General features: G+C 38.3%; 1 protein-coding gene across 1 annotated transcript; it reads right to left on the bottom strand.

Annotated features, from left to right (window-relative positions):
• Positions 1-38,763: 38,763 nt before the first annotated feature.
• On the bottom strand, positions 38,764-140,124 carry COMMD10 (COMM domain containing 10). The gene is made up of 7 exons (XM_027652581.1): positions 140,041-140,124; positions 139,804-139,894; positions 136,918-137,028; positions 135,040-135,195; positions 118,711-118,821; positions 40,101-40,160; positions 38,764-39,461 (listed from the first exon to the last, which is right to left on the bottom strand). The coding sequence occupies exons 1-7, from the start codon at positions 140,070-140,072 to the stop codon at positions 39,423-39,425; spliced, it is 600 nt and encodes a 199-aa protein (XP_027508382.1). The 5' UTR covers positions 140,073-140,124; the 3' UTR covers positions 38,764-39,422.
• Between the last annotated feature and the right edge of the window lie 4,055 nt (positions 140,125-144,179).

Here is a 144,179-nt window from a genome sequence, read left to right as displayed (position 1 = left end):
ATTTCTCCCTTTTTCCTGGCCTTTCTCCAAAGCCTGCTGGAGAGCATCCAACCTTGATAGAACACAGGGACTCCTATAGTTAATCTCTTCCAATGGGATCTAACCTTCCCTTTGATACATCTGTGCCTGTTTCCTCCTCCTCCTGATGTGTTCCTGAGGTAGTCCTGCCACCCTCTAATCAAAACAAACATTGTTCAGCTCCTCAGAGGCACAACAAGGTTTTGCAAGGCCAAGCACTGTCTCCTGGACTTGGCCAGTTAATCAGCTACTCCTTTAGTTAAAGAAGAGGGCACACCCTGTCCCCTAGAGCGTTCACCTCTCCATATGCGGGGTCTCTCCCCACTAGCACCCAAAATTTGAAACTATTCCATACGATCACTAATGCACTCAAACTTCAATATCCATATGGGACAGACATGTACAAGCCAATGCTGGTTTATGGACAGCCACAGTGGTTATCAGCTACTCGGCAGCATGAGCTCACTCTCCCACAGCAGCTTTCTCTGGACCACAGCATAAAAATGCACAAAGCTCAAAGACCTGGAAAGCCCCCTTCTTGCTGCTTCACTGGACAAAACTTGGAGGACAGAGCAGAAAGTGCTGGAAGGGAGAAGCTAGAGGCAGCAGAAAGATCAACCTCATACACGTGATGACAGCACTGGCTGCAGTTCTCACATATCTGTAAATATTGCTCTAAACAGAAAGTCAGTTTATTTCCACAAGATTAGGCTGTTTTGATGTTATTACCCAGCATGTGGTAGGTGAACTGAGAGTACAGATCTTCCTATGATGTGTTCATAACATTCCCTAGAACAATAGCACCTGTTGTTAGGAAGGTGGAAGTGAGGATGTGGAAAAAAATGGCAGGAAGTGTGACACCTAAGCATCACAGAAATATTAAGACATGCTAGAAATTATAATGCTAATTTTAACTTAAATTTACTGAAATTGCCATTATTTTTTATGTGGTTTTGTGCTGCAAAGAGGATTTGATTGGCAAAAGAATAATTAGAGATGAATTTACACTCTGTAAACTGGCTGAAGCAAATTAAGACCTATCCAGAGGGTAACACATTTAAATGAGAAGACACTTTCCTCACTATGCACCCATGCATACCAAAGTGAACATCATCAGCTAGCAAAATCCTTTAAACTGCATACATTTTACTTGCTGAAAATAAATCCGTGCAAATGGACACAATGACATATACCTAAATGTGACATATAACCAGCTTAGTATAAAAATAAGTATCAACAGAATTCTAATTCATACATGATGCTATAGAAAATGCTAATTTGAGAAATGTCTGATACCAGATTACAACATTCTTAAAAGGTCTTTGCTTCAACATGCACTAGAGATGTGGAAAATTCAGAGCCAAACTGACAACATTTGATTTATTTTTCAGAAATCTCTAGAGCTCTGTCAACTTATCACAATTAATTCCAGATGCAAAAAGAGATTAATATGGCGTGTGAGGAAAGAACTGGATGCCATCTCTGACTGCCTTGTGACAAGAGAGAGTGACTTTCATACATCTGTTAGAGGTACTCCAGTTTCATTCCTCTCTTGTGACAGGGTAGCACAGAAGGAGTATCTTGGGGTGGTGGGTTGTCTTGTTTTATACCACTAGCAAAGTGAAAAAGAAATTAGAAATATTTTTGCCTTCTCATCATCAACAGTGACAGCTTCAGGAAAATAGGAGCAGCTTCTCCAAAAGCTCCGTGCACTGTTACTCCATCATGCTGGTAGGCTCACACATATATAGTTTCAGAGCTCACTTATGTTGCATAAAACACTCTTCCATCCTTGAGTAATTCAGAAAAAATTCATAGACACACTGGACTTTTCACTGCAATTATTCAATGCTGATGTTATCCCTTCCGGAAACCTCAGAAATGTCAGCAATGTACACTGGGAGTTCAGGTGAGGCAGAAATACCTAAATAAGGGAATTGTCCCAAAGTAGTTGCTCATACTTGATTTGTATAAGTTGCCTGCATTCTCTGTGGGTGGCGAATATCCTGGATAGGTACAATGAAGCAGTCAGTAGATTTAGCTGGCCTGACTGGCACTCAGTCAGCAAATCACTGCAGACCTCGACAGGTCATTAAGAAATGGAAGTCACAAAAAGAAAACTCTTTTCCAGCCTGTTGACCATAAGCAACCACTTTCCTCAGAGCAGGCAGGTAGGTCAGCCTTTTCTGCTGTCATTTTGCATCAGGGAAAACAGACCACAAGGACAGCAGTGAGAGTTTCTGGGTTGCTGGTGCACTGGGATTTATCTTAGGACAAGCTGGGCAACAAGGAAGTTCAGGGCATTGTTCTGCCTCTCTTGAGCCTCCTGTGCTCCAATGTTACAGACTGTGCTTCTTGTACTGTGCCACTACCAATAGGTTTGCTATTAATCACCTCCATTCTTACATGCAAAAATCTATATTATTATTTTGCTGGGTGACTCCAGGGAGGGAAGTGGTACCGGGAGCAGATGGTAAGGGGGTAGCAGCTTTCTGAAAATCAAAGGTGACAGTTTTGCCTGATTAAAATGCTTAGAGAGATTTCTAGCCTGCATCTCTCCCACAAGTGCAAATTATTCCCATTGCTGGATTGGAGTCTTGTGGGCAAAGTGACCCCAGAGAGATGTGGGTTACAGCACCTGGTCCCTGCCTGTAAGGGGCAAACAAAGCAAGCCTGTGGCCCTGAGCAGCTCTGTGCACTGAAAGATTTTGAGGAAATTCCTGCACTTTGAGCAATTGGGCACAATTAGCTCAAAATCTCTCAGATTGATTCTTCTGGAAGAGATTCCCAGTAGGCCCCACCACTCACCAGTGCTGGGCAGTGCAGGCAGAGGGAGTCCTGCAAAGGATGCACACACAAGGGTCTCTCCATACACAGTCATTCCCTTTGGGGCCCATTCCTGTATGCAGCTTGCTAAGAACTGTGCACATTTGGGATGAACTCTGCTGCAGGTTGAGCTGTGCAGGGGACTGAAACATTTCTTTTCCATTCAAGGGCATTCACAAATTCAGGTGGCCTGTTGGTCACCAGCTGTGCCTGAAGGATCCACTCAGTGTTGAATACCTCACAAGGACGCTCCAAAACTCCTCTTGACACCCTCCTCCCCACACTTCTTTGGAAGTCCCCTGTTTCCCCAGACAAACTCCATCCAGCCTTGGCCACGCTGTGGAACGATTTCTGCTCCCGCTTTGCCCCCACCTCCTACACAGACACCACCACCCTAAGATGACTGAGGGTCCTTGGCACCTTCCTCCACTCACGAGCCCTGTCCCTGTCCCTGCCCTGGGCACTGAATCACCTGCAACGCTGTCCTCTGCCCTTTCAGCTGGGAAGCACTTGACAGGGAGCCACCACCCCACTCCCACCCCAGTCACTGCACTCACAGCTAATGACCCTAAAACGACTTTGGAAACAATCCCGACAAGGTGTTCCTCAGCAGCAGAAATGTGCCCACTTTTGCTTTGCTGTCTGCCTGTTTATATGCCCTCCCTCTTCATAAAATATGGAACTGTTACTGCACCACCGATGTCTGTCAAGATTATGTGATTACACTAACCACCTATTAAATGTATTTCTTTACATAACAGCTAAGCAGACACTTCACATCCCAGCAAGCATTCAGCAGAGAAGAGGATCTTAACGTCAACACAGATTAAACCCAGAGCATCACAGATAAACATCTCACAGTTCGTGCAACACAACCAATTTCAATAGAAATTATCTCTGGCCTGTAAAATACAGAGAATTTGTGAAATTATTAGCAGAGACAAAGGAATAGAGGCACAAAAAGAGAGAGGAATAAACACCGGTGCATCCTAAACTGGGCTGGACAGCCAAGACAGAGTACAATGTGTTTTCAAGGGCGCCAAGTGAGCTCCAGCATCAGTCCTCGACTTTTCCCACAGTGAGCTGCTATCTTCAGGGAAAAAACCTTAACACAACAAAGCAGACATAAATGTGCAGCTCCTATTTAATACCAAAGCTGGTTATCAGCAAGAGGCCCCACGTTCCACGGAGTACTTGTAAATTTACTGGGAGTACTTGTAAATTTACTGTCGGCTTTTTGTGATGTACAGATAGGTTCATTGTGTGGTTATCTCTGTAGTAAAGACTGCCAGGGGCTTGGGGGCTTTATGGTATTGACTAAGGCCATGAAAATAAAATAAAGGGCCTGAGACTGAAAATGTTAACCCTTTATGAACCAGAGGAACCACTTAGTGTTTCTGAGTAGGTTGTAGTGCAGAAGAAAACCACATGATCCATTAAGAGGGATTAATCTATGTAGTTCAGCTCAAGGCCCGAGCTTGGGGCATGATGGGGACCTGTCTGTGCCCCACTGGGATGGTTAATACATGCCCTTGGTGGTGGCTGTGCACTGAGCAGGATCAGTGCTGTAACTGCCCAAAGCCTGCTGCAGGTAAGCTCCCCCACTCTCTGGGCATGACAGTTCCCACGGCTGAAAGTGCCAGAGGTAGTGCAAAACAGTGGTATTAAACATTACAAAATCCATCAGAAAGACCCAGAGGTTCAGAAGAGACCTATCACCTTCTCTGTTCCTCCCCTCGTTCAGGAGCACTGAGGAAGCCAGCAGTGGGGTGAAGCTCCAAATCCCTTATATCACACAAGGACTGGGCAGTCTCTGGGCCCCTGAGCCTCTTTTCTGAAAGGCCAGTTGTTCCTGTTACTACGTCCAAATCACAGCACAGGGAGATGCTAAAATACCATCAGAGGAATTCATGGAAGGGATGACATCAGACAGGGACATCCCAGCATTATCTTCAAAATGGAAAATAGAGTTTACTTAGTTTCAGAAGGAGCATTTGCATACAATTTAGCATGAGAGAGGAGAAAACACTGAAATACATTCTTCCAACAAGCAAACCCCAGGCTATTGACAGCCTCTGGCAAATTAAAACATCCACAGAGGTTTTTTCCTTCACTGACTATTAATTTCAATTAAATACATAGAAAAAATCCTAATAAAAAGATATATGTTAAAATACAATGAAGAACATAACATCGTGTGGACATCTGCAAATGGTATGATCTCACCAGCCTTCTCTGGATGGTATGTACCAAAGTTGAGGGAGGCTTGTAAAAACGGGCTCTTTATCTCCATATTCTTTCCTAGGAAAAGAAGTACAATTTAAAAAAGGAAAGCTTGAACAAGTCTACCTTAGTTTTTAAGTCTTTAATGTCTAGATTTGCATTTCCTTTCAGCATTTTCATAGTACTACCTGCAGAAATACTTTGATAATGCAAGTTTGTGTTATAGGAATGACAGCTCTCTGAAAATTCCTCCCTGAGAAGCATCTGGACACCAGAAAAAAAAAGGTATTACAAAAAGGGAGGAGAGAAAAAATTATTTTCCTATTGATCTGAAGTTAATGATCTGCCACAGGGGGTTACAGCTTTGCAGCTTCTTAGTCATATATGCAGCTCTACCTTTGTAAGAAGCTGGATACTTAATCAATTGGGAAAATGTTATCTGCCAGCCACAGGAAAGGAATGTAAAATTTATGTAGGGTGGTCCATACATAAAATCTAGCTACTAAACAAAATAAAAATTCCTAGTAGAAGAAACTGAAAAATTGGGTGACTTGGGAGAATGACATCTCTGGAACTTCAAAGCTTTGTATAGGGAATATGGGGTGAGGGGTGTGCTTTAGTTTACTCCTTAGTGAAGCATGTGAGAGAAGGATTGTTTGGACAATGGGGCAGGGGCATCCATAGCTCAGTAACAGGCTGGGGGGTGGGGGGAGTGGTGCCTGCAGCAACTCTGGCCCATGCTGAGTTCTCCAGTTTTTGAACAGTGAAAAAACACTTCCAGGCCTCATCAGAAAAATCTGGTGCAGCAGACTCTTCGGGGACTGTCTCCATGAAAGAAAAAACTATCAGTCCTGATAGTCCAATGGAAAGGTTACAACTCGTTTACAAACTTACTCTGCTCTGAGGAAGGAAAACACTGTGCGTAAAGGCTGATTTGCTAATACAATCCTTATCAGTGGTGCAGATAGTGATAATTACGGGCAAGTGAAGTCTAACCAGTCCTGACTGGGGCAAGAAAGGCATTTTCCTCTTCTTTCTTCAAATTTCCCAAGAAGGGACATTAACCAGCAGGCCCCAAATCCCTGCGAGGGAGCTCGCAGGGAAGGGGAGCAGCCGCAGGTTCTCTGACAGTGCCAGAGTCAGTGCAGATACCCTGGGATTACTTGCCAGCCTGTTTGCAGTTTGATCCCACTTAACACAAGCAAATATCAAAATATTTTGTTGCTAAACAGAAGACTGAAGGCTGTTATGCAAATTATTCTTATTCTAATGCATAGGCAAATGATTGAATTAGAGCAATAGGATTAGATGCTAAATTGTCAATACAATAGCTCAATTTAGAATATAGTAAAAATAAAAGAAAAAAGGTGACAGTGGAGTTTCTGGTCTATTAGTCAAACATTTCAAGGGATGACATCTTCTCTTTTTGTAGAAAATTCCCCTAGAGGGGGGTAATGGACTAATTATGGCAATTAAGGGTGAAGGCATCAGGAGCTTCCCTGCATATCACAGCAAAAAAGTCACCTAGGCACTGAGCCCTCTGCTTCCCTGAGCCTGCAGCATGAGGGGGGCCATGCTCAGGCCTTCTGTCCCTGCTGGGTCACATTTTCCCCCAGCTGGGTGGACAGAGCTGTCACCTCCTGTCTTGCAAGGAGATGCCCAACCCCAGGTGCCAGAGCCGAACCAGTGCAGGACTTATGCCCACACCATGCAGGAGGCAGCTATTGCATTCATGCCATGGCTGCAGTCTGCGTGTCTAGAGGAGCCCCCTCGCACTCTTTTAGGCCTATAGAGGAAACAGCAAAATTTTTCTGTGGTGTTACAATCCCTGCACCATAAAACTCGTGCTTCTCCCCAGCTCAGCATACAGTCCTTTCCCTTTCTGTTGTCTCTGGCTCCAGAGTAAGGCCAGCCTGGTGTTTCACCTTCAGCAAAGACAGATCAGTGGAACTGCCTGATTGCCTAGAGTACAAGTAGCACTAGGCTCTGATATAGCAATTCCTGTCTGAGACAATTTAGCTGTTGATCTCTGGATGCAGTTAATTGCTAGCTATGCAGACACTTGTGGAAGAGAAAACAATCACAAGCAATTTCAGAAGTGAGATGCTTGATTCTTAATCTTGCACCTCTCCTTAGAACTGAAATGGACTTTTCTTAGTCTGGATCATGCTGCACAAAGCTGCAGATCAACCAGTGGCAAAACATTTCAAATGTCAAACAGATGCAAATCCACTACTCTCCCAGCTTGCTCACTGAGCTTTTAGCAAATTCTCCACAATGACTGTGGAGAGCTGTCTTTCACTTTTTTCCTGAGCTAAGAGATCATGATTTTGTATATGTAGTCACTTTTCTCCTGACAGCCCCAACACAGAATTTCATTTTAGTGCAATGAACTACTTCAGCATCTTTTCAGTCAACAGTAGCTTTGGTTATCCTAAATAACATTTCACTGGTTGTAAACATTGTCACTATTTGCTTGTACCGTCTTCTTCAGACCACTTAGGAAGATGCGGAACACCAGACCCAGGTCCAGTGTCTGTAAGACCTCCTCTTGAGGTATGAGGAGCCTGTTTCTTCCAACCCTCCTTTTTCTGGGGTTTACCCCACAGGTAACATCTCTGGTTAAGCCAGAGGGTAACCTCTTCAGTTCCATAATAACTGTCATTTGTTATGAGCCTTTCTTGCCTCCCTAAGGCTGTATAGAAAGCTACACAGCCTGATGAAGTACAGTATGTGTGCTCATGAAATCCTTCTGAGAGTTCTTGTGGCTGTCAGGTCTGACCTTCTTCTCAGCACCTGGGCTTCTTCTCAAACCTCCAGCCAAATCTATGACCACTATAAATGAAAGCCTGGACTGACCACTAGTTCCCAGAGTCATTCCTGGAGTGCCGTTCAAAGCCTGGTGTCATGTTCCCACTTCCATCCCTCTAAACCCAGAGCTGATAGCAGTGCCAGATTACACACAGTTAGTAATTCAGAAAATTCTTATTTGTCATGTGTGTTTTTTCAGGACTCCTGGGTAAACACCATCTGGTGCTGAGAATTTGTTAATGTTTAGTTTATCAATTTGTCCTAACATGCCTTTTCCCAACACCTCCATTTGAGGTGACTCCTCAGACTTCCTCCCTATTCACGGCATCTCCATCACAGTGAATGCCAATGCATGCAAAGAATTTGCATTTTCAGCTTTATGACAATGCCATTGCTGTCTGGCAAGACAGAAAAGTAGATCTTTTCACATGGGGTTCGTTTATTGGTTCCAGTAGCCCCTCATCATCACTATGAACTGTGGACAGGTGTTGCACAGACAAATTGATCACATTAATATTTATCCATCAGATAAATTTTAAATGCATCTATATTTCAAATACATGCTGCTAAGTTTACTATGAAAATTTCAGATAGAAAACACCAAATGTGATCTTGGTACACATCCAAACACAAATGTGAATTCTTTTGAGAATTTCCCAAACAGGAGCAATTTCTATCTTAGGGAGCTACCAAAACTAACTGCTACATAATTACATCACGTGGCCTCCAGTCATGTCAAACGTTTGTTATTGACAGAGATGAATGTAGCCTGGAACAGCACCTTTCTTTGTGTTAAATGTTCCATTGAATCCCTGAAAGTACTCGACTGGAGAGAAACAAAATATAGGATGACCCTTGCCTAGGCAGGCATAGTGCTTCTGAACCCCTGTTTATGTGAAGAGTTGTTAAGAAGATTTATGTGAAGTTGCTCATGAAAATTCATAACAAGTGTTTCAGTATTGGAAGGTAAAATATTTATTAAAAACAGTGGATTGAAGAGACAAACCCTGTGATCAGTTTGACATACATAAAATAAGCAATAAAGGTGGTTGTTTAACATTTACTTACAATCCCAACTTAAGCTCTTAGAAAAAGTGAAGCTGGAGATAAGGGGCAGCAGCTTCTGCAGAGCTGAAAGAGAAGAGAGCACCTTCAGCACAAATGAAAGGGAGATGAGGAGAATGATTTATAAGTGAAATGATTAATCTTTCACATCATGTGGGAACAGACTTGGGCATTTGATTAAATATTCAAGGTAGGAGAACAACATCTAATAACTCAAAATCTTGTTTTGCAACTGCTTCCAAGCTCTTACTCTTTCTTCCATGAAAGTGGTTTGAATTTCAGATTATTGGCATCTTAGGAATAAATTTAAGTGTAGAGGTGCGGAAAGGACAGGAAGAGTTTTATTTAGTAACTAGCATAGTTTTTTCATTCTCTCTTCACTTGATCTGGGGGTAAGGAAAGCAATCATAGCAATGAGGAACATGCTCTTGGTCCCAGGGCAAAAGATGATAGCAGGCAAATTAATCGGGATGCTGTTTAGAACTGAAATATATCACTGTGTATTCATCAGCACTGGGCATGGTGACACATAAAGAACATTACTCACATAGACGTGGTAAGGATAATAAACCAGCAACACGTCTGGGAACAAAAAGCAACCCTTTCAAGTTCATCTGTCAGATTTCTCATGTACTCGAGGTGAGGAGATGGGGGGAGGAACCCAGGGGAACCTGAAATAGCATAGCTTCATGTGGGAAGGTAATACCATCACAGAGCTCTGAACAGTGAAGACAGATATTTAAAATTCTTTTTCATTAAAGACCATTTTTAGATGCTCAGCTATCGCCCTTCTCCTTTCTGTTTTCTGGGTAGCATTTTAATGAATATGTATATTCCTGAATATTTTATTTATATATGTTCACTCCTTCTTCATCATAATTCTGCCGTGTTACTAAGTGATGAGGCTGTGCTGTTGCTATGTTTTCTTCCTCAATAATTCAGCTCATTTGATGCTGCCATTCTTCTCCCTGTACATACAGGCCTCAGCCAACAACGGGGAGAAACAGCTGGCTTTGTTTCAAGGTCCCAGATTTCACTGCTGTTGGCAATGGCATGAGCTATGCTGAGTTCACAGATGTGTGGCCCTCTGAGACTTTCTCACTATTGCTATACCACAAGCTGCAGCCTCCTGGACCTCCAGTCTGCCAAAGGCAACCAAACCAAACCAAAAACTGCATGATCTGCTACCCACCCAGGAGACTTCACTTGCAAGTACATCCATCTGCAGGCACTCAGCCATATCCTGACACTCTGTTTGAATACAGGCATCCCACCAGAGCCCACCTGAGGTCTCACACAGACAATTTAGATGAGCGAAGAGATTACCCATTCAAAACCAACACAATTACAGATTCCTTTTGTTCTGGAAAAACAAGTGCATATTCATAGGGGAGTTTGTCCCAGGTGCAGCTGCAGCAGGAACTGTAGTGCCAGCTGGGCAGCACTCACTGCTCTTCCTACCTCACAGCCCAGCTCACGCCCAGGGAAAGACAACATTATTGATCTGGACCACCTGAGGGGCATGTCCAGCCCCTTGGTGATCTAGGGATATTAGGCATACAGAGCACAGTCAAAGCGAAGGTGGAGGGTACCAGTTCAGCTGCAAACCCAGGCCAGGGCACCAGCACACTGGGGTGCTGTGAACTGGCTTCACCAGGCTCACTATCTCCTCTGGATCATGTTCCTCGCAGGGTGGTGGTGAGAGGACAAGGTGAGCCATCAGGCCTGGGTGAGGATCAGGGCTGCAGAGGGACACTCTTCATGTATCCCCTGTGGGCCAGCCGTCACAGCAGCAGGAGGAGAGTGGAGATGCTCTGCATGATACAGCCTTACCTGAGATCCAGACAGACCTCTGGGGCTGCAGGGCTCTCTGCAAAGGAAGGGAAACATCAGAGAACGTGTATTTTGATACCAGAGACCATCCTTACTATCTAGTGTGATTTTCCAAATACCCTGGAATACTGCTTCACCCACCAATTCCTGCTCCAAATCTATTTGGATGTTTTCAAATTATGTTGACCTTGATGCTACACTGCAATATGGCTACAACAAGCAAAATACATCTCCATGTTTATAAAAGCTTTGCTGTAGTATCAATCGGTTTATTTTTTTACTAATACATTCACACTTCTTTCTCACACATCTCAAATTCTAATTAACAACAACCAATGGTTTAATTTAAAAGATAAGAAATATTCTGTGTTATGAAACCACAACTAGGAAAAAATAATAAAGACCCAGAAAATAGGCCCATTTGTTTGCTTTCCTGCTGCAATTTGAAAAGCAGACGATCTGGTTTTTTACAGTTGTTTTAAGTACATGGCTTTGTCAGCCAGACTCCTGATCTGAGCCAATTTTTCCAGTTGATTTGCAGACCCTTTAAAATGGGTGTTCCTAATCCTGTTGTAAACAGAGAGATGATAGATACCATCCTGGCAGTTACCTCTCAAGCAACAATATCCATTGCAGCTGTGAGAAGTGTACTGGGGCAAGGCTTGCCCCCCTCATCCCAGATTTTCACACACAGTAAACTTTTGTATCTGAGCCCAATAGTCTGCTCACTTAAAGACCAGACTTCATTTTCCCAAGCTCTCTCTGTTAGTTTTCTATCTCTGATAAAAGCTGGTTTGCTGCTAGTTACCCTTCACTCCACTGTCCCACTCCCCAGTTCCCTCACCAAGAACCGCTGCACTGGAGCTTTTAGACCCTAATTGCTCTAGTTTAGCATGGTTAGCAATTAATTTAAGTAGGAAAAACAGGGAGCCAAAACTCACTGATGCAGACATAGAGATTTCCAGTGTGGAAACAATGAACTCGCCTTGTTCCCCTTGAAGTCTGATTCCTGGCATGTTTAATTTAAAACAAATATATCTCCTGCTGAGTAGATAGACGGCTTGAAATCTGGACTGAAGTGGTGTCAAGCTGCTCAGTGGTAATAAGTGGCACATCTTCCTCAGCTTCCTTTCAAAAAGTATTTATTTTTGGTCTGAAAACTCTGAAGTTAATTTGGCTGCTAGTCCAATGAGATCTCACTCATGTAAAAGTTTGGTTTTGCTTGAAAAACACATAGAATATAGATATTTACAAACGAAGCAGCAATGGAGCATGGTCAGTATAAATTGTGCAGCCTTCCACTTTTCTTTCAAGCTGAAGAATGCTTCGGTTTTTGTTAGTTCTCCTCTCAAACACTCCTGTACTCTACTTCTTCACTAACAAATAGCATACTGAGTTCAGCTGGCACTGTTTTTAGGAGGAATACCAACCATTGTTCAGGATAAAGCAACAGATTTACAGCATTTTTTCAGCAAAAAAGTCTAATGAGCTATTTCTCAGCGTCAGTCTTGACAATATATACATGACCTGTTTATCTCATATTCACCAGGCTTTCCAACCAGGCTTGTAATTGAGGTGTAACAGTATCTATCAATTCCAGGCACACCTACAGATTGCGTGGAGCAGTGATTGAGAGCAGCCCTGACGCGAAGGACTTGTGGGTGCTGGTGGATGAGAGGCTGGACATGAGCTGGCAATGTACACTTGTAGCCCAGAAAGCCAATTGTATGCTGGGCTGCATGAAAAGCAGTGTGGCCAGCAGGTCAAGGCAGGCGATTTTACCCCTCTGCTCTGGTGATACTCCACCTGGAGTACTGCATACAGTTCTGGTGCCCCCAACTTAAGAAGGACATGGAACTGTTGAAGCAAGTGCAGAAGAGAGTCACAATGATGATCAGAGGGCTATTTTACACAACTGTTTTACAACTCATTGCTGAATAGAAGTTGGAGCTCTCTCCCTTTTTTCAAGAAAATCACACTACCAGATTAACACAAAAAAGATATTTTTAAGGAATTTTAATATTTTTTTTCCTAAGGAATAGTAAAATAACCTGGGTAAGTATCATTACTGTCCAAGAGGCAGCACTTTGAACTACATGACATATAGGGAAGCAGAACATCCCTTTCCCCCCCCCCCCCCCCCCAGTTATTATTACCAGCAACCCTGCTCAATCCAGCTTTGAAGCCTAATTTGGAAATTTTTCCCAGGGCACCAGTCTATGATTTCTTTTTTCCTGGAGCATCCCATGGCACTATGGAAGCAATGATACATTTGTGATAGCCTCCCCAGTGATTTCAACTGTTGGAAAAAGGATGTGAGCAGGGAAAATGAGACCTCAGCTGTGAGAGGAAGGAGCCCACATTGCTGCAGTCCAGGCTGGGATCTGGTCTCTGAGGACTGAGCTGGATACCACTGGTGAATGCTGGTGGGTCAGAGAACAGACAGAGCTAACCCAGTGCTTCCATCACACCTCCACCTCTGCCTGTAGATCAGGTATACTTTGGAGGCCCTGCTCACCCACCTCTTACAACTCTTTTCAAGCCATATTCATATTTGGTCACCCAAGGCAAGAGCAGGAGCTCCCTATGGCCAACCCCACTGCCCCCAAATCACACTGAGGTTTCTTCTAATCATGCTGGTGCTATGCACACTCCTGCTGCACGGTGAGCAGCGTGTGCTGCCAGGCACCAGTGGGGGGAAAGTCTGGTAGGAGGCACACCAGCAGCAGGGCTCAGGCAGGTGCAAACAGCCTGTGATAGCTAGTTTTTGCCTGACAGTGCTAATGAATTCCTTGCTTCTCATAACTTCCATCCTGAGCAATTCAATTCATCATGGGGGTTGCCCAAGGGAGAGGGACTGCAAGGAGTTGAAGCATTACCAGAGCAGAGCAAAATGCTACTGGCATGTGAAGAAATAGCAGCAACTGGTAAGAAGAGCTGATTGCCTTAACAGAACACACAGTGCAAATGACAGCAATAAAACATCCTCCCTGTGCACCGCAGAAGTCACTGTAATAATCTTTTAACATCAATCACTGTTCTTCAGTGGGCACACTGTCCAGGTGGGACCTGTCAGCATGACCATACTATTTAGACAAAGGGAATGAGTCCAGCTTTGTTTCAGCTTGTGATTCAGGCTGATTACATCTGCTCTTACACAAGACAGGCCCCTTCCACTCCTTTGAGCTGCCTCAAATTCATAAGGACTGTCCTGGGGTTTCCCTCTTTGAACAAGTTCTTTTTTGAGACAAAACATGCGAGGAAGATGCATGATCTTCCTGATCAGGGACATGCAGGGATACATCATGATGGTGAAGAAGTTGCAGTGTTCCTGTGGCATATCACTTGCAGCTTTCAAGGAATGCTCATACCAGAGTCAATGTCTGCCCAGCCAAATCTAGGGACTGAATTCCAGTTTGGGGGGGTTAGCAAGAGGTAAATGGTCCTTACCTAAAAACACCCAGAGACTAGGAGTCAGGTCCTTGGCAGTTATCTCCTTGTGTCTGGACAGCTGTTACTCCTGGGAGAGAAAAGGCGTTTCTTTCCTCCAAACAGTCATCTGTTCCTGAGAGTGAGAAATTATGGTGAAATTCCGCATCGAAAACTGACTGCAAATGCGGCACCTTCTCACACAGCCAACCTGCTTGCTCTGTGAACTGTCACTTCTGCTGATTTCAGGTGACTGAAATAGATTCTTACTACCTTCTGCTTATTAGTTGCATAAAACTGACACCATTGAGAGCAAGAGCAAGAGAAAAAGGTGGACTGTTTTCTCTATTTCATCAGCTTTCACATTTCCTTTACCAGGGACAGTGCAAAATGATGCAGAAAATACAGGCTCACATATGGATCCCAAGAAATTATAAAAACCCATAGGCACAGGCATCACAATTTTTTCTGGGTTATTTTTCAGAGCAGAGGCACTCTAATGTTTTATAAAATTGCTTTCTGAAGACTGCATTTTTGCAGCAGCACAGCTATCCAAAACAGACTCTGGAACCACCAACCTAAAAAAATGCCATGAGATACATGGAGACCAGTTCACCTGATATCCTAAACATTTACTCTGCACTTATGTTAGCACAGGGTCCTTTAGTTTTTCTGATCTCTAAAAGACTATCCCAAACAAAGCATTTCTAGTAGCATGGTTTCTCCAGCACCATTCAGCAGCCTTGGATCACAGCTAACATAGCAGCTAACGTAGAAACCTATTCATTTAATGAATACCAGACACCACAGCAGCCAGGTTTTACTTAGGTGCTTTCAGTAAGAGGAGAAGACATGAAGTTAAGGGGAAGGAAGGTCTGATGATGTTTCTGTCATCACGTAGCCATGTCAAGTCACCAACTCAGCCCATGCAGGTACTCCAGGCTCTGTGTACATGCCCTGGCTGCAGAAATGGTACTGCTCTGTTGGCTGCTTTTCAGTGCGGGGAATTTGTATGGTATAGACACTTCTTCAGGTATAACAAGGCAAAGAACAAGCAGATGACAGATGATGATTTTGTGTTGTGCGAGGAAACATCATGAAGAAAGCCCAGTGAGCATATAAATCCCTGCCTGGTCAATTATGAAGTTATATGTTTATCTGTCATTGTTACACAAAGGAGGGAAATATCCAGATCTCTGGTAGGTTTGCTCCAGCACCAGCTCCAAGATATGCCAATAGCTCTAACTGCTGAAAACCTTGTTGTGGTGATGAAACTGATGCTTTCTCTTCATTCTCAGAAACAGCCAGGAATACTGATTTGAAGCCAGTGTCTTTCCTCATGGAGACAAATGCCACTGCAGTAACCTAAGTGGCTTAATCAGTCCTCTGATTGACATGGTCACAGATCAAGCCCCCTCCAACTCTTTACACTCCTGACACTCAAACTGCGGATGCCTGTCATTTAAAGGTCTAAAAACCATCACAAAAACCATTACAGTTTTTTTGCCAGACTCTTCACATGGAAAAAATTATTTCCAAATTCCTGAAGTAGGAACCAGAATAGCTGCTGCTGGTACCAATGCTGAACCAGTACAACATTTCAAGCCAAACTGCCCCCTGCTCCCAGCTCTGTGTCAAGTTCTGAGGCAGCTGTGCCTGAGGGGACTGATGGCAGTCCATCCATGCCCTCCCTGTAACTCCCCAGCACATTTGGAGAGGTAGGGAGGGAGAAAGAGAAAGAAATAATTTTCTTTTTTCTGCTATACTGGGATGAGGCCTCCTCAAGGCATCTGTAGGAGATGCTCCATTGCTCAGGGGCTTCATGGAGGGTTTCAAGATGTTCATGGGTAGGGAGAAGGATCTTCCCACCCATCTTGGGTTAGGAAGAAATATACAGCTTCCAAAGCTGATGCGTGTTCACTCTGGTGTTAGGTGGAACAGACTGCACCTGCACGGTACAGCCTGGCCTATCCACCAGCAAGGCAATGTGCCCTCCTGAACACACCCCAGGTTGAAGCAACCAAGAAGTGATCCATTAGCTTCACAGGACACTTTCCAAACATGACCAGTAATCAGTGGAGTTACTACAGAGCAAACCCCTGGTTTGGTTGCTTTAGGACGGACTGCAAAGCCATGACCAGTTAAGTTGACACCTACTCTTCAGCATTTGTAAAGAACTGTCTCCACATTGTTTCTTCTGCTCAATGCCTTGTGGATTGAGTAGAAGACTAATACAAGACAGAATTTTTACTAGGAATATTGACTTTTTTACCAAGATCCAAACTTCTGTGATGTTTGTCAGTTAACTGGGATTTTTTAGGATAATGAAGTCCACATCCCCAGAAGGGTTCTTAGCCTGTTCTCTTTTCATCTATATGCAGAGACAGGAGAGGGAGGTAAGGTACAGAACTGAAAAGAAAAGGGCAGTAAGTAGTGCTGAAGCAACACTTAAAAAATAACAAGCAGTGATGTCATGAACGAGCAGTTTAGGGTCACTCACAGAATCACCATCAAAGATATTACCAAAAATTGTTTTAATATGACTTTATAAAAATGTGAATTTACAAAGTTTGATGACAAGATTACTTACTACATGGATGAAGCATACAGAGGAAAATCAAGTTAGAATCCATTTAGAGTGACAGAGACCAAAGATGCAAAAGGGTAAGGGAGACTCTCCCATTGAGTCACAAGGTTCAGAGTGGACCTCCTTGCTTTCTGAACTCTTGATGAAGCCTAGCTGCAGCTGGGCCCAATCTTAGTCTCAGACTTGGACAATGGTTTTTATCTAAAGGCATTAACTGCATGGATTTCATTAGTATTAATTTAGCATGCTGTCAGCCACTTACCAAGGACCTGTTGTGAAGAAGGAATCTCTCTGCCTTGGGTAAGGAAGGATTTCTCGGTCTTAGGTAAGGAATCTCAAACCTTGAGAGGATCCCAGCTCAAAAGAAAGTTGTTAGTGGGCTGTCCAGATGCAATTTATAGAGAACTTAAATTGGACACATCCAAAGATCTGTCATTAGTAGAAAGGTCTCTCTGCCTTGAGGAACAACCCTTAGAGGGATCCCAGGTCCAGTGGAGATCACCCCCATGCAGCCGCACTGCCTAGCACAGAGAGCTCAAAGAAGGCTCACTTAGGCTATCTTACTAGGGATAAAGCAGTTGGCTCACAGTTAAATTGCATACAATGGGAAAGGTATGAAACTCCTAATACACACAACTTTCTTTGTTTCTTGACAAATGGTCTTAGAAAAACCACGGGCTCATCCTCATCATGGCTAGGCTTCGCAAACGAAGATTTGGGAAGGGCGCTGCCCACGTTTGTTACAAGTGCGTTGGTGGCTAAAAAGGTCAATATGGGACAGGTACAACCGGTTGCAAAAGGCACAGCAGAAAGATTCCTTAGGTGGTATATTCTGCAAGGTACGATTCTTTCTGCGTTGCCTTTTCTCCTCAAGGGTGATCCTGCGTGCGTTCTCAAAGGAAGCAGCACTGTTACAGATGGTGTGTCTCCAGACCTCCAAGTCTGAGGCCAGAGTAGACCGGTTATGATGATCAATATGGCCAAGGCTGAGATGTTGTTTCAGGGAGTCCTTATATCTTCTCTTCAACTCCTCTCATGCGGCAGCCGGTGGCAAGTTCACCATAGAGCAGGATCTTAGGGAGGTGGTGGTCCTTCATCCTTGAGAAGTGCCCTGCCCAACGCAGCTGTGTTCTCAGCAACATGGCCTCAATACTTGTGACTGCTGCTTGTTCTAGAACAGATGTATTGGTCACATAATCTGACCAGTGGATGTTTAGGGTTGTACAGAGACAGCATTGATGGAAGTGTTCTAAGAGACACAGGTGGTGGTGGTAGATGACCCACGATTCAGATCCATATAAGAGAGTAGACAGCACAATGGCTCTGTAAACACTGATCTTTGTACTTTTCTTCAAGTGTTTATTTCACCAAACTCTTTTATGAAGCTTTCCGAAGGCACTATATGCCTTTGCTAACCTGTTGTCTATCTCTCTGTCAATCCTACTGTTGGAGGAGATGAGGCTACCTAGGTAACTAAACTGCTGGACTGATTTGAGCTCTGATTGGCCAATGGTGATGTAGGGATGATGGAAGACTTCCTGAGGTGCCGGTTGATAGAGAACTTCTGTCTTCTTTAAGCTGACTTCCAGCCCAAAGAGTTCAGCAGCGTCTGCAAAGCAGGATGTTAAACGGTGCAGAGCTGCTTCTGTGTGGGCTGCAAGGGCAGCATCATCAGCATAAAGCAGCTCCTGGACAAGATGATTTAAGGTCTTAGTGTGGGCCTTCAGTCACCTTAGGTTGAAAAGGCTTCCATCAGTACGACATTGAATGTAGATACCATCCTGATCATCGAGGTCTGCTGTGGCCCTTTGGAGCATCATGCTGAAAAAGATCGTGAATAGGGTTGGTGCAAGAATGCAACCTTGTTTCACACCATTAGTTATTAGAAAGGGCTCAGAAAGTGCATTGCCATATCTGACTTGGCCGTGTTGATCCTCGTGGAGTGAGATGATCATTTTAAGGAACTTGGGGGGACAACCTAAACATTCCAAAATCTGCCACAGACCTTTTCTGTTCACAGTATCGAAAGCCTTGGTGAGGTCAACAAAGGTTACATAGAAAACTTTGTTCTGTTCCCTACACTTCTCTTGCAGTTGTCTGAGAACAAATACCATGTCTGTGGTGCTCCTGTTGGTTCTGAAACCACACTGACTTTCAGGAAGAATTCCTTCTGCTATAGTGGGTATTAGTCTGTTCAAGAGTATTCTTGCCAGGATTTTGCCAGCAATGGAGAGCAGAGTAATACCACGGTAATTTGAACAGTCTGATTTAATTCCCTTCTTCTTATACAAAGTGATGATGACTGCATCATGAAGGTCTGATGGTAGTTTGCCTAGTTCCCAACAGCACACCACAAACTCGTGAAATTTAGCATGGAGTGCTTGGCCCCCATGTTTCCAGATTTCAGGTGGAATTCCATCAACCCCAGCTGCCTTGCCGATTTTCACCTGCTGTATGGCCTTGAGGGTTTCTCCTAAAGTGGGGGGAGTATCCAGTTCGTACTTCACCGGTTGCTGTGTGATGGACTGAATGGCTGTGTCTTGGACTACACGGTTGGTACTGAAAAGAGTCTGAAAGTGTTCAGATCATCGATTCAGAATGGAGGTTTTATCTGTCAGAAGTGTTTGACCATCAGTGCTGAGTAGAGGGCTTTGGACCTGGTATGTAGGCCCGTATGCTGTTTTCAGGGCTTCATAGAATCCTCTGTGATCACCTGTATCTGCGCATAATTGTGTTTTTTCAGCTAGACTGATCCACCACTTGTTCTGGATGTCACGGAGTTTCTGTTTCTCGACACATGGTCTTGGAAAAACCATGGGCTACTCTCATGTTAATGGCATGATCAGTGTTCCAAGTTCATGTGCATCGATGCTCACTGGGTCACTCTGCCCCTTTGTGGGTTCCCTGTGGGAGATTTTGCCTTGGCTATAGCCCAGGTCTTTACCTGGTTACGAAGTTGAGTGCATCCATCACAGGTGAATGCTCTGAGAGGCTAGTTTGTCAATTTGTGCAAATCAACATCAGTAAACCCAAGTAAGCTCCATCCACTGGGGAACTGACCCTTTACTGCAGACATTTCCTCATTCTCAGCTGCCAAGAGGATGAAACAGCAGGCTGGTTCTATACCCCTCTTAGTGACTGCAGCCAAGTATTTCCAAATATTTTTAATGTTCCTTTCTGGCTTGTCAGAGTTACATATCCTTGGATAGGGCTTCTGTAAAAGGTTTTTAACATCCTTTCACATATCTCTAAAACAGCCTGCAATGTTAGAGGGAGCTCTAATTTTGCATAGTTTAAACCAGTCATAGCTACAGAGCTGTTACATCCTCTGCATCTTGCCTCAAGGCACAACATAAATGAAAGTGGAGCTAAGAATAGGGCCTCGTGTCTCAGCTGAGGAGAGAAGCATGTGCCTGCCTACACAGGGAGAAGTAGGTTATGTTTGTAATAGCAAGAGACTTTTCTTTTTCACTTTCTTTTTTTACAAAGAAAAAAATAAAATGTCATAAGTATCAATGCAGCAGAGCTGATCTATTCTCCTTACCTCATTCCTAAGCAGGTGAACTATATGTAAAAGAAAAACAGACAGACAGAAAATTCCCAGAGGAGAATCCTGTCTTGTTTAAGATATAATGAATTCCATTTTCAGAGACCACGAAGTCTGAGTGTTTTTAAGCTCTGTAATGTCAGTCGAATAATTATCTCACCAAATGCATTTGTGTAGGTGAGGTCCCTTTGGTTTGGTTGGTTTCCTGCTGTGAATAGAAAGCTGCTAACCCCTTGGAAAAAAAAGCACAGGGAAATCAGAGAACATTAAGTTTGTGTAAACACTGTTTTCTACTTGTATTCTTCATTTAAGTCTTGGTGATGAAACACTTTAGAAATAAATACTTGTCTGCGACACAGAATTCTCTCCCAGTTGTATGTGCAGATAACCATAGTGAAACATTAAAATAAGGAAAATTAAACATCTTACCAAACAGCTGAGTGTTAAACATGTCATTAACTGAAAATCTTACTCTGGGTTGAAATACAGAAATTTCAGAAAAACACCCTAATCAAACACTTTTTTTTTTTAAGTTCATTAAAAACAGAGCATTACTTCATTTTGCAAAGTGCCTGTGTCATTAACTTGATTAGTATTTTCAGATGTAGAATATTTTACATTTAAGAGATAAAATCTGGCAGTGTGGCCCTGTGAATATGGAACTGGATTAAGAATTAATCTGTTAATTGGTTGGGCAATTGGGCAGAGTGCATAATCCCTCTGCATGACTCATATTTCTTCATCTTTAAAACGGAGTTTTTATGCTCTCCAACTTTCCCAAAGTGTTTTGATTTACACAGATAAAAGGCTTATATTAATTATTTTAGATGAATACTGAAATGCCGCAAAAGCATTGCTTAATGAAATATAGATTTAAAAAATATCAAGTAGGACTAAGTCCTTGCCTTAGATGATGAGGAAATGCCTGTGAAGTAGAGCTCTCAGATCAGTCTCCTCAGAGATGATTCGTGGCTCTGAACAGAGGAGCAGACAGAAAGCACAAGCACCATGTTGTTCAGCGGAAAAGCCAAGGCCTGGGGCTCCTAAATGACAAACTGGGAGTGCCATTAGCAGTCCATCCACAGGCACCTAAGATGCCACCACAGCTCACAGTAAGATCCCTGGTGACTTCAGTGTCTTTGGGCTGTTGGGTTTTTTTTTAAGTGGAAATGAAACCTAGGGGAGTTGAAGGTATAATTTCATCTCTTGCAAAAAGCTTCCAATTTCGTGCTGTCTCTTTCGGTGGAGAGTGGTCTGCACCTGGAGGGGTGAGGGCAGCATTTAAAGGTTGGTAGCTAATGAGGCTGCGTGGAATCAGACAGAGCAGAGATGGGAGGAGGCGGAGGCAGGGGTTTCTGCTAGCTAAATTAGGGAATCAACAGAAAGCTGTTTAAGCTTACATTTGCAGAGACATTTACAGGATCCCACAAACACCTACAGTTTAATGCACCACGGGTATTTTAGGTGACAGTGGCACACTGAAGCACTTTGATAATACAGTAAGAAAGTTTAACAGTAAGGGCAATGTGACAACAGCCTTGTGATTGATCTTTTAACAACAGAAGTACTTAAAAAGAGATTGGAAAGCAATCTGGAGCATCTGAGAGGTGGAAAATCACGTGAGCAGGATGTAACGGGTTAAACTAAATAATGTGATCTTTTTGCCCTCACAGGTATGAATTGTGAAACCTTTATTTTTATGTTCATGTCAATGTCCTTCTCTGAGTTCTGCCATTTTTTGTGTTACTACATTTTCCTCTTAGCATTCCATGTTTTTTCCCAAATCCATTTTCCCCTTCTTTCTTTATGCCATTTCATACACCAGATGGCACTGGGATAAAACTGACCATGGCCATGTTTCCTGAAGCTATGGTGGATGCTGCCTAAAAGTTTACCAATCTAACTCACTTTTCTTCCCTGCCAGAAAATCACTGGAAAGAGCGGCAAGGGACGAGCGTATCTGACTCAGATCTGAAGCCCTGAGGCTGCATCTGCCAGCGCATCACGGGTCACACAGCCAGCAAGCCTGGCAGTGCTGCTCATCCACCAGAAAAATAGAAGAGACACGAGCAAAGCCATGCTCTCACCTTTGTTTGCTTCACAGCCTAGATCTGTGGTTTCTGAAAGGAAATCTGGCTGCTAGAGAGGCTGGTGGCACAGCATGGCTGTTAGTGTTTGCACCACATTTGGGCTGCGGATGAGCCTCTGGAAACCACCCAGGGCTTTGGGCTGCATAAAGCCAGGTGAAGCTTCGACAATCCCCTAACTAGACTTCAGTGCAGCCAAGTATTTTATCACAGGTATAATTTTAATTGCATCCACAATCGCACTGAAATCTGCAGGGCTATTCACATCTCTCCAATTAGGCATTTTCTGTAAGTACTTTTCTGAATCTGTCCCTGGGAGGGACAGATTGATTTTTTTGATTTTTTGGTTTTTTTTTTAAACCATGTTTAGACCTCTTACCCCATGCAACAGTTTGCCAAAGTTTAATAACAATCCCACCACCACTTAAGTGACCAAGAAGCACAGTTTAAAGCACAGAGGGAAGGCAAGACAGATCAAGTGAAGAAAGAGATAAACTTCAATAGTGTGAAATTCAGATAATCTTGTGCCCTCTTGAGAAAAGATACACCTTCCACAAGACCCTTGCAGAGGTGAGGTGATATTCAGTAGAAGCCTGAGGTACTGGGATTTGGCAGATAGCACAGAGAGCACATTAAGACATGAAAACAAAAAAAGGAAGAAAACAATAATCATGGAGTGAATGTCGGGCCAGCTTGCAGAGCCCACCTGCAACACAGTTTGAAGGAAGCCTGTAGAGATGCAGAATGAATGAGCTTCTAACCTGCATAGGGGGACATAAGCTCTGTGCTCAGCCTTCTGCACCTCTGTGCATGGTACCTTAAGAGGTGCAATTCAATACAGCAGAAATGATAGAAGCCAACAAAAACCCTGCTACATTTACTAGTTTATGGCATTGGGACCGGAAGAATCTTTCATTCACCTAATCTGCAAGAATGCATTTCTGGCTTTTTGTGCAGGCACAGATGCTCAAGGTACACTAATTCATGTCCCTCTATTGTTTCAGGACACTCTGTGCCAAGTACAAGAGCCACCCTCAAAAAGAAATCAAGCCTAGCAGAGAGCATCTTAAGGTTCAGTTTTGCCTTTTCCCCGTTTTGTCTTTTCCCCTGGTAGCAGGAGTACAGTCCTCTGTTTTCACGACTGCCCTGTGCCAGTTATTTTCTTGGGTTAGCCTGGTCTGTGATTCTGCAACTGCAGACAATACAGTAGCATAAATAAAAAATATCTCCACAGAAATAATTTAAAGGAATGATCTAGAAATAGACTGAGTTCACACTCAGGGCTTCAGTTTTGCCAGTGATGGTGGTTTTGATGTGCCTTCTTCAGACACTATGCTAAATTCATACATCCATCTCATTTTAAAGAGTGGGAAAATTAATCCTTATTTTAGCTCTGTCACTTCAGGGAATGTGCATGAAGAAAGAACCAGACCATTCAAATAGATTTGAACTCAAATCAGGAGGTGAAAGTCTAATGCTTTATGCGTATTCATTAAATATCTAGTAAAAGTGCAGAATATTATAGATTTTTATCCATGTGATTTTATGGAGACAAATCTGAAAGCCGGATCTATTAAACTCTTCATATAAAAACAAAAGCTGGGAATCAGCAAAAAAAAAAGGAAAGTGTGAAAAGTTTCACTTCAGTTCCCTTTTTTTTCCCCCACTAACTTCTCTCCCACTATCACTTCACTGATTCAAATTCTACTCCACCATCTGTTCTGGGGAAAAAAAAAAACAAAACCAACAAAAAACCAACAAAAACAACAACAACAAAAAAAACCACAAATGGAATGTGTCTAATTTCTAGAAATTCTGAAACAACCTGGGTAATCTGTTCCAAGAAAGAATCCAAGTACGAGTCAGCTTTCTGAACTTAATATTATATAAGAAAATGCAGCTGAGACTGGATCAAAAGAGTGCTTATGGAACAGAATGCAAATATCTCAACAGAGTAAATATAGACCAAAAAAATATATTTACTCCTTCACTGCATTCGTCTGCCTAATGTACTCATTACCTCAAGCGACAGGGTAGTATCTCACTCAAGCTGCCAGACTATGTAACAAGTCTGAAGGATGTTCACAGCAAAGTAACTGAAGAAAGTTCCCTTAAAACTCTGGATTAAAAGTTAAAAGTGACTACTGAATCTGTAATCTAACCTGGCAGATTTGAAACCATGTTTTTAACCTTGTCAGCTGGCCATGAGTTACACAGCATGAAAAGCATCCCTTCCCCTTGATGGCCAAGGCAACTGTACATCATCTTTTCACTGTGATGTGTGAGGAACATGACAGATGAGCCTTCTCCATTGTTCCTGTTCAATGCTGAGAGGTGCAATTTTACTGACAATGCACATTAGCCCCTCTCCAGGACAAAAGAGTTTTTAAAAAAATAGATTGAGAGGTAAAAAAAAGCCCTTTGGAAGAACTGCACTTTTTAATCTGCATTCCTAATTTAGCTTCTTTCCAATAGCCTGTAGGTTTACACAGAGCTAACAGTCAGATAAGAGTGAGAAGAAATGGAGCTGTTATTCCTCCTATTTAAGATAAGCATAAGTAGTTATGAGAGCACCCTACAGATTGCTGGTTAAATGTACAGTGACTAACTAGACATCACAGCATGGAGTCTTTACTTCCAAACACCACATCTGCTGAACATTGCAGACTTACCTTATAATGGTCTATAAAACAGGTAACTGCCTTTCAGATTCCCTCTAAGGAAGAGCATTCTCTGTCAGTCCAGACATCTGGAAATGAAGCCTGCTGGGGGTTTAAATCACTTCTGTTGGAGACTTCTCTATGGTCTTACAGGCTTCAGATAGGTGGTTTTAAGTAACTGTCTAAGTGTGGACAAAATCAAGCATGCAGATATACAAACTCAGTGTAAGTCTGAAATATCTGAAAGCCTTTTTCTTTAAGTACACCTCAGAGATATAGTTAAGAGTCCTCTGGCAGCCAACACACACCTTAGTTTTTCTTTGCTATGTGTGTAGGGTCCAGACAGGAATGACAACAGTGCTAGTTTTGGAAATAATGGGTATAGGACTCCCCTTAAGAATGAGCTTTGTGGCAGTTCTTAGCATGACATTACCCTGATGAATGGCACTCAGCTGAAGTTTAGCAGCCAGAGCATGCACTTCTGCCACTTGCCTCCTGGAAGCTTGACAAATAAGTAAGCAGTCTCAGTGTAAAACAGAATTATTTCAGCACTGTTCACAAAATAGTAGTACCCACAGGCACTTTTCAGAATCAGGACTGCCTTACTCTGTCATGGTGCAAGCAAACCTATCCCGAAAGTTAAAAAGAGTATAAAAAGACTACAAGTTTGATAAAATTAAGTGCAAATAAAAACTGCTCCACACAGCACACTGAATCCTGTGAGAGCGACCAGTTTTATAAGAAGAGAGAAAGGAAATTATTCTAAAATTATTTAAAAAGTACTAGAAGATGAGGCCAGCAGGTAGAAGGGAGGAGAACACAAATAATTTTTCCAAAGTGTTAAATGATGAACCATTTTTCACCAGTGGTCTCCAAAAACTGGAAATCTTAAACCATTATTTTAGCTAAAACAATATTCTTGTTTCAACATCTTCCAGTCTGCCAAGACTAAGTGAACCCTACATGAGCACAGAACAGGAAACAATTTCACAAAAGGGTCTTTTTAGGTTGCAATAAGGAAAAACATCTTCATGGCCTACTGCAGGGCTATGCAGAGCTACCTTCACCTGCCTCTGTAGTGGTTCCATGTTTTTCAATCTGCTAAGAATAACTCTGCTGAGAAGCAAAATAGAAGCCTGGGTAGCGGGCTACTCTTTTGTGGCTACTACCTAGCAAAGATATCTCTAAATACCACTGCTTGGACCTGCATCTGTTTCCATTTTTCATTTTCATTTGCTGTGGAACCACATACTGGGTATCCTTTCCTCAACAAACCCTATGCGGTAGCACCCCAGATTGCCTAATTAGGACAAAACTGGACTCAAAAGACATAACAAACAGTAGAAAAATAGATCCATCTGCATTAATGAGCTCTATGTAACAAATCTGGACCTCTACTGAATCTAAGCAAATTTAATCTTGTGCTTCATACTGTAACAATGTAAATTCTTCCACATGATTATTTATTTTTATTATCATCCTTAGCTACATTTATAGTATTCAAGGAGATGCATGGTTTTAAAACAGAAGTCTTAGGAAGTGAGTGGTATTCCTTTCAGACATGAAGTCCACTTCTCCAAGAAGCCAACCTGTTTGGTCAATTTCCCTTGAAAAGATTATTTACTTTAAAAAATGTACCAAAGCAAACAAACATTTCGTTTCCCTTCAATTTAGGCTCCATTTTGTCTAATGAGACACGCACTGAAGCTGTACTTTGACTGTATGGCTTTCTGGATCAAAGATGCATGGATTTTATTACTGTCAGGGAATAGTTCCTCTTGTTCTTTTTTACTTATATTACTCAACACCATCACAGACTGACTTTTAAGGTTTTGAAAATGGGTTAAGATAGGTCCATAGATGAAGCTTGATGGAATTCAAAGTAGGAAATAATTTTTCATCTGCCTCCTGCCTCTGCTGACCATTTGACTTTCTGTATCCAACAGGGGATCTGAGCAAGCACTACCTATATTTAAGCTGATGTAATACCTTCCAAATAGTTCTTAACAGAGGCAGTAGACAAGATCCTGTAATAGTTTAATTCCCTGTCCAATTTAATAGCTTTCTGTCACCCTCTTAGATATTGCCAGATTTCTGAAACTCTACAGTTCTTTTCACTTTATATATGCGACACTTGATAAATAATTTTATATGTGGTGAACTTCCCTCAAATAAAAATTCTCTATCCTTCTGCCTCTGACCCCCAACTCCAAGTCAGCAACAGACCCCAAAGACTAAGGTTATGAACTAATATCAATTTGAAAAGAAATAAAAAATCAATTTAAGTGAGCACAAGAAACTGTCTACCCTTTGAAAACAGACAGAAACTTAGGTCTGCCCCAGAGTACTTCCAACACTCTTCAATATAAAAGCCATAAAAGCTGCCCAACTTGGACAACCAATCAGATGGATGCTTCTTGGGTATCTTCAAACTTCATCAATGAGGGCACCTCCTGTAGCTCTGTCTGCAAGCTGTGAGTAACCATGGGGCTCTACATTCAAGATTCAGCTTCATCTTTGATTTTGTTTCAGGTGTTTGCAAACGGAGACAAAAATCCTTTGGACTGAAATTTGATGCAGCTTAGCTTTAGTTCAAGCAGCCTTTGGCCTCTCTTTTACAAGAAACTCCCTATCACTTTATATCCTTGTAAAAGTTTTCACAGCCTGAAGATGTCTCTTGGGAAAAAGGTGAATTAAGAGCTATCCTTATCTTTAGTGGGCAGCACATTTAAAGCAATTCTTTTACGGACCTTCAGTGTAACAGAGTGGCACTAGAGGAATAACTGCAGTCTAACCTCTGATAGTTGGGATCCTGCAAAAATAGAGCGAACTTCCTAACAATCAGATCAAAGTTAAGAATAAAGGTTGTATACATACTAACACTGAAAGCTAGTAAAACAAACAAACAAAACCCAATCAACCAACCAAACAAACAAAAGCCACACAAACAAACAAAAATCCAAACCACAAAACAAAACAAAGAGAAATTAAGATAGGAAAAAACTCCAGTTATGCTATCTGGATGCTAAAAACAACAAATAAGAGAAATAGGTGGGTGAATAAAGGAGGACATACTCACCCACCTCATGCTCTCCTCTCCCAACAAAGAAAGAAATCATTGCCTAAGAGCTGAGATAAATGTGGATCTGAAGAAAGTTCCGATTAGCATATTGGTGCTTTTTTACAACACAGAACTGGGTAACCAGGAAATCTTGGAAGACTATCTAGGATTTTTATCCTCAGAAATCTCTCACACTATGTGTTCCTGAAAAATAATTCCGATACAAAATAAGAACTATCTCTGTAAATGAGTAATATGAGAAGAAGACAAGGTGAAGACAGACTAAACTCCTGTTCTAAATTATATGCCTTGACTGAGAGAAATTTAGTGTCAGCATCTCTCAATGGTGTTGTGGAACAAGTAAGAATCAGAGAGCACTCTGAGAAACAGAGACTTGGAAAAGGAATTTACCTACCAGGTAAACAAAGGCTTTTAGCCCAGAGTTGAAGCAGGAGCCAAAGTACTCCAATTCACATAACAAAATGATGCTGGAAGGAGTCAAACCCCACCTGCTTGCTCAGTTCTCTCCTTTCCAAGGCAGCCAGACTCTAAATCCAGCTCCTAAAGTACCACCAAAAGCTCATCCGCTGCACAGAATGGAACAGCGTAGACCCTTTGAAACCCAAGTTACACTTCCTCTGTTACACGTATCTATGTGGTGAATATGGATACAGGTAGCTATGGCTGAAGTCTGGAAAAAAAAAGGTGGAAATGACTGTGAAAAGCGGAGTGGGCAAAGATGGAAAGAATGAAAAAGTCAGAGCTGACCGGGTTGGGAACAAGCTGCTGAAGTGCTCTTAAAAATTTGTTATTAAATGAGTCATCCATTTCCAAATGTCAGAATGACTGTGTCCAAAAAAACTGTTCATTAAGTGTCAGTTCATTAAAGCTCAGATCACTGAGCTTTTTTAGTATTTCCCTAGTAACAAACTGACCATAAATGTGTTAAATACTTCTGTAAACGGTTAATTCAATACAGTTGCATTCCACTGGAGGATGAAGGACCAGGACGCATCTGTGTATGTCGACCTACAGAGCCCTGAGTTCACCTTTCCCTGGTATTAGTGAAATGCAGGGGGATAAGGAGTAAACAGACACTGCCTGGGTGACATTTGTGTCCCAGGGAAAACATCCACTTCAAGCTTTGAGTGGTAGGACAGTAAAACACTACCAGATTTTGTGACCTTAGAAGAATATAACTGCACTCAATAAATAAAAAATGAGTTTCATACAACCAATATTCTCCCCTTCTGAGCAAGGAAATGAAATACAAGTAAATTGAAAGTTGACATCCTGATGACAGGTAAGAGAAGAAAAAGTTTGAAATAACTCCTTATTATAGCTCCTTATAACACTTCACCATACCCACAAAACTAGGCTGAGGAACACTGGAGGGAACCTCTGGGCTCAGCTCCCATCCTAAGGAGACGCCACCCCAACCAATTACTTGCTCGAAATGAGAAAGGTAATAAAAGAGCTGGACTAACTTAGCACACACAAAACTGGAATCAAAGATCTGGATGGAGGAGTTTTAGGACTGAAGTGATGGCAAAGTATCCCTTTGCAGAAACTAGGACATTCTTCCCATTAGAAATTAGAGATTAACTGGATGAAAGACAATTTTGAGCTCTTGGATTAGCACCTTAAGTGACACGCATCAAGAGAAACCAGTGAAGGACTAAATGTAACTCTGTCCCTCTGCAGTCACACCAGTAGGTAGGTAAATAAGCACGGAGACAGATGAGGGTTCAGTAATGCCAGCATGGTGACAAAGTGGCAATCCAGGTGCACAGATTTGGGCTTTGGACAGTTTTATTTAGCAGTATTTCCAAGAATCTCTGTATTTTTGAGCTCACCTTCGTTGTAGCCAGTATTTCTGAGTCCCATTCTTTCTTTCATTTAAAGCAGCAAATATTTTCAGTTTTTAAATTGAGAGTACACACAGACCTTCTGGAATATGGTAGTCTGAAGCGATGCTGTTAGATCCTTTGCAGCACAGTTCATGAGAATATTTTAATTCAGTTCTGCATGGTTTTGGTAATTCAGAGTTATTTGTATCATAAAACTAAAGATGTTCTATGTTCTTATCATTGGCTGATAAGAAGAGCATCAGTCTTATAAGCTCAGCAGCTAGTATTTATGTATACTTTCGTTTTGATCATAAACCATATCTTTTAGCAGGAAATTAAAATCCCTTGTGGAAGAGTATCAAACCCATGCTTACAAAACCCATCAGTGAAAAACGTTGCTAATTTCTCTTTGGAGGATTTAACTTGACCGTGTCACATTAATCACCTCTGAAGTAAAGGAATGACTCATAATTGTTTTCCATTACCTTGTGTTTGCTTTTTCAGCATTGCAAAAATGCGTGGGCCAGGACCATGGATCATAAATCTCATCAGACTTGCAGACAAGACTTGGAGTGGGTTTTGCCATGCTGTTTCTCATGCTAGCCTTTTTGTTCTGATTTTCCTAATATAGGTGCTTCTGAAGCATCAATGTTTTCAACCTTATGTTCTTTTGTACATGATGCTCCTGTGTCATTCCTTATGGCTAGTAAAATTAAACTATAAGGCTATTCCATATTGCCTAGGATATTCCCAGACATATTTGCTTAAGTGACTGAAAACCACTGTGTACTAACACTCAAATAAACAGACTGTATTTACAGATAACAGAGAGATCTTGCTAATGCAGCAAAACATCTATAGAGAAAAAGCATACATGATCTCTTAAACCAGCAAGGGAAACATTTGTTTCATAGCAGGACTGATCATCTAATAGAGGTGGGTTAGAAAAATACTTTATTTGTCCAGAGATCCACAGATGTTTTCCTCCCCTCCTCTCACCTCCTCTCCCCTCTCCTTCTTCTCTCTTTTCTGTCTCTTACTGTTCTCTGTTGTTTCACTGGTTTATTTAGCCACTTTCCCATACCACCAGTACTGACCTTGGATGTCATCATGATGAATAGTGAAATTTTACACAGTATAATCCATTGGTGAATGGGTTTTAACTGACTTTAAGGTTTGTACTCAGTCCTTCAAAAGTGCACAGCAACAGAGGACTCTTGACAGAAAAATGGCAACTCCTGACCCTTCTTTTGAAAAGTGGACAGAGGACATATGTTGCAAATAAGGAAAGGACATGGCAAAACATTCACTCCAGCTTAAAGAGTGAGTGTGAGCAAAACAGTTAGCTCAGGATGCACAGTGAGCTAAGGCAAAAACAGTAAAAGACAGAACCTGTCAGCAAAGAGGTCAAAGAAGAAATTAGTGAGTTTGGAGGAAGGCTTTCACGAAATCCAAGGGAGAACTAGAACACTATTCATGATTTAGAGGGATGTATCATCCTTATTGCTGGGGCTTATAACTATCCTCAGGGATCATGTTCATAAAATCTGATGGATTAAAGATTAGAGACTAAGGATAGATATCTGCATTTTTCAGATGATGTGCTGTTAGTGTGATTCACAACCACAGGATTTCAGTCAAGCTGCACCTGGCTAGTGGCAAGGACAGCCATTCCACTTCTAATCAGCTCATCTAAATCTTTGGAAATCAACTTCTAATTGTTTTTTTCTCCAAGCAGACTCTTTCTTGAAGGCCAAGTTTTGTTACAGGATGCAGCAGTTGTGTTTTCCTATTCTTCCTTATTGTCATGTCCATACCAGAGGACTACTGCAGCACTGTGTTCCCAGAGTGGGTAAAGAATCAGCTTTCAAATGTCAGAAAAATATAAGGAGAAAGGAAGAAACAAGGAGAAAAGAAATCTGTAGCATCGTCAACTGGTCACCAAGTCATCAGAAAGATTCTGTCAAACCAAAGAATGCTTTTAACCACAGCCAGTATAAAGTGTTCATTGAATATATATATTGACAGTCAAGAGATAGAGCAGATCTTCATACAAGTGATATGAAGATCCCTTGTATCTCTTAATACATGAGATATGGTTGCTTTATATGTAGGCTGACAGAGCTCTCAAAGGCTAGATTTTCAAGGGATGAACTAATACTGTGGATGCAGAAGTGGGCTAACATGGCAGTTAAAGGCTCTATCTGATTTGAAATCACTGAAGTCACTTGACTGAAGATAGTTATGACAAACGGGCTACTCTGGCAAACAAAAAGTGCAGTCATGTCTGCAGCCTGTGTTTGATTTAGGCAAGGCTATGAAATGCAGAATGAGGTTCCAAGTTCATGCTTTGTGACCCTGCACCCTGGAATAAGGTTGATTAATAGGAGATTTCCTTTCTTCCAACATGTTGGAATCATTATACCACAGGGATATGACCTCTTGCTCAGATACTTTTACACATTCATATCCAGGCCTGCCTGGAAGGAACTCAGGGGTAGATTTTATTCATTTAACATAGTAGTTAAATCATGAACTTTGCTCCAGGCACGAAAGTAAGCTCCACCTTTGGCTTCTCTTTCATATTGAGTATTTCAACTAAATATTAATATAAAACTTCTCTGTTTCCAGACAGAAGATGGATCTCCAAACTTACCAACTTTACTGCTGAGAAAGAGACACTCACCAATGCAAAACCTGGTCTGTCAACCCTAACAAATACACCCTGTTCAGCCAGAAAGACACTTAAATTACCTGAGGTGCTTTGTCTTCCCAATTAGATGCTGTTTGCTGTGGCAGGTAAGAGCAGCGCTGCCCAGCAGTGCTTGAGATCATTCAGGACCTTGTATCCTCTGTCCTGACATACAGAAGGGCTTCAAGGCACTCCTTCTTCTGCCTACAGACACAAAGGTATCAATCAGTAGGCTACCAAACAGATTTTAGATGGGTAGGTGCAGGAGTGACACCTACGAGTATGGGGAGATGCAGTCCAGTTGCAGAAGGACATTAAAAGGACTCCAAGTCACTTACAGGGAGTTGCGACAATGACTGCATACAGTCTGTGCTGCCCAAGTAAGAACTGAGAAAACTCCATATTGGAAGCATCCTCAGTGACACACCATGCTCTCTTGTTTAAAGGAGACTCTGCTTATTTGTTTCTTTTTTGGCTGTTTATAACTTTTTTATTAGGTTTTTTTTAACATTATATTTTAATATCAGATTATCAGAGAAACTGGGACCACTGACATTCACCCTGTCAGAGACAGTGAGTGAGCACAGCTCCAAAGGTATCAGCTCACACTTATAGGCTTGGTTTTCTCTACATTTATCTGATGTACTTCACTTCTGTTGCCCTAAATCACATTCTAAGGATATTTTAGCTTGCTGTAATCTGTAAGAATGATGTGGGGAACCAGTGATAATTGTATTCATGCAGGCAGTTTGGCTGTGAAGAAGATACTGTATCATTCATAGGTTGAATTCAGAAATGGCCAAATAGATAATAATTCCTGTGAAAGGGAATGTCCTGAAAGGCTGGTCTTGTATTACCTCTCTTCTCATATAGATCTCTTCTGGCCCTTTCTCAAAGCAAGTTTCAAACCTGGGGTGATAGGAAAACCTCAAAAAAAGCTTTACCCTACCTAGAACTGTACTGACCGCTGGCCTAAGAGAGGAGAAGGGGTCCTCTTGGGAGCAGAGATGAAGCAGGAGAGGAGAAAGGTCCCTTTTTGTTCTTGAGGTCTGTGATGCCTCTCTCAGGGCTGTCAATGAGCTAGAAGTGGCAGGATCTCATTCCTTACATGACGGAGATCTGAGCAGAAGCACTGCTTGTCATGAATATTTTCACTCCTTCCAGAGTGAAGAGCTAAACTAACAACACTTAGTCTGGGCTACATTTTTTCAATGCAGTCAGCGTTTCTGATCTTTTTCTGAAGTACTGTTGTTCAGGAAAGAGGTAGAGCTTAGCTAACTGGTAGTCTGAGGTTCAAATTGTCTCATACCCTACCCAGTGCTCAACAGGAGGAGTTCATGGAACAGGAGATACACAGAGTAGCATAGCTTAACATTCTGGAAGCAGAAAAACAAACAAAAGTGTGATGGAAAAAGTGCAGCATTCTCATGCTGCCCATGAAATGCAATTTAGTAAAGCTGCCCTACTGTTGAAACTATGAAGGGGAACAAAAACAAACGAAGTCAGATCACCTGTAGGCAGAGCTCTTCACATTAACCTTCACGGTATGAACCTTCCAACACAGTGCAGATGCGAGGAATCTTGTTAGCACTGACCAAGGAGTGCTGCTTCTTCCTCCCTTCATTTGTCCTGAGGGACAGAGGGTTTATTCCCAAAAAATCTGCTGCTCCAGTGTGTACAATCCCCTAACTAGTTTTTAACACTACAGAAGAGGCCAGCTGGACTCTGTGGATCTGCACAGCCATCTCAGAGACAGATACTACATTCGTCCACATTTTATTGAATGTATGCTTTACATTATCACAGAGGGGCAATTAACGTTTGACAGTCAAGACAAAAAGTTAAAAGTGCCCTAAAAAAGGTGATCATCTTGTCAGAACAGCTGGTCAAGACAGTTATGCTTCCAAGACGTGTAGGTCTCCGAGCTGCTTTCCTATGATTTCAATAATTAGAGAAAACCTTGGATAACCATGAAAGATATTTTAACCTCAACAGAGAAGGAACTAATCTTGCCAGTGAGAGGGACAAGTGCTTCCTGATACATACCTGAACACAGCTGAACAGCATCTGATTTGTAAGAGACCAATATTTTTTTAACTCTTTTTATCTCTTCAGAAACAAAATAATGAAGGAATGAAGGGAACATCCAACACTTCATTTTAGTTAAAATCGCAGCATATAATTTGGTCTGATCAACACAATTATGAAGGCCAAGGGAAGGTCCAACAAAACCAATTAATTACTATGAAAATTAGAAATCAATTTATGTGACCGTTGCAGATAAAAGCATCTTACTAGTTTATCTTACTGAGAAACCATCAACAGCATATCAGACAGCAGCACTGTGGTTCATCCACCTACACAAAATCACTCTTACTCAGACAGCCAGTTTATCTGCTCCATAGAAAAGGAACTTACACAGTGGCTCAAAACACAGTTCGTTTTCATCAGTCAAATAAGCTGTAAAAGGGTCACAAAATGGTATGACACTTATTCACTGGTCAGGAGGCATTATTAAGCTCTGTCATTATTTTACCATAACGTGAGTGAATTCCTAAGCTTTGAAGATATGATATGCCAATACAGCCAAACAATGAAATAATGTTACTGATGCTGTTGTAAATCAGAGACCATGAGATGAACAAGTGTAAAGGGGAGGTTATAGCATTTTATAACAACAACCACTTTTCTTCCTTTGACCAACATAAGAATTAGCGTGTCAGTAAATTCTTTATACTTTGAAAGAACAAGATTTCAGAGTCCTTAAAATCAGACTGCAGCAAAGTAAGACAGAGGTCTTTACTCAGAACTGATGTGTCAGTAAATCCAGGAAAAAACTTACAGACATTTCATACTTGGTTGAGAAACAGGAATTACACGTCTAAATCTGAACTGAGAAAAGATAATGTAATGCATTTGTACTCAACCAGTATTAATGTGCTATTAGTGTTGGTTTTGCTCAGTGATGTACAAATGGTTGCTCTTCATCAGTAATTTGGTATTTTGGAGGCAGTTCTCACACTGGCTTTCACTTAGACCCAGAACTCCAAGTCTTCATGTCAAAACAATACTGATGCTTGTTATACTCAAACCAAAAGATTTCCTTCCTTTGCCAATAGTCCATTTGAGGCAGATTTTGATATTATAGCTTTGAGAGAAGTACAGTCACGGAAAATACTGTCTTCGATGTCTGAACAAAGATGAATCAAATGTTTTTAAAATGCACTGAAAGATCTGAAAGAAGATTTAGTAATTCTTACTCATTCCAATTTCCAGTTTTAAAGCTCAATAAATCTCTGCAAATATCTTCCTTCAACACTATCTGAAGCCTTGATAATTTCAACTCTGGATCATGTCCAAGAGATATTACAGACCAGTACTTTGCTATGACCATCAACTGAAAAGAGCCTGGGATGTGTTCCTTTCCTTTACTGCAATAAAATCTCCAAAATAGCTACAAGACTCACTCTACAGACTATGTTTTACCAGAACACATAAGCAAAGCTTGAACACCTTCAGCATGCATGTACCTGTCTAGGCTCCCACATCAACCTGGTGTATTAAGTTCTGTATAGGCTACATGCCTTCTTCCTCCCAGGGCCTGCTTTCTTTCTGCCACCTCTAAGGTACAGCATTGGATCTAGTCCCTGATGCAGGCAGATATCCCTACTTCCCCAGGTATCATCCAGACTGTGGCAGTCCTTGTTTTTCCTCTTGTTCCCTGACACTTCTGGGTCACCAGGACTTTATACAAACTAAGCAGGGACAGCTTCTCTAAGGGGAAGACTAAACTTCCCCTCTCCAGGTCCACTGAGGCCGAGAGAGCAGTAACCAGAATAAAAACCTTTTCTGCAAGAACTAACAAAAAACTCCTAAATACTTCTGTCTTTCACAGTTGGTCAATTTTCTCTCCTTATTCAGGACCACTTAAGCGACAATGCTTTCTCTAACAAGGTACAGGTTATGTCCTTGCTACATAATAATGTACTACCCCAAAGCTTCCCATTACATAAAGAAAAGTCTCTCTAAACTAAATGTTTATTTCTCAGTGGTCCTTGACAAGATAACAACTGTACTTCTTATCATGAGGCTTTTGACAATACAAATTCAGTATAGCTAGTAAAAAAAGAAAAGGCAACCATTGCTAAAGAAATCATAAATCTCTTCAGCTATCTGCAAACAAGGATAAACACTAAATAATTTTTACAGAATTCTTGCAATCTTAGGCTTTTTCTTTCCTTTCAACATTATTTTATCATTTTCAAATATTTATACTTAAGCTAGTATTAAAATCTGTTTTTTTTGTTATACCACACTTGGCTTTGATCTTGACCAACTTTGCACCAAGGCTGACACTTATGGGTTAGTTTGAAATACTAGATGTAGTTATATAACTGGCTCGTTTCCATAGTTAACTCTGGTTACTTTGTTTCCCCTGTTTTCTTCCCACTCTTCCAGTCTTTAACGTCTTTCTCTCACTTTGCTTAATGTTTTCCTTGTATATATACTTCTGTCATCTTTTCCAGTGTTCCTCCTTTCTTCCTTATAGTTTTCCAACTCTCAAATTCCATTCTTGGGAATATCTATTTCTCTGTCCTCTCTTTCCTTTTTCCTGCACCCCATTTCTTCCTACTCTGTCTTTGACTTCTTTTTTTCAGATGTGCCTGCTGATTTGTCCAATGCCTTCTGCACTCCAAAATGGTCCAGGTCCTGCTCTGGGATTTATCTGTCACTGCCTATACTCACAAATGTAACTTAAACCCCTCTCACACATCATATAATGCCTTAGGATGTCCTGTATTCACAAATGAAAGTCTACAACTCACTTCAGACTTGACTTCCAGAACATAAGCTCTGGAAACTCAGAGAAAAGGCTCTAGAGCAGTGTCCTAGCACAAGCCATATTGTCCCACAGGACCAGTAGAGAAGCCATAACTTTTGTGCCACGAAGAAAGGGACTTTCCTAACTGTCCTAACTACAAAACACTGCTAGTGTTTGCAGGCAGAGGGAATGGTGGGGATGTGCTCACTTGCAGACCCACACCAGTCTATGCAGCATGAGATGAACGAGCTGGCAAGCTGTTGTTGAATAGGCAGATTGAGGCTGTGATGTCTGTAGGTGGGAGCATTGTATCTCCAGAAGATATGGCTCATTTGCCAGTGGCTTAAGACAAGATGTGATTTTGGCAGGTAATATTCTGCTGTGCAACAGTGACTCATTTCTTCTTTCCATCAGGGTAACAGTGCTACCATACCAGAGGAGTAGAATACCATTTGGCATTTCAGTTAAGAACCATGATAAGTGTGGTATTTGTCTTCAGTGCCCTTTCCTCACACATAGGCTGTTAAAGACCTTACCTTCTAAATCTATTAACTCTCAGCTTAGACAATGTGTGCAAACCTCACTGTGTTCTAGAGGTGACAGCACAATCCCTAACAAAGCAACAAAAAGGCACAAAACGACCCTCCAAAAGCAAAAAAACTAGAAATCTGGCACAGGAGGACCTAAACACTAGGTATTCAAAACACACATTTTGGTTATACTTACAGCTACTGTCACGAGCAAACAAACCTAAAAAGGAAACTGGCTGGCTGGGTATCAACCATCACTGTTATAGGCATGAGGAAGAAAAAAGTCTTGTTCAGGGAATCCCTTAAGGAAAAAAAAAGACAAGCCTAATGCCAAAGTTTTTTACTTCCTCTCACCTTCTATTAGCCCAGAGCCCAGAGGTGTATACTGTGCCCATTATCAAGGTGCAGCAATGAAGTTGCCTGTCAACAAATGCCAACAAACAAGAATTAAGACAACTTTTACCCTTCTCATGCTGCTCATAAGTCATCCCAAAACAATGGAAGAAAATATGGCCTTTAATCACTGTACTTCATTTTTTCCTGTTCAATGTAAAAACAGTGGTAAAAACAGCATGAGGAAGGATCAACATAGAGCTTTCTGAAAGCTGACTGCCAGACTATTTAGTGTTGTTACCTACTCTGAGATTTCTCTCCTCAGTTATACACCACACTACTTAGATTCATTAGTGTGCATGCAGTTCTAAGAAGACATATTTATTCTCAGTGCCAAGAGTAAACCCTGAAATCAGAGACACTGTTGATTATTTCAAAGGAAAAAAACCCATCAAACTGAAAAATAACAAAAATAATGAAATGAAGTTACAACAGCCCAAAATAAACCAATTAATTTTTACATTTTGAATTTATTTTGACAAATCTGCAGCAAGCATTATCAACTGTGTGAATAACATTTAAAAAGAATAGAGATTTTAGATATTTTATTAGCGGTGTATTTTCTTACAGCTTCTATATTTCTTTTATGTCTAAAAAATAGATTTTACTCCTGGTCCCTCACTAGTATGCAAATTTCTACCAGAATTAAGTAACCCATAGAAAAGGATGGAAGAAAAAATTAAATTTCTGAAGCATATAGTATTCTGTTTTGGTTTGGGTTTGTTGGTTTTTGTTTTGTTTTGTTTTTTCCACTGCAGGTAAAGCCATTTTTCACAATTGCTCAGCAAACAAGAGAAAGTCCATTAGAATCTTCAGACTGTTAACAAAGACTCTTGGCTAACAGTACTGGTCTAAAAAGTAGATAAGCCATATAATTTTACAAGAAACAACCCACTGAATCCTTCAGCAAACACAGCTTGGCAATCTATCTTCAATTCAAAATAATGAGGTGGCAGGAGTGTGATGGAGAAATAAGTCTTCAAAAACATCACGTAAGGGAATCCAGCTGTGCTTGTATAGTTTCCAGCTATTTAAAGGAACAAAAAGAGAGGAAAAAAACTCCACTCATAAAACGTTGTTTAGAAACATGCAAACAGAAATAAAACCACATTCCAGTATCTTCAACTATGCATACCAAATCTATTTGCATAGCAATATAAAAACTCTGTACTCATGAATATTTGTTTTTACATGAAGCTATTACAATTCATTGCTGCAGTTTAAATATTCAAATTTTAAAAGAAACAGTTGTCTAAATACTGCCTCTTTTACATGCACAGATGTTTTGCTGTGAATTTCCAATGCATAATAACAAGGTAAAAAAATAATAGAGTTCATTTTGACTGGATTATGAGCCTGGCATTTCAACTGAAGATGTAACACAAAGATGCTGTTTCCAGAGAGATCCCCATTGTTAATCATCAGCTACTCCTCCTGATCTAACCGCAAGGTATGCTTACAACAACCCAAGCCCTGTCTATTCCAAATCTGAATGCGCAGGCTCTTTTTGAAAATGCTTTATGGGATCAAACAAATCCAACAGCCTTAATTTAAGCTGGATCCATTTTTTTCTAGTTTTATTAGATTTAATTCATACAGGCAACACTTCCTGCTGAGCAGCATAAGGTGTTTACAAAGAAACTATAGTATTGTAAAATCTACAGACCTTGTTATAGAACTCAAACAGCTCCTGATGGCTAAATTCTACAAACACTTTCTTCAGGTTCTGTAACGAAAAAAGAAGGAAGGAATAAGTATATTTTTTTCATTTTTTTTGGCATTAATTCCAGTAAATCAGAGTATGAGATTAAGCTACATGAATGATGTTTGCTTTCCATTCAATATGATGTCCCTCATACATGTATATTCTATTTCAGTGAAGAATTCAAGTCTCTTGGTACATCCTGTGAAGAATAGTAATAAAGTAATCTATGAAAAGGATTTAGTTACCTTACTTTTAAGTCAAACAGAAATGAAAGATTACATTTGTCTTTCTCAGTAGTCCATCTAACACTTGGTAAATACCATTACACAGTGACAAAGTTAGTAGTGTATTTGATTGAATTGGCACAGCTATTAATGTACTGCACCAGCACAGAGTTAATACTTCTATTCTTTAATCTAACAGTTCCAATCTGAGCATGCTGATACTGTTTAGGCATCTCTGCACAGATTCAGCCCAAGTTAACAATTAAGACAACAGCTTCAAAGCAGTGCTTAAACACTAAAAAACCCCACAAAATAACACAACTGATGAATATGTGGATAAAACAGATGTGGTAATAATCCTCTGCATGCATATGCTGATGTTTGTGGAGATGGAGGTTAAATTATAACTTCTGTCCTGCTTAACTTGCTGGTAGTAACAGGAAGTTTAATGCCTGCTACCTTCAATCACAGTGCAGATGTATAAAGACAGTTTCTAGCTTTATTCCTTGTACTTCACTTTGTGACTTTATTCCTTTAAAAATAAATTTCTATTTCTGCACATTCTCTTTGTTGTTGCTAGACTTTTCAAGGCTTGGAGGCATTCCTGAACATACCAGCTGCACTTCCACGAACGCTAACAAGGCTCTGTGAAAGCTGAGTCTGTGGACACCCCTACTCACAAAATATTACCAGCTGAAATAATGTACGCACACTACTTTGGTTTAACGGGTACCAACTTCACATACCACCCAGGTCAGTGCAAAAACGCTTGTTTATCAATTCAGCTTAAATGAGCAAGGATACTTTCACATACAGACAAGGCCAGTTTCTGTGTACTCATAGCAATGCAAGTCTCAAGTTATGCCAAACAATGTCACTGAATTTGGCGCACCAAATGCACAAGACCCACAGAAGCCCTGGGAACACAGTATAGGTACTGCCTGGTGTCTACTCCTCAAAAGGAGCTGTAAGAGACACAGGAAAGGGATAAAATGACTGGGGCCAGCCTGTCTGGTGCAATTCCTCCTTCTTGCTCTGCAGAAAGAAGGATCCCTTCCAACAATTTCAGGAAGGGTACAAAAGCCTAGAAAAGCACCAGTGATTTGCATGAGAGACCAATCTTTTCCCTCTGGGAAGGAACAATGCAATTCTGTGAATCGCACAGTGAATACAAAATAAAACTACCAGGACAGCAGTTCTCTTTGCCATGACTCCAGCTGGTCCTCCCTCCAAAGAGCATAATGCCGTGACAGGGAAGTAAAAGCATTTTTAAAGGCTTTCTAACAGCTAAGAAACAAAAAGAAAGCAAACAAGGGGTTTCTTCAGGAAAGAAAGTGGGTAGAGGAAAGAAGGAAGATACACTAATAGCAAAGGGATCTACCATTTCAGCCAGGATGTTTGTTTGGCATTTGCCTTTCTAGAAGGGGTTTGGTGCTTGAATGGAAGCAAGCAAAACTGCAGAGAGGCGGTTCAGAACAAAAGGCAGACATCATATATCTTAAAAGCTTATCAGTCACAATTAATAGGGTCATCTCTTGCATGCTTTCTGGTAGAATATTTTGATCTGACAATTTAGCAACGCCTCCAGAGAGGGGCAGAGGAAGACCTCTGACTACCAGATATTTCTCTGAGCTTTGTTTCATTCAAGACAGGCATCTTCTGGTACTACTTTTGATCAGGAAGCACAATCAACTTCTCTCGCTCTCTCTCTCACACACACACACACAAAAGAAATCGAAAAGCTCGTCTGTCATATTTTCTTCTAACTACATTGATTACTGTTAGTTAAAAGATAGGGTATGCAAACAAAAAAAAGTGTGGACATTTAAATTCAGATTCTTTGTACTAAAAAAAAAATCACTATGTTTTATGAATTCTATGAGATCTCTTTTCCCATTATTATTTAATAATTGTAGTCTGATAACTAAGACAAAATCTATCTTGTATTCTGGCAGGCAAATGTCTGTGGAGAGCTAAAAGAAAGCATGCCATGCCAGGCTATGTTTCTAACCTGGGGTGGGAAGGGAAGTATCAATGGGAGAGAGGATATAAGAATCATGTACAAAATCTGTTGGCTATCTGCACTTAATCATCTGCTAAAACACAATTGGTTTTATGTGTAAAAACCTGGTACACCTACTATGTCAATTCAGCAGACAGCAGTGTCACAAAGAAAACCCATGCAGAAGTGTGGCATCAATTAAAAATGTTATTTTTAAAATATTACATTTCTCACTAGCATGAGTCCCTTAAGCAATGTGACAAATTATCATTGGTATGTGGTCAGAAGTCCTATATAGACTATAAAAACATCATAACTAGCTCCCTACAAGAAAAAGCTATGTCTCAGCAGGGTGACAGCCCCCCATTTTCAGCTGAGATATCCATTATTCAATTACTTGCTTTATTCTGTGTGAACATAAACAACTGTAATTAAAACTATGTGCCGCAGGAGTAGGTTACCATCCAGTTCTTTAATTACTCAGTAAAATAATCTTAAAAACTACTGTATAGATAGAATATTGCTAAAGACTTCCAAGCAGGCAAATTCCTACTTTACTTGATGGAATCTTACTCAGATAAGTATACAAAATTACAAACCCCAATAATATTTCAACTGCAACTAAAACATAGGATAGAAAAAAAATCACTTTCAGCTTACTTACTTAATTAAATGTCACTGTGTGCAGACAGAGTCTCAACCTATTTATGAAAAATGCAGCTGAGCTGACTTCTTTTATCTGCACATACAGGTTTTCAGATGTTGCCTCTGACCTAGTATGCATTTCCTAGACATAAATAAGAAAACAGCAATTTGCTCCATGTCTAACTTCTTTCTTCTTTTTATCAAGTGTATCATTCTCTTTTCCTTTTTCCTGATAAATTTCTTCCCATTCTTCACCTTCACACTACTCTTTCTCTCATTTCTGGCATCTCATTTTCTCTTTGCTGTCATCATCTTCATGTGAAGGAAAACCAGATCGAGTAACCAGAAAACCAAACTGAATTCATTCCCACTGTCACACTCTGTAACTCCAATGTTTTTTCTAATTACACCCCAAATTCTGTCACTGTGGCAATGTAAAGCCTAGCTCCTACTTTTAAGAGTTTTAGCCTTGAGGATGACAGCTTCATAGTGTCAGAGAAACACAGCTGAAGCTGTTATTCTTATGAAAACAAAGAAATCTCTAAAGTACCAAATGTCCATTCTTTGGGCTGCTTTGAAAACACGGAGACAGGTTTTTTGTCTAATACAATACCCGTGAACGGTGGCAGGGACTGCGCTGGAGCGATACGCTCAGTGAGCACAGCTAAAGAGTATGTGCAACATCTTCAGCTAAATAAAGCTGCTGTTCAGTTCAATGTGCTCATCTTCTGTAAAACATGACAAAGCATTGCATTCACTACTGGAAAGGTCTGTGTGAATTGCAGGTGTCATCCAAGACAAATCTTTACATCACTCTGAATCGATCGCAAGGAGTATGGTAATAAGTTTTCTGAAATGTATGGTTTAACATATTTGGCCATCACATGGATCACTAGTGAATGCATTTTAAGTATTAACATTAAATTTTAGTGCCATTTTGCCTTTATACATCTAGATGAAATCTGATTTCATCCCACCTCTTCTCTCACCCCAGGGCTGTATCAATTTACAATTTACAGCCTCCTGAGAGCTGTGAAATTCTAATAAGTTTAACTGATTAGGGTTTTTTTTCTCCCCTTAACTATCTTCTCACTTGCTGTTTGGTATCATTTTAAAAACATAACATCTTCATCAGTCTCTAAAACCAAATTTCCTTTGGGATGTGGGAGGGGGGCAGGGAAGAGGAGGGAGAAATGAAAGGAAAATGAAGATAAAACCTTTGTGTTCCCAGTCAATATTAATATGGTATCCTATCAAAAATAGCCATTCTGAATGTACAGCTAATTCTACAAAATAGCCACAGTCATTTAATATACACTTAGCTTACAACCACCAACAAACAATTAGGCAAATTGCTAGCTGAACATGATCATCAGCATAAAACGATCAAGATGCAAGTATACAAGCTGCATAAGAGTCTCCAATTTCCCATTGCCTCAGCTAACTATTTCAAATATGAATATCTTCTTGCTGCAAAATGTTTCTGTGGAAACAAAAAATGTCTCCTCAAAATATTTCAGAAAGCAGGGGCAAATTCCTGGCTATAATCAAAGGATTTAGTATTGCTTTTGGGGCTTTGTTTGCTTATTTTTGTTTTGTTTCATTTTGTGGTGGGGATATTTGTTTGTTTGTTGGTTGTTGCTCCTTCTTTTTTTTTAATACAATGCTCTAGATGTTTCTATTTTCACGTACTACTGCAAAAAGCTTCATTACTAATGACGGAGTTTTGCAACCTTGCATACTACACAGCTGTATTCCACACATTTAACTCCCCCAACTGAAGCATAAGGATAAAGCAATGCCCTAGAAGTTACAAATAAAAGGTAAACTTCTGGGTTTAAAGCTAACTTGAATATGAAAAACTGATATTGCTCTAATAGTTTTCAACCACAAAGCTGTAACTACGCCAATGATGTTGCAAAATAAATGCCAAGTATTCTGAAGCAAACAGGTGGAGGGACAGGCTGGCTTGTATATCTAAATATCTATTGATAATGATAATGTTCTATGACTGAGGACATGTAAAAAATCACAGTATATTCAGAGAAGTTTGTTAATAATAACTAAGTGAAGTAACACATATCCCAATCTTCATATTGTAATATAACCTTGAATACTATCTTGAGACACATCTCAGTTAGGTTTGAGAGAATATTTTCACATTGCCTATCTATTCCCCAATTTGTTGCTATTAGATATTCTTAAAATCTTGGATACAATGGGATGATGTGAATAATTAATCTAATCAATTTACGGACAAATTAAGATATATTCATAAACAGATCCCCCCAAGATTCTTAGTAGTCTACATTTCCTTCTGGAACTACCAGTTTCTGTGCTATATCAATTCAGACTTCCTTTAAATTTCCTTGGACCCTGGAGAACTGTGCATTCCCTTAGGACTTACAACTCTCTTTCCTTTTGTATCTTACAGAATTAATCAGAAAGTTTGAGGTGCTTGGTCAGTAAATGAATTGTAAGAGGAGTATACACATTAAAACAGACCAGTATCTCATAAAAGCACACCTGTTCCTTAACTCTCTGCAACTAAGAGACAGCAGTTAAAATTTTTTCATATTCTTACAGCTGTTCATGGATGTAATTCAGCTCAGGGATTCAGCAAAACACAGAGACTTTAATACAGACTTATATATTCCTAATTAAACTTCTTTCACATCATCAAAAAATGTGAGCTTCAAATTTCATTCTTTTTCCAAACTTATTTCTATTTGCAATACCAAATAATTACGTTTGTAGAGAAAAAAATCATGTCTTATGACTGAATTACATGTTTTTCAAGTGTCAGTGCGCAACTGTTAAAAAAGAAAATATCTTTCATTCTAATCCCCTCTTTTCCTGATTGATATGTTAACATTTAGTTTGTATATATGCTGCTGTATACCTTTAAAAGTTGAATTTCTTTTTCATATAATCTTAAGAATTTCAAATTCCCTGTGGATTTAGGGAGATCAAAATCTGCAGCATACTAAGGATGTCTTTCACTCCCCTTGCAATCTACTTGTAACTTCCCTAACCAAAGCTCTGTGTTGATTTCTGAGATCTAATCAATGTGTTACTGGAAATTGATGGTTTGGAGATACATACAGATAATTTTAATCTCACTCTAGCAGATACAGGATTATTTAAGCATTTTTTCATGGAAAGTGGCAAGAATGAATTTATTGCCCACTCTAGTAGTAAGCCGACAGACTCTGCAGGCATTTCAAGACCTACAGAAGACCTGACATACTTCCAAACAGCAACATGAACTGTCAGTCATTACCATTTTCATTCCTCCTGTTCCCCTCTGCTCTCATGAAAATATCCATTACTGGCTGGTTGAACTGGTGCAAAACTACAGACAACAAATGGGACATAACTACTAAGAAGACCATGTAAGCTGGGAACACGACACAGCATTAGAAGCAGACAGGTCCCTTTCTTCATAGCAGGTAAGAAAAATCCTTTTAAAACTGAGAGAATTATCGGGGAAAAATCAAAACTACAGTTTGCACCTCAGTACACCTGGTCAGAGTAAATACCATTTTGCTAAACAAAAGAGAGATAGAAAAGCAGGGGTTTTTTTCCCAACAGCTGTATGCAGGTAAATGGTTCCTTTGTCTTCAGTGTCTAGGAATTTACATTCCTATTAATAACATCATTAGGTTGGTTGGCCTTTTAATGATACTTTTGCATGGAAAACCTCTCAAAACCTAGAGATGACAGTTGTCATAAAGATTATGTTAAATACGCTTTTAAAAAAACACCAGTGCACAAACATGCTTTGTGGAGAAATGGGTGGTAAATGTGTACCAGTGCATGCCTGTCACAAGATAAATTTAAAAGCATGTCTTTTGTATTGGTACTTCCTTGTATGTTGCATGTACAGAAAATGGTTCAGAGAAGATCTATTGAAAGGCTCCTAAGCCTATTCTGTATTTTGTATACACCTTCACATGCCCTTCCCTTCTTTAAAGACAACTATATACACACCACAAGTTCATTATTGATTCCTTGCTAGACTCCACATGGATTCAGTCATTAACAGCATAGAGCACCTATCCACACAAATGTGTCATCGTATTTTTGGTATTCAATAGCAAAACATGCAGGTATAATTTCCAAATACAGTATAACCAAGAAAAAGCATTTAAAAATTGTAAGTTTCATTCACTAATAGGCTGCCACACAGTCACTAAGAATGATTAATCAAACAAAATAAAATTTTCATGTTTCATCTCTCACCTAATTTTGCAAATTCTACTGTACTCCCAATACTGTAGACAGCTCTCTGAAAAAGTAACCTCACTAAAAAATTTTAACAAATACACTCTTTCTTCCTATTAAATTTCCCGGTATCAAGTTTGAAAAAAAAGAGTCTGTGGGAAAGCATGTACACCGTACTTATTGCATATTGCTTATCCAGTATATTGTCTGTAACTATCAGAATACAACTTCGTTCTTTAGAACTATACCAGAACTATACTGTGATGACTAATTTTATTCCTCAGAAGAAATTAAATTCTTGTCTTTCACATTTTGGTACACCTTATTTGGCACAGAACTTACGATATTTCAAAAATTAAGTTTAGGAACACTGCAAAGGAAACTAGGGAGTTGCAACTCTGTTTCATTTCTTTCTACTGGGGCTAGCATGTGAGTTCACACTTCCATTCTAAAGATAGCTCACATCAAGACTGACACAGTAGTCTTACATTCACCTTGAATGATAAGGAATTCACTTTTGTTCTTATGCTTGTACTCATAGATAACGTCTGCTGAAGAAACAGCCTAGCAAGTAAGTATGCTGGTACCAGAAATGCTTTCAAGCTTTTCAGACCTCACGTGTTCAGTAGATTTGGTCACAGCTACATTCATTTTTATGAAGTACACGTGAAAAAGATGCCACATAGTTACAGTTGTGAAACAGTTTCATTCTTGCACTCAGAAAGTAATCAAATTCTAGGAAACTAACAGAACTGAGTATAAATAGTAAGTGCAACATTAGCCTAGTATTGGCATCCAAAATTTAAGATTATGAGCTTAAATGGTAAACATTGCAACTTGGGTGTGTGTCTTAGAACAGGGAAGCTCAGCCTATAGCACTGAAAGCAGACTGAGATGTATTTGTGTCTCAACACACAATGGTCAAAACCTCCTCTAGTAACACCAGGCTCAGAGTGATTTAGAGAGCTCCTCACAGTTTGCTTGCAATTGATATAATTAACATGGAGTTGCAAATCCTTTATGTTCAAATCAGTTACACATCTTATGTTGGGTCTGAAGTGAGCTGGACTCAGAGGAAGCTTAAACTGTGATCCAAATTGCTCAGGAAGCCACCCCTTTGGTCTCGTCTAAAAGCCAGATAAAACCTCCTTTGTCTGAAGAAGAAACCTGGGTTGTTGTCATCTGCATCCACATTTAGAGCTACAGATCTGACAGGAATTTTGTATGGTGTAGTCAAGCAGATGAGTAATATTTTAAGAAGGATTTATTTCTCCACTTAAGGATGGAGGAAGCTGGCATCTTTTTGCATTATTAGTTTCTGAGCCTACCTGCTCAGTTCAATAAGATACTGCAATAACCCATTGTTTTACCACAAAAGGTCTTTCTTCACCACTGGAATATCCGAAAATATCTATTGTTTCCACTGAGGTACAAAAAAAGAGGCTGGAAAAAAGATGCCAGCAGCGAGAGGAAAGATCTAAGGAAGTGCAGATCCACATGAAATACAGGTAACTGATCTGAAAACACCCTTTCAAAAAATCTGCTTAAATATTTACAAAATGTCAAGACTAGATAATACCTAAATTAGTTCTTTTTGTTTCAGACGGGTCACTCAGAGTATCACAAATTTGGACTTTGTTAGGCAGACAAGCACAGATAAAATGTTGTTGTTTTTTTTTCTGTGCTAAAAGGGTGTTAGTGGCTGTCAGCAAGTATATCTCTGATCTCCACTGGGCAAATAATTCCAGCAGCTAGCAACTGGGGTCTTGCACACAAATCTCAGCTCCTGAAAGACTGGAAAGCCACTCTGGAAGGAGGGATGTTAACTAGCAGTCTAGTCCCAGCAGGATCAAAGACAGAGCTCTTAGGGAATAAGGTTGTTTGTAAAGTAATGTATATTTTATTCTTTTTATTTATTTATTATTAGGAAGTGACCTACTATTTTTACCGTGCTCTTAACAGCTGGAATATATCTACAGTTTTTGCTAAAATGCTCACATTTTACAAATAAGTGGTGGTATCTCTTCCTGGTCTAAGGCAACCCAGTAAAGCCTTGAACCAGGGCAACCTGTTTGGATCAAGGAAACACCAATGTTGGAGTGTGAACAAAATTACATTGCATCACCACCCTGACACAAGTAAACATCAGCATTTCTCAGGCAACATGGCACAGCGCAAAACTGGAGGAGGTCATTAAAAACAAAGTTTCTCAAATGAGACAAAAAAGCTTCTCCTTTTTACAAGCATTAAATAAAGATTGTGCGGTCTTTTCTCATAACACCACAAAAATAAGAGGAATGTGGAAAAAAACACTTATTATGACACAGTCAAGCAACAGCTTCTCTTTCTCAGTTTGTCACTAAAGGTTACACATGTTCTAATGATGCAAAAATTAGCTGTTTTGGATTTAAGACAATGTAATTTCAGTGATGTTCCTTTATTACTTTCGCTGACTATTTAAAGCTTGATGCAGTTGTGTGGTGTTAATTCTCAGTGCCTGCTGAAAACTGGACAAAGTTAGGGTAAACAGGTTAAGATATTAAGAGTATCTGTGCTCTCTTACTGGTGAGTGACAGAATTATCAGTTGAACACACACTAAAGGGAGATGCCATTAGATTCTAGGCATGAAAAAAGTTTTGTGTCTGTTGAAGAAAGTAATTCAAAAACCCTGCACAGAAGAACGAATTATTCAAACTGCAAACCAGTTGTTTTAATGAGAACAAATAGTCTACTATGCTTGGGACCATTATTTTAAAAGGATTTAAAGCACTACTGAGTAAGAGAATCAACTCTGTTTGGATTGTTTTGCCTATCTTGGAGATAAATAGATTGACTTGTTTGCAACCATGAACTAACCAGAACTCTATGGTCAGGCAAAGGCAGTATGGGATCAGAGGCTGTCAAAGAATATGTAGATTTGACAGGTGGCAATCCAGCTCTCAAACTGATAAACACAGTATCTGGGTTTTTGTGGCATTGGTTGTGCTAAAGCTGAAGACTAGATATTAAAATCTATCTAGTATGCTAGAACCCAGCCTGAGAGGAAGGACCAACTGAATAAACTGCATCTCTGTGTCAATAAATATTCAAAGTGAGTTTTTGTATTTGAACTAAAAGTTTCTCCACTAGTTGTTCATATTTTCTGTGTGCTGAAAATATTGAAATGTGAAAATAAACACATGGGAGGCCAAAAGCTGCAAGCCATTCAATACCTATCCTTAGTACAACAATGAATGAAGATCCAGAATACTGGAAATCCAGAGAGACTTTCCATTCCTATTTGTTTTGGGAATAAAAAGTTTCCCTTCTGGAATACACCCTTCAATATTCATGCATGCAAGACAACAGACTTCTCTTTAAGACATATTACATCATAAGAGGAAGAGAGCATTTACCTTCACTAACAAAACCACAGCCATCAGCCACAGTGCAGTGATTCTCCTCTACTCAGCACTCATGAGGCTTCATCTGAGAGACTGCATGCAGTCCTCCATAGCACCAGTACAGAACAGATGTTCAGAAACTGAGGGGAGTTCAGCATCATCTGGATGGGTATCATCTGCATGCACCATATGTGAAGAGACACTAGAAGTTGGTTTGCTTAGTTTGGAACAGGGTTAAGAATGGGGTATCTAACTGCAGTCCCATATGTAATAATTTTAGAAATTAAAATGTATCTCTGTGACAGGTGTTTTTAGTTTATCTTATTAAATACTACAGATCTTATCTCTTTAAGGAGTTCACCTTATAACAAAGAATAATGTTTGGCAACAAATAATAATAATCTCTTTGTTGAAGAATTGACAAGGAATACAGTTTCAATCCATCCATGTGCATTCAATTTCTCCAAATGATTCTCACAGGGAGTTGACCCACGTGAAATCCCTAGAAGTTGGCCACACCTTTTAGATGGCCACTGTTCTTCACTCTTAGAAGACGTAGATCTGGATGCACAAGTAATTTCAATAGCTACTGACTGAAGGGCAGTGAGAGTAGCCACAAAGATGATCTAGATAACTTGCTAGCAGGCCAGTAAAGTTAACAAGTGACAAGGCTATTGAATGGTCAGTCTTGGGATCTGAAGACTTGCTGGCCTCTTGTTTATCAACATGAGTTTAAAAGTGCTGCAACTGGAGTTTGATTAAATACTTTTAAACAATGCTAAAGTATTCCAAGCACAAATTTCAATAGCTCTGAAACTTTAAAAAGAATATAGAATATCCATAAAGACCAAGTATAGAACTGAATACCCAAAGGGTCAGGAAATCTTGGATAAAAAATTGCCACTTATCAGTCAGTTACACCTCCAGACACCATCATTCAGAACATCATGTAGCCATAGGGCTCTTGGTGCAGAATCACAGTGCTATTGTCAGATAATACAAGGTGCTAGATTAGCTTCAGCAGTTAAAATGTGTTTAATAGAAAGTCAATACATTAATTTTGCATTAGTGGTTGCATAGTCCATTCTCTCAGAATCTAAGACAGCATAAAAACACAAGGCTGGCATAAACTCTGCATTAGTTGCATATATTTTAAATAATGTGACTGAATGGCTATCATGTACGCAACATTACAATTCATCTGTGAGCAATCCAGTAGTGCAGAGACATAGTATTAATGATTGTGAAATTGTGCCTCGACTCCATGGCATAAACTTAATTGTGAAACCATGGCATTAGACTTAATTTATTTCACAGCCAGGTACTGACTGGTTGTGAATTGAATTGAAAATGCTATTTACAGGCCAGTATGCAGCAATATTTCCAAGCAAACAAGAGACTGAAGAGGTGAAGATAAATATCAAAATGGGGCTGTAAATTACCTTGCTGAAAGCTCTTACCCCAAAACTGCCTGAAATATTTCACTACTCTGAAGCCATAACAAAAGGAATCTCATGTGCCATTATTCACAGGATAATAATAACAATGGTTACTAGAAAATCCTGTATTTTTCTGCACTACTCTTTTATACAGCATGGCATCATCTCCAGAATATTGTATTTTCCTGTATAATAATTTTACTAACACTATTTTATGGAAACCAAGAAACACTAAACACTGACAGAGATTTACATTCAAAAACTACGAGCTAACATTTTAAGGCAATTAACTTTAGTTACTTCATAAAATCTCAGCACCTCACTGCTTCTAGAAAAAGGTCCAAAATTTTTTCTAATTGAATGACTACAGTTGAAAGTACAAAATAATGCAAGAATTTTAAAACAAAATATAACTTTGTCCCAAATCCTGTCTTCCAACCTGACTATGGTGGTTTAAATATGTAATGGCTTCATAGCCAAGAAAATGTGTGAAATCAATTGTGACTGGGGATTGCAAAGAAAGTAATTAGTTCATGCAGATCAATCTAGAAATCATCATAGACCTCGGAAAAGATAGATCTTAGGATCAAGAGCCTGCAACAGTGGCTGCTGTCCAGCCCTGACATCACTCTGTACTCTTAGAGCCAGAAGGAAAAGACAGTCCTTCTTTCACCATCCTTGTAATACCCAATTAGATGATACCTGCACTTTGATAACAGCCTGTCTCTGTATTTCTAAACTACCATGTTGGCAGCTGTGCAAAATGAGGTAGGGAGTCTCAGTCACAACCCACAGCATGCAAAAAAAAAGCAATTGAAGTTCACATGTTTTATTGATCTGAACACTTAATCAGAGAGAAATAAAATACTCACTGTGCTGGGTTTAGCTGGAGTAGTTAATTTTCTTCACAGTGGCTGGTATGGGGCTGTGTTTTGGATTGGTGCTGAATACAGGGTTGATAATACAGAAAGAGGTGTTTTTGTTATTGTTGAGCAGTGCTTATACAGAGCCAAGGCCTTTTCTGCTTTTCATACTGCCAGGCTGGCGAGGAAACTGGAGGTGCATGGGAGGTTGGGAGGAGACACAGCCAGGACAGGTGACTCAAAATGACCAAAGGGACATTCCAGACCATATGACACTGTGTTCAGTATATAAAGTGGGGGGACGAAAGAGGAAGGGGGGACGTTTGGAGTGATGGCATTTGTCTTTCCAAGTCACTGTTATGTGTGATGGGGCTCTGCTCTGCTGGAGAGGCTGAACACTTTCCTGCTTGCGGGAAGTAGTGAACTAATTTGTTTTGCTTTCTGTGTGTAGCCTTTCCTTTCCCTATTAAAATGTCTTTATCTCAACCTACAAGTTTTCTGGCTTTCACCCTTCTGATTCTCTCTCCAGTTCTGCTGGTGGGGGACTGAGTGAGCGGCTGCATGGGGCTTGGTGTTTGGCTGAGGTGAAACCACGACTCTCATACAAAGAGGAAGCCAAGACAGTACAGGAAGTAAACACTGTTCTTCCATAGGAGTGTTTGAAGAGCTGGGCATGAAAAGAAGGGTAGCTTTCTTATGTATTAGAACTGGAAAATAACAATGTATAATACAGGAATGGTGGAACAGAGACCAACCATTCTTACAGCAAGAAATGTTTGTTGCTTTTTTTACTGAAAGAGACTGACAATGGCAGATACCATTATCCGATTTTTTTCTACCAGTGAAATGGAATGCTGATGGACTAAGGTGATAGACTAGCATAAAGTCTGTATATTAAAAAAATATACCTACCATCATCTTATTCCTATTGAATAAGGATTTGACTAGAGTGCTTCACTAGTACCATAGAGAATTTTTTTAAAATGATATTTTAAAAAAAAGTTAAGTAGAAATGTTAGGTTTCACAGTGACAAAAACTTTCTGCTCCATCAGTGTAATAAATTTATTTAATGCTTTCAACTAAGTAAACAAATTTTAAGAATCTCTCATTCACTTAATGTTAGGGTATCAAAGTATGTCCAGTATTTTTGCCAGTATACCTACTTTTCAGTGAACTGCCGTGAATGTTTTATTATTTGAGCTTTTTTTGTAGCTGCTCTTCAGTGAATTGCAGTGAACTTGTTATCTGGGCTTTTTAATCTTTTTTTTTTTTTTTTTTTGGGTCCCCAATCAGGAAGCCTATCCATGTTATATCAGAAATGGTTCCTTCTGTACTACCATTATCTAGTATCAAAGGAGAAGAAGTTGTCCTAAAAACTGTGGATAAATATATGCAGAATTCTTGATTGAAATCCTTGTATTCTGTTCTTTAAAACATTTCTTTAAATTTAAGCTTTTTTGAATAACAGGGAGGAAAAGGACATCTGAAATAAGTAAACTAATTTTAGAGATAATTTTAAACAAAAATTAAATGTGCTCATGGCACTCCACACTTTATGTAAATGCTCAACATGAAATAATTTTATCATGGTTAAGATATATTTCAGTGTACAAAATAAAGGGAATGGAACAGGGTAAAAGTGTGAGATTTTAGTGTATGTACTGAATTAAGACTACACCAGTGCAGACTAAAAGATCTACAACGGTAAATGCAACCGTATAAAAATGCATGTATATGAGCTTTCCAGCATCCCTAGGAATTTACAGCGATATACTACATTTGTTCGCAGGTTTGTGTGTCATCTACAGCCCAGCATGAGATTAGACTGGCTATACAGCCTAATGCTCTCTTGATAAGTTTACCTAGCCATGGCTCCGATGTTCAGTTCTCCCTTTCACAGAAAGATGAAATGACTTGCAAATGCTTATGCTGACTTCATTTTCCTCTTGATCCTCAACAGTAACAGCTGAAGTTTTTTAAGTGGCACTTCTAAAAAGCTTGGGAGACTGTAAGAGTGGTAACTTGTCTCATACATATTTTCCTACTGGCAGTTTACATTTTTTATTGGGAGTAAAGTGCAAATTTGTATAAATGAGTGGTAAATTCAGTTTCCTCACGTTGTAGTGAACAGCCATAACAGCTTGACTCTTCAGATATTTTTACTTATTTTCAGTCCAGGCTCAGACATGTTTTGCGTGAGAGATGATTTGAATTTCTATACTACCTAGGTTCTACTTTCACACTCCAATAGAAATGTTAAATCACAAATTTTCTTGTGGTCCTTTATACAATTCTTAAAAAAAGCCCTATGCCTACAATATGAGAAAATTTCTATAAAAAATTAAGATTGAAACCTCATTTGCAAATTACTTGCTCTTCAAAAAATCCAATTAATTAAGAAGCAGGTTTTAGGCAAATCCATCTGCCCATTCCAAAAGACAATTAATATCTTTGCCTAGAACATTAAATCTTACAAGGCCACAGAAGTATAGACACTTAATTCAATACTGTACCATCTTGCTAGAGGGAAAATGTGGAATAGCTCTTTTGTAAACTCTATTAAAAATGTATGAGATATTTTTTATTTTGTAAAATTTAATTTTTTAATCCATAACCCGTAAATGTCACACAGACTAAAAACCAACATGCATTCTAAGCAAAGTAGATCAGAAGCAGGCAGCATATATTAATAACAATGGGGCTATTAGCATGGAATTAGAATGCCAGTCTTAACATGAGTAGGTCACGTGTCTGTACAGCAAGTGGACTGACAATATGAATTTTCTCAATATGCAAACCTTTTGTCCCAAAATACTTTCATGGCAATTGTGACACATGTATTTTATACTGTCAGGAGAAAATAAATCAGTATTTTCATCATAGAATCACAGACTGGCTTGTGTTGGAAGAGACCTTAAAGATCATCTAGTTTCAACCCCTGTGCTGGGGGGCAAGGACACCACTCACTAGATCAGGTTGCTCAGGATCCCATCGAACCTGGCCTTGAACACTTCCAGAGATGGAAAGTGTAACAGAAGGATTTTCTGTTGCAATACCAGAAAAGCACAGACATATTTAAAGTTTGACTCTATTCCTAATCCAAGGAGATCCCAAAGCCCTGGTCCCAAAGCCCTTTAAACACTTACTTCTCAAACTTGAAATCACCTCAACAGTTCAGAAAAAAACACCTTTTGTCATGCTCTGCTAACCATAACTTCAACTCCATTTATATTCAACCAATTTCAATCGGTACACTTTCTTCAGACTCTCTCTTCTCCCTTCATGTGTTTGTAGGTAAGTATTTCAAACACCTTGGGATTGCTGTCAAAGGTACCTGAAACCGCCTCTTGAAACAGGGTGTCTGGCCTTCAGAAGTCATCAACCATTAGTTTATTTTTCAAAACTCTAACTACAGTACTGAAAGAACCCTTGCATGCATGTCTGTCTAACTGACAAAATACTCTTTGTCATTACAATGTTTGTTTAGTGTTACAGGAACAGGCCCAACTGGCTCTCCAGTTTCATTCTACCTTAGAACACAAAACGTGATGAATTCTCAAGCAAGTCACACCATGGATCAAAATGTCAGCAATTATGGAACAAAGATTTGGAATGACAAAGGCAGAGGAAATGAATAGGCACAGCTTCCCTAAAAAGATAATTAGCTTTCCAGATTAAAAAAATACACATTTTCCAATTTCTTCTGTTTCACTGTGAACATTCTGAAACCAACGACTTTAAAGACAGAGAACAAGCATCCCCATCAGATAACCTTCCAGATCCCAGCTGGATTTCTTGAGTCTCATGTGGGTTTATTTTTCTAATTATCCTCAACAGACCCCTATTCATAAGCTTATGCCATCTTTCCTTAAACTCAAGTGAAACATTTGCACCCACTTTTTGGGCAAGCCTTTCCAAGGGACTATTACATATGTGATCATACCAATACTTCAGCTTCAATTAAAAACACATCTTGACACATCATTTTGGTTTATAAAGTTAGTATGAGTTGATGACAGTTGTATTGCTAATCTCAGTAAATGCTTTACGTCCATCTGTTAATTGTCGTACTATTGTCAAATTGAGAGGAAAATATTAAGATGCTACCTAAAGGTTATAGTACATTTCATCCACTCAGCTTTAGAAAGATGTATTTTATAATGCAATAATGAGGGATTTGCTTTAACTCCCAAGGCACCTTATCTCTCAGTTCAGGTTTTTTTCCATCTTCAGTCCAGTTTCTCTTTACTGAAGAATCTAATTTTCTCTCTACACACAGAACTCATGGTTTGCGAGTCTTTCAGTTCCTTTCAGAAAAAAAGAAGATGCTTAATTCCAGGAATGGGTAAAATATTACTTTGGAATGTGAATGAACTCTAGAAAAGCATGATTTCCTGCATTTAGTTGTTATCAATACAAAATTACTAAAAGTAAGAATCTACGTTGAGTCTGAAAAAAAAATTATTCTTAAAAAATATTTTTTTATTATTATGATTGTTATGAAATTGCACTGGTAGTGAAATGATTAATGGTCATCATCAACCCTCTAGCAAACATGCATTCTTTTCTAAATTAATTTTTTCAACACCTGGATAACTCCTTCAATTTTGCATTCCCATTCCTAAAGCTGAAACTTCCTTTTTTATAAAACAGTTTTTGTCCTTTAGAGTTAGGAATTCCAGACCATTATATTATCTATAAGTAAACACAAAGTGCAATAATTGATTCAATTCCAGTTTCTTCAGAGTAAGTACATATTATTTCTTTTACACTTACACTTTGCAAATTAAAGGACCCAATGATTTATCTTTTTACCAAATAATGGATATGTTAACTATTAATAAACTTATTATTATTAAATTTACAGTAAAAATCAATTTAAGTAGCAGCAGAACTAAAATACTGCTAAAAATCATAATCAGACTGCAAAAAAGATGTAATTGATTTATTTTTCTGCTGCCAAAATGCCCACCCCATCTTTAGATACTAAATTACTCTTCCTCCCTTTTGCAAGGTTATCACTTCAATTCATCTGTTTACTCTATTTATTTCATAAAAATGTAGTTGGAAAATTCCCAGCAACCTGCTTCCAATGCCTAAATGTATCTAAATACGCTTCAAGAGTTCGTGTGCCTTTAGGCGGCAGCATATTAGATTATTGTAAAAAAAATTTCCATCCAGACAAATCTGGTAATGACTTGCAATAGCTGTCAACTGTTTAACAGCTTATGTTATAATAACAGCTCATTTCTATGCCTTTGCAACTGGTTAAAGCTGTACAATATAGAAGAGTTCAGCTGACATACTTTTACCCACAGAGAGTAAACTGGGTAAGGTGAGGCAACTTCTCAAATCCACAAAGACAGAATGTAGATGGCTCATAACAGCTCAGCCTCTTCAAACCATTGCAAACTTGATATGCAACCACATGGTAGGAAGTACCATTACCAAGCCATCCCAAAATTGAATGGACAGCAGATTTTCTATTTTCTACCAAAATTTCAGAAAGAGCTTATTTTCAATAATGAAGCAACAATTTGTCTGAATTTACTAAGTAAAAGAAGTTCCTATTTCTTGAAAGAAAAATAAAAGTTTTTAATTCAAAATACTGTTTATAGCAGACAAAATACTGTTGAATTGTTTTGGTTTTTTGTCAGGGAGTTGTTTATTTTTTTCTGGACCTAAGCAATTAAAATTTTATCTAAAGACATATCAGTAGACTATTCACATTTTTTAATCTTATTTGGAATTTATAGTAAAATACATAAGAGTAACATTGGAACATTCACATATATTAACATTTAAATTCAATTTATTTACTTTCTAAGGTCATGTCTTTTTTCCCACTGAAAGCAACATGATGTGTTTCATCAAGGCTTCTGTTTATCATGTAAAACTTCTAATTAGGAACAAAGAAATATTTTCATCACCTTTATCAGAATTCTGTGATTTTTTGCCTGCAACTGTATCAAGTAACACTGAGGTTTTTAATAAACACATAGACTTACATAGACTTATGTTCACTGCTTTTTTGATAAAAATAAACAATAGGCAAGCTTAATATTCTCCTAATACGAAAAAAAAAAAAGACAACACTATAAACCCATAATTTATTCTGATGACTTGAGGAGTCATAACATAACACTCAGTGTTTAACATTCTGCAGAAAAGCAGAGAAAAGAGACAGAAAAGAGGAAAAAAGTCTGCAAGACACATATTCTACATATAGGGAAATATTTAAAGATACTGAAAGTGATTTTCTCTCTCTGAATATCTGTCACAGCACTTTTCAGGAACAGTATCTATACTTACATAATTGTTAATATTACCATAACAGTTCTCTAAATTTATTTTGGCTCAAGCCTGTTATGCTTATAAAATTCAACACAACAGCAGCGCAGTTCTAGCTGAAGATCTTGCTGTGTCTCCTCAGCTGCCTATGCAACAATCTCAAATACAGGCTGCAGAGAAAATCTTTGTTCTTCCGTTTAGCAAACTTTTCTTCCCTGACAGCTTTGGTTTTTTCCCTTTTGTCTTTGCAGCAAAGAAAACAAAGAACTTGTTGAATGTGCATTATTGCCTTAGTCCTTGTGTACAGAAGTAGTTTAGTATTTGATAACTCTGCAAATTTACTGGTATTTGTATAACAAAAAACAGCTAAACGTTTGGACAGCTTACAACTTCATAGTACATCAGCAGAATTCACACACAACCTATACTTTTCTGAGGTTCATCCAAATAAAAGGAACTGAACAAACAGCAATCTGTGCTGATGACATGGACGTAAGCCTAGTTAGAAAATTGAATGCTGCATCTAATATCATGTCAGAATTATATTGCAATAGCTAGTTTGGACATTTAGAAAGTTAGACCCTCATAAATGGTCTTTGCAAATATGCACATATATGCACAAAAATACTATATTTAGTCTCCTACACCATCAAGCATGAAGCGTGCAGGGCATCTAAAATGAGAAAGGGAATATTGATCCTAAGGAATACTGAACACTTCATATTTAGCACTACATTACTGGTATAATCCTATACATCTAAATGTAGAGAAGAGTGGCAGTATAAAGGCAGGGAGAATATCAAAAGTAATTAATTATTGAGGTTCTTGTAGATGGTTTGCCTTAGCTCCCCCAAACTCTTTCACACTGCAGGATTCCTTAAGGTTATTATAGAGCATTAATAGAACAGAAGCTTAAATACTATTGAGAGAGAAAGATGTCAGAGTAAAAGAACATTGGAATGAAACAAATGGACATAAATATTCAGCTCAAATTCAAATGAAAGTTTCTAAACATAGTGACTGACAAGCCTGGAAGAGTCATGCGATCAAAGTAATGGGGCCAAAATTCTGAACCAATTTTATAATGAAGATCAGAGAATTTATGAAGGTGCTATATGACAGAGCAATCTACTGAAAGCAAGGAAATCATAGCACAGGTTTCATTTTTAGTTCCAGATTCTCAAATTGTCATTCAAAGAATGATGCACTCAAAATCAGAAGTCATTTCTGAGTGCTATATCACTAGATATATTAGAATAAAGCAACTTTCAGAAGCATTATAAAATATTAGTTTCTCAAAACATTCTAAATGTTAAGCCACGTTAAAATTAAGCCCAAAATCCACTGGATATTGACAGCTAAGGTCAGCTAGTGCCACAAACTTCCCTTGAATCTTAAAATCATGAAGCTCAAGACTTTACAAACAAGCAGCCATACCTTGCTCTCTGCCTATTGCCTACAATACTGTTGCTAATATGACCCAATATGACATAAAGCTTTCAGTTCTATATCCACATTCTACATCTACATCTACATTCATCATCAATAGCAATATGTACCTCAACTTTATAACACCTGCAAAATCTCCGAAGCAGCTTTGTACTCTTGTGAAGTGATAGAATAGTGTATCAGATTGTCACACAGTTAATTCGTTTCTTTTGCTTTAGTATATGTGACAGCTCATAAGTCAAATATCCCCTCTGCCCAGACTCTCAGTTTAGTATAGTATCCCCAAGATTATTGGTTATGCTAGCCAGCATCTCTCCCACACCTAATTTTCCATCAAACATTCTAAACCATGTTAGACTAAGTGATGTCAGAAATAGCTTAAGGGAATATTGTGTATTGTCACTGTGAAACAGGCACAGCAGGTTACTTCAGAGAATAATCTCTTTCATTAAATTTTTGAGAAGTGACATATCATTAGGTGATTCATTCCCTGCAATCTGTACTGTTTTGTAAAATAACTGAAAAAGGAGTTCATTGATCCATATTTTACTTTTTTTCCCTTTAATTCTCTTGGATGCAGAGGAAAGAGAACTGCTTCAAAACTCTGAGAAGCAGTTTGTTTTATTCCTGCATTTGAGACGAGTCCCAAAAGGGCCAATCTGCAGCTAAATGAACACTGGCAGAATATTTAATTTTGCTACCATCATAGGACTGATTTCTACATGACAGAAAGAAAACATTCTCAGTCAGCTCTTGTCCAAATTGAAAATCTCCAATTTCCTATCTGTTTCCATCTCATCTCCTACAGCCTATTGCTTCTGCACCTTTCTTTATTCAAATTTTTCTTTAAATGCAGTCTTCTGATGCTTTTTTTTCAGATACAAAACAGAAACTAATTTTAGTTTTCTTTTTGTGCTTTCATTCCATTAATGGATATAAAAAGAACATTTAAACTGTTTTGCTGAATTTAGGAGACTTTGTAGAAGGATCCTGTCACACTTCAGTAATTGCACATAACTAAACAATCTGTACTTGCATGAAAACAAGTGTCATTGTTTTTCATGAAAGTTTCCTCAAATAGTAAGAAAAGTTTCACATTCCTCAAAAAATGCTTTGAAAACTGAGGACCTGAGTGAGGCACATTCTGATTTCTAAAAAGAAGATCTGTAAAAAAGTGATGTGCAGTAGTAGCTTTGGCATCTTTAATGTTTTTTATTTAGAAGAAAGAGGAGCTATAAACAAAACAATGACAAAGTTCATTCCTGTGAATTCTTTGTCAGGTCCATGTCTGTATGAACGAATATGGAGGAAGTAGTAACTTCACATATCAGAGAGGATGACACTGTGCAAATTAAAGAAGACACTGTGCAAATTCAAGCTAAGTGTTTCATGGAAGCCACGGATCATGTCTTAATAATTTATTTTAAATGGTGAAAATTAAAAGGGACATTGTGCTTTCAAAAATATTTAGAAAAAGGCAGTGTTCCTCAGCATGGGTTGAGAGCTAACACTATATTAAATCACTAAAAAAATTGCATATCTTCACATGCTACTTACAAGGATCTCTCTGTTAGGAACAACAGATGGAAAAGAGGCAAAATGCGTAAAATATACATTATAAATTTGACACAGAAGACAGGAACAGCACCAGCACGTGAGCACAATTTAAAGTTTAAAAAATCTGAACATGTCTTGAAATGGTCAGTATGACTAATTCTCTTCACAAGCAGTTGCTGGTGAAACATCTACAAGATATTATTATTATTACTACCACTACTACTACTACTACTACTACTACTATTATATAATATAATTTCAATATTCTACTACTACTACTACTTTTATATAAATGACATTTCAATATTGTCCTTCATTTTAAATCAAAATTTACTGTATCCCTAGATGTGGATATTTACATGATCACCACAGCTCATAGGACAATGAATTGTGTGGTATTAGACTCCAATACGTCCTTAGAACTAAAGTACTAGATTTGCATTGGGATACACAAAAAAGGATGAAGCAGAACAGGAAAGGGAGCCTCTGGTCCTGGCCACCTACTTTTCCTGCCTCCTCCTTGGCTATCTTTCCTTCTCTGAATGATGAATCTGTTCTACCACACTACAGTAATAACTTTTCATAACAGGCACTTTAAGATCTGACATTTCCAAATAGAAATATCAATTCCAGGCAGAGAGGGGAGGAGAAAGAAGGGGAGATAATCTAATGAGAGTAGCAATCCACTTGGGTTTTTTATTTGTTCACTCTTGATGTGCTTTGGGATGTATTGTTTAATTAATATTACATAAAGATAACAACTGTGCTCAAGGTAATCCTTGTAAAAATTTAGTCAATAACATGCACAGTGATCATGTTTTGATTGCAAGTAGGTTTCATCAAGCTTTACAATGTATTTGGAAACAGGACAAACTGTTTTCCCCTTCTCTAGTATGCTAGTAATTGAAACAAAAATAATTAATTGAGATAAAGGTTTTGCTATGAAACTCTGTAGTTTTAAAAAAACTTTAAACTAGGAGCTTAGAAGTTGAACAAATATTCAGGAATAGAAATGTAAGCATGAAAATGTTTGAGACTTCAACTATTGAATATATGAGAACACCTTGGATGGCATACCACCTCGCAAACTGTTGATTGTGATCTGCCACAGGGTAAATCAGGATTAAAATGTGAGGAGAATTAGAAATTATGCACAACCTCTTTCTTATACACAATATCTTTCTTCTCCCTCAAATTTTAAAAAAATTTCTAAATGAACTGCAAAACATTTTATACTGTTTCAAGCTTCTTCTTGGAAACCAAAGACACAAATCCTTATTTCTTCTGGATATTCTGTTTTTCTGGCCTGACTTCAGAAACAGTATTGTAACCACAGAGATGCCAAGAAGGTATCACCAACCTCCAATCTCCTAAATTTTTTTTCTTCTTCAGGATGAAAGAATTTAAGCTTTTAATACAACTGGTCAAGAATGTTCCAGTATAGCCACTTTTTGCTAGAAAATGCTGAATTTGACATGTCCCTGCAGAAAATTTTAATTCTCACTAAAGCTGAGCTAGAAGCCTGTTTGCTCTTCTGCCAGCTCCTCTGGGAGCCCCCTCCTGGGACCTGAAGACTGTCAAGGACACAAGGCCAATGAAGTTCCCACATTTTCTACCAATCCAGATGGCTGCTGCAGAGCAAAAGTAACAAGACACAAACAGTTTGGGATTTCCAAACCGGTGCCATCGCTGGCTTGTGAACAATGAAGATATTGGGATTTCTGAGCTCTGGGCCTATAAGCAGCACCATCAGAGCCTACTGGAAGCTTTGGCTTCCAAGATCCTGCCAAGAAGCTTTCTGGTGGCCAAGTCAGATCATCAAGGCTACCAGTGCTTTGGGATGGCAGCTGGCCAAACACCTGCTAGTCAGTCATACACCGCAGGGTGCAAAGTCATCCAGGTTATCTCCGAGTCTGATAAGTTCCTTTGCAAAAAGCCAAGATACCTATCTTTATGTGATTTTCCCACACCTACTATTAGACCCAAACAGGGCTTTGTAGTTATTACAGTGCTCAGCCTGCTTGATGAAGACAACTGTCTTTTGTTGCAAGGGACAAAGCATGCCAAGTACTGGTAAGATCTTTTCTCTCCCCCTGCCTCTGTCTGTACTGGGACTTGATTTCATATCTGTAATGCTGCAAATTGAACCACAATCATGTTATCAACCAAGAGAACCAGTCTGCCACTTAAAAATTTGGGTTTGGACACAAAATTCAGGCTGTTTTTACTTACACCACAGCTAAAACATTCTAACAGAAAAAGCCATTATATATACTATGACATGTTGTATCCAGAAATCCTGACCCATTCTGTATGAAATATCTACCAACCAAATCTGAAGGGTAAAATCTAAGAATTGACGAATAAACAACTATTCATTGAATAATAGATTACTTTTGGCATTATCATATAAAATGGTCCAAATAAGTATTAAAAAAAAGCCTAACAGTCAAGCATTGTATCCGTTGCAAGGTGAGCAACACATAACCGCTTAAAAAGAGGAGTAAAATAATCATCTTCTGAGCACAGACAGTAAACCATGAAAAATAGAGTGGTTTCTTAAGCAAAATAAGTTTTGAAATGAAGTAGAAGGACACTGCGCTGAAAATGAATGAGAAGCTGGTGAGGTGTCCAGTAATGAGATGCATTTAAATAAGCAATTTGGCTAGAATTTGCAGTCATCTGTGAATAATTTATCAAATCGAGTAAAGCAGCTCAAAAGAGCATACTGGCTAAAAACTGCTGAATATTTTTGCTGTGTTAAAACTCAAAGTCTTCCTCAGTTTCAGTTCCTTCTCTTCTAAATCTATAAAATTGATGAGAACATTCCCGTATGCTACCTAGGCGACAGCCGATCACAGACTTTATTTTTCCCAAAAATATTCTTAAATAAAGACTGTAAAAATGGAAACAGGCTTTCTTCTTTCTCTGAGAAAAAAAAAGAAACAAAAAATACAACTACTAAAGCATCAAGTAAATTTACATTGAGACAGCATGCTCTTCACCAGTAGATTTCTACACACGCTACAAAGTACAATCTGCCTGAGGCTCAGGTACACTTGCTCATCCCACAAGTCATACGGCCTCCTGCTCTTAGCAGCCTACGCACAGCCTGTATCATAATATAGTCTTCATGTACTAACCACACAGAATAAAAAAAAACAACTAAAAAACCTAAGTGGTCTCTTTGCTCCTTGTTCCACCCTACACTCTACAGACACTGAGAAGGAATTTCCAGACTCCTTTTGGATGGAATTCGGAGGCTGTATTCAGACTGACTTCTTTTGGGGTTTGACATTTGAATATTTTCAATTTTAGTCTTACTGGACAGAAGAAATAGAATCATAGAATGGTTTGGGTTTGAAGGGACCTTTAAGCATCATCTAGTTCAACCCCCCGGAAATGAGCAGGGAAATCTCCAATGAGATAAGATTGCTCAGAGCCCTGTCCAACGCTGCAGAAGAACAATAAATTCTGGGTAATTGTAAAAGAACTCACTCTGTAAGCAGTGTGAAAACCTTTTGCACCTTATCACTGTCCTATGATCACGAATAGCATATTTATTCCTGTGAACTGTACAGTCAAGGGCCATCACAAATAACCCTCCTGTCTCTCTAATTACAACATACTCTTATTTATACCATAGGGATTATTGTCCTCAGCAAGAATGCTTACCTGGAACTCAGTGGTAAAGAGCAACCTATCTCAAACATTTCAATATTGGGTTCTTTCTTTTCTATCATAGTTTAACCCTCACTAATGTGCTTTTACCCAAACACAAAAAACTCCAATTTCTGCCACCCCGCCTTTAATATGATGCAACTTTTTGCTACCCCTCAGTAATAGCTCATCAAAAAAATCTTATTCCCACAGTCTCAACAAAAGCCAACTTGGATCCAATTTGTAAAGCTCCTATCTTTCCCCTAAATTTCTCAAATGCAGCTTCCAGAAAGGAAATGCCATCATCCTTTTACTGTTTACCCAGCTCTTTTAGTAATTCATAAAAAAAACCCCAAAATTCAACCTTTAAAATTCAAGCATTCCACATACTTGAACCAAAATTTTCATGCCCTGCCCAACATGGGAAATACCTGAAAAACCTGTCTCTACTTTGTGACGCCCACGGCCCACAGATGCCTTGATTGCTGTACCTCTCCTCAAAATACTGAACATCAAGCTGAACAAAGAGCATACAGACATGTTCAAAGTCTTTAGCTTAACAAAGCCAAATGACTCCAAATAACAAATTTCCAGAATACTTAATTTATCAACAGAGCAGAATGGCATTTCTTAGTATGTCATGGGCAAAATACGTTGTTAGATTAAGAAAAAACTAATTTTCCTAATTAAAAAACCCCAACAAACACCTTCTACTTCACAACTTCAAAAGTAGAATACTGAAAGGGTCCTAAAGGCTATTAATTAAAACACCTTTACTCATTTTGCTGAAGAAAGCCTTCAGATTGCTGAATGTAAAACAGATCATTATAAGAATATTGAAGATAGTGAGAAAGTACTCACATTTGCACTAAGCAAAACAGTGTTTCCTGTGCACTTTTGGGGTTTTTTATATTAACAAAAGAAAAAAAAAGTATCTGCTCAAGAAAAAAATATGCATGTATTTCTTTGTGGATCCCAGAACAAGTCTGAAAAAACTTCTATTGACTTAACCTGGTTTGACAGTAGTGATCATTGCAATGATTTAAAAGAATGTATATATATACATACACATGTATAAAATATAAATAAGTGTTGTGAAGCACATTTATGCTACTACATATATTCAGATGCTATTTCAAATAAAGTAAGTTCTACTAATGTAATCTATATTGCAGCACTCAGGGAGTATAAAAGAATAGGAGCTTGACGCAGCACCCCTCAACAGCTACTTTTAAAATGTTGTATTTGAAATGCAGCAAATGGAATAAAGAAGTGGAAATGAATACAATCTTAACTCATGGGTACATAGATCATGAGTTAATTCTATTAAAATCTGATTAGAATTGTGTCAAAATGAAGTATAATGCTAAACAAACTTCCTTCGTCATTTGGTTAAGTGAATTAAACTTTTCTTGATGTATTCTCACTTGAGGCTCAAGAATCCATTACGGATGCCTAAACCAAGACTGGATAACATATGTCTTGTGGCTTTTTCATATTATCATTTTAATTTTAAAAATATCTCAAGAGGTGAAAAAGCACTAAAGATGAAAGTGCTTCTATCAAAAGAAAAAAGAAAGAAACCCCGCATAATTTAATTAGCTGAGAAACCAGAGCTTTGTTAAAAGTTGTAAATAGAATAAAGATTATCACTCAGCCACAGGAAAAAATCTCCCAGCATGCCTCTGAGGAAAGATATTTAAATTCATGAAAAGATCAATTACTGTTTGCAAGGATAACTATGAAAGTTAATAGAGAGCATTGGCAAGCGTTGTTCTCATAATAAGCTGGTAAAGTACCATGGATAAAGTAATACAAAATATTAAGACTTTAGAGACTATGGCTCTCCCAAAACACAGCTCAATCACATATAGAAAATGAACAGAGGAAGGGCATAACTGAGACCAAAAAAACCACAGTCCAGAAGTTAATATTCAATCCCTTGTTATGTTTTGGTTTTAGTGAGTACTCAAAACTCAAGTTCAACAAAAGTATTCTTCCTCAGTTGGCTCCTCTTAAGACCTCCCTCCCCGTAAGGTACTTCATGTACTAACTCCTCTCCGTCTGAATTACACCCTGTATGGACTTGCCGACCCATGCACACAGGAATGAAGCAAGAAAACTTCAGCAACTTATACCTGGACCTAAAAAATTTATTTGAAATTTTTCTGTATTAGCGCCCTCTTCCAGGTTTTCCTATGAGAAGTGAGAATGGAAAATAAAGAGAAAAAAACACTCTTTAAATCTGTATGTTTTGAATTTTCCCAAAGCATTGTTAGTGCAGTTCAAGTGTGCCAGTGGTGCCTCAGATGCTTTTAGATTATGCTTTAGGCAATGAAAAACAATGTACTTATCACCTCTGCAATGGGACTTCGGCTATGAAGTCAGGGAGCTGCCAACAGTCCCCAGGAATGGTTGAGTGACAGGGGTTCATGGATAGGAAAAACCTCTGCAATTAGTAGAGGTTGTCCATCTTTTGATTTCTTTGGAGCTCAAAGATGAACTCCTGAAGAAAACTACTGTCTGAGAAACCCATACAGGAAGAACAGCCAAGAGGCCAGACTAAATGATGGTTCTCAGGGGCCTGAAAATTGCTACAAGATACATGAATAGATATGTGAATGAACTAGAACAATGCATTATTGTTTATGCTGTATTCACACATTTACATTCCAGCACATATTTGCAAACACTCCAGCTGCATTCACTATGTTAATGCTCAGTGTGGCAACCAGTGGAGTTGTTAGTGAGAGCAGCCTGGAAGAGCTGCATCTTGTGATTTGAAAAGAGTATATATTTATCCCAAGGAATCAAGAATGCTTCCTTTCAGGGCTGAACTGAATTGATTGTGTGGGAATGATTCAGCTACAAAAGTTCCCTAGAGATGAACAAAAATGCCTTCATGTCATGGAATTACTAATAGCCTACTGGCGTATATGACAATGAATCCTGAAAGTATAGTGATGGGTAAATGAAAGGAACATCTCAGAATGAAACCCCAGGCAAGTCTGGCGTAATTTGTGAAGAGTAATCTCAGTGCTGGGAAAAGCCCCTACTTACCGTACCTATTTAAAAATCCAAATTTTGCCAGGCAAAGAACAACATGTTAGGGCTTTGCTCCACAGGGCCTAGGTGTTCTGTGCCTGCAGCTGGAGCACCTGCAGAGGCTGTGTAGAGCATGTGAAGATACAGCAAGGCATCATTCCAGAAAAGCAGAATTAAAATCCTGCAGTGGAAGCTGAACACATTAAATCATGCACTTTCTGCTTTCTGGAGTTTTTGTATTAGCTATTCTCTACATCCTCAAAAACTGCAGAGCACCAATGAATAACCTTAACCCCATGTTGGTGAAGCTCTTATTCATTTATTTCCTTAGTCTTCAAAGCAACAAATTTCCTGGCAGGCCCTTAATTCACAATGCCTAATCCTTCTATCCATTTGTGTGAATTCTTTGACGAGATACTTCTGAATGCAGAACGCTCTAATTACCCCTTTCATTGCCCTTACATCATCCTCCCATTTCCCTGCTATTCAGCACAGCCTGGCTCACACTCTTGAGGTATCTTCCCAGAAAAGCAGACTTCAGTAAAGGTATGGGGAACTGAAGAGCAGAGGATGCAAGAATAGCAAAGGAGAGGTTAGCAAAAAGACTGAATTTAAAAGGTTATGAAAGGGCAGGGACCAGCAGTACAAGAGGAAGATGGATAGAAGCAGGACTTACACCTTAGGAAATTCTGACTTCATATTCCGGTCTTACAAGTTTATTATGCAATTTGGGGCAAAATACTTAACACTTACCCATGCCTGAAGTTATACTATGATTTGCCTATATATAAGCAACTACTGTTAAAGTTCACAAGGAAGTACAAAAATAACCTGGCTACCTTAGCAGGGCTTGGAGAAGGTCCAAATTATCCTGTACTCCCCAGATTCAGAAAGCTATTATACTGAAAAATATAACCTTATCACTGATATCTTCCCTCTTTAAACCAAAAACGTCACCAGTAATAATAGAGGATACATCTGTGGGGCATAAGCTGCTAATGGCCAATGACTTCAGGTGCTCTTCTTCGCATCCAGACAGTCTGCCAAACCACACATTACTCAGTGCATGAGCTGTACATGCAAACCAGAGGCTGAGTGCATGTTTGTAAAATGCTCTTAGCCAAAATGCAGAGTGCCACATGCAAGCCCAGATCTTCCGCCCCGTATGGGGATGGTGCAACAAGCAGGAGGCAAGCTTTCTGCGTTACAGGAAGGAGGTGCACGTTGATGGTGATGGCTTCCGTCTCTGATATTTGTCCCTGTCCTTCAGAGAAAGGCACAGGCATGTATGAGGGGAAGAAATTAATAAAACCTCCTAGGAGCACAAAAATAAATCCTAACAGATGATTTCTACTAGACTAGTTAACGTCTGTGCAGGAAATCTGGCAGACTGTTGATTAGTCTTAGGACGTGACCAGCTACATGGAACTATCAATTCTCAGAACTTAAAACCTTCTGAGAGGAACCAAGTAGGTACTCTAGGAATTTTTTTGCCTAAGAAAAGGGGAAGTATTGCGGTACCCATATATACTAGAACCAGAAAATACTGTTGCCACATTTCTCAATTTACTTTAGAAGTAAAAATATTGCAGGTATCCTCACTCTAAAAAACCAAAACCACATGTAAATGTGAACCACTAACATTACTTCACAACCAAAATTCTATCCAACTTCAGTATTTTAGAACATTCAGGGTAACTGAAAGAAAAAGTGCCTTAATTATAGGAAGCTGGTGCTCCAAAATATTAATTATTATAACAGCATTCAAATAAATAGATCAAACAATAATAACACAGACAAAAAGAAAATTATTCCTTCTTCAATAATTTGGTATTGTTAGATTTCACCTCTTCTGCCCTGCACAAATTGTTTGTTCCTACCTTTAGAGAAGACATTACAAGAAAGTTTATCCCTTACTTTTCTTCCACAGTAGATAAAGCTTACACTCAATTATAAGAAACCACTGGAATCAGTTCAAACAGTAGCCTGGGTTGCAAACAGAGAAAATGCAGCTTCTTATTACATTGAGCAATTCCTTTTGCAATTTTAATAAATGCTTTAATTAGGGAAAAAAACCCAGCAACATCTCAGCTTCTGTATGAGGCTATTACATTCTTCCTGTTTTGTACACTATAAAAGTATTTGGAAATCAATATGACTCAAGCAGTACACAAAGTACCGAAAATAGAAACACCCAGTGGCTCAGCAGGATGCAGAATTCTTGAACTTCAAATGAGAATAGTTAAGAAAGAATTACTCCTGTAAAAAATGGTACTTTCATCCAAACTATAACTTTCATAGAGTTTCCAGAAAACTTTTATAATTGCCATTATAAAATGGCATTAGGAAAAGCAGTGTTCCACTTGGTCAGCACAGGGGGCACAATTCCAGAAGAAAATTAAACATAATGCCACCTACTGAACGTCATCTCCTACGGAGATTACTGTACTTTTGTAAGTCACAAGACATGCTGTAAAAATGCAAAAATTCTCATCAAAACGCAATTAACTAAAGAAATGTTGATTATTTTTCTCACTCCTTTATTATTTCATCCAATTTGGGGAAATTTTTCTGCTCCCAGAGTATTTCTCTTTTACTTCATGATACCAGTTGCCTAAGATATAAGTAAAGTTATCTTTTTAGGGACATCCCTAAGGTCCTGTCTGCATTTCTGTATCATTCAGTCTTTTCTGATCCTCAGAGATTTGGTCACTGCATTTCTGCATGATAGTCATAGGCTAAAATTCACTTTTACTAAAAAAGCTTCTATCAAAAGGATTTGATTCATCATTTATTACTCCATTATAGCAATACATCATGTGGCTTGGAGGAAGATGAAAATCCCAGTGCCTGCATTTACTTCTGGAGGCTTGAGAGCTGCTGGGTGGGCAAGGAAGAGTAAAGAATCACACAGAAGGGGACACTCAGGCTTGCTGAGGCAGGAATAGCATTGTATTTACGAAATACTGCTCCTACTGCTTTATCCCATGAACTTGGATGCTTTCCTAGGCAGCCGGATTGCAGCCAGAGGCTGCTGCCATCAGCCACACACCTCTCCAGCTGCTTTGGGGAACCACAATGGGGATTCCAAAGGAATTCAGAAAGTTTATTCACACTTGGGCAAGGAACACTTTTAGTAGGAGTTCTTGGCTCTACATTTCCATTTTGTTAATCACATTACTTACAGCCCTTCTCATAAAACATTCTTAGAAAGGTGGTCAGTGTCCAAGGAAAAGCTAAATTATAACAGACACCAACCATTCATTCCAGACAGGTGAACCTCTTTGGATTTGCACCCCGTTGTAGCTTTTATCTTCAGAACCAAAGAGGTACCCTTTTCAGGAACAGGTAGCAATAGTACTTTACCTATTCAGTCTGCTTCAGCTTTTTTAACATCACCCAATAATGTTAAGTTATAGTTTTGCCTCTTAGCCTCAGTTCAGATTTAAATAAAATAAAATATCTCATGAGAACCACAAGACCTACAATACACTGAAGAGCAGAGTGAAAGCCAATTTAAGTATTATAAACTAGGAGAAAAAGTGATCTAGAGTTGTATGGATATTAAAGAAAGGTTTTATTTCTGAACATAAGAGCTTCGTAACAGTAAATTTGTGTTTCTTAACAATTCAGCTTTCGGTATCTATAATATCATTAGATACACCAAATGCCAAGAATAAAGAAAACAAAGAAATGTCAAGAATAAAAAAGAAACTCATTTAGAAGACATTGTATATATCTTTAAAACTAAAATAAGTGAGCCATACTTGTAGTCCACCTTCCCCTCAGTAAGACAGTAGGGCAAATCTGAAACACTGATTGTACACTTATGCTCAAACATTCCCTAAGCATTATGACATCCATGAAATACATATGTGCTACCATGTCTTTCTGTTTATCTTGTAAGAGGAGTTCTTGTAACACTATTGTTCACAAACGTCACTTCTGTAAAATTGCCAGCCTCACACAGCCTGTTTTTCCTTAGTCCAAAAATAACTTCTTTTGTCTATACTTGAAGGAAACAGTTTCAATCACATTTCAGTAAGAGTGCTTGGGTTCTTTATTTAGACTGCTTTTTCAGTGTATCTCAAGTGGACTTTACATACTGATCCATTTATTAAAGATGAGAAAAAAAAACCCAAACGAGAGTCACCTATTATTGTTCATTCATTCAGACATTTCTGAGGGAAAAACTGAGTCTCTGTAGGATTGATGAATACATAGAGCCTCACACACATCTGAAATTTTGTCAAGAGAGATGTCATTCAAAGACAAATTTTTCTGAAAATAAAGCAAATCCTTAGTGTACTTTCAGAAGATCACCTTAAGAGGTGACAGAATGTGCAAGGACTCAAGAGGTGCTGTTTCTGTTGCTGCAATACTATTGTATATTAACTACAGATTTTAACACTCCATCACTTCTAACAGAACAGCTAGCAAACTCTTTTTATCAAAATCTGTACCTGTTTAATATTGTAATTTGTTTAAACTAACAATTCAGGTGGCCCTAGACTGCTTTGAAGCATATGCATTTAGCATCCAAGTCTCCCTTGCTTTCAGGTAAAGAAGTAATCTTGCCACCTTACCGGCCAAGTGGTACCAACAAGAGCACAAAAACCAAAGCCAAGCAATACAAAACAACAAGCAAAACAAAACTAAACAATGCAGAAAGCATAAGTCTTTTTTCTCATTACTCCACCAAAGTGCTCAATGGAGGAACTTTTGTCTGTTCAGGAAAATGTAAAATGTCAACATAAATCCCCCATGCAATTTTGAGGCAGACGCAATAATTTTTATCTTCTGACCCTGGTTGCTCCAATCCAACAGAGTATACAAATCCAATCACTTTCAAATACCTGAGCAGTCCCATGAAAGGCAACATAAGTATCAAAGGTACAACTTTAAGCACACATAAATGGGCTGTTGGACTAGAGGTCCCACACATAACATGTAGAATAAAAACAATGAAATCTTACTGAATAGTTCAGGACTTGAATGGCAAGAGCTTGACATTTCTTTAAGACATATGAGGAAAACAAAGTATTTGGAACTTGTATGGCAATCAAAGGAGGTAAACAGATTGTTCATGATGTTGAGTGAATATGTCATTTTCCTGGAGAAGTAAAAAAAAAAAAAACCAACTTGAAAAACTAATGAACTGATAATTATTAAATATGGTTCATAATTGGTTGTGCACTTGTATGCACACATTTATGTGGCCCAGGTAAGACTGAGGCATGACTTCTCTTCCTTACATGGACTCTCTTTGTCAGATAGTATGTGAGCTCAGTCTGCAGCTTTTCATTTAGCTGAGGATTTACAGAATGCTCTACATCCTGCGCTCAAGACTAGCAGGAAAGAAATCACCTTTGATATCTTCCTCGTTTTTCCAAACTTAGAAGTAAACAAATAATAGGTTCAGGTTCTTGCTAGGGGACAAGAAGACAAACACCGACTGCATAGATCACACAAGGTTTACTATGTAGAAAAACACTCATCAGGATAAGAGCAGGAACCCAGCTATTAAATTGCTGGAACAGTTTGGATGCCGCAGCACGGGGTACCAGTAAGATCTCATCAGAACTGACACATGCAAATCCGGTGATCCATTTGCAAGAAATATGATTCAAGTTGGCAGAAGAACAGGAAAAGGATGCTAGGAATTTCTGGGAATGGAAAACTTATTTTTATTAGCAACAAAAGTAGCTTGGCTTACATAAGGATTGCAATACAATGACAATTAGGGAATAAGATTGCTCTTAAAATGTCAGAGGAAGCATTATAAAAAAACTCTCAGGATGAAAGATAACTCTTACACACACAAAAATAAGGAGGGTAGACTTTGAAAAGAGACCAAATATTAAAAGGTTCATTGTCATCAGATCACAGATTCTAGTCAAAAATCTAGTAGCAACAGCAAAAGTAAAGCATCTAACTACAGTAAAGATGCATATAACAATTATACAGCTCAAGATATCTTTCAGTTTCATTCTACACCTCTTAATTTTTCCTTTACATGACACTTTGTTTTCAATATAGAATCATACAATGGTATGGCTTGGAAGGGAGCCTAAAGATTATCTAGTTCCAACTCCCCTGTCATGGGCAGGAACACCTTTCATTAGACCAGGTTGCTCAAAGTCCTATTCAGCTTGACACTGAACACTTCCAGGGATGTGGCATCTATCTGTGCCAGCGCCTCATCACCCTCACAGTAAAGAATTTCTCCAAAATATCCAATAAAAACCTACCCTCTTTCAGTTTAAAGCCATTCCCCTTGTCCTTCCCCTACATGCCTTTTTACAAAGTCCCTCTACAGCTTTTTTATAGGCCCCCTTTAGGTACTTAATTAGCATGAACATTCAAATATGTAGCCATAACAGCTGCAGCACAAATACGACAAAGTACCATGGCCTTAGTTGCTACATTTTATTATTCTGCTCTGAAAATAATTAAATGCTATGCCAGTAGCCCCCAAGATGAAAAGAACTTATTTCAATACATGAATTAGTAATTCTTGAATCTGATTACAAAACCAGAATAACACTAACAAAAATAACAGGTCTTGAATAACAGGGTGCAGGGGGGAGAAATCTGACTTTGCTAATGAATTTTAAAAGGTGTGTGGCTTGGTTTTTAAACACAGAGAATGGGAAAAGGTTAAAGAGATCTACTAAGCAACCCCCAATATACATACCTAAGTTTCCAAATGATTCTCTTTCAGACTAAGTTCTGGAACATACACTCATTAACAATGAGATGTGCTACTCCAACATCTGAACTATTTTGGATCTAATGAATCAGCAGGAGTAATACATATGGTGTTAATATACCAGCCAACACTTTTCCTCTGGGAATGGCACAGTTCTTACGAAAAGCTCAACAACTGTCTAAATATTCACTGTTGAGTAAAACTTCGAGAACCAAAAAATAAGCTATTGTTCTAAATGGCAAGGCTTCACAAAATGAAACCACAAGCGTAGCAGCTGTCATAATAGAAACCCATATGAAATCTCTTTGCTGTCAATTTCTGTGAAGAAATACAAACTTTCAAGGCCAAGATTTGGATAATAACCTTGTGGGCCCTCTTAGGCACTCCTGTTTCTCCAATTCCTGTATATATTTCCCTGTTCTGTAACAACGGTATTACTCTTTTTCTCATACTTATGTGCACAGTAGCTGGGAATGAAAACAATTTTCAAAACCAGGGGTTTGAGTTGTCATCTGAATCATTCCATTATCAGGACTATCACACGTGCTGAATTGTAATATTGAGTAAATCCTAAAAAAGAGCTTATTTCAACTTGCTTCTGAAAGAGGTAAAAAATCTTTGCAACACAATTACTAATGACTGAAATGCATGCAGCTTCTCTGTTTTGTGTGAGTTTATTACTGGTAGAGTACTTAACCTACATGCTGCCACTGGAAGCAACGCAAGGGACTGTGACAGCAACTTCTGTAGATGAGAGCAAGCAATCCTGCTTGCCAGCAGCAGCCAGCTCCCTGTCCAGCAGCAGCATTCAGCTGGCTGGCTCTGGCACTGTATCCAGCAAGGTCATGGTAACTCCCCTGCCTGCAGGGCAGCAGTACCAGGTGTTACAGCCCCTCCCGAGGCACCGAGCTGTACATTACTGATTTGCTAAAAGAACTCCGTGTTTCAGAAATAGCAATAGAAGCTCTTGTGATAGGACTCGCAGGTCAAGATCTGACAATCGATTCAAGTTGAAAGAGAGGAATTAAGGACATTGCTGTTCTTCAGACAAGTTATTTCGATGATAAATACGCAGAATGCAAAGAATCATAGAAAACAGAAAAAAATAGAGCACTGCTTACCTCAAAAGTGAAAATTTCAGTCTGCTTCAGAATTAGGCTACCCTGCTGAACAAGATGGGTCCATAAATATTCTCCACCAAATATACTTATGTAAAGAAAGATAATATTTGTCTCCAGCTTTATAGGGAAAGCATTTAAGCCCATCATGATGGGATATCCAACTGCAATGTGTCACCAAAGAAAGTAAAGAAATAAAAAGACAAAGATCTGACTTCTAAAACAGATACTTCTCTGAGAGACAGACAACAGAGACTCCAATCTGCAAATTAAAAATGCAGAATAGTAGAATGAGGAAGAGTTTGTTCACCATTGTTTTAAATGTTTCATATGATCTTTTAGGCTAGTGTTTTCATAGCCTTTAATGAAAGAACATGAAGATTGAAGAGAAAAATGCCTCTTATTAACCTTCAAAAAACCTGAATTGCACCTTTCAGGGCATTAGGGGGTTATGAAAATTCAGAACCTGGCAGCTGTTACTAATGATAAATTATGAGTTATAAACCAGCATACCTAGATATTTTCTGAGAAAGAAAGTGTATTCAATCTCAAATTTCAGAACTCATCTGAAACTAAAAATGTGCCAGAGGCATATGTCAGTTTGTTTGTTTGCTTTACATTTTAATTTATTTACTTATTTTAAATCCGTTCTCCATGTCGGCAAAAAGCAGGGTGTGGGAGGGACAGAGGGAATTTCCTGTAACTGAGTTTATTTTTGCAATAAATACCATCTTAATTCTTAACACAATTTTTCTCAGATAAGAATAGCTCTGTCATTGTTTCTTTATCCTCCCCTCAACACTAGTCTCTAAAGTGATTATAGCTAGATAACAAGATTTAAAGGATAGCAAATTCAAAGAGTTTGTAACAGGGAAACAAAAATAAGGCTACACGGTTTTTCAGTAAAAGGACTGTATTCAGAAACCTTTTCCATGTAAAAAAAGAGCAATTTTATATCATCACACAATCCTGTGCTCATGTCCACAGACAAGGCAATATGGCAACATGTTATAGGAGGTGTACCATCTTATTGTAATTTTAATGAAAACTCCAAACACAATTGCATATTATTTCTATCCAGACTAAGTTAATCAGTACTTAACAGTGTGCCTTATTCACCCACATGGGGAGCTAAAGTGACCTTTTTCAACAACCTGCTGCTAAGGACTCAGATAGCATAATACTTACATTGACATTTGGCTCAAATTCATATGAGTGGCTAAAAATGACATGTGCTTTGTATTTGTAAACAGAGTTTCATGAATATCAGTTCTCCACAGAAAAACATCTTGGAAAGTTAACACAATGATGCACACAGGTGAAGTCAATTGCATATGACTTTTGCTGTAACCTGTATCAATGCTTTTTCTTTAGACTTAAAACATATTTGAAGTGCAATCCAGACAAGATACTTACACTAGCAATTTCCACCCTCTCTGCTTTTTCACTCTCTCATGCAGTATCCATATAACCCATAAACATTTAATCACTTTTATTCTTCCAAGGTTTCTGCTACACAGCATCATTTATTCACAGTAGATAAAATCTGCACAAGATGCAGAAAATACTAGATGCTCTGGAAACTGTTAAGTTGCCTCTGCTTATTATTTTTAATGACAATTTTTCACAAGAATGTTAGATTTACATGTCGATGTATTCATTCTTTTTCATATATTTCTTCGGGAAATATGATCTGAAACAGAATCCAAAGAATAAATTCTAATGCTCCTAGAGGGACAAAAAAAAAAGGCAGCTGTATTCTCCTCGTAAGCTCTGGCCCCGAGACTAAAGAGCCATCCCTGCTCCCATAAAAATGAATGAAGAATTCTCCTATCTTCCTAAGCCGGCTTTTGTTCTTTTCAGAGACTTTCCAATGGAAAGATTTGCATTATGGCACTCTTTCCTGAAACTTTTTCATTTTCTCCTTGGAAAAAAAAAAGTCTTAGAATTTTTTTTCTCTATAGAAGAGTGACCTCTGCAGTCAGACTCTTTTAATGCTGTTGTTTAATCTCTTTTTCAGTGTCACAGATTTTGCGAGGTAGGGGTGAGGGGGATGGAGAAGAGAGGAAACAGGAAGAAAAACAAAGAAAACAATCAACCTCTCAGAACTCTGATATCAAGCGTTTCAAATGCAGATAGTTCTCCCCTCACTTTCTTTTGATACAGGATGAAAAATGGTTCCAGATTTTGAGGAAACAAAAAACAAAGCCACTGCCAAAAAAAGACCCATGCCACCAGTACTGAAAGAAATTTAATCCTAAAATGTTCAGAGGTCATCCCTTACAATCTGTAGAAAATAATTCTGAAAGTACTGCAGACCACAAATTGAATCAACAGTGGGATGATGCTGCCCTCTCTAGTACATTAACAGGAGTGCTGTATACAAGACACACAGATGTTTTGTGTTTTGGGGTTTTTTTTGGTAGAAGCGAGGCATCAGCTGTGTCCAGCTGCAGTTACTTTACTTCAAATGCAGACAAACTGAAATGCATTCAGGGAAAAGCAGCAGTATGAAGTAACATTCAGGGAACACAAACTAAAAAATTGGAAAAATAATCTGCTTCAAGTAGAAGAGCTGATCAAGGGCATATACTAAACAACTTGATACATTTAGAAGACTGTAAGAGAGACTCATGCTCCATGGCCAATTCACATGGTAAAGCTACTACATAGACCAATTTGCAGTTAGGGAGATTTAGTGTTAATATCCATATAGCAGGAAAGAAAATTCAGGCCATTAGAAAGCCTAGAAGAAACCTAAAGAATCTCTGCCACTGGGAAATGTAAAGAACAGTTATGAATTATCTCTTGATGAGGGCTTAAGCACAACACATTTTTGCATCAACTTGCTTTTGCCTTCCAGCCCACCATTTCCACTGCAAATTCAAAAGGACAAACACAGGGAGTGAGACCAGTGACTCCTTTCTCCTTGCCACCTTCTCTCTTTCACTGAGAAGTATGCCCGTGTACCACAGACAGCTTCCAGAACAACTAGAACAATTACCAGAGGTGTTTTTACAAGCGGCCCAAAGCCTCTACACCTTGCTGCTTGTAGGACCTTTGCACCACTTCAGGCCAGACCAATACACATTGCACCTAAAACACGCGCAGCCATTTCACCTAGAGAAACAATCATCAGCAAACTTCCTGCAATAATGCAGAATTAATGCAAATCCAGCAATACTGTGCAGGATCCCATTTTGCATGCCCTTCCTTATGCTTTTTCATCCAAGCAGGCAATACAACAAGCCTTCACAGATCCAGAGAGGGGTTCTGCATGTTCAACAAGTTTGCTCGCTCCCAGCCTGTTTTAAAAGAAGGTCTAGATCTGCCATCAAGGAACAGTAAAGAAAAATTTGCAGAATAAATGAAGGATTTGGTTAATAAATTAGAAATTATTTACTAACACACATCATGGAGAAATAAGTAATTATGAGAAATATTTTTCTTTTCCCCAAGTCAATATACATTTTCATATATAATATAATTTCAGGCTATATTTGATTAAATGAATGGCCAACAGCTAGAAGAGAAAAAAAAACCACACTGTTTGGACTACGTAGTAAAAGAAAACAATTAAACAATACATTCCTTCTATATGCCAACAAAATGTAGTGAAAAAGCAGCACTACAAACAGTCCTCTTCACAAACTCTTTTTCAACATCAAGATCATTACAATACCATAATAACCACCTAAGCTTATGCAGCCCATTTTGCAAGTACAGGAAGGTGCAATGTATGAGCTGATCATAAAATAAGTGTTAACTAGGCATTTGTTCATGGTCATATTTACCACACATGGTACACAAACCATAGAAATTAGTATAGAATAAAGAAAAAAAAATCCTAAATGCTTTTCTTCTTGTAACTGAGTGAAAGTAAAAGAGCTGGCTTGCACTTTCAATATTCCTTGTGTAGAAAGTGTTGTATCTTTCTGATACACAGCATCTTGTCCTAAACAGAGTAGTCTCTGCTCCTCGAAAGAAAAACCTTGATTTTGCAAGAAGTGGTTACAAGTGAAAAATGAAGGAAGTCTAAACATGATGTTTTGTAAATCTACTCAGGACCAAGGTATTGAAACCACAATAGACTGCATCGACCAGAACTTAGAGATCAAAAACGTAGCTTGGATTTCTACTAAATCACCACACAATTTGTAATACAGCTGAGCTGCCTCTTCATTTACTCAGCTTCTATTTTTTGCTTCCTGTAATAAATACTCTGCTACACAGGGACACCCCCTTTTATTTTCCTCCCTCTCCTATCCTTCTACATCCTGCTATCTAAATGTTGTCATTATGAAATTTTTAGTCTAAATTACCATCCACTTTACACATTCTGTTGTAAGTGATTCAAATATCCAAACAGTGCCTCTAGACATGTAAGACCTCTATGGTCACACCAGTAAGACCACTGCAGTCAGGCATCACTATAAGTTCCATTAGACATTTAAGAAAGCCTATTATTTTTGTCTGACAACATAAGCTTGTATTATATTTGATTAGCCAACCTATATTCAAGGTACCTCTATCTGTGAAATCTAATTGCAAAATTATAATAAGTAATGTCATACAATTTAAGGCTAAGCACTGGTCTCATATCCAAAATTAAAACATGGCAGCTGAAAAATGCCAGAGTACAGATTATAAAGGAATCACTAGCTCTGTTCTACATAACACATTATCCATAATTTATTGTGGGTTTCAATTGTGTAAGGACAGACTATTTATTAAATTTAGTATTTTTCAGAACAATGTAACAAATGGTGCAGTCAAAACAAGGATTGCAAAAAAAAAAAAAGAGTACAAAGGACAAGAACTAAGATTAAATTATTTTAAAATGTGCAGAGAGAATTTTAGAGGAAGATCTCACTTCAGCAATAAACTTTTTGTTATTTATTGTCCCATAAAGGTAATAAAAATGAATGATACAATAGTTCTGAAATAAAAATGAAAGGCAACTATATTTATAGGTGCATATCTATTAAGAAGTGTTTTAATAACCAGGCAGTATTTTATCACTATCAACTTCAAATCTACTCTAGACTTTTATTTAAAATACACAGTCCACAACTACCACATTAAAATCCTAGATATCACAAATCACAATACAAACTAAAAGCTCTTGTCTACTAAATCAAATTCCTAAAATCTAAGACTCTATTTAGTTCTTAGCACTATTTTTGTATAGGCAAAAAAATTAATTTTCCAATTAGATTTTTTTTAAATCCTGCTGTTCTAAAAGTAAGATAAAATAAAACATGATCTCAAATTAAAACTAAGAGTCTTGTGCTTTTTTTAAAGAAAAACATGTTTCAAGTAGTAAATCCAGGATGTAAATATTTCTGAAACTTTTTGTGAACCTTTTTAGAAGGGCCATAAATTTAGTTACTAAATACAAAGCGCTAAATCTCAGCAGAACATGATGCATTGTCCCCAACACATAACAGCTTCTCTCTCTAAACTGCATAATTTGTCAAATCACATTAAGCCTTAGAGAAGTATCCAAAAAGTTCTTCCAGAACATTTGCTCCTTGTGGTGTATACAAGGTTCAAATGAGTAACAGTTAACATTCAGGATGCTTTCTGAGTTTGCATTTTTCATATTTCTCTATCTTTCTCTCTAGGGTTTAGTGATTCAATAAATGTATTTATTGTCTAGAAAGGATGTTTATAGTTAGTTTATAGATTTTATTTTGTGGGTGAATTTTGAAAAAGGTGTAAACAGAAAACAATAAAAAAGGATAGTTTCCAAAAAGACAGAGTTGTACTTAAAAGTCAGAATATTTTAGATGAATAGTCAGAATATTTTAGTCTATATTTTAGATAGAGGGAAAGAGAGAGAAGTTTGATTTTCAAAAGTTATGAGTAACCACTTACTGCCATCTATGTAAATATAATTCCTACAGTAGGTGCACTAAGATATTAACTAACACAAAAATGGTCAGAGTAACATATACAGATAAAATTAAAGAGAAATGGACCAGCATGCAACACAATTTCTTTTTAATTAAGCTTTAAGGTCTGCTATACAACTTCAAATAAAATTTCAATGTATTAGGAATTTGTTAAAAATTACTTTAGATCTGACCTTTGAAATAAATATGTCAACTCTCTGTAAGACAATATGCTATACATCTAAGCTATCTATACCTCATGAATCCATCGCTTCATCCAACTCCAGTTTTCATAAGAATATACACAGAGTGTTGGGGGTCTTTTTAAGACTTTCGGCAACATTGCCAAAAAAACAATACTTGGGCCAAAATTTTCCATGGAGTTGTCTGCCTCAGAATTTGCTTTTAAATTCATTTAATTAATTTTTGGCAAAAATTGATTCATCTTTTCCCAAGAATTCTCAAAGAATACTCCAATTTCTTTGTCTCAAGACTGTTATTTCTCTTCCTGATGCCTTTTGCCTCAGTCACTATACAGCTTCTACAAAACAGAGAAATGCTATGATAAAACAGCACATTGTCCTGTAGTCAAAGAATGTTAAGCAGACGTAGCCTCTACGTTCTGTGTTTGAATTTGTAGTCTTAAACTCAATAATGCTAATACAAGTAATTTACTCAGGACTATTTATTAAACTTGCATCAATTCTATAGACTGCTCTCCCATCAATCCACAATTAGATATTCAACGAAATGACAGCTCAATCTTCCTTCTCACTACAGCAACACTTTGAGCAAACGCATGAGGTTGAGCATCTACGGTGAAAAAACTGCAGATAGTGTTATCTACAGCAGTTTTTCACAAATGAGCATCTTGCACGTGACATTTTACTTTCTCTTTTGTTTTGCTGACTTTTACAGAAGATCAAATTATCATGGTGAAAAAGGACCTTGAGTTTCACAAGTGATTTTGACTCCTACTGGTTTGCAAATAATGACGAATCTGGATTATAACAGACTAAGCTTTACTTCTGTATTTGTGTTATGGGTGAAGGGAAGGTAGCAAACAAAGCCAATGCCATAAAACAGAAAGTCTTTTTTTCTGGACCAGAAACTGACAGCAGGGAAGCCACATCACAGATCAGGTTACTGAAACATTTTTTAACATGCTATAATAAATATACATAATGTTGAGACAAATGTCACAGACAAAACCACAAAATACAGGACAAATTAGTTTACACTCATTCATTTAAAAATGGTAAGTCTCTCTCACTTTTAGGCCACTCACACCTTCTGTTGATAATCAGTCTACTATCCTTGAACCTCGACTCTGTTTTGACTGTAAATCTATTTATCTAGAGATGTAATTAAAACCAAAAAGCTTCTGGTGCTCTCCAAAAGAGAGTTTATCAATATTTTTATACTCAGAGGTGAAAAAAAGATTTTAAAAAAGTGATAATCATAAAAAACCCACTGTTTCTTTTCTTCCAGTGTCACATACAGGCAATGCACAAAGTTATTTGTGTAATTCATGAATATCACAGTGAGAATTTTTAAAACTTGGAAGCAGTTTTTAAAGTCTTGAAAGTTTAAAGCAAATGTTTCAGGTCGATTTTTTTAAAGGAATACTTAAAAAAAATACAAAAGCAAGGAAGCAATAAGACTGGAACAGTATTTGTACCTTCTGCAAATCATGGGTTAGTTTCTAATTGCTGCATGAAAAAATATACCACATCACTGTGGTCGGACTCATGATAACTCAAGCAACTAATACTTAAACTTTTCAAATTAATGAATTAAAATAAAGCCTTAGAAAGTAGGTATTTTCCTGCAATCAAACTAGGAGCTCTTTTCAGCTATACTGAGCAAAAAAAAAAATCCTCAATTAAAATAAGTAGTTGCATGTTATTCCATGACAAAGATGAAATTACATCACTGCCAGCAGCAGCAACAGAATGGCAGGTAGTAATCATGACATGAACTTTTCAGGACCATGCAGGATCAGCAAGTAGCACATAACTAGATTAATGTCAATAATTTAGTGAGCAACTTGGAAGCTAGTCTTTTTTTTTTCCATCTACATTTACAAGGAGGATGTTTATATCAGAAAGTGTAACAGTACCTACAAGTACCAAGTTTTTAAATAAATAAAGTACTAATGAATACTTGAGGCATATGGTCAGCCCAGAATGCATATACAGGTATACCTATAATACTTATCTAAGACTAAATACATTGCTTCTAGACTAACTCCTTCGTATAAGTAAGGACTTCTTTTATCTTCATGTTAGATTTACAATAAATTAATTTAGATTAATCCAAACCCAACAAACCCCCAATAATAACCTGTTTGTACATCTCTTAACTCTAAATGCTGTATTTCAGCAATTTCACTGAAATGTATTTCTATTTACCAAATATTTTGTAAAGAATATACTAAATGTCAACTGCAAGGATGATTGGACAATAAAACCAAAGACAATACTGTGCTGGGACATGTCAAAGGAGGAATAAAACTGTTAAGTACATGTTGTACTGCTTTTTTAGGTGCATTTTATGAATACAGTCAATATCTTAAATGCTGTGCTCTGATACATATCTAAGGTTAGACAGAAACATAATTCAATCTTTCCTAGCTATATGAAGAGTAACAACACTGAATAGTTTCTAACCTGTCCTTCACCTCACAGAAAAACACAGCTGGCTCTTCTGAGCTGCAACAGACTCACAACACCAACTCTAGTATGTTAATTGTATTCTACAACAGCAAGCTTTCAGGGAAACTTGTAGGAAACCTAGAAAAATGCACAGTGGAGGACTGCATCTATGAGCGGTGGAAAGCGAACATGGAAATCTGCGAGGAGTTCCTGTTCCTCGGCACTGTGGAAGAATGCACTTTCTCTACTTATGTTTGAGGAGTTAAAAAGTTGATGCATTTTATATTTATTAGTAATGTTAATTATTTATTGATAATGTTAATATGTTTGAAGTGTTATTGCCTTAGAATATTTCTTGGATTGTCGGTCTCCCTCAGAGTTTATTACCCTTATTCACGCCCTTGTTTGTGATTGGTGCAGAATTGCTGCATTGCAGTATCTAATTAATTAGTAATCACTTGTTTGAATATCTCCACCCTTATTTTTCCCCCACTGGTCTGTATTTGCATGCTCCTCCCTAACTCCCCCTCTTTTTCCAGTATCTTCCCTTCAGACCCTATTTAATCCCGATGCTCCCCTCAATAAAGGACCATTTCACCTCTCGCTCCAAAGTGTTTGAACCCTTTTTCTGTACAGGTCATGACAGAAACTAAAATACCTTTCAAATTTCTTAGATGTCCACGCTAAATCCCTGAATTTTGCAGGCTACCCATCTTGAGTTAGTTTCTTCCAAAGCACATAGGGTTTGAGTAGACGTAAATCCTGGAGTTCTGGCAGAGTATTTCCCTCCTACACATGAGAGAGCTATGCACCCATCTCTTAATTCCTGAGCTGTCTTTTTTTTCTTAATTACTCATGAGTTTACTTTTATGATCTAGGTGTAACTTAGAAGGATTCAAAATGCTGCTGTATTAAAGAGGGATATACAGTCACTTCTGGTTTTAACTGCAAACAGTGGTAACTGAGATGAACTAAGCTCTTGTTAGTCAAGCATATCTGAATAACAACACAGATATTATTAATAATACAATTAATTGACTTCAAGCACATCACAACAAAAAGGAAAGAATCTCCTAATGTAAGAGATCTGTTAGCAATTAGGTCAAAGATTACTGTCTTTTCAGGTGACGAAAAAAAAAGAGACAGACATCAAATTGCACAGCTTAAAAAATCCCAAACACAAAATAAATTAACAAACAAAAAGAATGCCAGATTTACATCTTTGTGCATCAACTTCCTACACTTTCTGAAATACTTAAAAAAAGGCCTCTGGGCCTATACAAGACAGAGGCAATTTACTGATAATATGGCTTCAAGAAATTCCCTTTTTTATCTCATATTTCTGAAAACACAGCGATATTTCTGTAGTCCAGGACCTCCCTATTACTTAAATGTCTATGGCAGTCTGAAACCTAGATATACAGGGGTTAAATACACCACTTTGAGAGGGTTATTAAGGTGCAGCATCTGCAAAAGTTTATCAGAATAAATATTTTTAGTCATATTAAGTAGTGCATTTTTTCTATTAAATGAAATTTCAGGTTGAGTAGATTTCCAAATTAATCTATTAACATTCAATTCCAGTGGCTAAACCAAACTTGTCTGAAGAGATGGTTGGCCAGGCTCCCTCCCTGCTACACTTGGGAGAATTTTCACAAAAGCAGTGTTACTAGTGGAGATTAAATTGAGCTTGAATGCCCCAGAAGTTTGTTTGGCATCACTGTAACGTATCCTCCATTGTGCTCTGGGTCCTATCTCCCATGAGAAAATGTACCAAGTTCTCTTCTTTAATCTTCTCTCTCTTTGGACTGTGTTTTATAATTGCTAACAAAGCACTGAAGGATCACAATCTGCCCCTGAGTAGAATAATTCTCAATGCAGAGATGCGGCAATATACAGCTACTTAAAAGCCCCTCTGATGGCAAAAGAAAAAAGCATATTTGATTGAGAGAGGGGATGAACATCCATAGATTGTATTTATATACATAGGTTGAAGTGACACATACATATTTAGTGTTTCCTTCTCAGAACTGTCTTGTTTTTAATCACTGCTTCCCATGCCCCCCAAGCTCCACAAAGACCCCAGGCTCACCATACTGCATTTGCACTCGTCTGATGGGATCAGGATGAAAATATATCTGTTTAAATAGCCTTAGTTACTAAAACCACAAAACCCTACATTACATTTTTGCAATCTAGAGAATTCAAAACATATGGAAGAGGTTTGGCTGTAAGTTTATCAACCGTTTATCTGTTTCTTCTCTTTGATCATAAGCTGCTGCTAATATTGTGATGTTAAATACTATATTATGATGTTAAATATAGCACTCTTTTCTGCAAAAAAAAATTATGGAATAATAAAAGACATTAATTACATCAAGTAATTACAATAATCTTGACTGGAGCAGACAGAGAGTAGTTACAAGGGTTATTGCCAGTGTTTAAAAAATAATAGTGAGGAACCATGAAAAAGAACAAAGAACACACTTTCTTTTCTTTGGACAGGATTAATAGAGTAAATGGAAAGATAAGAGATATTTTCACACCCCTAAAAAGTCCTACTCCTTTTCCCCCTAAATAATATTCAGTCCTAATACTGTGTGTTGTTACCTAGCACAACTCCTATGCCATCAATTTCTGTTGAATCATCACTGAAATGGCTTTTTCATAGATGCATCTACAGTATCCAAAGCAAAGGATTTTTTTGCTGCTACTTAGCATCGCACACTGTTGATGGTGTCAGTACCACTAAATACTACAATAAAAACAGGAGAAAATTACTCACAGCCATCTATAGCCAGCAACCTTTCACTCCATCGTTACCCATGATAGAGAAAAAACAAACTGTATCACACACACAACTGACCTCCACCTTGCATTATTAACCATTGAGGTGAAAAAACAATGCAAGCACATTAACAGAAATCCAGCTCACAATTAACTGAGCCTAGAAAGCCTAAATGACAGGAAGGTCAGCACCCATTGCTCTGGAGTAGGTTTTGCAGTGTTCTGAGCCCAGCCCTAAGCACCTCCCAGGACCGAGCATTTCCTATGGCACCAGATGCTGGAAAGGTCGTTTCCATCCACTTTCACTACTCCATCAGCACAACAGCCACAATATTCTACACCAGCACAACTGACAAACAGTAAAAAGCACTGAAATGAAGACTTTCATGTGACTTTGACAAAAGACAAGATGGCAGTGATCGCTCCTGAAAGAAGAACAATGGATCTTAACCACATTCAGGATGGGAGCCTCAACCCTTCAATTTAGCTTTTCCCTCAAGTGTCTCACATTTTCAGCTATGAACTAATCAAGCTAAAAAGGCAGACAGAGAGAGATTGTCATTTCTATTTTTAAATACAAAGGCAGACACTCAGGTGCTATCAAGATGAAGGCTAGCAAGATTGACACAGGTAGGATTTATGTCTAACAATCATGTTGGTTAAGGAAAGCACATACCACTACAGGCCTTTTCCAGCAGATTTGCATAGTATGTTTCTGTGCAAGCAAAACAGACTTGAATACTGTATTTTATTAAGATATTCTGTAATACTGTGGCTGGCCTACTACTGGAATGTTACTGGAATTTTTTGTAATATGTTCATTATTCTTTTTCATCATAAAAAAGAAAACTTAGTATCTTTCAAAAACCTTTGTAAAATCCTCTGCCTCTTTCTCACAGCATGAAGGAAGCAGGAACTCAATGCAGTTCTGAGCCTACACATTAATTTTTAGAATCCGAAGATGAAGTGTCACCAGGGTTCCCAATTACTTCTCTAATACATTTTTGAAAAGTATGCCTAGACAGTCTTATAAAAAGGCCTAGACAAGCTTACAAATAAGCATATTTTACATTCAGAAAAGTTCATAAGAAATTCAGAGAGACTGCTAGGAATCACTAATTGTTCCCTTGACACTGAAGAACCTCATTTTCTTCATTTGGCATTTTCATCAAGTCATGTTGCATTTTAATGGACAGATTCTCATCCAAACAAAAAAGCACTGGACTTAGATATGTTCCCATTCAGAAGAAGATAGTCTAAGGTAACTTCCTATACTGTGGAGGCAACTAATATTTTAGATGACTGAAATTAATGTCTTACAAAAATAGGTACTTCACTAGGTCTTACAATACCAAACTGTAGGGACAACAGTAAATAAGAAATAAAAAGACTTATTGAACGCAAAACAGCACAGGTTTTACTAAAAAAAGTGAGGCTACAATGCAGAAGGAAACTTTTGAACTAAAAATTAGATTAAGATTGGAGTTCCTTACAAATCATTGAGAGATGACCTTGAAGCAAAAACAAACAAACAAAAAGGATCATAATGACACTTGATGATGGTTAAAAAAAGAATATAAGTGGAACTAGTATCAATACAGAGTAAGATCAGAATATCACATTGCAAGAACAGAATAGCCTTTGAGGACCAAAGTGACAGTAACAACAAAATACAATTGCACAAAGTCAAGGTCAAGCACTCTGGGAACAAGAAGAATTTCTACTGTAATTCTACTAGAGAATCATCAACTCAAAATAACAGAGGAGGAGAATGACTTAGATGAATTAATCAATCGAGATGAATATAAAATGTCAAAGAGATACAGCTGTGAAAAAGGTAATCTGTCTGTATCAAGGGAAGGATTTTCTGTAGAGATGGGGATGTATTAAAGCCATTTTACAAGAAACTGATAAGATCTCATCTGGAACTCTGTGAATATTTGTGGTCACCTGTCTTAGAAAATTTATGATTTAAGCTCAAGCATGTGCAGGGAAAAGCTATGAGAATAACCAGGGAAGTATGGAGAGGACAGTATGAAGAGGATACCAACAGAGGCTTGTTTAATTAACCCAGTAAAATACAAGCTGAGAGGCAATGAGTGCTCTACAGAAACAAATCAGAGATGTAAGAAAAGGGAAGAACAGAAACTCTTAAACTGTAGGCAACACTGGCACACAGCAAGTGGATATTAACAAGCAGTGCTGGGAACTGGAGGCCCCCATCATCAGGTGAGGAGTATACTGAATGGATTTTGTCAGCAGTAATAGGGGCAAGGAATGTCACAGGAGCAAGAGGCATTTTTATTTAGTTATACACAGTACTACTGTTGTACAGGCCTGTGCCTTACTCATATTCCAAGCTCAGTCACCACTCTTTTGACTATCATTCCTTTCACATTTTCTCTTTTCCTACATACAGTGCAGAAGCACAAGAACATTTGCATGCACTTCCCTACAAAACCTCCTCACTTCAAGGTGTTCCTCAGCTCAGGGCCCCTAGCTGTCTTTTCTGACATAACCACTAGTTGCACCTAAAGGCACAGAAGTGGTTTTGTCAGGTTCTCCCTTAAATAAGAGCTAGAATATTTTTACTGTCTGCAATACATCCCAGTGCAGCAGCACCAGACAGCAGAGATCATGCTGTTCTGCACAATTAACCAATCTAGATTTCCAGCTTTTTCTCCACATCCTTATATTGTAATCCCACAGAAAGTTGGAAATAAACTGGCAGTTGTTCCATGTTGCATTGCAGAACAAATTAAACCACTACCCAACCACTCTAACCACACTATTTAACATAAGCAAGCTCCTGGTATGGTAGGCATCTTATGTAAGGATTTCCATCTTTTGAGAGACACATAACTTTGTCATGCAACATGTCATTACATATAAAAACTGTACCATACTGATAATAAATTTCAGTATTTAAACGCTAAAAAAAGACATTTAAAAAATAATGTTCCAATTTAAAGATAAATAAATAAGGGTGCATAAAAGTTGTAACACCTCAAAAGAGTTAGTAGTCTACAATTTGTGTAGTAACTTTTACCAGTTAGAACCAGACAAGATCATGCAACTCAACAACTACAAAGACCTGACAAAAGCTTGGTATGTGCTCTTGCAATCTGTATCATGCCTAAATAAGTTCATTTTAGTCTATATACTAGCCCTGTAATACATATATGAACCCACACTTAGTAACCTAGCAGGGTAGCTATTATTTTCAAATATGGGGGCTGCAGACTGTCAAAACACTGCTTGTCCTACCCAAAAGTTGCACATTATCCTAATGAGGAGCATCATGCTATGAAAAGCCATATGTTATAAAAGATCCACAGCCAGAAATCCAAAGCAGCAATAGTCTTCCTCAGATATGACCTTGACTCATCCAGCATGTTAGGTATTTACATCAGTCTGGTTAGATTATGAATGCGCATTCAGCACATGTTATTCCCTTGCTAGCTCGGTTTACTCCCTTTCAGCTAAATTCAGTTTCTGTGTCACCGTACTCTTACTTCTAATGAAAAAATCCTATCCAGGGTATATGTCATTCATTTTCAATAAAGCAGAACTGCATCCATCTAATATGCGGCCCAGCCTGATGCATGCACACAGTAAAAAAAACCCCTCATACTAAGGAGAGTGGCATGGTGATCAGGGAGAGAAAATTGAACGTAAATACCAAGTTGGTATCAGTAAGAAGGTAACTTGGAAGGGAAGGCGCTCCTTGCTGCTTCAAGAGCTACATTCGTGGAGAGAAATAGCAAGCTGTTGCTCTTTCAGGATCAGGTATACACTTAGAAGTCTCTCTGCATGGATGATATTGATTTGGAGGCATTCCTTATGTAATGGCCATCTGTAATGTTATAATTAGATAGAGCAGCATACGTGCTGGATTCCTTTTCAACTCTGCCAGCACGCAGCCCTTCACCTATAGCAGGAATATTAGGTATCTTTGGCAATGACCTTTCACTGTGTAATTTGTCCTTACAGGCTAAACAGCATTCTCTGCTTAAATATATTTAGTCTGCTTTGGAAGTATACAATAATCTCAGTAGACAACAATATTTCTGCTGGTTCTCTAAACATCACTCATTTGACAAGAAATACATGATTACTGAAGTTACTCAATTCATTAATTCACATTTTGAAGGATTCTGTGACAAAAAATGAAGAAGATATAATAACAATAATTTAAATCAAAATGTTTTTCCTAAGAATTGTCACTTTAGAGTTACCTTTAAAAAATAAGCACACCACTAATTTTCTGTTTCACTGTCATTTTTCCTCCTGCTGCTGACCTGGGGAAGATGTTCCTATAAGTGTAAGAGCTACAAAAAGACAACATGTCTTTTGTACGGTTTGTTCATCAGTTTTGAAACAGATAAAGAAGAGGGTTTTTATTTTAATGGCAGTCTTTGAAAGATATGATGATTGAGGAAAATGGCTAAAACAATATAGCAAACTTCTAAATCTAATGTGACATTAAAAATACAATAATTCTTTGTGCAGCTCTTTCCATAAATTCCAAGAGAATATCGGGCATTTGTGGATAGAAAAACATAAAAATACTAATACAAGAGAGTACATGTGGGGGTTTGATCCCAAAAATCCAATCTCCAAGCTCCCCCCACAATTTACCTCAACATGGAAGAGAAGTTTTCAGACAAGCACAACTCAGCATGGGAGAATTATATCAAAATTTATTACTACCACACTAAATACTATAGAAACTAAAGAGCAAATAAATACACATTATTAATATAATTCCTACCACCCCTGGACCCTCCCACATCAGTTCAGGAGAAGTTTTCAGGGCGATAGTTAAAAGTCTCTCTCTCATTGTGGTATCAGGGAAGGGGTCTTCTTGTACCCCCACCAGCCCTCAGCTCTTGCCAAGGTCTGGTGTAAGGGAACACTTGTGTCATCAGGTCTTCATCACGAAAGTCCAGGGAGTCAGCTTGTGAGTTCTTTCTCCCTGGTTCGTGACCATTCCTTCCCAGAGAGTAAGATGTTCACTCTCCCTCTCCAGGTTGCAGGTTTCTGGGTCTTGCTCAGTCTTTCTACCCCAAATAGTTTTCACCAAAAGTCCTTACCCAGAAAAAGCCTGCTGGTTTGGCTTCTCTCTGTTTTAGCTGCTGCAGCTTCAGCTTCCACCTGTCACAGGAGGCATTCCTCCCCTCGCATTCCTCCTTCAGTTTTCGGCTGCTCCCACCCAAACCTTGCATAGAGCCTCCTCTGAGCCCCTTGGCCTATCTGAAACAGGAGGCCAGGCCCAGAAGAGTTAACTAAGAAATTTGGGCCTGCTAACAAGCTACCAACATCCAAAATGATCTGTGCTCGTTCTGTTCTACTTACTGGACCAAAGCTTAAGCTAATAGTACTGGAACATGAAATAGTCCTAGAGGCAATAAATTAGAAATACAACAGGATCAGGTAGACATTTGAATAGGAGAAATAGGCCTGGAGCCAGGGCCTTTTCTGAGCTTCAGTGAGTGGGTCAAGAACAATGGAAAAGAAGAATGGTCAAGCTGAGGAAGATGAGTTGAAGCCCCCTGCCCCATGGAGGAAGATGGGAACTCCCCTCCGAAATGGGGAGCCAAGAGAAGCACCGCCCTAAGCCCCGCCTGAGCTCCACCTATCCTCCGCCTATTATTAATATGTATTGATAGATGTTGTAATCGTTTGAATATGCGTTTAATCACAGCTGAAGATTGTATAAAAATGCTGATTTTGTGTGAAGCCTTTGAGCAAGTTTGTCCAGCGCGAGCTGGCTTGCTCCCAGCGCTGCAAATAAATACCTTTGCTGCTCAAAAGATCAAAGTCTCTGAGCAGTTTCTCAGACCGATTTTTCGGATTCATATCTCCCATTTCTTCAGCCTCACTCAAGGTTGCTACCCTCTCCCCCGCCATTATGGGGGGGAAGTTGGGAAGAGGGAGCAGCAAGGCTGGTTCGGTCTCTCTCCTCTGCCTGGAGTTCTTCCAGCTCTGCACATCACAGCTGCTTCTCCGGGCTCCGGACCACCCCTAGCCCGTCTCCTGGCTCAGCTCCAATGCCAAGCCTTAAGTCCACACCACCGCCTCTCCTGGGCACTGGAGGAAAGAGTCCCCTAGCCTTGCCCACAGGCACCCGGTCCAGTTAACATACAGTCCTGAGCTCCCCGCAGCCTGGCTGGGGGGAAAGAGGGCCTGGCCCCCCCTGCAAGGGGGCCAGTAGGCCTCTCTCCTCTCACCTCATGGTCTCACACTCACACACACACACACACACACACACATTCCCACTCTGCCAACAACTTCCAGCTCTTGTAATATCTAATTTCACAGGGCCAAAAAAAAAACCCAGCTCCGATTAGTCCCTCAGTGGAAACTCTCCTAGGACCAAGCACTTTCAGCCCCCTCCCTGGAGAGGCGGCTCAAACCATGACAATACATTTTAAAAAAATTAGTATTTACACAAGATGAAGAACCACAAGGTTAAAAACATAGGCTATATGGGTGCTCTGCCCTACGGAAATCCTACTAGGCATTTATAATGATTTAAATCAAAGTATCAGGAGGTTTATTCCATGTGCCTCAATTTCTTAGTGAAATGAGAAGTGTGCAACACTACCACAGGACAGCCTAATCTGATCGCAGTGTCTGTTAAAAGTGTACAAGTTATTAATATCCACCAGCTACTGGTGGCTACCTATAGGACAATCTCAGATTAACTCCCTAAAAATTTGTATCTGCACTCTAAGATAACAGCCTTCCAACAGACTTCCTTTTTTCATTCTCTTTTCTAGGTGAAATTTGTTCTATCCAAAACTCAGATTTGAAGCACTCCAGCAAAAAGTTCTGAGAAACTGTCTACATTTTCACTGCAGTTTTCAAGTTTCAGTGTTTGCCTCAGGGCAAATGTGTGATGATGTTGTGGGATACCTTATGCATCCCACTTCAACATTGAGCTTAAATAAAATAAATTATTTTCAGATGAAGTTATGGCACAGATAATATGACAATTTGTTACAAGCAGAAGAAACACACAGCATGCTCTACTGCTCTTCTACACAAAGCAATCTATCAATAACTTAGCACAGCACATGACCAGAAAAAAATTGTAATGTCCTTTTCCTGCAATACCAACATGACTACCTGTGGTAAAGTTTAACTCTCAATTACTACAAAGATCGTGATTTAATATTTAGCCTGAAGTAAAACATATATTAATTCTCCTCTTCCTTTGTAATACTCCTTCTTCTCAAACTGGAACATAAAAGGAAGAGAATTCATTCCAGAGGCAGGAAAGCTGCTACAAACCGCACTGGCTCAAAGCACAGAAAACAATCAGGCAGAGGAAGCCCCCAGGGCACCACCTGAAACCACAAGCAGCACCAGTACAACACCCTCACTAGGAGGAGGCAGTGGACTGGACAGCATGAAGCATCTTAACCAGGACTATCTGTCTGATGTAAAGACTGGTTTGACGCTTCTCTGAGATAGCAGAGAAGGGAAATGAACAATATGTTGCAAACAGCATCCAGACCAGTAATCTTAAATCATAACCCTTGATGGAGATTACCTCTGTTTAATAGCAAATACCTCAGCACAAAAGTATATGGCACAAACAAAACAAATGCATTCAATACCCCCAGCTCCCTGCACGCTAGTAAGAAAGGCTTCCCTCCTAGAATTCTTCTTTTCGAAAACATAAAGACTATAATGATCTTTCCTCCCTACACTTAATACGAAATTTAACTTGGAAGCCATGAAATTTGACTAGGATCACCAAGCAGTTCCTTAAAGAGAGAAACTACAACCAAACAAACCAAAAAAGGCTTAAACTCAAAAGTATCTTTCCTACATAATATGTGGCATGGAATTAAATTCCAGCAACTACATCATTAATAAGAACGTGAGCTAGAATAAGACTCATTATAAGAACAATATAAAACTAAAATTAAAATCAGTATTGTATTGAACAGTGGATGTCCTTGCTGTATTTCAGAAATCCATTCTATTATTTATTATTCACTCTTAATAACACTGTTAATAACAGCATTGTGGAAGTCAAAGGTATAATCCTAAAAGGTACACCAAAGGAAACCAGAAAAAACATCCTTTCTTCACTCATTACTGAGCTTATAAAGTATTTTCATTGCAAAACTTCATTAAGCATTTCCTCTCCCACTCTTTAGACACTGTGAAAACTTCAAAGAAATGTGAAAGCTTCAACGAACATGAAATATAGCTGTGTTCTTTCAGATAGTTCTGAAACTAATTATACTGTAAAAGATGTTACAACAGGAAAAAGCTGATGAACCTATAACTGCATTTCAGCTGGGGACACTGTGGGAGAATATTTTTTTCCACATAGGAACCACTGCTTACGGGCATTTAGAAAATTGTTAAAATAATTGGAAGAATTAAGTAGGCCACAACTGTATGCATTTGTGAAAGGCAGAAACCAAGATAAGAAGCTTAACTGTGTTGTTAAACCTGCCTGCAAGTGGCTTTGCTTCATATTTCTCCATTGCTTTATTTCTGGAGTCAGTTCAGGCGCTGAAGTCTCACAGTTTGATTAAAAACCAACTTTTAAATGTGCTTTACATACTTTAAAGAGGAGCATTTTAAATGTATCATCCTCTGTCTTTCCTATATTTAGTGGCTCTAGATGATAAAAGTTCATTTGCTACTGCTCTACCACCTGTAGGGTAGTGACAGTAATGGCTAAAACAAGGAGAACAAATGTCTGTCTGAAACAGGCATTACTGAAACAGCAGACTGTTCTCTGCTGCACAAAGGTGAAGTGTAAATACCAGTTCTCCAGACTAAAATTGCCCTCTGTATCTGCAAATAATTAGACACACTAAAGTAAATGGTTTTACTAATAACATGTAGTTTTCTCTATGTACTGTTCCGTATTTCCCACGTACAGTTCAAACTCACAGTAAGTAAGAAGTCCCTCACACCTAAACCAGCTTTACATTAACAACATTAAGCCTAAGAAACGAGACCATGGATGTTTGTTGGATTATGAAAGCTACATGCACCACGAATTCCTACTTTGCCATGAACATCTGCATTTTTTAAGCTTTTGTTTGTTTTCACTTCTTAAAAAATGCCAATACTGAGTGAATAGTTTATTTTTTAAGGAAGGGGGCCAGGAACTATTTTTTCAATACTGTCTTGACCATTACTGTAAAAGTTTCTTTAAAAAAAAAGACCGCATTGTTCCACAAGAACAGATTTTTATGTGTAGATTATTTGCACTTTAAAATATCATCACTTCAAATTGTAAATAAAAAAATAAAGATAGTTATATTAACCTGTGCTGGACCTGCACAAAAGAACGTTTGAGTAGCTGTCCAGCTATGTTTCAGTAACTATTTTATCCAACCTCCAGACATTAAAAAGCTCAATTGATTGAACATTTATTAATATATGTTATAAACACATTCTTTCTTTCTTTCTTGAAGAAAACCAGAGATAACATGCAAAATCTCTGATCTGAAAGTTGCAATTTTTTTTAAAAGCTCTTCATAAAAGAAAGGATTCTCTATTTTCCAACAAAGGATTACTCCTTGTGAGTAATCCAGTTATAGCAATGTGGATATTGACATTCAAAAGAAACACTGCAAAAAAGTACACAGTTTCTCCTATTTATATCTGGCAATCCTGGCGAGACTGTCCTTTTGGACAACAAGAAAATGCACTTAAGTTTCAGTTCAAAAAGAGATCACCCCTCTTCAGAAGAAATGAAACCTAAGATTCTCACATGAAACCTGGGAGAAAAGGCAAATTGAAAAATTCATGTTAAAACACCAAAGCAGCACTATAAGCACTTAACGCCTTAGACCTTAGACCTCAATGTTCAGTTACCCTTCAGAGGGCTGTTTCTTTTTAAAAAAGGTACTTCAATGGTACAATATTCCAGCAACTGTGAAAAAAACCCAACCACTTATCTTGTAAAAACACGAAGTACTTCAAGCTCAGCATAACAAATTCATAAGAAAGACTAAGTCAATCATAGCTGAACATGAAGACAAACTTTCTGCCTTCATTTTTAAGCTTTGTTCGTAATTATTTAATTCTGTGAGTTTATACAAAAACAAGTTTTAGTACTTAGAGAACAATTTGGCAACTGTGAGGAACCACTTGTATACTTGTTTCTCTTACCTTACAGTTCTTTCCACCTACAGGCTGAGTTAATCAAAGCCAAGATACCTTCAAAACATGCACAATGGATACACTTGAACTTTATGGCAAAGGAAAGTGGTATTTATAATGTCCTATGACCTAAAAAGTTTGTCTTCAATAATGAATGGAGTTCTACAACTCAGCCTTGGTGCTACCAGACCTGCAGACTGCCACAGTAACACTAATAAGGTGTCAGCTTATATATATATATATTTTTTTTTTTTAAACCTCTAGTGGTAATTAAAACAAGTCCTGATTTAGAGTCTAATTAAGAAACAAGTTAATGGGATAATAAAAGTTCTATTTAAAAAGCTTAACATTTTCAGTCTGATATCTCAAGTCAATTAACAGACTGCACTGCCAACCCTTATTATTGGCTCCCTGCATATTTGTTTATATAGATTCCTTTCATGGTGCAGAAGTGCGAGTAGCTGATTTTTTTCAACCTCCTGAAGTGAGAAAATAAAAATAATCCAGAACTTCAGTGGTAGGTTTGGTTCTAGTTTGATGTCTTTCAGTTCTCTTAAGAAACTTCACTGAGTATTTGGCAGTGGACTAAGTCACACACTACACAAATATCATCCAGACTTTTAACAGGAGAAACCTTGTGAGTCATCTTCTGTTCAAAAATCTTTCTCCCTTTTGCCCTACACTTTGTCCTGCTCTACTTCACCCACTTCTTTGTTTTTGTCCTCTTCTGTGCTATCTACTGCAGAACTGGGACGCTGCATGAGTACTCCAAATAATCACTGGGTCAGTCAGCACACATTACAGACATTCATGTTTTATGGACTATCATTCTAACAAGGGGTCAGCTTCTGTAATGCCTTCATTAAGGTAACAGTAATGACTTTTTGCACTTACATAACATTTTCTTCAAGATCACAAGAAAAAAATCTCCTGTATTTTCTTGCTGCAGCAGGACAATACAATCAGCCTCTTTGCAGTTTCATTAGTTCAAATGGAGAAAGCGAATTCATGCCTGCTCAACTAATTACATTAACCAATTGCCCACTGAAGTGACCTCTGTGGATCTTTACAGGAAATCATGCAGGGAAAATCCTAAAATACAGCAGAAGAGAATTCCCAGTGGTTTCCTTCTAGACTAATTCAAGGGAGAGCTAGGGATCAAGTCATGGCTCAGCTTGCTATACAAAGCCCAATTTCAACATTTTCAATTCAAATATTTCAGTATTTTCAATATTTCAGATTTGCGTTGGAAAAATAAGTTGAAATGACCAGACATTCAGAGCAAGATTTATGAAGCCAGAACAAGGGAGTGAATCTCAGACAAGAAAATGTCAAATTTTCAAAACTAACATCATTTTATCAAAAGGCCGTAACAGAATCTGACAGCCTAGACCTCACTTTAGAAATCATCACCAAAATTTAAACTGATAAGCAGGTTAAAATAACATAAACACAAATAAAGAAATAGTAAAAATTCAGGACAACAATTCAAATTACTTTCTGTAACAGTCAGTTCTCCTATATTGTCTTTGTCTCACTTTGCCTGAAGGACAGAAATAACCAGAATTGTAGAGCTCTAAGTTTCAACTGCAAGATTAGTTCAGTGCGTTCTACCCCACAGCAGCATGTTGTGGAGTATTTTCAGGCAGTATTATATATATATATGGATTCTACTCATTTTACTCTGAATGCGGCTGGGTGGAGGTTTCATACTAAGTAAGTAACACGGGTCTTCTACCAATGAAAAAGTCTAAGCACAAAGCTACAGAACTTACTCTCCTTATAGGACAAGGGAAAAAAAAGGTCATTACATATTTACCCTCTGCTCTAACAACCTATCTATCCTCAATGCAATGTAAAAACAGTAAAAACAATAGCACGTGATCTCCCACACCCTCCCCAAGCCCTGTCCATTGTTTGTCACACTGGAAACCTACTGAAGTGGCAATTTCTTTCTCAATGTGTTCTCCAATTGCTGAATTTCCTGTGAAATCTGAATTCACAAGCAAAATAAGTTGCATTAAGACACAGGCTCAGTTAACACCACCAACACCACAGTCTTTCGCCATTAACTGTGGTCTATGCCCACCCATAACAGAAAAAACCACACTTGTCAAACCCCTATATGTACTAAGGATTTGCTACCACACACTGTGGAGATCAAATTTTATTCTTACTGACTTGCAGGCTTCTCTCAAGGCCACAGAAGTGTTTTCCACGGATACAATCATTTCCACACAGAGCACATTTTCTCTTTCACTGTCCATCCTTCACCTCCTCATCTTGAAAATTTTGTTTGACCTGCTGCTTGCAGAAAAAAAACCCTGAAGCTAGGGTAACACAAACACTGAGTCTATTAGCCTTTTAAAAAACAAAATACCATGTGTCAAACCACTATTATAGATGAGCGGGGCTTTTTTTCCAATTTTTTTGTTGTTGTAGAGAAGGCAGGGAGAAAGGAGGAAATATGTTTTCTTTTTTGTATTTACAACTCTTGAAAACAAAAAAACACAGGGGAAATCACAAACTCCATAACCACAAGGAAACAATTTATATTGCAGGTCATTTTGGTATGTGAGGAGGAGTGTCAGACTACTGCTGCCCTACCCTTAAGCATCAAAGCTGCAGGTCAGTCAGACAGCTATTAAAGAACTTTTGAGACAGTCATGTTCTCTGCCAAATAGCACACAGATTATTTTAAGTGTCACTGCAGTTCAAGTGTTGCCACTAGAGAAAGCAGAAACACTTAGATCCATTTTGTTCCTTCAGTGTGGTTTTGCTGGAAAAAACCCTTAAATTTTATTTCTAATATAATGTACTATGATAAGCATAGGTTAACCTTTTCTTCCCCATCTCCAGCTCATGCTTCGTTCATTTGGAAAAGCTCCATTTTCTTGACTCAGGTCTTTGCATTTTTTCTTGCCTTCAGACCTATTTAGAGTTCTGAAGATGTCCATCCCCCATTCAAGTCTTTTATTTTATGGTACTTCTCTATTTTTAAGACTTAAATGTTTCAGTCAATATGAGGCATTAGGCTAGAAAATAACTGTTGTGATCTGTTCCTCTGTGTTGCTTAATGAAGTAAAAAGGAAAGTTGTATAGCACTTTGGCAATCTTACTGGCTGTGAAGTGTCATTAAGTAGAAGATGGCAAGTTTTATCCATGCACCTCTGACTACTAAATTCACAAAACAAACAGAAGGTTTACCATGGGAGGTAGAAAGAAATCAGGCAATATCCTCAAGTCACTCTTCCAGTTAAACAGCATGTGGTTACTAAAATTGCTATGGGAACATGGGAGTTCATCAGAAACACACAGTTCTAGGTGAAAATGTTCCTTAATCTTTTATATTACCACCATTACAAAAAAAAAAAAGAAAACAAACCCAAACATCAAGGTGATGAGTCTGGTAAGTCTGAAACAGTGTCACGATACAATCTTTCATGTAGCCTTTTGTTGTTAAGCTGTAGTATTTGATTAAGGAAAGAAAGTCTCACATGTGCCCTACAGTAATGCATTTCACTTGAATTTTAACACATTCTCTAATTGTGACTGAAAAAAAAAGAGGCCACACCAAGAGGATAAATAAGAGACAACTGTTTTCTTTTGAGCCAGTGCTGCACACGATTATCCTGCTCAATGGACTACTCCTGTGATTTTTGAGGGAAGTAAAGTTATATTTGGTGTGTCCATAGTGCACAACAATTCTACTGTAAGTTCCAGCCATGTTTTATGACTCATTGATAACCAAACTGTATTTTAGAAAGTCCTTTAGGCCAAGAAAACCTGCTAAATTTACCAGAATTTAACTAACTGTCTGCCATTTTATTCATAGTTTCTCTAAATCACAATGTCCTATTTCCAAATATTCACAGTTATGAAACAAGGCCTTACTCCTTCTAAACAGCAATTAAAAAGTATCTTTCAGGACAAAGTAAAACAGTATTCCTTAACAGATAGCTATTACAACACCTCCACAAACATATTTAGATTTTGCACCACAGTCATTGTAACTGTTGCCCTGGGAAGCCTTGGTTCTCTGATTTCTGCAAAAGGGCCCAAATGTGGTCCAGAAATGAATATAAATGTCAACTATTAAAACCAGTCTTCCAAACACAGAATTCAGATTACTAAGGTTATTTGAATTACAAAACCTGGCTTCTCAAAATACAAATTAAGTCTTCCAAACTTAACATAGAAACAAGAAAGAGAAAAAAGTATTAATTTTCCATGTGTCGTATTTCTTTCTGCTTGCTACCATTTAGTCTATTAGGATCATCCTGTAAAGTGACATGGGAGAACAGAAGAGGTCATTTGAAATTTTTATGGCTGCTCCAAGGTCATGGGTATCATCGACATGATTTAATAAACCAGACCAGTTTGGTTGATAAAGCACAAGGAATTAATTAGTCCCTTGCTCATAAAAAAATTTAATCAAGAAAAACTAAATAACATACACAAGCTTTTTGCCTCCAACAAGCAAACTGTCTATCAGATTATGATGTTAAAAGAATTACTAGAATAATACAGAACATATCCTGATGAGAGTGTCTATAATAAATTACTGAAATAATAATGAACGTATGTGATCCAAAGACCTGAAAGACAGGACTATATATTTAGTTAAATCTAGTCTAAAAATTATGCCCAGTTTTCATTTCTATCAGAAGGCACCAAAACTCCCAGGCCACCAGAAGCTCTAAAACAGCTCCTGCACTGGTGTGGGCACAAATGGCTTCTGTGAAAGCAGTTCTTAGAGAAAGCAAGAAAACACGTCCCAGTGATTTTAGGACTAGCCCAGCTCCATCCTCTATCCATTTTTTCCCTCTCTTCTTCAGATTCCCTACTTCTTTAAAACCTTATTTTACCAAATAGAGCCCCACCGAGATGGAAATCTAAAGTTTCATTTACACTGTTTCTAACTATGCCAGAAACACCATCATTGTCAAAACCCACTCAGCCACCAGTCTGCTCCTTTGCCATATTTGCATTGACAGAAGTAAAACGCAAAGGAGGAAGGTGAAATAATACAGTCCAGACCTGCACAATGGTTACAGCACAAAATTAAGGACAATAAAAGAATATGTGGATTTCTTATTTTGAGCAGCTGTATCTCAGACATACTTATTACTTCAGACTATCTGACAGTGTAAGAATAGTTGAGAGTGCATTAACTGTCACAACATACATATCAAAATATCCTTGTTCCCCTCTGTTCACAAGAACCAGAATTAAGACATCCTGCTTCCCTTTAGACAGTGTTTGGGATCTATTCCTGAACTTTCCACAAAGGCACAGCATGACCTTTTGCTAATATTTTACCTCTGTGAGCATTAGTCTATTTCAGATTAAAGAATTCAAGTTTTGCTGCTGTTATTGTTGTAAAGCTTTTAACAATTTACAAATAGAAATAATATTGAAAATTTGATGTCAGTCATAAAAGAAATAGAAATAGAAAAAAGTTTTCCTGAAATGCTACTCTGCTTATTGGTACTAAACAAGCTTAAATCATTAGTATTCCATCATCATCATCATCATGGCTGGGCTTCACAAATGAAGATTTGGGGAAGGGATCTACCCACATTTGTTACAGTATTACTCCAGTAAAAATAAACTAAGACAATAATCATAAAGAGTGGCAAGAGATCAGAATACAGGTCTCAAACTGTTTGTTTCCTGAACTATGAGCTCTGCCCACAGTAACTGCAACCACAAATATATACCCCAATGCTATTTTTATATAACACTAAATATGGAATACCTCAAAATTTGCACTCCAGGCAGAGAACAATTATTGCCTTTAGTTCTTAATCCTGTAAATTGCTTTTACCTCATTTTGATGCTTTCATTCTTGTCAAAATAGCCCCTTATCGTGCATGTTTCACATAATTAATATAATGCTGGACTATATTAACTGTAGTAACACTGATTAATGTTTGACATAGATTCCACCTCTACCAGGTTATGAGCTACTTGTTATTTTCCATCATCTAGTAGAGACTTAGTGATTTTTAATAAGAATCAATTTCACTGAAGAATTCATCTGCAATGCTACAGGTTTTTTGTACATATCCCATTAAGCAGCATTTCTAATGGACATCTTAACATAATACTCAAAATAATACTCAAAACAGAAAATGTGACAAACTGACTAGTACAGCAGGGTTTTTAGAAAGAGTCAAAACAAATTAGGAACCTTTCACAAAAGCTAAGTTCAATTCTGACTAGGACAGAGACTCTTTGATTCGTGCTTTTAATGTCCCCGTTGCTTTCCTCCTCTAAAAGGGTGTTCTCATTTTTGACATTCTCTGGAAACCAGTCACTTTTGCTCACTTTTCCTGTTCAAACAAAACAGAGCAGATTAAATGCCTCAGTCACTGTAACCCTCTTTATCTTTTCTTTAATGCTTTTATAATTTTTTATTTACTATTTTTATCCCTGCACACACTACAAGCAACATCCTTTACTTCTGCAATTTCCTTAGCTAGCTACACATCAATTATCAGTTGAGAAAACAAAGTGGTAGGCTAACTCCTGCAGCTCAAAGAGGGTTTTGATCCTCAGCCATTCATTTCCTGCCTCAATTAATTCCATACATTCCATGTCAGTCTTGATCCCTGAACCAAAACTATTTTGGCAATTTATCTTATCTATTACTCATGTGCCCAGTATCTACTCTAAACGTGTTCCATGTTGACATTTCCATAATTCCCACTCTTCTGCCCCTCCTCTTTCATAATACATGCTGATTACAACCATGTAACTTTCTTATAATTGCTATTTTATACCTGTACCTCTTAGTTATACATACTTCACTTACATATCAAATTCTTCTTGTATTCTTTGGTTTATGTTTGGACAATATGGAAAATTATTTTAAAACAACCATAGTAACATAAGATAGGCTCACCGTCTCTAAAACTTTATATATGAACCTTATATATGAACACAATACTTTGAAACTGTGAATTGCTTCGGGTAAAAATTATGTCATTTTAAGGTTGAGCATATAAATGACACTACTTATACCTGAAAAATAATCGAACCAAATAGCACTTCAGACAAACAAGTACAAACATGATTAAAAAAAAACCAAAAAACCCCCACACCATAAAATGCTTTTTGAATTTGTAGGAATTTTTAAAATATTTACTTGTCTCTCCATCTCACTGATTTCATTAAAAAGAGATGCAAATGTAGCAACCTTAATAAATTCCATGCAAGTAATTTCTCTTTCCTGCCTCTGAAAACATTAAGTTTTACAAGCTTACCAAAAATCATCCTGATCTTTGTATTAGTAGTAATCATGGCTAGGCTTCACGAATGAAGATTTAGGAAGGCTCTATCCACGTTTGTTACAAGCACAATTAGTAGTAATAGTAAAGGCACAAACACAGGCAAGAGAGGAGCCCTGAAGAGAAGATACAAGGACTCCCTGAAACAACATCTCAGCCTTGGCCATATTGATCAACATAACTGGTCTACTCTGGCCTCCAATCGGAAGGTCTGGAGACACACCATCTATAACGCTGCTGCCTCCTTTGAGAACGCACCCAGGGTCACTCTTGAGGAGAAAAGACAACGCAGAAAGAATCGTGTCTTGCAGAATATACCACTTAAGGAGTCTTTCTGCTGTGCCTTTTGCAACCGGATGTGTCTGTCTCATATTGGCCTTTTTAGCCACCAACACGCTTGTAGCAAACATTGGGTAGAGACCTTCCCAAATCTTCATTTGCAAAGCCCAGCCATGATGATGATGACAGATTGAACAGCCTCACTTTTATCTACATCTGTAAAGCAGAATGCTAGTCTTAAGATGTCTGCTAAAATCTGGGACTAGTAGACGACCACTATTTTTGAAAGCATGATTCCAGTAACCATGAAAAAGAAGTGTTAACAGTTAAAAACAGGGCATGGCTTAAAGTCGCATTTGCATTGCTATGTCACACCTTTACCCATGTTAACAACTCACAATCACCTACAAATCACAGTCCATTTCCTTCTGCACCTGTACAATTATTTTGTAGATCCCACTGGAAGCATGAGGACTCATGATGTCCAGAAACCTCCAGGACACTGGTTTTCTTTCATTTTCTAATTCATTTCAGGGCTCCATTTTGCAGCTCAGTGTTACAAACATAGAGGCACAACTCTGAGACTGGTGAACTTCATTCACCAGCCTCTCCTTCACCTTCTACATAAGAAAACACACACGTGGGGTTTCAATGTATTTAGAGGGGGAATCAAAACACTTCTCAACTGCCAGCAGGAGAACGGGGTTTGGTTTGGTTTGGTTCCTATCTACAGTCACAGTTTGTTCTATTGCTTTGTGCTTGCCTTGAAGAATACCTGACAACTGTTGACAAAGGTATCTACTTTCACATGCAAAAAAATCCCACTTAAGTTAAGCAATGTTAAGGATTAAAAACATCTCCAACATTCTAACAAGAATTGCCAAGGACACTGAATCCCATGCTGGGCTATTCCGCTTGATGCTGGTTTCAGTGATAATCTTCTCCTCCTTGGTCAAGGATTTCCTGCCCCATTTCAAACTGGTTTCCAGGCTGCTTGCAGGCTATAGACAGAGTAGGGGAATTGAAAGCAAAGCAGATTTTACTGTCACTTTCACTGTCATTTTACTGCACATCTGCAGTCCCTTACTATTTATATATATATTACATTTTATTAAGATATTTTTTATAGCAACCAAAAAAAATTACGAGGAAAATCCTTTTGGTCACCTCATCCATCTTTTTGCTAGTAAATGAGTGTGTTCTATTTCATACTCTCTGGAAGTGTTGGGGGGCTTTTATTTTCTGTAGAGCATTCATCTACCTGTGGGAAGATCAGTCACCATCTCCTACATCATTTTATATGCCACCTTCAGAAAGTGGAGAGAACACAGCTGATTCCCTGATTCAAGGTAGGAAGGAAGCCCAGCCAAGCACTCTCCTTCTCCAGGGTCCATTACCTCAGCACCCGGACTACACACTCCAGAGTGCCCAAGAGTGTTACCTGCTTGGTGTTTAATGATAGCAGAGCCTGACCTTAAATCAGAATGCTCATAATCAATTAGTGTTTGGGCAAAAATCCAGGACTTCTAAGAGAAACAATCAGCAAAAATGAAATAGTAATTTTTACACAATTTAAGTCAATTAAACTTGAAAGAGATTTTGTGGGACAAACTACAAGGCACTTTTCTAGCCCCAAAGCCTTTCTTCTCAACATATTGCAAACTCTTTTGCATTTAGTAAAGATGATAGTATTCTTTAAGAGAAAAGAAAAAAAATTAAAAAGTCACCCCTGAAAAGAGTATTTTACTGGAACTTTCAGAATTAGATGCAAATAAGGAAAGTGATTTCATGTAACTAGATACGTTTTTAAAAGAACTTTATTTCCACAAAGCCAAAGAATAATTTAATTTTTCAAGCTCTGAGGTAATATGAAGATATTAATACATGTTGTACATACATAATTGCAGATTACTTTTGCACCTGTTCCAGACCTGTACGTAGCACAACACAGTGCTGGATGTTGTTTCCAGTGGCAATGATAACCTGCAGTCTTCATAGCATTCACACTCTCCCTACCCCTGCAACTTTCTTGTGACAAAATTAAACACATGCCAATTCCATACAACTCTGAAAATGGGAAGCGCTTATCTTCATAAAAAGACACATATTAAAATAATAGGATTTGGGGGTTGAGCTGCAAAGCTCTTTTTGAAGTTTTATAGGCTGACTCATGTTTGGTCCAGAATTATTTCATTTTTCAGTTAAAAAAAAAAAGATAGAAAAAAGAAATAGGCTAATGCTGAAAGCACATTACTGAAGTGCTTCATAAAACAGTGAGAAGAACAGAATACCAATTTTTTTCCAATGTCTGAAACCACATCGGCATAAAAAGCCAGTAGTCTCTCAAGTTTACAAGTTTTGAGCATTTTAAAAATACTCACATTAACAAAAACATTCAGGTTACTTCAAACAAATTCAAAGCTGGCTTATGTTGGATTGGAATGTTTTGAAAACAAACTCGTTTATTGCCAAGAAGGGAAGAAAGGGGTTTCGAACAAATACCCACAACCTAATGTCTCAGCGCAGTGCTTAACTTACAGCACTGCACCTCACATGCTCTGTGCTGAAAAATATGTTTCATCTCTCTGTCTATAAAGAAAAGATGTACTAGATGCCTTCTGTGAGTAATTTTTTTTGGATTTTGAAGTTTTTTGTTGTTATATCCTTCCTCTGCCTTACTATTCCCACACATTTTTGCAATATCTGCTATTGGTCTGTGGATCACCCTTGGAAGGCACACCCTCATAAACCTAAATAAAATGTCAGGTTCTGCTTTTCAGAAAGCACTAGACACAGCACGTATACTCTGTCCTAGATAAGCACCGCAGGCCTCAATGTCAAAGTCAAGGATGGCTCCAAGTGCTTTGTGACTCTCTCAAGGCCACAGAAGCATACAATTGCAGTTTGAAACAGTAATATGAATTTTAAAGCAACTCCACTAAAAAAATGAATTCAAATTATGATACACTTGAATTTTCAAGAGCTTTTCAGAATGACTTTTCAGATACCAGGTTGAGAACAAAGCACTGCATCATGTGACAGTGCATCATTTCCCTGCATGATAATCATTCTCATTTTTACCCAAAAAAACTTTTATAGGTTCAACTCAACTTCAGGCAGCTCTCAATAAACAACAATTCCTCGCTTCTCTGTGTTGTTCATTGCCCTTACTGCCTCTACTTCCCCATATCTGTTTCATGCATTTCTGCTCTGTCTTACACCATTTTCAAACATCTCTGTGCCAGCTTACCTGAGTCTGCCTGGCTACAGTACCCTTGGCAAATTAATGCATTCCAACTGAGCAGCTTCTTGCTGCTGCAGCAAAGTAGTTCTCCTGAAAAGGTTTACCACTAAAACATTTCCTCTGGTATGTTGTCTCCAACACATCTGCATTTGGTAAGAAGTCAAATAATTCCAGTTTCAATACCTGAAACTGGTTATTCTTCATCACATCGATATTATCTACAACCTATTTTGGTCCTCACCTGAAGGACTTTCATTTTCACTAAATGTGATACAAATTCTGAAAGAGAAAACTAAAATGCTCATTTAAGAACTTGTTACATTTTAGCATTCAAAAGTATAGATAGGAATATACTGCCACCCAGGAACTCTGAAACTGTCCAAAAACTGCCTAAACACTGTGCTTCACATTCCTGGGGAACAGAAGATACCCTACAGCACAAGAAGGGCTTTAAGGCCTGAACAATAAAGGAAACCCACCTAATAAAGTATTGTAGTGGTCTATTACTTAATCAACTATTATTCAAAAAGAAAATAAACAGAAACAAACAATAAAAAAAAGAAGTTGCTGGTTATAGTAGCAGCACTTGAAAGCTTGCATCAGAACCTCTTAGACATAGCAGTATCCTCAGGAATTCTGTCCCACTTCAGTGGTAACTCTGATTTTTGAGGAATTTCAAAGATATTTTGGAACCTGAATTCCTTTGATAGAAGTACAATGCACCTGTTCCTATGAAGATGACATGAAAGAAAGGAAGAAGGAATGGGAACATGAAGAGGCAAAGTGATCTTGAAATGACAACAAGAAAAAAGCCAGCTCAGGAATTTTGTTTCTCTGCTGTAACAAGGATTTGCCTGAATCTACAGATAACTTTCTTCCTGCCTCTAAACTGCACCTTCAAATGAACCTTCTCCTCATGAGCATTCTTAAGATTTCCTACTAAAAGGCACTTCCTTTCTCGTAATGACTTTAGGTATTTTCAGGCAGTGTTTGTAATATTCATGCACTTCTTCTTGAACAAAGAGATGTATTTATTTTCAAGTGTGTATGGTTAGATTTTCACATTCCTTTATTTAGGATTCTGAATAGAGGAGTAAAGACAACACGAATTTGAACTCCTCTGTACAGTTACTGAATCCTATACTCAGGTCCAGGCTGCAAACCCTCCAGGACTACCAAGTATGACAGCACACCTAAGTCACAAGTGGGCAGCCTCATAGAGGTCATTCCTTCTCCAGACATCTTAAGCTTGTGGCTCTCTTATGCTGACACTGTGGTTTAGAATAGATATCAGACAACCTTTCTTTACTGAAAGGGTGCTTAGGCACTGGAATAGGCTGCCCAGGGAAGTGGTGGAATCGTCATGCCTGGAGGCATTCAAACAGCACGTGGATGTGGCACTTAGGGATATGGTTCAGTGCTGAACACAGCAGTGTTAAAAGTTGGACTCAGTGATCTTGAAGGTCTTTTCCAACCTTACAATATGTTTCTCCAACTCATGAAGGAGACAAGTGCACCCTTAAGTACTGAAGTACCTAATCAAAGAAATATACACAACCAGAGCTGCCTACAAATCTGGCCCTTGGCAACTCGTTTTGCTGCAGAATTCCCAGTCTCATCACATAACTTATTCCCAGGCATAAGCATCTCCCAGCTCCTTGTTTCTGTTGACATTCCAAAGGGGGACAGAGAAATAATCTAGCATTTTTAGCATTCTTGAAACTCTGCTGCCTGACTGTATGCAACAGAAGAAATCCAAAAAGCCTCAAATCAGGCATTACTGAAAAAGAGAGACAAGCATTTTCATTAGCTTTGGCTCTCTTCTGGGTTTTGTATTGCCCTTTCATTATTCCAAAGCTTCAAAATGTATTTTTAGTAACAGAATCTGTCTTGATAAGGAAAAAAGGGTTTTTTCCTTTTCCCCTTGAAATTTCTTTCTATTACTGCCCTGCCAGTGAGCACGCAGTCCTAGAAATATGAATTTGTTATTTCACTAGTAGTGATTTTATACCATCATACTGAACAAGATTTGCTCAGAGGCCATGCTGTGGGTTGTGGTTTTCCTGTGAAAGAGGTCATATTTCATGTATTTTAACCAGTGAAAAAGGTCACTTGTCATAGCAGCTTTTAAAGTTTGCTAAATAACTCAGACAAAACCAAATGGCACAGACTGAGATATCACACAGTTCTAGATACCAGACTCCTGTCATTTGTAAACAACAGGAAACAGGATGAGTGAAAACTGCCTCCTCTGCATATAATTGAGGTGATGACCTACCTTCTTCCATCTGAGGAGGGACTAGAAAGGATGTCACAGCACTGTTAGACACCTGTACAATGTCAAATGCTCAATGCTGATATTGTTTGACAGCATGTACTGTGTATTTATTGCCTCAAGCAGGACAGATGTTAGTGATGTGGGAGATGCTAACTTTCTACTCTTTTAAGAATACACATTCTACTTCTCAAGTAAGTCAGATCTGGCAATTACATTACTTGCAAACTGACAAAAAATTAGCAAAAGTACCAGGAAAACAAGTCCAGTAATTCTGTAATGTGGACAATCCCATTGCTTTTAATTCAAAACCATGCTATTAATCCACAAAGATGCTCGGTTGGAAATTCCTAATCACAAGAAGATTACTTTTCCTTGACAGTACCACTTTGTACCAAAAGTCACAAAACAATGAATTTAAAGAACTGATAAAGGAAAAGTAGAGACCAGGGGAGAATCATAATGGTGAACACAAATGTGGACTGAATGCAAATGAAAAAGTGTGGGTTCCTGCACTATGAGCACACCTGGTGACATGCTTGTCACATTAAACACCTAATTAGTTTGTAATAGTCTAAGCAATACAGAACTGCTGGCAAGTTATAAACCAACAGAGTAATTGGATACGATTCTTCTCACCATAATGTTTTCTAAAGGTACATGAGCCAAAAGCAAGGTATGTGAATTGGTCTGGCAGCTGCTCCTTGCAACTCTTTCACCCCTAAAACAGCCTCTTCTGATATAAGTGTTGACATTGTTAGAAAGAAAAGGTATGCACATGTCTTTCCACAAGACACATGACACATTGTGGATAAAGAAAATGGAGAGGGAAGGAAATGTGACTGGGTGCAGCATGCACAGCCCTGAAATGGTCCCAAAATAAGCTGTGGGACCTGGCTCTGGCAAGATGTATTTCTCTGACTTGAAACAGTTTCTCTCTTTTGGGCTGAACATTAAATAGATTCTGTAATTTCTTAACCCAAATTAAGCAGCTTCACATGCAATGTCCTCATTTTTTAGTATTACAAAAAAGACACTGTGTGCGAATGTTTCAAAAAGTTCATTTTTGGTTTCTGTGGCCAGCCCTACTCTTGAAAGTTTTACGAAGGAAGTCTGAAAGTAAAATACTGTCAGGTGCTCATTTTGAAGTTGAATCTCACCCTTGTTAAACTTCATACTCACAAGAGTACTCATGGGACTGTACAATTATAGCTGCATAGTTATGAGAATTTGCAATGAATCCCATGAATGTGTTTTCTTTCTCTGAAAAGACTGAAGGACCAAGCCTGTAAAACTAGCTTCAGGTGAACAGGAAACAAATTTTCTAAGAAAAAATATGGCATGAACAACTGCATTAAATGAGAAAAACTCACCAGATCTTTCTGTTTTTCAAATTCCCTCAAGGCTTTAAAGTTTAACTCTGCCTAGCAGTGAAATGGGTCACCAAGTTTAAACTTGAAAGTTAAGTATTTCAGCTTCTGTTCTGCTGTTTATTTGGACTGACAATGGTACAATTACACATTAGAGACAATTCAGTTTACTCCCATACAAGAGTTTCATTACTAACTGTAAGCTAAGGTAGCCCAAGGCTGCAACCAACTGAACACAGTCAACTAGGACCATTTTCTTCTTTAGTTCCATGACACAAAAACACAAAGTCCTACGAATGTTTCTGTAGGAACAGAGCATATGCAGAGGCTGTAACCAGTTACAGGGTTTGTAAATTTATGTGATATAGACTGTATTCATAAACTGTGCATGTAGCCAGGTGAAATGTAAGTACACTGTAAAAAGATCCTCACTATAAGCTGGATAATTAAATAATGTAAAATCACAAATGGAGTCAGATAATTAAGTACACCCTGCAGTAGAATTGCCAGAGGTGAGTGCATACTCCTGGAGACACACCATCTGGTAAATGGTTCCTAAGTAAAATGTCAAACTACTCACAGCTTACAGAACATGGGTTACTCTGTGGTCCCTTTCTTCGTTGGTAAGAGAACAAAAAAAGTCCTCTCAGCATCTTAAAAATTCTGGACTGCACCTTCATTTTTTCCTCTAATTAAATGGATTTAATCAGAGGTAATAGCTATGATACATCAAAACCAAACAGTCTAATGCAAGAATTGCTGTGCACTGTAAGTCCAGAATTTCTGGCTCTCATGGCAGAGCAATTAAATTTCTGTCATCTTTCTGTAGCAATGTGACTGCTGTAAGCAAGTTATAAATTTCAGGCTCATTTTTCTGAGTTGTTCCACACATTCAAGATTATACATTCTTACTACAGCTCCTACAAATATGATGAGCTTTCTCAATATTCTGAAACCTGCTCTTAGGGAAGTTTCTGCTTTCTTAGCAGCAGTATTTATGAGATTTTAATTCTCACAACAAAACTAATTTCATGATGTGCCTTGTCAAAAGCAGGAACCTTGCTTATTCAGAAGTACAGAAAAACCTTGAGTCAGGTCTCTGATGTCTGAGGCTATCCAGGTCTCCTCTTAAGTCCTCCAAACAGGAATGAAAAAACCCTATTCTCTCAATCTCATCCTTAAACATTTTGCATTCATCTAAGGCCTGTCCTACTTTTCTTTTGCAATTGCTAGAGACTTAGAAATAAACTTGATGAGAAAACTAAACTCAGTTCATGGGTGTACAACCAAGCTTGTTTGTGTTCTGAGAAAGAAAAGGGCGATGTCCTCATCAGAAAAGAAAGTGGTTAAGAGGTAGCTGAGGAACGTGAGACATAATTCACACTTGCTTGGACTTCATCACAGTTCTTTCAGCATCATTACTGTTAAGTGTACTTTTTTTCCAAGGTCCTACAGATACAAATTACTCCCAAGGCAACTAAATGCATCATCCCAAAAGCTGAGGACTGAGAAGGCAAATGAAAGAAGTACGTGCTCATTTCTGCCACCTCCTACCTCCCAGAAGTGGGATCATATCACTAGCATCCACCAACTCTCACTGTTATCCCACTCAACAAACACAAATTCTTTTCAAAGAGAAACAAAGGGCTAAAGTGAGGTGGAAGGGGAAGCACCGCTGTATTTCCTTATATACCAATCCAAGTGCAGGTCCTGCCTGCATGGCATACAGGCTGAACAGAATCTACAGCCTGAATTGAGATCTATCTCTGCTAGAAGAAAAGACTTGTTTCTCATCTAATTTGCTATGATGTTAAAGATGAGAAAAGTAATCACAATGGCAAACTCAGAAAGCAGAATGGCATACTTATTGAAGCAAACAGAGCAAAAAGGTCTAGATTTTGTTCACAGTCCAGAAATTTATAGAAAGTCTATAAAAACTAGGAGGAAAAAAAAGAAAACCATGTCCTGTTATTTTAACAAGTGAAAGATAATAATTTCAGATTTCCAGACTTCTATTTACTCTGTAGAATGATGAATGTGTACTATCTCAGCTACATATGTAATCAGACCCTATTTTGATTTTCAGAGAATCATAGAATATCCTGAGCTCGAAGATGCCCCAAGAAAAACACCATGCGCCTGAGAGTGTTGTCCAAACCTTCATGAGCACTGACAGGCTTGGTGCTGTGACCACTTCCCTGTGGAGCTTGTTCCACTGCAATTAGATAAGTGAATCCAATGAAATCTATAGAATGAATTTACAGAAAAAAAATTGGAAAACTATCAAAAGACAATACTTGGCAAGAATAATTTATTTATCCTAATGATTTTCAAGCATAAATGGTTACTACGCATGTGAAAATACACAATAATAAATATCTCATTGTAGCACTAAACCTGCATTATATAGGAAAAACTGTTGTTTAAACATGTCTTAAAATGGCTTTTGGTGGTCTCTTTGCAAACACATGCTTCTTATTCCCAGCACCCCCCATGTTATCCATGCAGGAATGTCCTGGGAAGGTGTCCTGAGGTGTTTCCCATTGGCCTTTGCTAACCTCTTCTTGTGATTGGGTGTTCCTGTAAGCCCCTTGAGACTTCTAATCGGTTACTCTGTGAATCCTCCTAAACCCTATAAATGTAACATCCCCCACAATAAACTCTCTCTTGCCTCCTCTCCACGCCCGGTGTCCTGTCTCCCTGCCGGCCATGGGGCCATGTGCAGGGCGGGGAGAGAGGGGTACCTCTCCCCTCCAGGCTCAGGGTCGGAAGAAAACCCTGAAGAAACCCCTGGAGTTCCCTTTCCCCATCCTTCAAGGCGTCGGAATGGTTCTTCAGATGGAAATGGAACTAGAACTGGGCCACCCCACGCCGTGGGTGAGGAAAGGGATCCAGATCTCATATAGTAATGTGCCTTACTGGATCCTCCCAATGATGAGGTACAGCAGCAACTCTCCAAGAGCACACTCCTACTCCTCACATTCCGCTGTGAAGGTATTCAGCGCCAATGATGCGACATTTCTGAAGCCCTTTGACCTTTTCTACCCTCTTCATTAAAATTTATTTATTTATTTATATGGCTCCTATGGTTATAGAAAATTATCACAGTTGTTTAAAAAGGTCTGGACTAGATGATCTAAGGAATTACTGCTATCAACAGTGGGAAGGAATATGAGAATGTGTGTCTATGTAGATAGCTATCAAAGGAATTACTGAAGAAAACAGATATTAAATAAACACAACACTTTTTGTGAACAGTCTTTGTTTGCAAATCAAAATCATAATTAGCAGCACAGATTAGCAGGATTATTAATTTCTGCTCCCTCTACTGGTTAATTGACCCTATAACCATAAAAATAATGATAGTTTGTGCAAAATCTCCAGATTGTTGTGTTGCAAATCAACAGTCCAAAAATCTGAAACCAAATTATATTATTAAAAACAAACCTCATACACAGCAGACATCAATTCTAAATGTCACCTAAACTCATCAAAATGTCATAACAGAAGCAAAAGGACTTTGCAGTTTAAAAATATGTTTCCTATTATACCAGTTTGTTTGTGCGCCCAGTTCACAGACATTTCACTTCCCTCAGAATTAGAAGTGCAATTAAACATTTCAAATTATGAATCATTGTAAGAAACCACTGTTAATTGGATTTTTTATTGAAAGTTCCTTTTTTCTCCTCCTCATACAAAACAGCAGAAGCAAGCAAGCTGCAAAGCAGCCTCGATCACAGGACAAGTGGGGCTGTAAGGCAGGGTCTGGCAGCCCACCCGATCCACCCCCACACGAACCTAACTCCAGCATAATTCAAGGTCTGAGTATAAGCAAACATCAAATCTGTGACAAAAACCAGCAAAACTCAAAAAACATGGGATCTGATCATAATTATTACTTAGCCACAAGCAGCATATTCTCTGGGTAATGCAAATGTCACTAGCAGCTTGAATCACCTAAAAGAACCTAAGAACACCTTATTTCTGAGCTTTGATGGACTTATACCTCTGGGACTCTGCATTTCATCTAAGCTGACAAAATATACTCTATAAATATTTATTTAGCATATAGCAGATTTCTTTTTATTTCACAAAGCACAAATAATATCCATATACCCAAAGGTTTTCTGATTACATCTCCTGGAGAGATAATTTAAATACTAATTTTAAATGTCAGCTTCTGAATAAGAGCCATTTAAATGTTCTTTAAGTGGTGTGAGTTGTAGTAAACATTAATGTATAATTAAATTTAGTTAGTAAAAGTGAAAATAATGGCTGATTTCATTTACTGTGCTCAGTATATTTTTTTATTAATAGGCTTTAGTTTTGTAGATGAGCAAGAGAAACTTCTATTGTCATATACAGATTAGAAATGTAAACACTTAACACTTCCCACAACGACTGACTTCAGAATTGATTATTATCTCAAAAAGGCAAAGAACCAGCGTGATAAAGAGCACTACTGCCCCCTAATGAGCCAGCCCACAAAAGCTCCTCTGTAACGGCATTTTTTTTCTTTCCTAAGATAACTTCATTATATCCATGAGTTATGAAAAAAAAAACGTGACAAATTAAGACAGCCATTAAGAATATATAAATTAAATTCACATCACATTTCTGTGCAAAAGGCACACACATAATTTTGAGGAGAAAAAAAAAGTACCTAGCAGTGATGATTTTCAGGTAACAATACTTAGTGCACCAAGAGACCATGAAGATGCAATGTACAACCGAAAAATTATGTTCCCACACTTCTGTTAGTATATAAATAGATATTAGTCAATCTTATTTACTAGGATATAATTATTCAGAAAAAAGCCTGTAGTTATCATCACATCAGATTTTTAAATTTTAGTGTCTATACTGTTTTCTTATTGCACCGTTCTACCTAAATGCCAGTCACAAATCTATTCTAGGCTTGTAATTATTGCAAAGTAATTCCGATCTTGAAATCTAAACATACCCACAAAGAGAAAAAGAGAGGAAACAATCAAAAAAATCCACTTTCTGAATCCTTCTTGTACAGGAAACAGAAGAACTTTCTGTGTCATATAAAAGTGACATTTTTTCCTTTTTATTTTTTTTTAATTGTTTTGCCACAAGAACTGAATCTGTATGCAATGCTGCCCAATGCAGCTTGGGCGTAAACTTTGTCTGGTTCCTGTATGCACATTTCAAAAATACAGATTGCAAATGCTGAAAAAAATACAACTGTTGCAAGTCTTGTTGAGAAGCACAAACATAAGCTGTGTATTCTCTTTTTATTTCACCACAAATCGGAAAGCAGAACTGAGTTCTGATTTCTCCCCTCAAACTTCTTGTACTGAATTTTCCATAGATAAACATTCTGACAGACACTACGGAAGAAAAGACTCCAATTTCCATTAGCAAGATAAGGTTAAAAGCAAATCGAGTCTAATTTGAAACACTCTGGCTAACAAAAGAAACCAACTTTGTGAATAAAAAATTATTAAAGAGTTTGGCACTGAAACACCTCCAGCTGCTAAAATTCTTGAACTTAAGACTCTACCTTAAAACCACCAAATACTGGCCTTTTGTGGCCTCACATACGAAGTAATCATTCATATAATACATAATTAGCACAGAAAGGTTGCAAGTGATGAGTAATGTCTTACATAACTACACACATGGCAGAAGGCTGCAAGCTGCTAGGTATTAAAAGCAAGAAGTACCAATCACATGCTATGTGATAAAAATAAATTATCTACAAAGATATTGTAAAGACCTAAAATAACCATATTCCATGGTATTTCTCCTGTTATACCCCAAGGTGCTGGTAACATGGCTCTCAGTTTGCTGAATATGTATGCTATTATACCAGTACTTCACAATTTCAAGTGTTTACTACAACCTTCATGAAATGTAAAACTGAAAACATTGGCAAAACTAACAACAATCAAGAGTTCCAACAGATGCTTCAGAACTTTAACATAAAGCCATCACCACAACTCATTCCAACTCTGTCCAAAGTATTTCTTACCTTTGAATCTTCATTGCTCACTCCCAGCTCTAGCACAGCTTGAGGAGACTTCAGCTTTGCTTGCTTGGACTCTGCCATTTGAAGATTAAGCTGCCATCCAATTGTCTCAAGCTATAAAACAAAAATTTAGACTACAATCAAATGGCACAGAAGCACTGAAGTCAATTTGCAATACTGCCAGTGGTATGTGTCAGTGAACACTGTGTCAGGTTTTACAAATGTTAAGTACTTGTATACTATGCATATTCCACAGATTCTTCTGGACTCCAAGACAGATTTACTTCTTTCTTGTCAAAGTTACCATTCAAACTGCCTATGACTACTCGATATAAAGCACCCTCCTATGCCTCAGATCTGATGGAACCAATTCATAGAACACAACTAAGGATCTAGAATAAGGTAGTTTCCTCCCCTTGTGGAAGTTTATCAGAAAAGTTGCAGATTTAATTTAGTTTCATATTTATTTTTCTTTTAGGAAAAAGAAAAAAATAACCAATAAATAGTAAACCAGTTAAAAATGGTAATTTCTTAATCAACAAATCTACTCATGTGTGTTGTACCATATACAGATGTTAATGACAAAAATAATTCTGTTCTGCTTTTTGAATAACTACTGCTGAAATGCCAAAAACCAGCTAAGCATGTGAGCAACAGAATTTTTAATAGAAAGTTATAAAAAAACACATTTTAAATTGCTTTTTAACCATCAATAAAAAATTATATTCAAACATTATCAAGATATACCTCACACATAAATGGAGCACACAAGAACAGAACTACAAGACTTTCACTAAATAACCTATCTGGCCTTCCTGAGTAAAGAGAAGTGAAAATACAAAGATTTACCATCTGGAAAGATAATGTACACACAAGTTCTTTTTAATCTAGAGTTTCCCCTCCACTAGTAAATATTGTAGCTGACTTGGTAAAAGCAGAAATGTGGCACATCTCAGTTAATCTCATACCAGTCCAACAGTTCAGATAAAATCACTAACAGAATAAAGCCATGCCAGAGGCCCTGTACTGTGAACAGCAATACATGCCCTGGATCCTACAGTGACAGTAATATCTAGGTGAAAGATAACAAAGGGTGGTAAAAACATCTTCCATGGGCACGGCTTCAAGACAGAATATCCAAAATTTATTGCAGCTATACCATTTACATTTACACATTAATGTGTGTTATATTACATTTCTTTGTATGCTACATCAATACTACAACTATGTCATCATAACTATGTAACAAACACTGAAAGCCACATGACTAAGCAAAACAAAAGGAAAATTATGACACTGCCAGTCCAAGAGGGCTATGGAGTTTAGCCAAGGCCAAAGTTAAGGGAAAGAGACAGTGTCAGACTGACTTTAAGTACAGAAACAGGACAGTAGAAAGAACTTCAGCAGGTCAGCCTGCAGTATGTCAGCTGCTCTGCAATCGATTAGGGCTTCAATCTGTGATAAAAATAAGTAAGTTTACATTTTAATCAAATCGATGAAAGCATGCAGACAACACAAAGAGACTTGGTGAAGATGCGTTAAGTCTGGTCTAGCTCATTTTGTGGTAGGCATAGCTTTAGTAACAGTATGCCCACAGCCTATGAATTAGAGGCTTTAAAGAAAAGTTTTATAAATTATAAAAGCAGATGAATTTTTAATCATAATTCTGCTTTGATTTCCTCTAACTTGATTACGTCTTGGTTGGTAAAAATACCAGTGCATTGCCCTTCTCACACAAAAGTAAAGAACACTACAAAGTGGATTCTGTGTACGTGTTCAAGTCAATGACACTAATGGATAACTCTGCTAAGCCCCTGTGCTGATCAATATTTTCCAGATAATTATACCAGAATGATACAGCTAGAAACATTTTTCTCTCCACAAACTTCAATAAAATTTAGTAAAGAAATTAACTCCGGTTCTCTCAGGAGCATGAAGATACTACCTTACTCTCGTTTTTTTATCAAGAGAAAAAGTTTAGTTCAGTTAAAGAAATCGGTAACAGTCAACAGAAAAGGACTCAAGTCCTGAGTTATGGTGGGAGCAGCTCAAAGCAGGCAACCAGGAACAGTACCACCTATTGATAGAACACCTGGGCACTAGGGTCAAACACAGGGACAGCAAGCAAGCTCAGGCTCTTAGTCCTGCAGTCTCTCAAGTTCCAGCCCTGTGCTCCTCTATTTAGAAAGGACTTCCTATCAGCTACTTCAACAGTTCATTACAGCAGTATGGAAACCAAGCCTTAGACAGGTTAGCAGCTTTTTCTGCATTATAAAACAATGCCACTAGAGACAAAAAAAATATCCCAGAAAGTCTGACTTCTAAGACTTTTCTGAAGTTGTTAAATAGTGTACTCTATGTAGCATGTTCTTAATGTTGTAGCATGAAGAACAAATCATCAAAAATAAATAAATTAAAATTTGTGTCTTCTTTTTCACTTTTAATACACACCTATCCCAGAACATCATAGAGGGCTCAGAACAAATACAATCTACGTGGCAGCACAGCAGCCTGAGTTTATAGCTGAACAGCAGCCATAACTCTTGTTTTATATTGCTTTACCTTAAAATTACTTGTTTTCCTGTACAATTCATGCCTCTTTTCTCTTTTAAACACAGTTGTATGAGAACAAGTTTTGATTAATAAATTACATACTGCCTAAGGCTTAAAAATGGTCTATTTTCTTGAAAGAAAAATGTCACATGTATTTGGTTATGGTTATGTTTACTTAGAAGACACTCAACAGCCTGAAATGTCAATTAACCTTTTGAGAGTGGTGACAGGTCTTTGCATGGCATTTGTGTCAAGGCACAGTATTTGTTAGCCACAAAGTGGCATACATTTTAGAGCCAATTTTTTTTCAAATATGAGAGGACTACAAAATTATTTTCTACAACAAGTCTTATAACAGAAGTGAAAACAGAATGATGGAAGAAACTATATGATGCCAGAATCTGTGACATATTAACTGAAAACCATTTACTGGGGAGGGGCAGAAGTATTTCTCCATAACTACCATGAAAACAAAGCCATGTTTTTAGCTACTGTAGACCTTTAGCTTCCTTTTACAATTTCTTATCAGCAGTTTAGAAATGTGCTGGCTACCTTGTTACTGCAACAATAAGCACTGTGGGAAATGTACTCTTTAGTGCTGTAACTTCTCACTGGTATCTCTGGCACTTAATTAACCTCAGGGTTATGTTTAGAAAACGAAAAACAACAGGTGCAAGCTGGAAAACAAGGAAAAAACTATAGATACTAAATAAAACCAACAGTAGTAAACATGTATAAAAACGCTTCAGATCTGCTCCATGAACCCCGTGGCAAATGATTCATGGCAACAAAGTTACACAGAAGCTTTTGACAACCCCTGTAAATCCTCAGTTCCTGTGTCCATTTTGTTTCACTCAGGTTTCCGAAGAGGATGTCATGACACCCAGGACTAAGAGAGACGGAAGAACTTACACACTTCTGCCTTCCAGCACTCACTCAGTACTAGCTGTAGAAGAGATAAGGCTATATATATATTATACCTGCTAAACCAGTCGTGTACCCACAGACACAGCGCTTCTCAGTGACCACCCACAACTGTTCCAGGTCAGATCCACATTAGAAAGCAGTTAGTTCTATTAAAAGAGGATCTGACCCTTCAACTGTAGATGAGCGGCACCTTTACATGTACATAAATATATCATCTCTGTTCTACTATGAACTCTATGATAGCCACAGTCATTTTCTTCCAGTGTAAAACATGGGATCTTCCAACTCATGCCCACTGTCCTATCCACCAGACTATTTTCCATGCTAAATAGTAGAATGTACTATTTTACATAATAAGACAAGATCACCAGCGATCTAGCATAACTATGGTAAAACACCTGGGTCAAAGTCAGTCTCTGCAAAAAGCCCATGTGCACTAAATGCCAAGACAGCTTTCACAGCTTATCTAATATAAACTTCAAGCATGATCCCCAAACAAATCAAGGATTTCACATAGCCAAAATTAACATCCACAGAATCCACCATTTCCCTCATCATTTACGGCCCATTATGTTTTTACATATTCTCTTGTCTCTTGCTGGCATATTTTTACCACAGTTCCTTACTTTCACTTTTAATCTGCCCATAAGCTTTACTAAAAATTAAACCCAAACTGGGAAGAAATTCAAGGAATCTGATAAACATAACAAGTTTCTATATTAGTTGTCAAAAAGAAAAAGTTCTCAACTACATAAATATATACTCATTAATGAGAAATCCAATAAATGTTCTTTGGCAAAGAAATTCAGGCTAAACACAATCATCTTAACTATATAAGAACCAGGCTATCAGACTCATAAATAAAGGACTATGACTTTGAGAAGGAAAGCAGACTGAATGTCCAGAACAGTCATCCTTCAAGTTGGAAGGACCAAGAACAGAGCTAAAGTGACTGAGAAGCTCACATTGAAAAAGATGTTGGTAAGAACCCAATTTGAGGAAAGAAAATAAGTGGAAATATTGTGAAATATGGAAAACTAAAAGTCGGAACAGAATTTCAGAAAATATGCATGCACCTAAAATGTCTTCCCTAATACTTCCAACTTCAGCCATTCAAAATATCTGGAGCAGGGTGCAGTACTTTTAAAGGAAGACAGGAGAAAAAGGTTTAAATGCTCAGTCAGTACCAGAGCAGGGAAAGGGGATATTTTTTAGTTTTGGTCTTGTTTGATATAATCAGATCACACCTCCTGTCTATTGCTATACCTACAAAAACTAGAAAACTGGAGTTTTCATACAAATTACCTGCTTCCAGAAGGTGGAACTTTCAGAAGGTCATCTAATGTCTTAACAAATCATTATAGAAACTAGAGAAGACCAGTATTACAGCTCTCAGAACTGGTTGATACAGCACAGCTTACTTCTTACCACAATGCAAGCATGGTGCCATAAAACCATGCAAATTTCCCCCCCATGGCTAATCTGTGATTTGGCACCTATTTACCCCTTAGAAAGCGCTTTAAGCATTAGCTCAGAGAAAGCAGGAGCAACAATGAGTAAACAAAGCACTGAACCTGCAAGAATTAGGGTACAGAAATACTGCTTGGACACATAAAATCAATATGACTGCAGTTTTTATAACCACCAGACATTTACACAGTTATGAAACAGCCAATTACTTTACAGTTCTAATTTAACTCATTATGAAGATGTAATTACTTAGTTCAGGTTCCTGCACTCCATTCTCTTGGCAAAATTTTCTGCTTTCAGAACACCCATCTTTCACTAAATAGAACAAAATATTGTATACTTCAGGTCTGTGTAATCCTAAACCATAAAATCATAGTCTTCAGTTAATGTGAGAATAATGACGTTATATTCAGAAAACATATATGCTTCAGAAAATGTGGGCAACTAACCAGTATTGTGGGTTAAATACTACTTAACAAGCCACTACAGACAAACTGGCAACAGAAAAGATTATGAAGACCCTGGCATATCCATTATTAGCCTCTCTGAAAAGGAAATGACCGTTAGCATTTGTACAGGGAGAAATATAAATGCTGATTAACATTTAGCAAACAGAAAGAAAAAAAATCTCAAAACTAGAGTTTCATCTTGAAGTCCAAAAAGTGAGAAAAGTACACTACTGGGTTGAACTTGTTAACAAGCCTGATGGGCAGAGAATGCAGAAGCAATTCTAAACTGGCAGCAGTGTTTTCTGTAGTTTTATGCTTATGAGAGGAAAAAAAACTTATGAAACCCCTGGATGGGAAAGGAACACATAGCATAAGCAAACTAACATATCCAATTTGTAGAAGTCTACTACTACTACAACAAAAAATGTTTTCAGTATTGCGAAAACATAATTGGTAAATAAAAGTGGTAACATCACTACATATTTGTTAATATTTGAAAATCAGCAATACAATAATACAGATTTTCAACAGTATTATTTCAATTGGGTATTTGTCAATGGGCTATAGTTTAATTTGTCTGTTTGGACTTTTTTTTTAAAAGCAACAAAACTCTCCAACATGTGTCTTTTTAAGTAGCAAAATATTTTCATTACTCTGAAGTTGCTAAGGGGCTGCTGAAGTTTTCCAACATGACTGAGGAGAATTTTAAAGCAAACTGAACTTGTGGCCCACAGAACTAAAAGTCAGTAACAGTAATCTTTAGAATAACTAGGTCACATGTTGTAAATATTGAGAAGACAACTGTGTGCTTATAAAAGTATGGTATGATACTAAATCTTATTCATCTAGTTCATAACACACGCATCAGTTCAGTCAAATCAGACTCCAGGGACATCACTAACCTGAGCACAACTGAAAATAAATCCTAAAATCCCTTCTGAAAATTCAAATCTTGGTACAAAACAGAGTGCTTCTAATCATAAAACGGTTTGGGTTGGAAGGAACCTTAAAGATCGTCCAGTTTCAACGCCCCTGCCATGAGTACTGATACCTTTCACTAGACCAGGTAACTCAGAGCCACAATCTGGCCTGGCCTTGAACACTTCCAGGCATGAGGCATCCACAGTTTCTCTGGGCAAACTGTTTCAGTGCCTCACCACCCTCACAATAAAGAAATTCCACATAATATCTAATCTAAACCTACTCTTTCTTTGTTTAAAGCCACTACCCTTTGTTCTATCACTACGTGTCCTTGTAAAAAGTTCTCCAGCTCTCCTGTAGGCAGACCCCTTGTGGGGTGGACCCCTCCTGGTACTGGTGATTAACATGGATTAACATGGATTCTTGATTGTCAGTAGCTTCCTATGGCACAGAATGCTGTTTTAGACTTGCATGGCTAAGAACTGACATCCAGGTCTCCTGACTTTAGGTCCATACTCAAAGACTCACTCCAGGGTAATTTAAGTGCATCTATAGTTACTTTCCTTCCCAAACAGTTTGATTAATTTAAGGACACACTGAAGCAGTGTAATTGACTTAAATTTTGTGAGATTTTTAAAAACTGCATAAAGGAAATAGATCGCCAATAACTTCTTACTGACTCATTTTTTACAGGTACCACAGAAAACAGTTTTCCATTAGGCAGAAGCCTAATAAACTATTTCAGATAAAGTAGGACAGCTACAGTAATACAGAAATTAGTTTCATGCTCCACTGGTATATAGAGCCACCCATTTGATTTTCAAATAATTTAATCCTTATTTTGAGAGGCCATTTATTTCAAAATTATCTGATATTTGTGATAACTTCAATGTTATCACATTATATGCACATGAGATTATGCTTTTCATAGCCTGAAAAAAACCTGACATGCTTATCAATAAAGCTTTTTCCATCTATTTCTACCAAATGTGGTGAATTTGTAAGAGCATGGATCAGCTTACACACAGCCACTACTCATGGAATTAAATTCAGCTTCATGACTAAATCAGTGCTGGAGTGCTCCCTAATTAAAAGGCCACTTTAATTCAAGGTCTAAAGTCAATATTGACAATTTAAGATTGCAAAGTCTAAACTACTATTTTAGTGTGAAGACTGAGTAACTAACACAGTGGGAGACTGCATAACAGAGGGATGAAAACCCAGCCTTCAGTCCATTCTTGAAGAAGTAGATTTATGATTGCTGGAGAAATAAGGAACTACACTTTAATAGCTCCAGTGTGAGCCAAAACTATCAGATGCTTTAAAAATGAAGCCTGACGAACTCAGAAAGGGCACTATATGAGGTACCTGCTTGCAGTAATGGGGAAACTTAACAATTCAGTGTCTCTGCCCACATGTACTTAAGCAAGGTACCTTTGGTGTCCCCAAAGACAATTACAGAGAGAAATTAAATCCAATTCTTACAAATGAAATCAGAATTTTGTCTTTTTATCTGGGATATTAACTCAATTAATTTCAGCTATTTTTCCCTCTAATTTGAGAGGGATAGTTCAACTTTAAAGATCAAATATTTACTGTAATAACTGAAAGAGCTGTTTATGTAATTTAAGACATCCATACTATCATCATTGAAACTGTTATGAACAGTGAAGTAGGAGATAAGGGCATATGAAAGACATCTTCAGGAAATCTTTGTCTCATATTATTGGAGTAGTATATAACACACTGACACAAAACATTTAAGAAGGTTTTCAACCAACAAAATATTTGGAGGAAATGAATAATCTATAACATAAGAAATTTTCTAGTGCAGCTCTTTTACTTACAATACATTTATTTCAGTTTTCTAAAGAATAACATAGAGGAAAATAAGTATGGACACCCTTTCACTCAGTTTAATTCTTGAAAGAGTAACTGCCATAGTTCCTCCACTGAAGGCAAAGTATTCCTCAATTCATTGTAGAAAAAGAAGATCAGAACACTCACATTTGAAGTTTGGGGATTTTCTCCATCTTTCAATAATTAATTAGACAAAATGTACTAAGTTGAAGTTGAATACGTGAATACTTTTCATTTAAAGAAAGTATTGCAACATGTATATTTGCTTTTAAAATATTAACTGTCAGTTTTGTATGAAGGGGAAAGGACTAAATGTGCATTATACATCAAAAAAAACTAGCCTACAATGCACTACTCTAACTTCATACCTGTGTTATCACTCCAGCATAAAACTAGAGGAAACTGTTAAATCTGCTTTCTAAAATTTTCAGCCAAAGATGCCATTTCTGCTTTTCATCAGCACACTCAGCACTCCAGAATCAAAAATCAAAATTAGATATGAAAATGTCAATTTTGCCTGCTGTGATAATGAAAATAATTTAGGAATAATTTAAGATGGATGACAAAACATTCCTGGATTTGAACTCCTTCAAAAACTCTCCCCAATTACTTAAAAAAATAACATTTCCACAGAGGACACACCAGCAGGATGAAGCCAAAAGTGTACTCAATATAGAAAATAAATATTAAAACAGAAAAAAAGGGGCAAATTTTTAAGAGACAGCAATGATTGACAGGCACAATTTGCCAATCATCACAGCTAGGGTCTTCAGCACAGAAATAATCTGTAATCAGAAGAAGAATGTTTCCTTTAAAATAAGCCCCAGAAAAAAAAAACATGGGAAACTCGAGCACTGAGGACATGGGAGATGGCTGCATAAACACATAGATTCCTATTCTCTATTGTTGCTACCAAATTCAGTTGAACTAAGACAGTATGAATATCTTTGAAGGAAGTTCTGGATGTTGTAGCTTCTTTCCAGTAGGTCTCACTATAACAACTGATCCATGGGTGAGGAGGTCTGCAGTAAAACAGCTGGATTTTCACACTGGTTGCATAAAATCTCTAATGGAAAAACCTGATGGTATACAGCAGTTAAAAATCTGCCCCTCTACTGCACAAACATATTCAACTTCAATACAATTCAGTATCCCCTTTCCATAAATGGATTACCAAGACATTTTGTAGTTTCAGTGAAAAGCACTTTTCAATGGCACGTTTAAAATCCTCATAAGACTCATATCTTATCTGTAGATATGAATCACAAATTGAAGGACCAGCATCTTCAGCTGATAATACTAGGCAAATCTTCAAATTAAACACAAGACTTGGAGCAGGCACCACAAAAATGGTATGTAACTATCAATAAAACCTTATACACAACCACTCATTCATAGAACAAATTCAGGATAATAGACTGGGGTTTTTAACTACAAGTCTGTAGTTAAAGACAGTCAGAACACATGTGCAGCAAAGTTTCAGCTACAGTGACTCCTACTACATTTTAAGACTGGACTTTGAAATTTTAATGATAGTCATAAGAAAATAAGAATCCCTGGATGGATCTTATCATTGGATGGATCTTATCTATCTGAACAAACTACTGGAATGCAATGTCAAATCAGATTCTGCACTTATCTTGCAGATACTGCAAGACCATCAGCAAACAGGCAAACAAAACAAAAAAGCAACTGGGAACTATATTTTTCACCAGTAAACAAGAATAACTAGAAATAGAGCAAGTTGTAACATAAAGGCAAGGAAAGGGTTGGATTGGGTTAGGCAGACAGACAGTGAATTTACAGAATCCTGTAAAAACACTGATCTTATAGAACACAATTCCCGAGGGGGAAAAAATAAAATCTGAAAGTTTAAAAAAAAAAAGAAAAAGAAAAAGGAACTATTTATGTAGCTTTGCATCTTAGCCTCAAAAGAAGCAATGTTAAGATCAAGGGACTGAAGGTAGGTTGGGCCAAAGACTTAACTGAGTGATTAAACCAAGTAATAGGGATAGAGGCAGTGAATGTGAAGAAATCTTCACTAATGCGAAGAAACACATTATGTTTGCTGTGAAACCCTTGGATTTCTCAGCACAACTTTTCCTAGTGATATCAGTAATTTTAGGAGGCAGGAAAAAAAAATTAAAATTAAGAGCAGTAAGGGTTTTAACTTTGTAAACTGGGATTTTCAGCTTATACTTAGTGCTAGAAAAGGCAACAGGAGCAAGCACCACAGTTACCTCTCAGAGAAGATTTTAAGAGCATATTAAAAATAATAAAAAAAAAAGAGAGTGAGATTCTAATCTACAAGGAAAACATGTACTAATTATGTACCTAAATCCACCTTAATTGGTGAATACGTAAAGCCAACCAGATGCTTCATCCAAGATCACCTCTCTTCTGGAGGGGTAATTTCCTCTGAATTCCCATTTTTGTCTTCAAGGATAAAATCCTTTTCCCTTGAGCAAAACTTACTTAGCACTTATGTCAAGAAAAGTGATATTTTCAGACATCTTTGCTCAATATTCAAAGCAAAACCCCTCATCTCTTTATCTTTGAGTTTAAAAAAAGAAAAAGACAGACACCAAAAAGTACCAGTGTACTTCAAAAGGGAGGAAACAAAAGAAATAATATGACATGAAATTGGTAGAGCAAGACTAGTGCTACACAGCAACTTCAAAAGAATTTTCCCTCAGTGAAGTTACTGCAAGTTTTCATCTTAAATGGATTTTTACTGATAAGCAGCTACTTTGAAAGCAAGTAGAAAGAGACTGTATAACAAACATTACAAACAGCCTTCAGGTTTCCCCAACCCCAGTATTTCAGGATTCCCTTTGTGCAAAGGTAAATGTGGTGGTACACTCCGTCTCTGGGAAACGTGTTGGCACAGAGCTGCAGTAAAAATGCACACTACGACCACTTTAATCAAATCATAGCAGAAGAATATATGGCAAGGTGGGAAGGTTAGACAGATTTCAATTAGAGATAAGGCAGACATTTTCATTAAACTTAAAAAAGATCCCAGAAATTACCTGTCATTTCAAGCTTTGAAATCACAACCAGACTCCTGTTCCAAAAGCTCCTTTACATACTGAGGTAAAATTATGCTTTATATTACACAGAAAGTTACACAAGACAAGCATGGTACTCTCTTGCAACTTTCAAAGACGCTATTTTGCGTGTAGGAACAGAACAAAAGTTTCAGATGTTTTAAAACATTCTCAAAAACTTATTTCAGCCTTTTTCAAAAGACAGAAAAGGCCAAGGAGAGGAAGAAACTCATTAAAAATTCCTCAAGTAGTACCTAAAAACTGTAAACAATTAAAATTCCTACTTACAAAGCTGAGTGAAAGAATAAGACTCAGTGTGCTGTAGCTGGCAACTAAAACAAATCTCAGCAGGTACAAAGCTGTGTCTTTAGTACATATTTCATCATTTGCATTGTCTTTGCCTCTGTCTGTGATGCCATCATATAATGTAAGTGGGTTCACAATTCATTGTGACAACGCCCATGGGTACAACACTACTCGTGACCTCTGCTTGTCACTGTAAGAATGACTAGTTGATCAGACATAACAAGGAAACTAAGATTCTTTCTGTTTGAGCTGTATTCCTCCTATTTTGCATTATTCTGATATCTGAAAGCATTTTCTGCCACGACATGCACACACAGAGTACATCAGTTCTTTTTGTTATAACCACAAGAGTATGCAAGTGTTTCAGACTATTTCTGTAGATTTGCCAGCCTTTAGCAAAAGGAATTTAGCATATTAACATTACATATACACCCATTAGCAAGAAGGCCAGTTTCTGAGAAAACCACTTTCAGAGTTTTTCCCATATGGCTTCAAACAGGCACTCAAGATACAGAATTGACAGCTCTGTCAAGAATTTTAGGTACATAATTTCACTAGTTGCATTCCCACGCATCATTATATTAAGAAATGCTGTCTGAAAGCTATAAAAAGCTTCTCCTGCTTGGCAACATAAGACTCTCATCTTTTTCATGACACATATTTTAAGGATACCCTGAATAGTTTCCCAAAACAAGAAAGGTATGAGGTATTTAGTTGGATCTGCCTTTAAAACAGAGATTTGCACAGAATACCAAAAAAACATACAGAGAACATAATATAAGGGGAGGGGGAAGTGGAGAAAAACAATAGAATTGATGAAAAATTGCCGTAAGAATTCAGAGTGAACCCTACTAAAAGTCTCTCTCTTCTATGCAGAGAGGAGAAAATACATTGTAATCTGATCAATGTGTTCTCATTTCTAAACTGATATATTACCAATCAAAGACTTAAAAACTCAATCAGATTGATATTGGACTATTATCACTTGCCTGTCATTATAGAGGCCAAATTAAGAACGTGTTCAAAGGAAAAAAATAATAAAAATACCATCATTCTGATTGACTAGGACTGCATTATACAGCAGAAATAATATCATACAGGGACTGCCATATGAATAAGGATTCAATGAACCAATTAACACAGCAGAATATACATAATTAATAACCCTGTGCAGCTGAAGACTGCCAATAGCTCAGTGAAGAAAAATGAAAAGATGAAGTGAGAAAACTAATAGTATTAAACTGTTGAATTTTTGGTTAACTCTACAGTTTTTATTCAATCCTCGAGTAAAAAATATCCCTATTTATTAAGCAGTGTGCACAAAAAAGACCTACATTCAAAAAAGAACAGTTTTTCTCAAACGATTAGTGTCCAATATGCCACAGAAAACTTAACTAATCAGTACTCTAGGAAATACTTGTTCTGTTGCTCCAACAAACTCAATTTGATTTGCCATCCTAATGAAGGGATCAAACAGCATATTACCACCTACATCTCTTGCACAGAACTGACATACCCGGAACTCAGAATACTGGTTTTTAACAACCTTTACTTTATAGGCAAAAAAAGAATCTGGTTTAAGAGAAACAACATATCCATACAGACAAATTATCTGTAAGAAATCACTTCTCATAATAACTAGTGGTCTTGAGTCCAAACCTGAACACAGGTTCCAATGTTTGCTCAGTGTGTAAACCATACCCCAGATAAAAAAAAAATAAAACTGTCTGCCATTTTTTATTATCTTAAAACAGAAATGAAAGATTACTGCCTGGTCCTTCTTGTGTACACTACAGAAAATAGGCTTAGTGCCAGCATTTCAATACTTTCAAAATGGACAACTTGTAAGTACCAGGTGTCAGAAGAGACTCAGGATTATTTTGCCACATGGATTTTAGTAAAACACATGATAAAATTCCAAGATCTTTCTTAGTTACTTCATAAACTCTGTCTTGTACACAGTTTCCCTGCACATCCTCACATGTTGGAATAGAACTATGAAGACCTCAGTAACACTAATCATGACCTTTATTCGACACTTGGACCCACATGAGCAATCCCATGGACACATCCATTAAAGCTGCTTAAAAGAAAATTCATAGTTGCTAAGTGTACAGAGAAGCACACGGTAAGAGAAAGTACCAAAGAATCACATAAACTGAGTTCTAAATTCATATGTAGTTCTCCACACCACCTGAGCAGGTCAGTAAAAGTCCCTACCAAATATGCTAGGGATAACCAGAAAGCCTGTATGTATTTTTAAAAGAATATGAAAGTGAAAAAAACCCCAACAACCAGTATTCATAGACTGGTAGAATGGTTTGGATTAGAAGGGACCTTTGAAATGCATCTAGTCCAACTTCCCTGTCTTGGGCTGGAACATCTTTTAGTAGATCACACTGATCAATGCCCCATCCAACCTGACTTTGAACACTTCCAATGATGGGGCATCCACAACCTCTCTGAGCAACCTGCTCCATTGTCTCACCCCCATCACCCCCTTCCTTATATCCAGTCTAAATCCATCCTCCTTCAGTTTAAAACTGCTGCCCCTTGTCCTGTCACTACACGCCCCAGTAAAAAGTCTCTCTCTATCTCTCCTGTAAGCCCCCTTTTGATTCTTGTAGCCCCTTTAGAGTACTGAATGGCTACAATAATGTCTCTCTGGAGCCTTCTCTTCTCCAGGCTGAACAATCCCAACTCCCTCAGTCTGACTTCATAGCAAAGGTGTTCCTGCCCTTGTATGACTTTAATGGCCCTCCTGTGGACCTGTTCCAAGATGTCCATCTCTGTCTTCTGCTGGAGGCCCCACAGCTGGATTTAACACTCCAGGTGAGAGGAGCAGAGAGGCAGAATCACCTCCCTCAACCTGCTGGCCACATTTCTTTTTATACAGCCCAGGATACAGTTGGATTTCTGGGCTGCAAGTCCACATAGTTGGCTTGCATCAGAATTTCCATCCACCAGCACCTCCAAGTTGTTTTTCTGCAGGGCTGCTCTCAATACATTCATCTCCCCAGTCTGTGTTGATACCAGGGGATGCTCTGACGCGGGAGCAGGACCTTGCACTTGGCATAAAGAACCTCATGAAGTTTACACGGGCCCTCCCCTCAAGCCTCTGAAGGTCCCTTTGGATGACACCCCTTCCCTCTACCTTACCAACTTCACCATTTAACTTGATGTGATCCATAATACTGTGGCCAGTGACACAGTCTCACTAGTCTCAACATGACCTTAAGTCATGTTGGTCCCTCTCTCTGAGGGAGACCTTTATTATAAAGTCACCACAAAAAGTATTAATATTCCAGTAAGTCTATTTCATACCCTATTCACATTATTTTCTTCCAAAATAAAGCAGAAGTATGTCAGAGACAGATAACATGAAGGATTAGAAGGAGGGAACTTCCATGGAATGAGAGTGAGAAATCTCACACTATGTTGTTTGAAATAAAAAACACACTCTTGTTTAGTATTTCTCACAATGACAAAAGAGATACACATTAAAATCAAAAGATAATGGATATACTGGTTTTAAAAAACATCAGTTTTCCCTCAACTGGTAGAAAATCAGAAATCAGGCAAGTACATGGACTGAAACCTCCAGGTTCAGTAAGTAAGGGTGAGAAACAATCATCTTTGAGGGCGCAAGACAGCTTCTAAGTCATAATGTGAGGCATAAATTTCCATCAAAGAGGTTAACTGGAGGATTCCACCCCTATCCTTTCATCTAAGGTGCTGAAGACAGGGCATCCAACAAATAGATTTTCTGATCCAGTTTCATAACTCCCGTATTCCTGGAATCTGAATCACATACCAAACTACAAGGTACATTTGACCAAAAAAAGCCTCATTATGAATCCAATATCAACCATCCACAGAGCATGAATAAATCAGTCTTAAAAAACCCAGGCAAGCAAGCAAAAGAAATTCAAACATCCCTACCACGCATCAATCTTCAAGTTTCCTAAGGAAAGCAAATGTCATTCCTACCTTCAAGGGTAGGAAGTAAGACCCCAGGAACTAAAGGTCAGTCAGCCTCACCTCAGTCTCTGGTAAGCTGATTGAACAACTATTCCTCTTCTATGTTACTAACAAAATCATAAACTAACAAAATTAATCTTATCCCAACAAGATATATAGCAATGATAAAAATAAAGAAAGAAAAAGCGAGTCAGTGTTCCACAATTCTTTCCAAATATTTGATCTTGGCTGCCACTTATGTGTTCTATAAACAATTCCTTATGCATTTGAAGGCTTATTATGAATCAACAAAAGGATGTTATTATACCTTCTCATAGTTGTAGACATCTATGCTAAAGATACAATGAGACTTCATAGCATGTAGCAAGTTTTAACCGGTAATAGGCACACAGGAAGCAAGATTATCATGCCACCATAGAAAAGTATCTCAAAATTGTAAGAAGTATCTCACAAAATTCACCATCCAACAAGCTCACAAAATTAAAGATGGCAGGTGCTCAGATGCAAGTAATGAGAATCAACAGGTTGATGAGCTAAACCACCACAAGTGTTCATGACTGCATTTTACCCTTGCCCTATTGAAGGCCTGTTCACAAACACCTCCAAAGGGTGAGTTGGTTGCACTACTTTGCATTGCTAATAAGTATGCTGGCTTCTCACAAACTTTGTATCTTAGTTTAAACTCCTTGCTTAAAACCAAACCAATACAATTTTATTCTCTCTCAGGAAAAACTAACAAAACCAACCAAACAAAAAAACCACAAAAACAAACAAAACGAAAATACACCAAAACAAACAAACAACAAAAACATTACCTTCTGAGGGGTCAAAACCCTCTGCCTGAACTTTTCAATCGTATCTTGACCTGCCGCCGCCCATGCAGTAGCAAATGCTTCAGCTTTGTCTTGATCCAGGTGAATGCTCTGTAGCTGCTGTTGCAATGACACAGGCTTCAAATTATGATAGACTGCCTGTTAGGAGGAAAAATAACTGCTGTTGTTGAGCACTGGTCTACAAGTCACTCCAGATATGTTCTACCATGGATGGCCACCATGTTCACACGAGATTTTTACCAGCAACTCTGCTGGGGGACTACAAGCATCCTGTTGTTCTTCTTAACCCTCTAACTGAGAAGACAGAAAAGCATAACTATCTTAAAATGCAACATTACAATTAACTCTTCTCAAGACAGAGAAACTATGAAAAAACACACATACAAGCGAAATCTGAGTATTTGTACAGATTTCTACTGTACATAATACCAAAGCAGTGATCACTGAAAAAAACCTGGGCTTTGAAGCCAATTGTAACCAAGAAAAAAGGATAACTTTTCCAAATTCACACTATTCAAGTAAGCCTGAACTACGAAGTAGTATTCCAAAAAGATAAGAAGAGTTCACCAAAACTGAAGGAGTCAGATATTACCTCCCTATTAGCATCATTTTTTTGTGTTTCGCACGGTGCATAGTATGCTGGTCTCCCCTTTCAAAACAGGACTCTGTCACCACCAGGTCAGGGAAAAAAAAGAAACAACACATGTGGCAAAGACCACACAGAAGTCCTTTTATCTCTAATGTGTCCATAGACCAAAGGGCTGCTAAAAAAGTTATGTCCTGACAGAACAAGTAGCTCTAAAAACACAACTATCAGCAAGAACACATACATGTGTTCGCATACATGTAGTCCATCTGGGACTGCTTTTTTTTTTTAAATGCAAAAGAAGCAAGTCCTAGAGGAGAATAACTGCTTTTTCTGTTCATCTTCAATGATTATAATATAAATTAAGCAGTCTGATGAAATAATGACCAGGCAATAAACAGACAAGTCTGATGTTTGGCTGAGATGAAAATTCAAAATTTTAGTCTGGAGGTGATCTCAGGTTTCATTTTCACTTTTTTGGTCAGTAGGAGCCATGGGGAAGACGATTTGCTTTCCTTCTAAAGCAGTGGAATGTGTCAACTAAGTGTAGTGATCATAAACTGACATGTGTAAGAAAGGACCAGATTCAAATCCCACAACAGACCATCACTATGTGTTCCCCTGGCACAGACTATAGTTTCTATAATTACAGGAAATGGATGGAAAACATCATGGGTGTGACAATTTTTAAGACAGTTAACATATTTATCACATAATACAATGCCTTCCCAACCTTAGTAGAGGCAGACTGCAGAATTAGAAAACCTTCTCTGTTTACAAGGTATTTAGCTCTACATCATGCAGTCATCCACTCCTCCAAACGCTAGAGCTGCATGAGGTGTGCCTGTTCACCTCAGTAATGGCCTGCTTCTGGGCATCAAAGTTTTCCATAACTGAATCTTAAGGCAACTTAAGCTGTGATCAGTAATGTTATGTAGTATTTTCCTTATAAGAAAATGGCTGACTTATTTACAGTGAATAAGAGGGAAAACTGTATCTCATAATTACCATCACTTCTCTTGGAGTCATGCAGACCTCCCTTCTACCAATAACATCTACATTAGCTGGAAAATCAATTCACAAAGGCAATTAGTCCCATCCAAATCAGGACAGCATGAAAACAAAAGCAGTAAAATCATGAACCCAACACATATATAATATACTACAGGTATATGTTTCCACTAATTAATTTTTAACTTGACTTTTACATTTTCGAAATCTAATGTGGGATAGAAAAATACATTTATCAATGCATAAGGATGAAAACCAAATACCTGTTCTAAAATGAAGGATATAGTTTCAAGAACCAGATGAAGATCCTGCTTTTCCAATGAAAAAGCTATTTGAAGTTTTTCTTCCTCCTCTTCACTGAAGGTACTTTCAGCCTGAAGCACAAAAATGTTTAGTCACAATATTTCATTTAAGGACCAAGAACTTACTTGTTAAAATAAAAACATAGTGGCTGTCCAGTTGTTTCTAAATGGAAATAGCAAAGTAAAGTTCTTTTCCAACAGAAATATACAAGCAATTCCTCTCACTGAAAATCAAAATTAAAAGCCAACAGTACCACAGGATTACTTGGAATACAGTAGAAGAAAATGCTTTCTCTTTGCACCTGAGAGACACTAAAGAAATATTTTTCTTTCAATTATCAGATCCAACCACCTTTTATAAATAAAAATAAAACAAGTACTAAGTCCATTACCTAAGTCAGACCCCAGAGAAAACAGAAGGCAAAACTGTAATGAAGTTAGTTGTGTATGTTTCTTCCACTCTAGATATCCTTCTACAAACCATCCATGCTGTTATAAAGGAAAGAAAGGCCTAATGCATATTTATTTTTTAAGTCAGATTTGAGTCTACAAACTACTCCATTACTGGAGACTATTGAGTACTGTAAATGTAATGTACTTTCAGAACACAGCAGTTGTACTTATTATCCGAGAGAAAATTAAACAGTAATTTAAATGCAGATATTGCCTTCTTTTAAAATGTAATTACTAACAAATCTATAATACAGACAACAAAACACCATATTTAGATCGCTTAGTAATGCAAAACTGCAAAGAAAACAAGCAAATCAATTCAGCTGTCAGAATAAAAAAATGAGGCAATTACAAATTTCAATGATTGCAACATACATAACAAGAGTATCAAAATGGATACATTATTTGAGTCATTAGCTGTTGGAGGGAAACACAGAGTGTCTGCTTTGTTAAGGAAAGTGAGTTCATTTAAAGTTTCCAGCAATTTAACTGGCTCTAAATACTTCAATACTTTAGAAAGGTCAGCTGAACTACTCAGGAGATTGAGTTACTTAAATTACAAAGACCACATCCCTCATGTAAATGTTGATTAAAACTGTGAAGAGCTACTAAAATGCTATGGAGCAGTAAAAAAGAACAAACAAACCAAACAAAAAAAAGAAGTTAGAGACAGTTTGCAGTTACCAATGATTTAGTATTCATGCAAAACAACTGATAAAACTCTGCAATAACAGCAACATCCAAGCTAGTAATTTTGATAGGAAAAAAACCTCAGCAATTGAATCAAATGAATCCTTATAGCCTCAGAATTATAACCTTTAATACATTCACATTTTTTTCCATGTTGCTCCTAACCTGCAATATTTTAACATTTAGTTTGTAGCATGTGTACAGAAAACAAATTCTGTATTTCTTATTCTACTTTTTCTGGACACAAAACAAGGGAATAAACAAAATCTAACACTGAAAGACAACAAAACTGACAAAATATATTTCTGGTGTAAGATCTATCTTACAGTCTCTCCTGCAATATTTAGTGCAAAGTTTAGACCTAGTCTCCATTTGACATTTTGGCACTGTACAATGAAACTTACTACTGATTTATTTTATTATTTTTTTTTATTTACTGTGCAATTACAAATATCTTCTGTAAAGGTGACAAAAATATTCACTAAAAGTTCTGGGCTTTATTTTTAACCTCAGTTTCACAGGTGGCTTTGGTTGCCGGATATACAGAAATGCAGAAAAATAAACAAAAATATGCATTTAGTGTTTCCCTCGTGATGTACAATGTGGTATATGTAAAATTTTTCTTAGAAAGGATGTTCATTGATGTTTGATCTTTGTATATTTTGAAGCCTAAACATCAAGAAAGGAGATTTAATCCGTAAAACAGAGAGCAGCTAACAAGCTCTAAGTGATGTCCAGGTGTTAGAAAAACAAATTACTTGCGGTAGAATTGCGTTTTTAAGGTTTAGGGTTCACACGCTTCAGGGATCTCAGACCTAGGGGGAGGTTAACAAAGCTTGGTAAGAACGATGTATCACTGATAGTGGATACAAAGAATGCAGAATTTAGGGTCCACAAGGACATTTGGCAGAACTCCAAAGATAAGGAAGAAACTAATAAAGCCAACTCAGCAACTGTGCTGAATCCACTCCGACTGGGTAAACGGTGATTCTGGCAACAGGAGAGTGCGACCACCGACTCACAGCCACAGACCCAAGTAACACACCGATCCAAAAGCGAGACACTGAGCATGTGGACTAATTAGCATGAGAAGCGATGGAATCATTGACCAATAGAAGACATGATACGAAGTATCTTGCAAGTATGTATCTGCAAGTATTTAACTTGCAGCAAAGGAACACTAATTCCTTTGTTTGCTAAAATGTATACATAGTAATAAAGTTTTGGTAGTTGGTGTGCTTGATTTGTGAAATTCCACCAGGCACTCAGCCTTGCACAGCTCTGAAATAAACAATCAATGTCTCTCTCGAGTGTGCAACTGTTGGCTTGCTGCATACCGGGTAACGAATCCGATTTTTGTGGACAACACTCGCGAGGGCAGGAGCGTGGTTTGTGCCAAAGGCCAAGGAATTCGCGTGTCCTGACAGTGCCCTGAGGCACCGGCGCCAGGAGGCCTCGGGTTATTAACGAGCACCACTCGCCCTCACGCCATTCACCTTCTGCCAGTAGTTACAGGTTCTTACTTAATCCACCTGAAATATTTCTGAAAAATTAGTGATGAATGAAATCAAGACCTAAAATCCTCTAATCGAGGAAATATCAGGCTCCGCCCGCAGGCGCGCGGCCCCAGCGCCGCCAGGCCCGGCCCCGCTCCCGGTCCTCCCGGCGGGACACGGCCCCGCAGGCCCCCCGCGCCCCGCCAACCTTCAGGTGCAGCTTCTGGAGAAGGCGGGAGAGCAGCCGCGGGAATCGGCCGGAGTCCACGGCGTTGAGCAGCGACACGGCCCTGCGGATGCTGCGCGGAAGGACAGGGGGCGGTCAGAGGGGCCCTGTCCCCGCCGCGCCCCAGCACCGCGGCGGGATCTGCCCCGCCCTGCCCTACCCCGCCCTGTCCCGCCCGGCCCGGGACACCGCGGCCCGGGGGAGCCGCAGCGCCGGTACCTGTCGCTCTCCGGTACCACGGGCGCCGCCATGACTGCGGCGCGGGCCCGCCCCCGACGGCGGCCCGGCGGGGCCAAGCGGCTCCGCTCCGCTCCTCTCACAGAGAGGGCAGCGTGAACCCACGGAATCACAGAATCAGTCAGGTTGGAAAAGACCTCTGGGATCACCGAGTCCAACCTGTGACCGAGCACCACCTTGTCAACTAGATCATGGCACTAAGTGCCACGTCCAGCTCCTTAAACACCTTCAGGGGTAGTGACTCCACCACCTACCTGGGCAGCCCATTCCAAAGTCTAGTCATCCTTTCTGTGGAGAAATTCCTCCTGATGTCCAACTGAAACCTCCCCTGGCGCAGCTTGAGGCTCTGTCCTCTCGTCCTGTCCCTGGTTGCCCATGGCCAGCTCCTGGCTGCACTTCCCGCACGGCTCTGCAGGAGCTTCAAAGCTGGAAAGGCTGTGGCTGGAATCCCACACTGGAAGATTTTAGAGCCGTGGTGTTTCCACACCCGACAAGTGTAGCCAGCGCTCATCCTTGAGTCACATCCTCGAGGTCCAGGCTGTGTGGAACTCCTCAGCCCCTCAAGCTCCACAGGGACGTTTTGTTCCCGTGTGGGAGTGCACAGACAGCCTCAAAACACCTGTCATCACGATTCTTTTCTTGTCATAGCAAGCTGCCACCCTGTCAGTAACAGAGTCCGTGGAACCTACAGCATCTGTCTTCCCCAAATCACCTGTGCTGCCAGGTACGATGCCCAGAGTACCACCCTGTCACATGCCATTTAACTACCCTTGTAAGGCACAGAAGACACCGTGCCTTTTTTCAGGCCAAGTACAAGGTTGTCAAGCCACATGAAGAGAACCAAGTTTAAAGCCCCAGGGGGAAGCAGCACTGGACTGTGTGTTTGTACTTCAAGGGTATTACCTCGAGTGGATGCAATGCCTGTGAGACCTGTAGTTTCCATCAGATTTGGCTGAAATTGAAAAACGTGTTCAAAGACAATGGGATGAGCACACAGAGGAACAGGCAGCATAGCTGTATAAACCTTGTTTTCCTAGGAAACTAACAAAAAGTTTTAATAATCCTGAAAGGCTTTTGAATGTGGCTGTGAAGGTTTATAAGGTGTGTCATGAAGGATTAGTTGTACAGTAATAAATTATGGTAGGCTCAAGAGGCAGGTGGAAAAGGTTGGAATTTTTTGAGTGTACTGTGAAGAAATGTTTTATAAACATGTATGCTGAAATCTTGCCTGTGTTGAACTGAAGGGAATTTAGTCACTAGGGTCAATTTCAATATCGCCAGAACACCTGAAAACATAATGTCCATTTAAGTACACTCGGCCTAAAAAAACAATTCTGGGGGGTGGCTGAGGGGGGAAAGTGACAAGCCTGGCTGTACTCCAACAGGAATTTTAAACTAGAGAATTCCTAGCTGAGACTTTAACAACATTTGTGCTATACCTCTTACCAGAAGTGGAGCTCACAATCACTGTTATGAATGGCAGTTACATTTTTCAAGCCATTGTTCTAAGGCGAAACACAATTACATTCAACTATAACATCTGGTTTTCTGTACTCTTATAAAACATGAAAAAAACAATATTCTTGCAAGAAATTTACTTGGCTGGAAAAGAGAAATGAGTGTTTTGCTCCACACTGAAAAAAAATAATGTAACTTCTTGTTCTAGGAAATCTCCCCTGAGAATAGAATTTTTTACAGTTTGTTCAGGCAAAATGGCCAAAGACAGCTGGAAGTCTAGACATATGCTTACTTATTTTGTAAAGTTCCAGCTGATAAAGGTATTGGATGCGCCACTCAGGTTTGCTGCCAATTCTCTGGTTTTATAACCTGGACCTATTTTAAAGTGTTTTCTTTCACATTTTTCTGCATCAAATGAATATTCAAAATAGATAATCAAAACAACAAACATTAAGAACATATCTGGGCAGGATCCTGAGCAACCTGCTCCAGCTGGGCCTGCTTCACAAAGGAGGTTTGACTTAAGATCTCTGGAGGCTTCTTCCACCCTGTATGATTCTGTGTTCAGAGACTCACTGAATAAAGACAGGAAAGAGAGCACCTAATTGGAAATAATAAATAATTAAGCTAACCTGACAAGGTGCTGTCAAGTGCAAAATTAAATATTTTTTTTTCCTAACACCTTTTCTGTTCCTGAAAAAGAATTATAAAAAGTTGATACTTCTCATGCATCCATTCACCTATTATTGATTTGTACTTGCATCCATGACCCACTTTTCCAACGTGAAAAACAGGTTTCTTTCAGTGAGCTTATGACACTACACAATGTATTTTATCAGTTGTTTTAACTATCTATCTAGGTAAGACATATTTTGACTCAAAATGTTCCACTTGACATGCAGATGGATGTTGTATGGGCTTTTGGATTAGTCTGCTCAGCACCCACGACAAAATGTTAGGCATCAGAGAGTGACACTTCAGAGCATTTAGCTGCTGATAAATGTTAGTAATCTTGCTCCCTGACAATAGTCTTGAAAAGCTCAGGTTCCCCTGCTCTGCATTTCAAAAATTGAAGTATATATTTTTTTTTTCACTGTTTTGTCTGTGCTCAAGCCTTTTTCTGTCATTTTATCCTGTAATTTTTCCTTACTTTTGAAGCTGCACACAAAAGAACATGTTGAACTTCTTCAAGATCTGACTTGGACAGTATTCCTGGCAATGTGTAATGACTAAACAGTTGTCCTATGACTCAGTGAAAATAAACCAGTAATGTTTGACGTAAATTTTCACTTTTGGCCTGCAAGTGCTTAAGCAATTGAAGTTAGCAAGCTATAAATTTATGTGGCAGGAATTGATTTAAAATGCTGTTGAAAAGAGTTGTTTGGTTTTTTGGTTTTCTTTTCTTGTAATGTGAGTTCTAAGGGTTTCAGTTAAATTACATCAATCAGAAATAAATACTCCTCTGTTGCTGTTCGTGACTTTTACCATTATGAAACAATCTGCCACTATTGGTGTTTACAGAATGTAATCTCATTAAAATCACCGGGACTACTTGGATTCTGCTTGGAAAGAGACTAGGGGACTCTTAGTTTATTGGTTGTGCCTGCGGGTTCATTGTTTGCTATTTTTGTGATTATATATGAACATTCACCAGTCATGTGAAGGTCGTCAGTTTAATTGGGTGATGCAGTTCTTCACAATAGAAATCAGTGCTGGATAGTCTATGCTAATAAAAGGCGTCTGTGAGCATAGAGAAGATTCATGTGTGGACAACAGGCCTTAATTTATGCCATTATGACACAAACAGATACAATCCTGTAAGGAACCAGCATTCATACCTTTGCACCTGCGTAGAGTTAGAAGAAGGACAGTGCTTCGCAGAGTCAGGCTGATGGAGAAGAGATGCATTGCCCTCTGCAAATTATAAGACACAAAATCTTTATATGGCTAATGAAATGCAAGTATAATGTTCTCACTGACATTCAAAGTCTCAGCTGGCTCAGACTTGATATCTCAGTTTTCCCAATAGAGTGGGATGAAACAAAATAGCCCACTGAAACATGCATAATTTGTTTTAAAATGTTTGGAGATCATGAGTAATGTGTCAAAGGAAGAGCTACAGTCAATATTGCAATCACTGGCTAAGAAACTCACAGAATCATAGAATTTTTAGGGGTTGAAGGGACGTCTGGAGATCATCCAGTCCAGCTGGCCTGCCAAGGCAGGGCCACCTAAAGTAGGTGACAGAGGAACTCATCCAGGTGAGTTTTGAATGTCTCCAGAGAAGGAGATGCCACAACCTCCCTGGGAAGCCTGTTCCAGTGTTCTGCTTCCCTCAATGTAAATAAATTTTTCCTCATGTTGAGATGAAATTTCTTGTGGTTTAGTTTGTGTCCATTGCTCCTCCTCCTGTTTCTGTGCACCCCTGAAAAGAGTCTGGCACCATCCTCTTGGCACCCACCCTTGAGATAATTATATGCATTAATGAGATCCCCTCTCAGTCTTCTCTAGACTAAACAGGTCCAGCTTTCGCAGTCTCTCCTCATAAGAGAGATGCTCCAGATCGCTCATCATCTCTGTGACCTCCGCTGGACCCTCTCCAGTACCTCCCTATCTTTCTTGTACTAAGAAGCACAGAACTGGACACAGCACTCCAGATGAGT

This window comes from Corapipo altera, unplaced genomic scaffold (assembly GCF_003945725.1).
Source record: "Corapipo altera isolate COAL_440 unplaced genomic scaffold, ASM394572v1 61286, whole genome shotgun sequence".
Classification (NCBI taxonomy): domain Eukaryota; kingdom Metazoa; phylum Chordata; class Aves; order Passeriformes; family Pipridae; genus Corapipo; species Corapipo altera.
The sequence above is the reverse complement of the archived record's forward strand: the minus strand, read 5'-3'. Positions and strand labels throughout refer to the sequence as shown.

Excerpts from the sequence above, each read along its gene's own strand:
- COMMD10 (XM_027652581.1), bottom strand. The coding sequence starts at position 140,072 with ATGGCGGCGCCCGTGGTACCGGAGAGCGACAG. Across the intron at positions 139,895-140,040 it reads GTGGTACCGGAGAGCGACAG|CATCCGCAGGGCCGTGTCGC; the intron begins GTACCGGCGCTG and ends CCTTCCGCGCAG. Across the intron at positions 40,161-118,710 it reads TGAGCAATGAAGATTCAAAG|AACCTGAAGAAAGTGTTTGT; the intron begins GTAAGAAATACT and ends TTTTCGTTACAG.